Consider the following 144,179-nt stretch of genomic DNA (forward strand, 5'->3'; position numbering starts at 1 on the left):
GTCTGCATCTCTTCAATAGCTCGACTAATCTTCATGATACTTTTGTTCCGTTTATATAAAATCGTCCGACCGGTTTCACTTGAAAAAGCCAAACAGATGTCTTACCAGTGTTTGGAAGTAACTAGTTATAAGTAACTCAGTTACAAGTAACAGTTACTTTTAAAAGTGAGTAACTGTAACTGAGTTACTTTCTTACGATAGAAGTAACGTTTTAACAGTTACTTTTACAGTTACTTTGCGACACTTAAATTGCTATGTAAGTGTCATAAATTATTTGCGATTTAGGACTCAGAGTGAGCTGGAATTTAGTTCCTGCTGTGATATAAAAGCCCACCTTTGATACATTAATTCTTGCAAACAATAGATGAAGAGGAAAAGAGAAAGTTGTTGTACTAAATTTGTCTCCTGGCGTTGGACAGTCGGTAGGCTCCAGCCAGGTGCCAGGAATTTCAAGGTTTATCGTATGTTTCATCTTTCGTTTGGTAGACCTGAATTTCAAAGCGATAAACACACCTCGGAAGAGGATTTCCCAGAAGCAGGAAAATAAGCTTCTAGGAGGAGAATTCCCTCCTATTGTTGACAGTTTGTCATTGTCAGTTGTGTGCTGTGAAGTGTCTCTTGTTTCTGTAGTTTGTTCCTCAGTGACCATATAACTTCCCCCTTCTGTAAGCAGCATCGGATAGTTTTATTTTTTCTTTGCTATAATATTGGAATAAGCTGAAAAGAGACGTACTGCAATATTTCATTGTTTTCAGGAAATAATTCAACGATACTGGTAGTATGAACGAAGCTGAAGAAGACGAGAGATAGCAATTGCGCATATGAATGGAAAACTATCCAGTTGTTTTCACGTGATTTCATTTATTTCAGTTCCTGATGATTTAAAAATGAAAGTAAAAATATTTCCGGTTAGAATTCGTATATTTACGGTAATTCAGCATTTCTGGACATTTTGAAAAAGTAATATATTTTGGTAAGTGCTATTCCTTTAAGATTTAAATGAGAACCCATTTTCTTGAAATAACATATTACAGATCTCACCATTATTATTGCTACAACCAGTGCCAGATCTACAAGCCTTGCCCCCCCCCCCCGGCCCGCAAGATATTTCCAAAGGCCCCCACTATCTACACTCACACACCCACCCAACTCAAAATGTTTAAATGGGAAGGGGGTTGGTTATGTGATATGCAAGTATATAGTACACTATTTTCTCACACCTGGAAAATGATAGGTACATTTGTTACAATCACACAGTCGTAACTTTTTCCTGATAATAAATTGCTTGAAGAAACCTTCACCACTGCATTTCAAGTTAAATTCTAGCCTGATTTGATTCTAGTCTGACTGCCTCGCGGGAAATCTGCGGTGGGTGATCTAAGGTAGGAATTTTTCCGGCTTTGTCCCCGCATAAAGCGGCTCTAGGACCCACCCAGCCTCAAATCGAATTGTATCCGGGAGGTAAAGGCGGCCGCAGCGTGGTGCTGATCACAACACCTCCAAGATGGCCAACATCCAGGGGGGGCCACTCCGCGACTTGCACGTTATTGGCTAGAGCTTGTGACGTCACCAAGCGGACACGAGCGGTTGAAAGCTATGCGTAGAATGTAGCAGATGGCCCATGAAACGCTGTGTTTTCATGCATCTTTTGATATTATACACCAAAGCTGTTAATTTGATTTGACAGCAAGAGATCAAATACGCGATAGAAGAATACATTTATTCCAAAACAATGCATAGTTTATTTTTTGCGTGATATCTTGTCCCTGCAGGCTGTAGTCCACTGCCGGCTTTTCTTTCCAGCTAACCTATTGCATTTATTTTAAATGTCTTATTCTAAGGAAAGTTCTTGTCCGGGCATATTCTGATATGTCTTTTTACTGAATGTCCTGGAATTTCCCTTTAATATTTTTACGCTACTTTTAACATTCTCCAGTTGATCGCCACGATGAGGATAAATTTGTTTTTGTTATTTATCGTCTTCTTCCACTTTTGGCTAATCGCGACGAACAGGATGAGTGATGATTAGTTTAAATTGATGAAGGGACACTCGTAGCAGGCACGTATCCAAGGGGGAGCTTAGGGGGCTCGAACCCCCCAAAAAGTTTTCTGTTTACAATAGATAAAATGAGGTATTTGGTTTCTTGTGGTCGGAAATAAAATAATGTGACGATAATTTAAGGAGAGGAATAATTATCGAGTCAAGCACGTATCCAAGGTGGGAATCAGGGGTCACCAGCACCCCATTCAGGAAATTACGCTACATAAAATTACGTTCATGGCTTCTTAAATAATGTGATGATAATTTGAGATAAATAATTTTCGAGCCAAGACACAGAATGTTCTAGAACCCTGTTATTGTTAATAGTGCGCACCCAAGGTGGGATCAGGGGGCTGGAGCCCCCCTTAATTTTTTCAGTTTACACTACATAATTTTTTTTTTTTTTTTTTTTGGATTTGATTTATTTTATTTTACTTCGCGTTTTGTTCCTCTTAGCTAATTTACGAAGATGGGAATGAGTGATGAAATGATGAAAATGATAAATGGACATTCACACACAACCATGGCCGAGTGGGATTCGAACCCGGGACCCTTGGCGTCGCAGCGCGATGTGCTAACCACTCAGCCACAGGGTCCGGCAAAATTAGGTTCTTGTTTTCTAAAATAGTGTGCCGATAATATATAAGGAGAGATATACTTACCAAGGCAACACGGAGAATGTTCTATAACCCTGTTGTTGATAATATTGCATTAAAACTTTTCTTGCGCTTTCGGTGTTGTCGCAACACTATGCAAAGACTTGTCAGCATTTGGAAGCTGTAAACGTAGCGCCACACGTAGGACGATTCATTATATTTTTTTAATCTCTGGAAAGCGCGAGAGGGAACGTTCTTGAATAAGAGAAGGAGTCGAACTACTGGCAACATTAACGAATCGTTTTATCTGTGGAACGTTCTAGAATATAATGAGGTTAAAATACGCGGCTTCAATTTCCAAGTTGATCTGTACAACAGAATCGGTTAATGAGTATTCAAAGGTAAGTATGACAGTTCATACTGTCGATTAGTGTACAGTCAGTGTCCATTGGTGGCTTTATAAGATCTAGTGATTCGAAGATGAAAAGGACTAAATACCGTAAAGTAACGAAGTCTACTACTAGTTCCAGTTCGGGTCCAAACCAGAAGACATTAACGACAGCGGAATTTCCGGAGCCTCAGTGTAGTGCTAGTTCGGGTCGAGGGCTGAAGAGATCGAAGGTCTCTCTCTAAAGTGAATATTTAATCAGTAACGGGTATTGGAGCGGTTAATTAAAAAAGAAATAAGCTGCACAGATCAACTGAAAATCAAAGTTTTGAGTGATGAGTTAGTTGTGCCCGGACCAAATTTTCCCAGAATTTTAGAAGAGGAGGGTTATGCATACTATTTTTGGTGGTCAGTCCTCATTTTGCCATCTTTTCCTCTCTTTGAAGTTCTTTATTTTAAGGAATACTTGGTCAAATTTGGTTATGACCTCACCAACCTTCCCTTGGGCACGTCACTGGAGATAAATGAGTAAGCATTTAATCATATTGGGAAAAGAAACACTAGATGTGTTGGGATCGGAAGGGTTTTCATTGTGAATTAATTGTTTCGAACTGTATTCGAGAAGACTTACTCTGTTTTGTGCCAATATACGACAAGACTGCGGAAGTTGTGACAGACAATTGTGAACACTTGCGAGTGCTTAGGCCTCAATATGAATAATTTGGTGGGTTTCAGCTTTTATAAGAACTGTAAACATGGGAGGACAAGACACAGTAGTGGTGTTCAGGCTCGAATCAGAGAGAAATATTCGAGAAATTTCTGCGTCCAGTTCTCAGCCCACAGTTTGAGTCTCGCGTTGTCGAGTGGATTGTCCATCCCGTGCGTGTGTAACAGCTTCGTAAAAAACACTCGAAGACGCCATAGATGTTTTGATGTCTGATGATAAGAAATGGGCAAACACACATACTGAGATGGTTCCGGCACACAATGTTAATGCATGGAAACAGAGGAGTTGAGTGGTAAAAAATGTTCCGATTTCACGTTCTGAATAATTTGGCAGCCTTGAACAGTGGCGACGATTTTGGGGATAGTTGCTCCCCATTTTTTTGCCTTCACACTATGACCTCTTTATGCTAACCCTTGCATACCAAGGGAAGAGAAAGTAAACTTTTCTTGCACCCCCCCCCCACTCCCGTTTTGAACCCAATTGCCACCATTGGCCTTAAACATACAATTGTGAGGTTCTATATATACCCCTTAAAAATATGGTGTTTAGCCCACCACGAAAGGAATTCCTGGATACGTGCCTGACTCGCAGAGAAAACCTATGCCCATGCTGGGACTTGAACCGGGAACTTCGGAGGCGAAATCGAAAGTCGACCACTTAACGCCCTCGGCTACCGAGCCGGCGAATGAATTAGATAATGGCTATTGTATAAATGGTGTATTTTCGGGAAACATTCAAATAGCAATATTTCTTCCAGGTAATATATCCTAGGAACTTCAATCTTGCGGGCTTACTAGGTTCTGGCATGTGGGCCAACAATCTGTGTAGTACTCTGTACTGTTTGTGATCCACATGGATTTGTGATCATCCATTTCATCTACTCACCATTCATTTTCATCTTTGCGATTAGCCAAGGGGTAAATTATACTTGAAATAAAACAAAAGCAATACAAATACAAAACAAAAATAATGGAACGATTATGCTGTTACGTTTTCCTGTATTTTAGGCACGTCGCATTTATCAGCCAACAGTCAGAGATTGCTTTTCGGTCGAATGATACTTCTAATAATCGGAGGTAAATGCAAGCTGAGAATTATAATTTGGTCTCTTATCCACCTAAGTTGAGGATCTAAATTTCTCGATTTTATTTGTAACAATATTTACTACTGCGAGGAATTAAAAAAAAAACTTACGGCTAATTTCGTCACTGGCTTCCTATTCTGTAATAGTTACATTTGTTGTAAGAACATAATGCGTTAATTTACTTTGTATAAATATTACATTATCCATCGCTTTTCCTAATTAAATCTCATACCATATCCAACACACACATAAAATGTGTTTTACTAATAATAGAGTGCGCAATTAGAAAATAAGTCTTGTCAAGCAACACAAATATGGCCTCCACGATGGTCTAGTGGTAGCGCCGTCGCCTTGTAGTCAAGGGGTCCCGGGTTTGATACCCGGTGTAGGCACATAGTGGTTAGGATCCCACTTTAGACTGTAGGCCCAGTCCCAATTAGCCTTAGTGTGCACAAAGTGGACTTAAAACACCAAATCAATCAATTACGATATCAAGTAGGTACAGTCCCTATTAGCCTATTTATGTTAAACTTTATATTCTTTGGCAACCTGGAAAGGTCATTATCGAAATATTGCTATTTGATGTTGCTCGAAGTTTTTTTTTTTGGTTCGTTGCAGTTTCAAGATACCATCCCTTTTCTGTTACTTATAGCTTTTGGGGGAGGGGGGCAAGTACCTCTGTGTACCCTACCATAATATGTGCCAATGCGACACAATATGTTAAAAATTTGCCCCCTCTAGGATTGACTTCGCTCCCCCCCCCCCCCTACAAAGAATTCCTGGCTACGGGCCTGATTGAATAGCTTCTTTGGTCATTATTTACATGACAGCTCCTCTCATTGATTGACGAGAAGATTGAAAGGATGTGCAGGGGAGAAACGCCTGTCCTGTAAGTCGTACATTATATTTTCAGCACAATTTCTCAACAAACGCACATAAAGTAAAGTAACAGTGCAATTGTTAATTAGTGTTCGCTACCTACGAGATGTTCAAAGTATTATTTTCGCGGACGATGTTTCAACTTCAAAGCTAATAAATCTTATCTTGCACTCAATATTCAATGAAGCAATACTTAGAAACTGAGTTTCGATTGTGTAAAGGTTTTTGAAAGTTGCATACGTGATGATACGGAAGGCGAGTGTGGAAGTAAGGCCAGAGGCGCAACCACGAATTTTTATCTGGAGGGAGAAAGTACCAGGATAAACGTACCAATAATAATAATAGTAATAATAATGACATTAATAATGGCATTATTATTACTAGCGGTAGTAGTAGTAGTAGTATCAAATACGTTATTATCCTCATAAATTACGCAAAAGGGAGGTAGATGTCTGTGCTAAAGCATTTATTTGGAACAAACGATTTGAAATATTTTTTCAACACCAGGAATTTTACATTAGCTAATAATTGAAAACAAGCACACAAACTGTATTTTTGAATGGCAGAAAATGAATGATAAATGCATGCCGAAGATATTTGTTTGTACATATAACATGTATAACTTTCATATGTTTTACACATATGCAACATGGAGCGACATAAAATAAGAAAATACATATGCAAGATTCTAACACTAAATTATGTACGTATTCAAAGTTTTTTCATTACATATATTATATACAAAACATATTATTTACATACATCACATTACAAAAAACAATTATATTACGAGCGAAGCGAGAAAGAAAATTTTTTGATCCAATTTTTGCAATTTAAAACAATATTGATTTAATAAGGGACAAATAATATCACATGGCGCTAAGGCATTCTCTCTTTCACATTTTTTTTAAAATTAGATTATTTGGCGCCCATGGCCGACTCTCGACGCCCCCTAGCTACGTCTCTGAACTTGACGAGACTCAGAAAAGCTGGCACTGCAAGCGAAGCGAGCAAGAAAATTTTACGAAATGTATTTTTATTTGTATAAAATTTGAAATAGAAGGGGGCAATTTCTCCTCTGTGCCCCCTGCAGGTGCCTTTGGCCATCAATGTTCCCCCCCCCCTAGAATTGACTTCCGTCGAAGGTTGGGGGACAATGCCCCTGCCCTCCCCTGTGGTTACACCACTGAGTAAGTCCGAAATTTGGAGGAACAAATTGAATCAATCCTGCTACAGCAACTTGTTTTTTGGGAAGCGATGATGACTTTATTCCAGGCGATTTTCTTCTATTATTATTGCACGTGGCAAGAGCACAAACAGGATGATTTGTTCTCATTCTACCGGCATTCAAGAAAAAGTGTGTATAAGTAAATAATAGACCCATTTATCTCAAGCTTCCGTATACGATAACGAAGTAAGTTCTATTCTGTCCGCTTAATGACGTCATAGCGCGCACAGCATCATGGGAATAAATCTCGGAACCTCGGGAATGGCATACCTTATAAAGGTACCTTGGCCAACATCGTTCCCTAAATGTGCCTTCATGGCACGGTGCTATATGCATAGGGAACTTTAACTTTGCCTGTATATATTGTATTCGTTTCTGAACCCCTGAGTACCTACGTTTATTTTTTACATACACGAACCGTCTACTATGTCAATGTCTGAGGACCCCTAAAGGCTTACTTGTCTCCGTCCTCCGCACTGCGGGCTTTTGCGGCTTTTAGATCCAGCACTGGATACAACAGTGAATTACAACACTCAAGTGGCAAACTAACGAATCAAGAAGATCCTAGCCATCATTCTTGCTTGTTTATGTGATCCTCTCAGAGAGAACTGAAGGGGTAAGTTTAAAATGTCATTTTCACCTTCATTGATAACGCACAATTATAGGCTACTTCATTATAATTTTTATCATTTTCTGGTTTATAAACACTTGAAATTGTACCACAAATTTATTTCTCTCCGACACGCCCTGTATGCGAAACAGACCTCCCTTCTTAGAATATATTCTACGTGAATGATCTCTCTCTCTCTCTCTCTTTCTCTCTCTGTCCCTCCTTCTATACAGTTTCTAGAATCCCCCCTTTTCAATGAACATTCCTTAAGAACAACAATGATAATAAATACAAATGTTAAGTCGCAGTAGCTCAGGTCAACTTCCGTGGCGGAGTGGTTAGCACAACGCACTATATGTCAGGAGTCGCGGATTCTAGTTCGTTTCGGACATGGATGTTTGTGCTTGTTCCAATGAGAATACAGAAAACAGAAAATTGATATACGTGAAAATTGAGAAGATGTGAATAACGAAGGATACTACCGCATAGGGGTATTCCTTATATAAAAATTTTAAAAAAATAAAAAAAAAATAAGAAAAGGTCTATTGGGTGCCCGACTATCATGCGAGAGACCCCGGGTTCGAACCTCGGTGGGGAAGAACCCAGATTCTTTCCACCTGTTGAAGTGGCTCCAGCGCCCACCCAGCGTCATATAAAGTGAGTATCTGGAGAAAATTCTGGAGGGGGTAAAGGATGCCAGGGACGTGGTGCTGATCACATCACCCCCACCTTCGGCCATGATCAGAGAAGTGTGGGGCTCTAACTCCACACCCCCTATACGCCTTCATGGCGTCGCGCAAAGCACAGGAGAGCACTTTGTTTTCTAATAAATATAAATATACGAATACTTATATTATGTACCAGTAACATAAGTAAGAGACATGTTAACCTTCACAAAATATTTTATTACAGTTAATGATCGATTTGGGTAATTTGGTTGCAAGAAAATTTTCAGCAGAAAGTAACTGTAAAAGTAACTTACAGTTACTTTTGAAGTACAGGTAACTGTAACTGAGTTACTTTTTAAAACGAGTAACTGTAACTAGTTACCTTTTTAAAAGTAACTTTCCGAACACTGTGTTTTACCTATGTTCAGAGTTCAAAAGGCCTTTACCAAAAGCACGAATCTCCTTCGAGAACCTTCTGAAAAAATCCAACCAAGTAGCGGAAATCAATACAAGGTCGATTGGAGACGGAGCCCGAAATCCAATTTAAATACGAAATACCCACGATACAACCTGCATCACAGGGAGGGCGTGCGGTGAGTCACCCTTTACTGTTACAACACAAACACACGTAACTTCCTGTAACAGACACGCACGATATCGATTCTCCCAGTTTTTGCTCTTTACCAGTAGATAGCGCTCTAGTCAACATCTAGCGGGGTCATGGTTGCCAACTGCACGGTTTAATCTCTAAATAGGTAGCAAATTTGTTTCGAAAACAGTGGCGGGACGAAACGTTCTGGTGGGGTGGGTCATTGGATGGCTGTCAAAGATTTAGTTGGGTCGCATCTTCAAAGAAAATGCATGTACATCTCTGTCCATACACTTGATTTTCAATTTCATCTCGAAATTTTGCCTATTACATTTTGACAGGGTTGGCCAGCCTGATTTTGGATAAGCCGTGGCCCACTCTGCTCCCCCTTTACCCACGTTGCTACATTCCTGCTCGAAGATGTTGCTGGTTTAATCTAGTTGGTATGATTCGATGCATATATGAAGAAACTGACAAAAGGACAATCACAAACACATACAGGAATCCCGGCCTGGGCATGGTGATTAGCCAAAAGTGGCAGAAATGCCAAGTAAAATAAACCTAATCAATCAATCAATCAGGGGACACAAGCCCCACATTAGAGTCCATACGCCACAGCCTCGTTAGTCTGCAAAATGCAGTAAGAGAAGTTGGCATTTGGATGCTTTCCGAAAGAGTGACCTCTTATATACATAACTTGCCTTAGTATTATCATAAATGCTACAGAGCATTCCCTGACATTCGCTACGAGACTCGGCGCCATGCTGCCCGGCATCAGCGCTTGTCTTTCCCGGTGAACGGGTCCGCGACAGTCGCTAGAGTCGGCTATTAAAATTACAGTTTTCATATTGTGTACTAACCTTGACTACAGAAGTTGTTGAAAATGATGTCCCTCTGCTGCAACACATTCCTGGCATCTCCGAAGGAAATTGGCATTTACACGTGCAAGTTCGTCTACTGTAATTCTCCCATTTTTTTGTACAATACTCTCTTTTAACTCACGGATGGTGTGCGGATTGCCTTTGTATATTTTATTTTTTAGATTTCCCCATTTTTCTTTCCACTTTTATTAAGAACTGACCTTGTTACTCTAAACTTTTTTACGAGGTTTAATATAAGCGACTGTCGAGGACCCATTCACCGGGAAAGACAAGCGCTGTCAGCGAATGTCAGGGAATGCTCTATAAGTGGTCACCCTGGTGGTGTAGTGGTAACGTCGTCGCCTTGCAATTAATGAGTCTCGGGTTAGATACCTAGGGGAGGCACTTAGTGATTGATTCGATCCCACTTTAAACTGTAGGTTCAGTCCCGATTAGGTTATCATGCATGAAAATGGAATTAAAACACAAATGCTCTAAATAATTAGTTTTCTTCGGGCACATTGTTCGAGTTTCGGTTTTAAGTCCACTTTATGAATATGGAGGCTAATCGGGACTGGACCTACAGTTTAAAGTCGGATCCGAACTACTTGTGCCCCCACATGGCATCGAACCCTGGACGCCTTATGATTACAAGGTGACGACGTTACCATCACACGTTGGGAGGCCCCAACAACGCACGTAGAAATGAATAAAAAGTACAGTTCGAGCAAGACGAGAACAACCCCGGAAAACTCGCGAACGAAAGTGGGCAGTCATTTGTTTTCTCGCTCCCCACTCGCTCGTACCCGAGCCATATTTATAAATTCTCTCCCTTGATCCGTTGTCAAAAGAAATTCAACAACGCTTTCCCTGTGTACGGATTTCTCCTTCATGACGATAGAAACACTTGGCACTGAATAAAGGCTACGAGGATGCGTTCAAGAATTCCACGACAGTGCCAGAGGGTCGATCTGTAACAGCAGAGAACACGGAAGGTTACCAGAATAAGGGAACTTTTCCGACCGTCAAGTTGGAAACACTGCCACGGCTTGGAGAAACCCGCTAGGAACTTACCCGAAAAATGGTCAGCAGCACTGAGTGTCCAAAATGTCGGTTTCCTTGCAGTGACACGGGATGACGCCGCGGCCGACCTGTGACCCTAGCCCGCTGACCCCAGCGGGCCAGAAAGCATGGGGAACTGCATAGGCAGCTGCTTCTGGTTTCCGAAACGTAACAGGTCAGTACTTGCACTTTTGGCGTTCACTCTTTACTCCACGTCATACGTTTTCTAGACGTCCTGCAACCGTCGCAACCTCGGCTTGCACCTTTGAGGTTGACCCGGGATACCGAACAAGATAACGACTATCTAGGGGTGACTATATTGTTTTCATACGCACAAGGGGTGAAAGAACGACGTGTTATTTCTGCCAGACCTGACGATATCTAAAAATTGATTTTTCTCGCTGTTGTCCTCGCTGTGAGTAACGTTCAGTGTCAGGGGTGACGTAATATGCCCTCGGTTGACCCACGTGACCTTTCTCGGGCGTCAATGTGTCCGCAGGGTTTTGTAGCGTGAGGGTGAAGTGACGTCACAAGTTATGTTAGAATTGGAAGCATTAAAAACGTAGAACAGAAGATCTTCGTAGGTTTAAATAAACGTCTTGTAGCAATATCAAGGAAAGTTGAGTATTTATTCAGAATTTTAAATCAGATGGCCTGAAGTTAAAATTTTTAAGCTGCAAACGATAGGTTTAAGAAGTACTAAAAATTAATAAAGGATGTTGTAAAAATATGTTAGAGTAGTGTTGGGGTCAATAGCAGCTCCAAAAAAGAGTGGAGAGGCGGGGAGGGGTTTATTTTGCAGGGAAGATTGAATGAGACTGCCCCCTCAGAAAATACTGAAAGCATTCCACATCAGATAACACCTAAATACCATCAAATAATGCATATTTGGGCTAAAGAGAATTTGTGTATGTTCGTAGCTTGTCTTGTTTGCTGGGGGTTAAGCTGGCGGACTGGGTGATCGGGACTGTTCGCCCCCTCAACCCTTACCCCCCCCCCACCCTGGCGTCGTCACTGGTGGGAATGTGTTACATTCAGTTGGAGATAGTGAAGTGCCCTAAGTAAGGGCTTGGTGTGTTTTATATGTCCACACTGGACAAGCTTCTAAAAAAATAAGAATCCAAAACGTTAATGCACAACACTGAGAAACAGGCAAAAATGACAAACATCTGGTTACAGCTGTGGATTTACTCATAAATAGCAAGACTTCCGATCGCGTACTCAAAGGTCGTAGGTTCGAAACATTTGGAGATCTCTGCTTTTACAATGTGAACGGCGGATACTTTCTTTAATGAAGGCTACTGACTGGAAACATGCCCCCCTTTTTTTCTTTTTTTTTTCAATTTTAATTTCCACCATACCGGTAACCAAATCTGTTCTAAAATGCAATATTAATTGATGTTTAGGTCTTGCCTAAACACCTACATTCAACACCCACCCACTCCTCGCCAACTGTACATATCTTTCCTCGCTTGTCTATCTCTGCATATATTCTTTTTAATCCTCTCGGTATCTATCTATAGCTGTCTTTGTTATGTGTCAGCTATCCCCAATGTGCGAGTTAATCCTTTTGCTTTGGGGGGATGCCATTCAGTGGGGTATTTGCGATTTCATTTCGGAGGGTAGATTTTTAGGGGTATATAAATTTGTATATGTTACCAGTCAGTACAATAAACTAGGGGATAAAAACCATCCCTGGCAGGGATAAAAATAATTTGATTTTGCTGGGGATAAAATTCGTTGTGAGAGGGGGAAAATCCCTGGCATCTCCCCCGTTCATTCGCACACTAACTTTCCCCCGCTCTCTTGCCTTTATCCATACCCCTGTCATGTATTTCTCTCTCTCTCTTTATCTGTACTTCCCTTTTTCTTCAGTGTCTCTTACACTCACCTCACTTCTTCCTCTTTCGCTGTTTACCTCTTATTTCTCTATCCGTGTTTTTCTCAAGTCTCTTCCCCGCACATTTCTCCCTCTCCCTCTCTCTCTCTCTCTCCCCTCTCTCTCTCTCTCTCTCTCTCTCTTCCTCCTTTCGTTCTTTCTGCGTGTCTTTCTGTTCGTATGTGTATTACGGTTGTCGATTTAATCGGTTAATCGAACCGATTTACCAAATCAGTTTTAAAATTCGATTAACCGATCGTAAATGTTTAATTGATTCGATTAAAATGGGCCGTGAGGCGGAGGGAACAACGTAATTGCTCCGTGAATCTCCTGTGTAGCAAAATCTGTATACGATTTGGTGAGGTAGACTCTTCATGATTGACAGGTCATTAGCGTGAACCACTGCTTCTTGCATAACTCCACCGCCAGAAGGGAACTCAATATTCAATAGGGTTTTATTGTGTGGCTTTTCATCTCCTAAGAAGTGTGGCCTTTTGTTCACTGGTGTTTTGTTCAAAGTATTTCCTGGAACTGAAGACGACGCTATGTTTAATCCAGGGTTGTTAAAGGTCCAGCTACCAAAAAATTCTAATGGGTTCTATTGTGTTCCGTTGCAGGACCGGAAACTTTTTCCTCGCACAATTTAAATTCGGTCCAAGTAGGGTATTGTTTCATTGAAAAAAAGTTCCTGGACCGAATTTAAATACTTTACAGATAAAAAGGTTCTTTACGGTCCAGAACCAATTTACGCTTGCTGATTTTCTCTCCTGGACCGGAATTGAATTTACTCAAAATTCCTGAACCTTTAACAACCCTGCTTTTATCTACATGAACCTGACTGGTAATGCTATTAAGCCTTGTTTTCATGTTTAATAAAACACTAAAAATGCCGACCAAGGCAGTCTTTTATATCAAATAAGTAATAACACACTGTAAACGTAAAGTTTCCACCCTCTAACAGGGTCTTCTTCACACAAAGCTTCAAACTAAAGCGATATTTTAATTTGAATCTTTGTCTGAAGAAGACCATGTTAGAGAGTGGAAACGTTACGTTTACAGTGTGTTATTACTTATTTGATATAAAAGACTGCCTTGGTCGGCATTTTTAGTGTTTTATGAACCTGACTGTTGTTGTTTAGCAGAACTCTAAAATGTCATAGTTGTTAAACCGTAAAAATCCAGTCGATTAATTGATTAAATGCATCCAGTTAACCGGTTAATAGCCTATTTTTAGTCGGTCGACAACGCTTGCTCGATGAAGTAAATCTTGCCATCTCGGCATCGAAGTTCTCGGGTTCGAGTCCCGTTCTTGACATAGATATTCTTTGTGAACGTCCCTTCCATCAATATAATTTAATCATCACTCATCTTCATCGTAGCAAAATGCGGTAGAAAAGGTACGCTAACAAGAATTCATACAAATCTTGTAACAATTCCACGACAGCAGAGAGATGCCAAGCACACCACAGTTCAGAAAGTAAATTGAAGACCTGCAGGACTTTAAAGAGCAATCGAAAGTGTTAGGAGATAGCCAAAATTTAAAACTGCCGTGATGCGTGCTAAATAGTATCATTAGGGTAATCGTGACGGTCAATCGAGAGAGCATTCGGAGGCAAGGAAGCAGAAGGATACCACAATGGCATATGCTAAATGTAGTCACCGGCAGTGACGTGCGGTGACGTCGAGACTTGGGGTAGCAATGAGTGGCGTGCCCCACTGGTTATAATCTCCCCCCCCCCTTTAGGGCCCAGTATTCCTAAAAGAAGAACTTCAAATACAGGAAAAATTGCAAAGTTAGGAATGACTACAAAAAATTGTACACATAACTTCCACCCACTTTCGAAAATCAAAAACGACTTGAATTGACCACTGAGCCGGGTTTGAATCTCGGCTTGGCAATGGGTGATCTTTGTGTCCCCTTCATCAATTTTATCGTATCGTCTTCGCGATTAGCCAAAAATGGCGGAAAGCGAAGTAAAATAAACCAAATCAAACAATCAATCAATCAATGAATGATTTTATTTGATTCGCTTTTTTATACATTTGGTTAATCGCGACGATGATACGACAAAATTAATGAACGGACGGACAAACACAAAGAACACCCATGTCCAGGTAGGGGTTCGAACCCGGAACTCCTGGTGTTGTAGCGCGGTTTGGTAACCACTCCCCCACGGTTGGTTGATTTGATGGTTGATTTGACGTTTTAAGTCCATTTTATACACAGAAAGACTAATCGGGACTAGAACTATAGTTAAATGTGGGATCCGAACCACTATATACCTCCATCGGGTACAGATCCGGGACCACTTGCACTCCCCCACGGAGGTCGGCCGACAACAAACTGTGAGGAAGGCGCTAACCATTCGGATACGGGGGTATCGGTAAAGTAAACTGCATTTTTCCTGAGTAGGAATTTTCAATTGAATTTTTGAAATACCATCTTTATATATGATTAACGTTTTTTAAAAAATTTTGCATTGCTTGATTTCCTTAATTTCCCCATCTCACGATCTCGTTACTGAAGGATCCGGGCTCGAGGCCTGGCCTTTGCATGAGTGTTTCTTTGTAGCCACTCTTCACCCGTTCAATTTAATCAACGTTCACCGTCATGGCAGAAATTAGGTAAAGCGATGGAAGAGAGAAGAAAATACAAATAATTTCCTCCCAGTGGATCTGCACGGCACTGTGAAATCAGGAGCCTAGAATTCTCTGTTTATGATTGTCCCTCACGACTTTCCAAGCTCTTAGTTACTTATTCCGATTAAATCTATACAGCTAGAAAAAGCGATGGGTAACAAAACACACCTTTAAACAAACTTTTTTTCTACTTTCTTCAATGATATTCATTTGGCTTTTTGAGTTCTGGGATACATTTTTCATTTCTATTTTTTCCATTATTCACTGCAGGCAGAGTACAACACACAAGAACAAGAATGCACGCTCGTCACGAATTCCGACCTGAATTGTTCTTTCTTCTTAGGCATAGAGAAGCCGATCCTTCTAAGGGGAGTAAACCCCTATCAGAAAATCCCAGGTCCTCCAAGGAAGTGGAGGTTGGAGCATAGAGCCCACAAAAGAAAGGGGAGAAACCACCAAACCCCATTGCTGGCATAGCAGCAATAAGAAGGCAGCCCCTTCACTATGCTAGGAAGCTGCAGGCCAATCACCTACACTTCTTAAATAAAGATGATTAAAAGAAAACACAGAGAGTTGGCCGGACGGATCTACAGGAAAGATAATTGGCGAGGACTAAGGAATACGACTTTTGGAACTTGGAACATCAGAGGCCTTAACGGAAAAGAAGTTGAAATAGTAAAAGAAATGAAGAACACCAAAGTAAAATATTTAGCCCTAACTGAAACCAAGAAAAAAGGAAATGGAGAAATTGAGTTAGATGACGGATATGTACTGATATATAGTGGAGTACCGAGAATGGAAAGAGCTAGAGGAGGGGTGGCACTTATGATCCACGAAGAAAAGAAAAACAATATAATAGATTGGGAATTCATAAGTGAGAGAATAATGATTGTTAACATTAAAGAAGAAGAAGAAAATATAGTAATGATAATAGTTTATGGTCCAAATGAAGATGATACAGTAGAGAATAAAAACATGTTCTATGATTCACTACAGAAAATCATAGATGAAAGAAAGGAAGAAGTATTGATAGTAGGAGATCTAAATGGAAGAGTAGGAAACAATACGGAATAATGGAGACAGGTAATAGGACAACATGGAGAAGAGACATTAAATGATAATGGTACACGAATCTTAGAATTATGTGTAACAAACGACATGGTAGTGGTAAATACTAAATTCCCACATAAAGAAATCCATAAATACACCAGGGAAGAACCAACAAGAAGGGAAAAATCTATAATTGACTATTTCATAGTAGAGAGAAATACAATGAGAAAGATAAGAGATGCCAGAGTCAAAAGAGGGGCGGAAATTGGGAGCGACCATAAACTATTAATAATGGAAAGAGTAGTACAAAGAAGTAGAGTGCTAAAAACTAATGGAAAAAGAAGACAGGAAAAGCAAAATAAAATAAGAATAAAGGCATACAAATTAAAAGATACAAAAGTTAAAGAAAAATATCAGCAACTAATAGAAGCAAAGATACAAGAGAAACATGAAAAGGAAGAAAGAGACGTAGATAAATTGTGGGATGAATTTAAGAAGATTTTGCTACAGTCTGCAGAGGAAAGCTGCGGGACAACATACATTGGAAACAAAATGAAAAGAACGGCATGGTGGACAGATGAGCTGAAAGAAGAAGTCACGCATAAGAAAATACTGTGGAAAAAGTACCTATCAATTAATGATTTAGAAAGCTTCGAAGAGTATAGGAGGCAAAGGGATATAGTTAAAAAGAAAGTGTTAGAGGCTAAAAAGAACTCGTGGAGAAAATTTGGGGAAAGTATGGAAGAGAACAGCCGAGAAAATCAAAAACTATTCTACAAAGTTTTAAAGACCTTGAGAAAAGATAAAGAAAGCCCATTAAAATACATAAAAGGAAAAGATGGTAAACTAAGAACAAAACCAGAAGAAATCATGCAAAGATGGAAGGAATACTTCGAAGAATTGCTGAAGGATGAAACACAAACTAACAGGACGGAGGTTCAAGCAGGAAACGAAAGAACAGAAGATATAGAAATGGAGGATGAAGAAGAGGAAATAAATGATATCAAAGTAGAAGAATTAAAAGCAGCATTAAAGAAAATGAAGTTAGGTAAGGCTAGTGGACATGATGGTTTAACACCAGAAATGCTTAAATACATGGGAAATGCTGGAGAGCAACTGTTTTTGAACCTACTGAATGTTATATGGGAAAAGAAAACTGTACCGAAGGAATGGGAGATATCAGTAATAATCCCAATCTTCAAGAAAGGGGATAATAGAGAATGTAGAAACCATCGGGGAATCTCATTGCTCAGTGTGCCAGGGAAGATATATTCAAGAATCCTGGAGAATAGACTCAGAAAATATGTCGAAGAGCAATTGGAAGAAAGTCAAGCAGGCTTTAGACCAGCAAGAAGTGTACAAGACCATATTTTCACCCTCAAACAAATAACAGATAAGACAATAGAATACAATAAAAAGGCACATGTATGTTTTGTAGATCTACAAAAGGCTTTTGATAGAGTTCCTTGGAATGAGATATGGAAATCCTTAGAGAAGAAAGGAGTGGATAAAAACCTAATAAAAGCAATCCAAAGTTGGTACAAAGGATGCAGATGTTACGTGAGGACGAGAAACCACCAGTCAGAGGAATTTGAAATAACAACAGGAGTTAAACAGGGAGATATACTATCACCATATCTATTTATAATACTATTAGATGAAGTAATAAAGGAATGCCATATAAAAATGAAACAATTTCAGGTAGGATACTGGAATATGAAATCAATTAAACTAACAGAGCTCATATACGCTGATGATATTATACTAATAGCTAATACACAGGCTAGTTTACAATATAATCTAAATATTCTTAATGAAGAATTAAAGAAGAAGAATATGGAAATAAATACGGAGAAAACTAAAACAATGATAATCAGCAGAGAAAAGACAAACCATAAGATAAAACTGAATAACGAACCTTTAGAACAAGTGACAAATTTCAAGTATCTTGGAGTAATTATAAACAGTCAAGGAAAAGAAGAGGAAGAAATAAGAGATAGAATCATGAAGACAGGAAAGCTATATCAAATGATAAACCGAGGATTTATAGGCAAAAAAGAAATATCTACCCAAACAAAATTCACTGTATACAAAACAATTTATATACCAACACTTACATATAGCAGTGAAAATTGGACATTGACTGGAAAACACATGCAAAGTGTACAAACAATGGAAATGAGGTACCTACGAAGAATAAGTGGGAAAACCAGGAAAGATCGGATAAGGAATCAAACCATTCGGCAATCTTTAAATGCTCAGCCACTACAAGAAACAGTTGAACGTAATCAACTTAGATGGTTCGGCCATTTGAGCAGAATGAGTGAGACGAGACTGCCAAAGCAGATATGGGAAGCACGTCCACAAGGAACAAGACCAAAAGGAAGACCAAGAAAGACATGGAATATGAGTGTCAAAGAGATTTTGGAGAAACGAAGCATAAGATGGAAAGAGGCACAGGAAAAGGCGATGGACAGAAACGTCTGGAGAACTCTCTGTAACCCCTCGACACCGGCAGGTAGAAGAGGACGCGACTAAGTAAGTAAGTAAAGTAATTGTTCTTTGTGAGGTCCGTTCATCAGTTTCATCATATCATCACTCATCCTCATTTTCGCGATAACCAAATGTGGCAGAAAAGCGAAGTAAAATAAACCAAACCAACAACAAGAATTAGAACGCGCGTTCACTTGCCCAAATAAATACATCCGTATTTATGATTGTTTAGCTTATCCATATTTTTATTGGAGGCCAAGAGATTAGTATATTTAAATAAAACACTACTAAAACGAGAGCAAGAGAGAGCGTGAGCAAATATTTGTTATTTAATCATTATACATATATTCCATATTTTAAAAAAAAAGCATAAAATTTTTGTCTGCACATAAGACGTTCCAATTGCATAAATAATAAAAGTACATCCCATATTATACATACATATTGTACAACGTGTAAAAAGTAGTGTAAATACAGAGAACATAAGTACTGAAGAAAACTTTCCATTTAGTTCTTTAGAGGATTTACAAAGGAAGCGAAGGGAATCCAATCCCCTATCTGTCCTATAAGAGATAGACTGGAGGACCTGAAAGCACAGGCTTCCAACCATTGCAGCGGGGGCAAGGGAGGTAGAGGCAGAAATCTTCCCTTTCCCTTCGAAAACCCGTTTCTACCTGGAACTGTGAGGCGGAGAAAGAGCGAGCTAGGCCGCTGAACGCACCGAGGGACGAGAAGCGCGTGAAAAAAAGTGTTGCATATGAACTGTGGCTTCAACAAAACAATAAATATTGTGATTTGAAAATAAATAGAGATTTGAGATTGATTGATCTATCTCTGCTAGACTAGCTACTCCTCAGTGCACGTCACTGGTCACCGGCAATACAAAAATGTGACATATAGATCCCCCGTTTTAGGATATAAATCGGGATACCTAGATCGTGAAATAGATCCGCGGTGGACTTCCGTGCAGCGCGCTACAAAGTCAGAAGTCCCGGGTTCGAATACCGGCTAGAACATGGGTATTTGTGTTTGTCCGTAATGAGAAAAACCGAGAATATCGTAAAAATTGATACGTGTGAAAGTTGAGTAAAAGGTGAATGATGGGGGATACTACCGCATAGGGGTATCGTTTTAAAATAGTCGGTAGAGCGTCTGACTGCCACGCGGGAGACCCGGGTTCGATTCCCGTGGTGGGTGACCTAAGGTCGGAATTTTTACGTCTTGTCCCCGAATAAAGCTGCTCTGGAGCTCACCCAGCACCTCAAATCAACGGGTGCCTGGGGAAACCCTGGGGGTAAAAGCGGCCGGAGCGTGGTGCCAATCAAATCAACTCCGAAACTACCGAGATCGAGAATGTGTGGGGCACGGTGCTAGATGCACGGGGAACTTTACCTTTCCTGGAAGGCGTTGTGTATGTTGCCTAAATCTACGGCTATGAGCGATCCTCAATAGAAAGTTCGAGCTGCGCCGTAAAGTTAGGCAACACACAACGCCACGCTGAGAAGCGAGTATTTCAGGATCTAGGAGTCGCATTTTTATTGCTGGTGGCCGTACAAACTGAAGATGTCAGCCACAGACCCGTAGCAAGGGGTAAGCAAGGGGGCTGAAGCCTAGCGTCCCGCTTTCATTCTCAGATGTGTCTTATTTTATAAATATTTTCTAAATTTTACTTAGAATAGTGTGTAAAACATACAGGAGTTTATAACGACAATGTTTTCCCCCAAGCAGAGTTGAATCATTTTCAATTACAAATTTTTATTTTGAAAACATACTGCATACGGTATTATTTACTTTACTTATTTTCTTTAGCCTTTTTTTTTCTTTCTTTCTTGCAGGCTTATTATATTCTGGTACGACATTGCTGGAATTTTCTGTCTCCCAAAGCAGTAATAGTACGTTTTTAAAGATGTTCTTTAGACACTAAGACATAACCGAAATATTCATAAATGTGCTAATTTTTAAAAATCAGAAATGAAAGCTGGGAATTTTAAAAAATGACGTACGAGGGGGCATCAAAGGGTTTTACCTGTTGAGGTATAATTTGTTTAATAATGGAAATATTGAAACAATGAACATGCATATAGTTTGCCTGTAATGTCCTCTACTCCAGAGTTATCCATGCACATAGTTCCCATTACGTTTGATGATGCATTTAAGCCAACGTTTTACCCAGGCCTCAAAAACAGTTTGGAAAAATTCCACAGAACACTCCCTATTCCACCGTTGAGAGCTGTTGTAGTCTCCTGTAGGTCTTCGAATCTCATGCCACGAAGCACAGACTTTACGGTATCCCAAACTCTCAATCATTGCCTGTGCTGACCCGTAGAACATGTGCACTGCATCAGAAATTTCTGGATGGTGATGCGTCTATCCGCTCGAATGAGCTCATCAACCCTGTGGCGGCTGTCGTCGGTCACCGACGTTGATGGCCTGCCACTCCCTGCCTTTTTCACACTTTCGGTTTCTCCCACTTTGAACTTCGAGTACCTACAGGATGTTAGAAAAGCTCTGAACTGTGGGACAGGGAGTGTTTTGTGGAATTTTCCTACACTTCTTTTGAAGTCAAATGCATCGAACGTGATGGGAACTATGTGCAAGGGAACTCGACACTGCAGGCAAACTATATGTTCACGGTTTCAATATTTACATTATTAAACATATTATACCTCAACAAGCAAAACTTTTTGATGCCCCCAGGCATATTAGTTTTTAATGATTTTTTATTTGCTTCCTTATTTGAAAATTTGTAGGATGTAAAGGTCACAAACTATCAGTAGCGTAGCGTCCTAATACGCCCATACACCCGGCGTTCCCTGATTTAAAATTTTAAAAATGCGTAAATGCTGTAAATATAAAGTAAAACGTGACTAATTATATACATGTTTGAGCATAATGGCATTATAAAAGCTATTTTTCGCGATCCGTCTACAACGCTCCACTAACAGCTCTCCTTGTAGCATTTCTCTAATGTTTTTGCTTCCCGGGCGCCGGCTAGGTTTGGCGTACAGGACCATGCCTGCCTGTAGGCAGAGAGAAGGAGGGAAAACTTGTGGCTTGGATCTCTACAGCACGGGCGAAATGCTCTCGCCATACGAGGGCGTACGGAGACCTGATTGGTTCTAGGGGCCATGTGACCTTTCCTGCCTTCCGATTCAAGGCGCTGTACTTCCGATGCAGACGACAGAAGTAGAATTCCTACCCGGTTTTTAGCGCTCGTGCCTCTGCTCATGCTGTGTGATGCTACAATAAGCAATATTGACTGACGTATCTTTCTTTAATGACCACTGCATCGTGTAATTTATCGCAAGAACAGTGAAGTGCATTAAAAACTAAAAGAACAAAACGTTTTTGTCAAACAAGTTGATAAAGTCCTCGTGGTAGAAGTTCAGCCTGTGGCTGCTCTACCACCTAACCCACAAAACTATTTATTTAAAAAAATATTTTTTCGTTAGTATCTAACTGTCTAATATTGTGCCAGTGGAAATGTTTAGTATTCGTTTCAAAACTCTTAACATTGTATGATCTCTTGACAAAATTATTTTAAAATGTTTATCAACATTCTCAAGATATAATAAACAGTGGTCTGAAACTCTGAATTACTACTAATAGGCAGAGGCGAAGATATAGTACAAGCAATGCAAGCACTGCTTGCATAATTCGAATATCATTTAATGTACTTAATGTTCTAACCGTATTTAGTTTCCATCGCACTCGATTTCGCGAAAAAATGCGGCCGCAAACTCCCCCAGCAGCTCTGTAGCAAGCACCAGCCTCAATGCTTGCAGCCGTTCTGCGGGAAAATAAGGCCTCCGAAGGAGTCACATGGCGAAGCGTGAAATTCTGGTGGAACCCGTCCACAAAGCTTCTACAAAAAGCTGTGCTTTCCGAGCTTGCGTGATTCCCGAAAATAGCCGAGTTCAACCGAAAGCAGAAGGATTCATCTATGGGTACGTTGCCAGCAAAAACTAGTAACGAATATTTGTCTTCATGAACACGTAAACAAGATCGCAAATATAATAATAATTGTTAGTCATAAAATAACTAAAATAAGTTATTATCACTGTTCTAAATTCCATATATATCATATTATATTACAAATTATTTTAGATTTCGCGAAATGTAAAACGCGTAAAAAAAGTTGACATTGGGAGTTGGGGCAGTGGAATTTCTGCACCCCCGTGAAGAGTTTTCTCAGGGAGGGAGGGAAGATTGGACGGACCTTGGTCCTGCACCCTGCTTCCTGGTCGGTCCAGCTCAAATTACGCCAGAAGTGTTGACCGCTACCAGTGTTTGCAACTGCCAAATTATTTACGCAGTAATTCAAATGAGCTCTTTCACAAATTTTACAATCAATAAATTGACTGCTTTTGAATAAAACTTGGGGTGAAAATAAAGCTATCTGAGAAAGAACTATCTACTGATATTTGTACATGGCATAGAAGTAAATCGTATACATTCTGCATATTATGAGCACAAGAATATGTTTTAATGATTGATTGATTGATTTGTTGTTTTAAGTCCACTTTATGCACAGTAAGGCTAATCGGGACTGGACCTACAGTTTAAAATGGGATCTGAAACACTTGTGCCTCCACCGGGTATCGAACCCGGAACCCCTTGATTACAAGGCGACGACACTACCAGTGCGCCATCGGGGAGGCCCGAATATGTTTTAAGTTCTATTATTATGACGCAAGTGGTGTTCCCAGGGTCTTTTTACGGTCCCCATTTTGTCATCTTTTCCTTCCTTTGACGTTTTTTCTTAGACATACTGGGCCAAAAGGGGGTTATGTCTACCATCCACACACCCCCCCCCTTCGCCCCGGGCACGCCATTGAATGACACTTTATTACTTAAATATTAATGTACATACTCGTTCTGCTGAAATGATTCTGATTCCTCCGCGTAATTTTTATCTCCAAACTGATATATCTTTTGTGACGGATAAAAAAAATTAAGGAAATAGGTTGGTATCACTTTCTGTTGTTTCAGAGATTTTCAAAGTGATCTTGTGTGGATGCTTGCAGTTGTGGAAAGCGCGTGGGATAGTGTGAGTGTTTGTTGCTTCGTGTTTTGTGCTGTGAATTTATCGGAATGAACGCGTATTTAGGAACGGTTGATGTGAAGTGCGGGTGTATTATTGAGCAATTAAAAATTGCTTCGTTTAGCTCGAGAGAGATACCAACACCGCATTTACCGGACTTAAAAACAAGTTAGCCCAAGGGGCTTTGTGCGACATTTCCAAAGGGTGGCATCCAATGGACCAAGAGTTTGAAATTTATTGTGGTGAGTACATCGTCTATGCATGTGTTTCTTTGCTTTGAAATGAATTTTTTATTGTTTGTGTTCAACTTTTTATTTAGTGTTTAAGTTACTCCAATGCGGTTTTTAGGGTGCCCAAAAATACTAAATTACATCATGCAGCGTAAAATAAACAAATTATTCCCATTTTTTTTATCTAAATCGGTTTGGTCACCGTTTGACCATATTAAATAATAATGAACAAATAAAGGTACTAATAAGTAAGTAAGAAATTCCGTCTCCCTTTAGTCGTATGCGGAAAGTTCGCATATGCAAAACGTTTAATATCATATGAATAACGTTACCTGGATTTTTTTTAAAAAAGTAAATGTGACGTATGCGGATCATATGGTTTATTTTTAGTACAGTCACTTTATTACGATATTTTGACAAATCCAGCGACTGGGTAAATGAGGCTATAAACCTTGAATCTTTCCCCTCGGCATGTCGTTGTACTACATGTTTTGTTGTACTGAAACATTGCTTGCCTCCTCCGTAAGACTACGCTTCGCTACTGCTAATAGGCACTGTTACGTCAGTAGAGTGTACGATTGTTGGATCATCCACCCCCCCTTCGTGTCAGTGTGTTTTGCACAGCGCGAGAGGTTTCCGGTTCGAATCCCGAGCCTACGCATGTTTGTTCTTTGTGAGTGTCTCTTCATCAACTTCATCAATATCATCACTCATATTCATATTTGCGATTAGCCAAAAGTGATAGAAAGCGAAGTAAAATAAACCAAATCATTCAATAGTTGTATCATCCACAACAATGAAGTCTACTGTTGTTCTAAAGGCGCTTGTGATTGAGGTAGGTTTTTTAATTACTTGCGTCATGCCGAAAGGTTTCCTTGATTATAAAATACTGTTTTGCTACACATGTGTTACGTGTGGAGCAAAATACTCCGAATGGTGTGCGGTGTTTCTGACTTGAGCAATCTAATTAAAAATGGTATAGAACAACAGTGCTCCAAGCATTTATTGCACACTGAGGCATCTTATTTTCTACATAAAACAAGCATGGATCACGACCATATTTTATCGGAACCCGGCTGACTTCATGTAATAAACACAATGAAATTGTGATTTTAAATAGACAATACATATGTCGGCTAATTCCATAAGTAAACTCTTAAGCAAAAAAAAAAAAAAGGCCTACCCTTCCTTCTAACTTGGCGTTCCCATCCGAAATTCTCATGCTACGCAACTGCAAACTATGGCATAAGAAGAAAATATAGATGGACGTACACAAAATGTTTGTGCTTGGTAGTGCGGAGGGGGTGAGGGGAGGGCGCAAAACCACAATCCTGGCTAGGGCGCCAAAATATCTAGCTACGGGGTTGGTCAGCCATTTTCAGTAGCGACGCCGGGTGGTGGCCTAACAGATGGGAGGTACACAGGACATTCTCAAGAGTTTGAAAGCAACACAGAACATTGTGCATTAGAGTGAGTCGAAAAATATGAAGTTCACTTCATCAAGTTCGCATTTTTTACGCTGGTGACGTTCTATGACACTAAACAATCTGTATCTGATAACGCACGTCATTTATCTAATCTCTTATGTTGCAAAACAGAAGGTTCAATACAAAGGTGTTGGGAGAATGTAAAACAAATGGACAGGGTTCATATAACATGTCTTCCTAGTTCCAGCGTTGTTCGAGACAAAGTTGATGTCCTGATTGACAGCCTGTCCTCTCTCTGTTTCAGAAACTACCGACCCCAGCGCACTCTATACTTTCAAGGGGAAAACATGGTGGAGGTAAGTGGAAATCCTTCTCTATTTTGCCAGGAATATACCCAGAATTTCAATTTCGGTAGGGGCCTGCAAGATCAGACTGGCCCACCCAGTCAAAATGTAACAAGCAAATATCGCAACAATAAAATGGAAGTAAAAGAGAATGATGCATATGATTGGAATCGTCCTTGTACTTATGACGTAATAACAAGGAGAAAATTATCAATGTCAATTGTTTGACAGCTATCTGGCCCATCCACACTATAAAGTGCTACTACCACATTTTTTTTACTTGTTTTAATTTAAATTAAACGCCGAAGTGACCGTAAATTCGACAGTTGTAATAAATTTTATGGCTGTGCTCCAAAAAATGCCGGGACCGATGAATCGCTACATTTTCAATTAGGCTATCAACTTTTTAAAAGCATTCAACCATAAGCGATATTCCAACATATTTTATTTGGACAAGAGTATGGGAAGGGAGGGGGGCAAAGATGCTTGTTGTTTATCATGTTAAAGAAACATTTAAACGAACCAATGATCTTTTGATTCATTTATTTTAAAGGAATAATGTAATATTTTGTCTTGTGTTGCCAAGCACTTGCTAGATTTTCAGATAACTCTTTTGGAAGTTGGTCCCAAAATCTTGCACGGATATGTATTTTTGTTAGGCTATACAGTTCATGTTCAATTATTATATTAATCACTGCCCAAATTTTTGCATTGCTTACATAATGAGTTGTCCGGGAATTAATATCATTATCATAAGTTTCAAAGCATGACTTGCACTCTTGTAACATTCAAAATGCGAGCTTTGTTGTACCCTCTTTTTGTGTGGTTATTTTTTCAAATAAGTACTAATTTTGATGTTTAAAATCTTCTATTTGCCTCAGTAGCACCATATGCACTCATTTGATATGCAAGCATTTGTTTGTTTGCGTATTTAAATAAATGTTTGTTTACCAGATTTTTCTTTTTTGGTGAGGCCTATCAAATCAAACTTTTCCTCTGTGTGTTACTTCTAGTATTTAATCACTACCAAAGTAAAAAATAATGTTTGGTGTGTTTCATATGATGGCATTTGGTCTTATTCACTGAGGTATAATCTGGCAACACTAAATTCTCAGTTTGGCGACTATCTTGACGCACCAGGAGGCAAATGGCGCATAAGCTGGGTGCGAAATCACCCCCACCAACAATATTGGCCTCAAAAATCCTCCCCCCAAAAAATTCAGGGGGACGAAGAGTTTTTGTTGTAACAACGAGAGATAAAGATATGGTCTCAAATATTCTTTGCTAAGGATAATACCGAAAACACACGCAAAGTATAAATATTTATATCATATAATTTTATATATATATATGTGTGTGCGTGTGTGTGTGTAGATTAAGATCTCCTTCCCCCACCAGTCTTCAATGATTTCGCATCCTTCGGCATAAGTATCAATTTTTAGTTTCAAAGTCTATTTCAAACAGCTGTCACTTCCGGTTTTTTGTTCATTTATTGTGGCGCAAAAAAGTTTCTTATTTGTGGGGCACAATGTTCAACCTACACACAACAGCATAATATGAGTGAATATGTCCTCTTCAAAAGCCTTAAAACCATTTGCCACAACCTTTGAAAACCAGTGTAAAAATAATGACAACATGGTTAGGGTGTACTGTAACCCCCACCCCCAACAGTTCGTGCGCCACTGGCTTGACTTGTAGCTTTAGCCCTATTTTTCCTTCTGTTTCATCGACCAGCTGGCGTTTAAGTGGGTAGTGCACAGGCTATTCCAAGCAACTTAACGCTGCAAGAAAGTGGGAAGAAGAAAACGTTTCGTAATCACCTTAAAAAAAGCTTTCAGAGCGGCTCGATATAAATTCTCTTCTACTCGAGAACCTGGAAACAAAGGAAAAACGGAGAGAAGAAAAGTATAGCTGCTGCCTTAAGGACTAACATGGAAATATATCAGCCACGTGACCTCCAGTTGCGAAACAACTTCGATCGATTCTTTCTCTCGAGTTTTCGGGCGTCTAGAGCGGGATTCGGATACAACGGGGTCCCTGGGGATCCTTGCTTCGTTTAAGTTGAAATCGGATGGTGGATATTCGGCTGTCGCCATCTTCTTAGGTCGGGGCATGAGAATAAATAAACCTTTCCTATTGCTTTTTCTTTCTATAAAATGGGAATATATACTCTGTCCCAACTATCTCTGGAGTAAGCAAACGAAAACAAGTCTCTGCGCAAGTAGTGACGCGAGACGGCTCCACCAATGAACACGTGAGAGGGAATGGGGTTGCGTGGAGGAGGGAGGAGAAGCGACTGCAGTTACCAGCCTCAGCAGCATCGTGTACTGCTTCGCCTGCCCACTCGATTTCCGCCCCATCTCTGCCGCTATGCGTGGCCTTGCTCTGAAGATATCTGAGACAGAGTATAGATGTCACCATAGATCAGTGTTTCTCAAACGTCGGGCCCCGACAATTTATACCGGGCCGTGAGAAGTTTGCGACTTGGCAACCACCTGTAAAGATGACCATTCTTTCGAGTTTGCACTGCGATATTAGAAAATGCTTTCGCGATATAGCGGTGTTGGATCAAACAATCTAACCGGGGTGCGCGTTGCTTCCAGTCTTCAGATTTCGATGTTGACGGACGAGCACAACCGTCAATTTAGTTTGTGCTGCAATTTTCATTAAAAAATTTACCGAAGTGAAAAATTCCGATTAATTGGAGTTGCAGTGTTCCTAAATGGAACATACCAATAAAAATCAGCACTTACCAAATTAAATTAACGATACTGACCAGAGAAAATTAAAAGATTCCTTTGGATCATGTCGTTGTCAACTGATTTAAACCAAATTTTATATTTGGCAACAATCCTAGACATAATCGAAGTAATGCTCTCTGTGGTTATGTAATGCTTTATTTATTAATACAAGGGCAAATATTGATTAATGTATAAAGTTATAAAAATAAAAGCTACCGGGGCATTGACTTTTAAAAAACTAATTTACCGGGTGAACACTCCAAAAGTTCAAGATCTCATCTTGGTACTACCAGTGGCGCAGGAACGTTTTTCATTTGGGGGGAAGGTACAAAATTCAACCTCCCCCATATATATGTACGTATACTACACACTATACCAATATACCTACCTACCTATACCTAGGTATAATATGAAGGCATGATAAATTTTAGAACAGCACACACGAATTTCCTGTTTTTTAATGCAAAAAATTTACATAAATATTTTTTATTTCTTTGCTTTTGTTAGAATTTATGGTTGCTTAAAAAACACAAGTCCAGATAACAATTCGGAAACATATAATGCTCTGGATCTTGTTCTGCGCTCATTTTGAATTTAACGGAACGGAAAATCAGGAGTTCGAAATGTGAAAATTGCAAAGGAGGATACATCTATTCATTTTAATGCAGTGTGAGATTATAGAGAGGTGACGATTCTCCCCTCCTCTATCTTGAGCCGTCCCAACCAGGAATAATCAATAATCTCCCACCCACTGGATATACAAAGTATATTATTGAATATATCATACTTATATACTTATAGAGTTCCACTTCAGTTCAGTTCATTTTAGCTACATATATTTCATATCATTTCATATTCATTTCATATCTCTAAACAATTTATAGCAGATGTGTGCCACATCCAATGCCTTTTAGAAGCCATATATTCGGTATTTTCTCAGACATCTAGAGGGCGTTGTAAAAAAAAAAAAAACAGGGTTAAGATGGTTCCGAATCAACTCCTGAGAGTAAGAGGTCTAATTTTGGAATACAAATTAATATTTATAATGTGAAAACTACTCCTTATATTGTCTCGTAGTGAAGCTCAATCGATAGACCATTGATCCCAGATTTTATTAGCATTTGACAAAGCATTTATATATATTTAGCTCTAAGGACGTTCTTCAAGCACTGAAAGTATTATCATTACAAATACAAAACCGAAATCCTTCAGATCTCAGAGCTAGCAAGGAAAACCATATGTTCGAAAGTTCTTCTTTGTTTTCAATCTTTTGTGGACAATATGAAAAGCCGCCCAAGGTATATTTTCGTATGTATTGGTATTAAATGCAGATACATGCGTGTGTTTTTGGGTGGTATGTCAATTTCTAGTTTATGTGAAAAAGTGAACTTTATAGTAAGCAAAAGCACGTGCGTGTCACAGTTAAAGATTTTCGCATCTACAAAGAAAATCCAAAACACGTTACCATTTCGCCGGCCTCCGTGGTGGAGTAGTTAGCATAGCGTGCTACAACGCCACAGGTCCCGGCTGCGTATTTCACATATGCACATTGAAATAGAGATTGGGGGCGTGGCTTGTAATGGAGACATTTCTGGTTGGCTGGTCTATTTTTTTCTTTATTGAGTACTTCTATGGCGTGCCTAACAATTGACTGCAGGCTTGAACTTGTTGAATGATGTAAACCACTTATATTTTCCTTTTTCATCTATTTTCTACTTTTTATACATTGCTTTGATCTTTTCTACATCATTCTATTGTAGTTCACTTTCACTAAATCCATACTTATATCCTCCAGCGATTTATTTATATTCCTTCACCTTGTGCTGCCATCTATTTTTCTTTTTTGAAACTCCTCTCTTTTCATCTTGTGATGTTGTTTCCAGTATGTAATATCTGATTTGTAACAACTTTTTTACAAAACAAATAGCATCGCGCTTATATAGTCGAAATTAAGGTTTTGGCGCTACTCAAGGTTTTGACAGATTTTTAAAGTAAGAATTAAAAATGTTCCTTGTTTGCATCTGACGAGAAGCATAAAATGACCCAATATATTAAATAATTGTATAAGAATTTTCATCCAACGCAACATTTTAAAAATTATTGCCTCTTTTATTTCCAATAAGAAAGTCTGTTCGCTTTTCGAGTATTGATTACTATCCGATTGCGTTGTATTTTTCCCACTAGATGGTTCTGCTTGTAGTCTGTGGTTTACAGAAAGTGTTCGCACAAGTCAATGAAATAAATGCCAGTGTCCTATCCTGTATCATTGAGGCAGTCTGCTAGCCAATAGGGAGCATTCATACACAAAACCACGCCCCCAATCTCTATTTCAATGTGCACATGTGAAATACGCGTCCCGGCTTCGAATCCCAACCTGACCATAGGTGTTATCAATGTTATCATATTATCACTCATCATCATCATCGCGATTATCTATGCGAAGTAAAATAAACCAAATCAATCAATCAAACATTACCATCTCACTCAAAGACCTTGTGAATCCAATCAAAAATTTACCAATATCTACAGCTGAATGTGAAAGCGGGTCCAATATCATAAACTCACCTTAACTGATTAGAGAAATCCTTTATAACTACTTTTCCTTAGACCCCTAGTGCATTGCTTTTATGCAGAAAAAAATTCAAGAAATTTTATCAAGTCTAAGTATCACAGTGCCCTTGACAAGCCAACTGGCAAAATATAGAACCTGCAGTGAGTCTCATTTATCTCATGCATTCATCTGACTAATGTTATTTTCTTACAGTTTGACTTTAGACTTTAACTTAAAGTGTGTTTCATTCGATATCAAAATTAGATTTTAAGCAATTAATGTCCAGTTCTAACTATACCTAATACAAGGTAAAAATAAGTTTTACCCCCTCTGATAAAATCACAAATTACACCCTGTTTTAATGTCTAGGAAACATTTAATTTCACCTAGGAATGATATCGGGATGAGACGAGTCGAGAATTGTCAGAGCCTCATCTAATCTCCTGTGTGGTGAGGTCCTTCTCGTTCTTGTTTGTGCTTATTTTTGTTTCGGTTTCCACTCAGAACTTATGAAAACTTATTCTAGATTCACTTTATGCTCAGATCGGCTAATCAGGACTGGATCTACAGTTTAAAGTGGAATCCAAAGCACTGTGCATGTGGGACCCCTTAAGGCGAGATACCTCATCCTGACCCACGAAATGTTTAGTTTAATCAACACGTGCATTGTGTCTCACCACTCAAAATTTCACAACGTACAATATGTCATGAAAATGAAAACTTTTCTTAAGAACGTTTTTCTGCTTTTCATCTTATTTCGACGCTGTGAACCGTCGAAATACGGAATTGTATCCTGAATAGATGAAACCGGGCATCACGGGTCGCAATTGTTACTAATCTATTAACTTTGCAATTACAGTAAACAAAATATATAACTTATTTGAAAAAAATAATAAGATATTCGCTTGGCATGTCTGGATAAGAGAGTAATTTAATACTAGAGTTTCGAACGAGATCGTCTCGCTTTGATTTTGCAGAGATTTATTTCAATCCCGTCTCGAAATTTGAGAGGAAACAGACTTTTTCTTGTCTCTATTTTCAAATAATTCCTTAATATATATATATAACAGGTTTAAGTATAGTTTTCCTAACACCTTCTTACCAAGTTATGAAAATTATTGGTGAGAGGAGTACATTGTACCCCCAAGTTGGTCGGTCGTATCTCGTTTGTGTAAGTATTTCATTTCGAAAAATTCCATTTGAAAAATGCATATACTCATGATGAAGATTTGTATCTTAGCTTCGAATCGACGTGATCACTTCTTTAGAAAACTGTACCCCCCTCCCTTATGCAAAAGACAATTCGTCTGGAGCGTGATTTTCTGAGAGTAATCTTTATCTGATTCCATCGTTTCACACAGTTTATAAGCACAATGTAGTAGAATAAGTATACTATGGTTTAACTTTGTGAGGTAAGAAATATAATGCTTTAAGTTATAAACAATATAAATATTTTAATTGAGCTAATTGAAAATAGGTTCTTTTAACAGTAGCACCTTGCTTGATTTGGTGTTTTAAGTCCACTTATACACAGTAAGGCTAATTGGAACTCGACCTACAGTTTAAAGTAGAGTAGCACCTTGCGTCTGTCACATTATCTAAGGGGGGTACAGGGGGTACAATTGAATTTACGGATTTAAGGGGTACAGTACCCCTTATAAACTTTTGGGGGTACAGTACCCCTTATAAACTTTTGAGGGTACAACGTACCCCTGTACCACCCGTTCCTGCGCCACTGGGTACTATCATCCCTACCTGCGTTGATTTGTTAGGGGTGCCAAACAAAATCTTTAAAAACACAACAGAAGTATTTTTTTTTGTACACTGAGGATCTATCTGGGGAGAGCTTTAACAAACGATTACAGGAAAGAATCTTACTACCTTGGGCCTCTCCCTTGAAACTTTTCTGCATCCACCACTATCCCCAGGACTAACATTCTCGGGAAAGTTGAGTGTTGTACCTCCGTACTAAATTTCATGATTTTCCGTCATCTGTCTAAACAGTACCATTTGACAAGGTCTGAACTTGCTGTTTTCATGTTAAGAGTCCACAGCTTGACGGCAGGAAAAATGAAGAAAAGAATCTCATAATTTACTGGGAGAAAAAAATCACAATGCAAAGCCCACAGCAGCGCTCCATTATCATTTGAAAATGTGAGGAAACTCCGGCTTCCTTTTATATTCTTCCTCAGTGCTCCCAACACGTCAACTCATACAGTGGCGGAAGGCGAAAAAACTTTTGACAAGTATCATGAATAATTCACGAATTTTCACCTCGTCTTCCTCTACAAAAACAAAAGAAGGTGAAGGGAAAGGTATAATCTCCAACCTGGTCCAAGAACTTTTTCCCCCCCAGTTTTTTCTTGTCTATAAAGAGTAAAAAATAAGTTTGCTCACTTTTCAGCAAACAACATTTGGTTATTTTTGTTGAAAAGTTCAACCAATAATAACTGCTTCAGCAAACTGATCCAGATTCCTTCAACAGCATTTGATGATGCATGTTGTCAATCATGTCAAATGCAACACTGCTTCACTGTTTATAGGAAATGCCATCCTATTTTCGTCAGCGGATTCGTCACAACAGATGTTTGTGTGAGAACCTTTTCATTGACACTGTAGTATGCAGAATCCATTCACGTTTTACACATGTACGAGTATACTCACATGGTAAATTGAGGGGACCAGATTGTAATTTACCCCATTAATTTCATTCACCACCCTACAAATAATAACTGCTAGAATCTCCTGAAAAAATAAAAATATATGTATTGTTTTGACAGGGCAATAGCCTGAGGGGGTACAGCAGTATGCTACTATTCAATATTAAATGAGATCATTGTAAGTAATATAGCATTTGTAAAGGTGTTGTGTTTTATTGAAGAGGGCAATTTGACAGGAAGAATGTGGTATGGAGTACTGAAGATAAAAGCTATAAATAGGAGAGGAGGTAGATTGCAGAAACCTGAAGTATACAAGATGGTTGCTTGATAATGAGTTGAGTGCATCACATGTAGTCTTTGATTATATATTATAAAGTTAATATATTTATTCATTAAATTTTTAGTTAATATAATACTCCACACTAGCTACTGACCTGACTACAAGATCACGATTTGCAAAAGAATATATATCCTATATATACGTATATTATTTTCACTGTATTTGAAATAAGACAAGATTCTAATTTCAAGTTTCTGAGAACAATGGCTGCACACCTATCATCTTTCAGAAGCATCTTGCTGTCTACACACCACATTCTTAAATCAAGATTTGTAAATATCTGATAAGAAAAACATGGTTCCCAAAGATCTAAAAAGAGGTCTTGAGTTTGATTCCTAGTCATGGGCGTAGTTTGAGCTTTTGCTTTGGGGGGGGGGGGCAGACTCGGGGAGAAGCATATGATTTTATAAACTAGGGGATATTCAATAACCCTCAGGTATTGAATATCCCCTAGTTTATAACGGGTCTGGAGACCTTCCTCCGGAAATTAAAAAAAAAAAACAACTTAAAAACACTGAATTTTAGGCCTTTTAGATTTGAAAATGTTAAATTTCCTCGCTTAAGTAAACAAATATTAATTCGTATATTGGTTCTCAGTTTTAAAAGAAGCAAAACAGTACGATTATTGCATTTTGCATTTCATTAATTTTTATTGATACAATACTTGTATTACTTTTAAAAAGTTATGATACAATAGTAAGCTTCAGAGATTTTAGAAAAATTAAATTGAAAAGTTCTTTTGATGCTTCAGCAGTAACTGTTGATTGAACACAAAGTCATTTTACGTTTTTCTTTCTTCAAACTGTACACATCAATCAAATCGTCTAAGACCCGCTATTGCAGCGCAATATCCGCAAATGCCATCATGCCAAACGTCAAGATTTGCGGTATGGCTTCATAACAAAAATGTAGTAACTGAACTTAATCATGTGTTATTTTTTACCCCCCTGGCCCCTCCAGAACTCCGCCTATTACCAGTAGGTCTCAACCAATTACATGTTGATCCAGCTTTGCAGAAACAATTGAGGAGCTACTTGAAATTGAGTAGTAGCGTCTAAAATGACAGATATGAGAAATAATGGGAATGAATCCAATGTGAATTCATATTAATATGTCAGCCAACAAAAGCATAGGTTGAATTTATTTTTGGCTTATTTGCAATAACTCTGTAGCAATGTATGTGTTGCTGAAAGCAGAAATCTCCTTCATAAAATGAGCACGTAAATATTGAACAAAATTGCTGATATTTTCTTCTCTTTTGTAGTTTGACTGCTTTACGGATGAAGCTGAGGTATGTTTTCTTAATAACAATAGTGTTTAACATACTTGCTTATATGTGTATTTAAAATATCCTAATAGATGTATGTATTTGCACAAAAATATTCTACATTAGCATTTACAAAACATTTCTTTTAAAGGCAAAAGTCATTGTTGAGCTGCGGTAGAAAAAAAATTAATTATACCAGCAAACTAATTATATACTGAAAACTTTTCCAAATATGATTTCATTTAACTTACGTTTTTTAGCATTGCTTTTCTGCTGCTTTCGGCTAATCACGATGATGAGTGATGATATGATGAAATTGATGAAAGGATGCTCACAAAGAACACCCATGCCTGGCCGGGAGTCAAACCCGGGATCCCTGGCATTGTAACGTGCTGTGCTAATCACTCTGCCATGAAGGTCGACTTTTCCAAATCTGAATATAGAGACTTTTTAACTTCTATTGTGCTCCATGTAGTAGCTTCTGGAGTTTTTGTGTGCATGAATAGACTGATTGCATTATATTGTGTGTAAATATATCACTAAAATGTTCTCTAATTTACATTATATTTTGTGTAAATACCAGGTGTCCGAATTGAAACGCCCTAATTTTAAATACTTATATTAAACATAATATACAGGCAAGAACAGTGTTGTAGGTGGTATATGGTAGCTTAGCTGTGGAAATTTTAAATAGGTAATGAATAGTAAGCCCAGGGCGAGCCTCAGCTACTGGGTGGGTCGCAGGTGGCGGATAGCGAACGGCCATCAGATATGGTGGTTAGCTGCGAATAAGGAAATACCAAATAAGCAGTCCCGGACCGAGGCGGTAGTGCTGTTGAGGTCTGGGGAGGAAGGTTTATGGCAAGATCATCCTCATAAAATCCCAGAAAAGCCCTATAACAGCACTACGACATGGCGAGAAAGTGCCGCCATTAAATAAGCACTGCCCCTGCTGCCTTGCAGGGAGGAGAGGGATCTCCAAAGGCTAGGGGAAGGTCACCCCCAACAGAAAACCAAAGGGTGGAAGGAACTCTTAGGCATAGAGAAGCCGATCCTTCTAAGGGGAGTAAACCCCTATCAGAAAATCCCAGGTCCTCCAAGGAAGTGGAGGTTGGAGCATAGAGCCCACAAAAGAAAGGGGAGAAACCACCAAACCCCATTGCTGGCATAGCAGCAATAAGAAGGCAGCCCCTTCACTATGCTAGGAAGCTGCAGGCCAATCACCTACACTTCTTAAATAAAGATGATTAAAAGAAAAGACAGAGAGTTGGCCGGACGGATCTACAGGAAAGATAATTGGCGAGGACTAAGGTATACGACTTTTGGAACTTGGAACATCAGAGGCCTTAACGGAAAAGAAGTTGAAATAGTAAAAGAAATGAAGAACACCAAAGTAAAATACTTAGCCCTAACTGAAACCAAGAAAAAGGAAATGGAGAAATTGAGTTAGATGACGGATATGTACTGATATATAGTGGAGTACCGAGAATGGAAAGAGCTAGAGGAGGGGTGGCACTTCTGATCCACGAAGAAAAGAAAAACAATATAATAGATTGGGAATTCATAAGTGAGAGAATAATGATTGTTAACATTAAAGAAGAAGAAGAAAATATAGTAATGATAATAGTTTATGGTCCAAATGAAGATGATACAGTAGAGAATAAAAACATGTTCTATGATTCACTACAGAAAATCATAGATGAAAGAAAGGAAGAAGTATTGATAGTAGGAGATCTAAATGGAAGAGTAGGAAACAATACGGAAGAATGGAGACAGGTAATAGGACAACATGGAGAAGAGACATTAGATGATAATGGTACACGAATCTTAGAATTATGTGTAACAAACGACATGGTAGTGGTAAATACTAAATTCCCACATAAAGAAATCCATAAATACACCAGGGAAGAACCAACAAGAAGGGAAAAATCTATAATTGACTATTTCATAGTAGAGAGAAATACAATGAGAAAGATAAGAGATGCCAGAGTCAAAAGAGGGGCGGAAATTGGGAGCGACCATAAACTATTAATAATGGAAAGAGTAGTACAAAGAAGTAGAGTGCTAAAAACTAAAGGAAAAAGAAGACAGGAAAAGCAAAATAAAATAAGAATAAAGGCATACAAATTAAAAGATACAAAAGTTAAAGAAAAATATCAGCAACTAATAGAAGCAAAGATACAAGAGAAACATGAAAAAGAAGAAAGAGATGTAGATAAATTGTGGGATGAATTTAAGAAGATTTTGCTACAGTCTGCAGAGGAAAGCTGCGGGACAACATACATTGGAAACAAAATGAAAAGAACGGCATGGTGGACAGATGAGCTGAAAGAAGAAGTCACGCATAAGAAAATACTGTGGAAAAAGTACCTATCAATTAATGATTTAGAAAGCTTCAAAGAGTATAGGAGGCAAAGGGATATAGTTAAAAAGAAAGTGTTAGAGGCTAAAAAGAACTCGTGGAGAAAATTTGGGGAAAGTATGGAAGAGAACAGCCGAGAAAATCAAAAACTATTCTACAAAGTTTTAAAGACCTTGAGAAAAGATAAAGAAAGCCCATTAAAATACATAAAAGGAAAAGATGGTAAACTAAGAACAAAACCAGAAGAAATCATGCAAAGATGGAAGGAATACTTCGAAGAATTGCTGAAGGATGAAACACAAACTAACAGGACGGAGGTTCAAACAGGAAACGAAAGAACAGAAGATATAGAAATGGAGGATGAAGAAGAGGAAATAAATGATATCAAAGTAGAAGAATTAAAAGCAGCATTAAAGAAAATGAAGTTAGGTAAGGTAAGGCTAGTGGACATGATGGTTTAACACCAGAAATGCTTAAATACATGGGAAATGCTGGAGAGCAACTGTTTTTGAACCTACTGAATGTTATATGGGAAAAGAAAACTGTACCGAAGGAATGGGAGATATCAGTAATAATCCCAATCTTCAAGAAAGGGGATAATAGAGAATGTAGAAACCATCGGGGAATCTCATTGCTCAGTGTGCCAGGGAAGATATATTCAAGAATCCTGGAGAATAGACTCAGAAAATATGTCGAAGAGCAATTGGAAGAAAGTCAAGCAGGCTTTAGACCAGCAAGAAGTGTACAAGACCATATTTTCACCCTCAAACAAATAACAGACAAGACAATAGAATACAATAAAAAGGCACATGTATGTTTTGTAGATCTACAAAAGGCTTTTGATAGAGTTCCTTGGAATGAGATATGGAAATCTTTAGAGAAGAAAGGAGTGGATAAAAACCTAATAAAAGCAATCCAAAATTGGTACAAAGGATGCAGATGTTACGTGAGGACGAGAAACCACCAGTCAGAGGAATTTGAAATAACAACAGGAGTTAAACAGGGAGATATACTATCACCATATCTATTTATAATACTATTAGATGAAGTAATAAAGGAATGCCATATAAAAATGAAACAATTTCAGGTAGGATACTGGAATATGAAATCAATTAAACTAACAGAGCTCATATACGCTGATGATATTATACTAATAGCTAATACACAGGCTAGTTTACAATATAATCTAAATATTCTTAATGAAGAATTAAAGAAGAAGAATATGGAAATAAATACGGAGAAAACTAAAACAATGATAATCAGCAGAGAAAAGACAAACCATAAGATAAAACTGAATAACGAAACTTTAGAACAAGTGACAAATTTCAAGTATCTTGGAGTAATTATAAACAGTCAAGGAAAATAAGAGGAAGAAATAAGAGATAGAATCATGAAGACAGGAAAGCTATATCAAATGATAAACCGAGGATTTATAGGCAAAAAAGAAATATCTACCCAAACAAAATTCACTGTATACAAAACAATTTATATACCAACACTTACATATAGCAGTGAAAATTGGACATTGACTGGAAAACACCTGCAAAGTGTACAAACAATGGAAATGAGGTATCTTCGAAGAATAAGTGGGAAAACCAGGAAAGATCGGATAAGGAATCAAACCATTCGGCAATCTTTAAATGCTCAGCCACTACAAGAAACAGTTGAACGTAATCAACTTAGATGGTTCGGCCATTTGAGCAGAATGAGTGAGACGAGACTGCCAAAGCAGATATGGGAAGCACGTCCACAAGGAACAAGACCAAAAGGAAGACCAAGAAAGACATGGAATATGAGTGTCAAAGAGATTTTGGAGAAACGAAGCATAAGATGGAAAGAGGCACAGGAAAAGGCGATGGACAGAAACGTCTGGAGAACTCTCTGTAACCCCTCGACACCGGCAGGTAGAAGAGGACGCAACTAAGTAAGTAAGTAATGAATAGTAAGGATTCATTTATTTTGTATCGTTCCGGGGGGTAAAAAGTGAAAATGACAACCAATGCTGAAAAAGCGCAAACTGTGTGGTGGTATGCAGAGTTGAGATCCATTATTGCAAGAAATCCTTTCGTACACAATATTTGGGAGAGTAATCTCACGTGACGCCGTACGAACGGATTTCTTGAGACTGCGTGCAAATGCATCTGCAATGCGCTGAACGTTTTCCTCTGATGTTGGTAATCGGCCACCATCACGCCTCTTAGCGACAGATCCTGTCTCTAGAAATGCTGCTTTCCACGCCTTAATTCTCTTGGCATTGGGAGGGTCTCTCCATCGTTGAACTGCAATAATGGATCACAATTCTGCATACCACCACAGAGTTTGCACTTTTTCATTATTGGTTGTCATTTTCACTTTTCACCCCCTGGAACGATACAAAAGAAATGATCCTTACTATTTATTACCTATTTAAAATTTCCACAGCTAAGCTACCATATACCACCTACCACACCGTTCTTGCCTGTATATATATATATATATATATATATATATATATATATATATATATTTAAAAAAGAAACTGTGTAACAAATTATCAGAGATTCAAACTAGGGAGTGGATGTGAATCTTCATCTGATCTGTGGATCCTGAATCTCAAAGATTCAGATATGAGATCCTAATGTATTCAGATAAGGAATATTTGGATATTGAATCCAAGATTTGGGATTCACACATCAGATACAGAATATGAATATCGGATGCAGGATTTGAATTGCACAGGATTCAAATTAAAATGTCCATATGTATGTATAGAAACAAGAATGAATGCTGGTCATCTATGTACAGTCGTTACATTTATGGCCTCTCTAGTTTACAAAAAAAATTTCCAATAAGGGTAACTTGATACTGGTATAACTATAAGTAGCTAATGTTATTTACCTTTAACAATTAATGACATATTATTACAATTTTTTTCTTACAGACACCAACTCGAGAGAAACCTAAAAGGTATGTTAAAGGCAGTAACCAACATCAGAAGAAGAAACATGATTTCATGTGTGTCTATCAGAGAAGTATCAGTCATTGTGTTTATTTCTTATACAAATAATTTAGTCAAATATAGGTATGAAATAACAGTCCATATTAATATAACTGCAACCTGTGAAAAGTTGAAAATGAGGAAAATTAGTTTGATAACTTATGTTATATGTCCTGTGGCAAGTTCACTGACTTGAGGTTAATTTGCACTAATATGATTAGATTTGATTTAGATATTGTGGTTTGTCAATATAGCAAATTGATAGCAAATTTTTTGCCTTTGGTTAATCAGAAAGTAATGATATGATTCAGAAAAGTGCCAGTGTTCAGAATACAGTCTTTCATGTTCTAAAATCATTTAATATTTTTTGTGGGAAATAATGTCAAAGTTGATGTTACAACTTATAGTTATGCAATATTTTAAACACTTTCCATAAAAATAGATTTTTGTAAACTCTTTGAAATTATGTTCAATATAAATGTTGCACTTATAATTTGCTCAATGTATATACTTGATTGGCTACATTATTTATTTGAGCATATACAATTCATAGAACTATGAATATTAATTTTGAATTTCTCTTTGTGCATTCATGGATCTAGTATATCATCCTTTCTATCTATGAAATGGAAAAAGGTTAGTGTAATGTTATAAATCAAAGTGAGATGAAATTTAATTATTTTCCAGCATTTCTCTTCTTATTTATTCAGGATATTTTTTTAATAATAGCTTAAGTTTTTATGTATTGGTAATAAAAAGCTTCATGAATGAGCTCAACAGTAGTAAGATTTGGAAAGTAAAAAGGAACAGGTACTTGCAAAACAGCAGAAATGCAATCTAGCCAGCCTCCATGGTGAAGTGGTCAGCACAACACTCTACAAGGCTAAGCGTTCCAGGTTTGAACTCTTGGGTAAGGCATGGATGTGTCATCGTGTAAGTCCCATCATCCATTTCATCAATTGTATTAGTAGTTTTGTTATTTAACGTTGTTTTTCATCCATTTTTGGCTAATCGCAACAATGAGAATGAGTGATGATAGGATGAAATTGATGAAGGGATGCTCACAAATAACACCCATGCCCAGGCTGGGATTCGAAATATGGGAAGTTCAGTGGTGAGTCAAAAAGTATGCCACTTAACGATTTGATTTGCTTTATTTTACTTTGCATTTTGTGCCACTTTTGGCTAATTTGCGAAGATGGGGATGAGTGATGATATGATGAAATTGATTAATGGACACTCACAAATATCCATGCCCAGGCCAGGATTCAAACTCGGGACCCCTGGCGACGTAGCGTAATGTGCTAATCACTCTGCCACAGGCCACTTAACGAGTTCAGCCACCAAGCTAACGAGTTCAGCCACCAAGCCTACAGTTCATCGTTCATCCTCGTTGTTGCAGTGAACACAAGAGGTAGGAAAGCAATGTAAAATAACCAAAATAAGAAAGAAAGTACACTGATTTTACTCGTCACACACACAAATTACAAATCAAGGTGCATGTTTTACCAGATTTCTGCTTCTTTCATATTGGAATAAGGAGATACTAAACATTCAAACCCACTCACAGGTGCAAATGAGGACAGTTTGAGAACCAGCAAGAACACATGGCAAAAACAAGCTAAAGTCACTAATAAAACACATCAGGTATTACGGATCTTCATTATTTATTTTGTTCCACATTTACTTGCTCATTTGAAACAAATTCAATGGTGCATAATATGTGACACAACCTCTAAAACTAAAGTCCATGGCACAACAGCTCACCGAGGGCTGTCAATAGGGTGATGCTTTTCTGAAAATATTGCTTTCAAGTAGTCCCCAAGTGTGCTCACAATATTGTGTTAACACCACAATTTTGGAGTACCCACCAGAGATCGAATCGCACTCTCACCAAAGATTAGAGTGCTAATTGATTGGTTGCACAGAGCTTGGGTAAGGCATGGATGTGTCGTCGTGTTGTCCAAACAACAACTTGGTGGTCAGATTGTGGACCCTACAATTTATATTTAACTAATTTGATAAGCTTATTCATTACCTACACGAGATATCAAACAAACCATGTGGATTCAACAAGTAAATGATGAGAGTTCAGTAAATATCCATTGAAAATCATATGATTCCAGATTTATATTTCATAGTGCTACAGTGGTGCTTGAACAACCTCCGAATAGAAAGTTTCCAAGGAACAAGTATGTCACCGAGAGGGAGAGACAACTGGTAATTCAAGGAAAATTGCATGTACTGACAGATGAACAGCAAAAAGAGGATGAAAGAAAAATGTTGGAGGTATAAAACAACACAAACTGTTTACATTTGTCTAAATTTTTGTGCTGTATATTATATTTTCTACAATTATAATAGAGCCAAATTTTAAAGTTGATTGTTTGGTTTGTTTTTCTAGTTCAATGTGAAATACTAGTGTCTTCATTTAGTTATTGTGCCATTCAAATGCATGCCCATGTAGTGGCTGGAACCACACATTTTTCATATGTTTTGAGAAAGTTCACTTACAATCGCCTCCTCACACATCAGCACAAGTTTGTTTCACATAAGAACCATACATAGAAATTCTTTGTTCTAAAGAGTACAAATGTTGCAACATTATAATAACACTAAAAAACTTATCAACACTCAACATTTGTTGGTTTTTCACGTATCATCTTAGCAAACTTCACAGATGCAAATATAAATATTTCTTCAACGCAAAACATCCACCAGTAAGAAAGCAAATGCAGACATTCATGGCAGGCAGAGAGGTGCCATGATCTGATGACATGAATCTGCTCTCAATACCATGTTGTTGATCAGAGCTCTATTGCAGTGTTCTACATTCTGTTTACCGAAGAGAAACTTGGAACGCTACCAAATGTGCTTGAGTTCATCTGATTTCCCAGGCAAGTGGTAACCAAGCAAGCCCCTACATGGGCACATGTTTGAGGGGCATAAATAACTAAATGCAGGCAGGCACTGTACTTATTAACTCATGTTTAAACTGCATTTGGTTCAACCTGTTACCATTTCTGTCATCGCTCAATAGTTCCCATGCCAATACAATTAAACATGGAAAAAAGTAGTCTGCTGGGCAGAAAGGAATAAGAGGAAACCAGGGAAAAAGCATTTACAAACAATGTGTTGCCACCTAATAGTTTAATCCTTACCTTTTTAGTGTCTATAGTACGTACCTATATTAGATTAGAGAATTTCATTTTGCACAATTTTTGTAGGAATGGCTAATGTTGAACACGAGACCCCTTGCATCATTATGCCACAGAGGTCGGTCAATGATTAGTGTGCTGTGCGTACATTTGTGCATTCACAGGTAGCTTCTCTGTAACGTGACTTTTCCCAACATGGGGTTGATAGTAGATAGCAACATCATCATGCAGTTTCTGTTGGAAATGCCAACAGTCAGCAAGCACAGCAACAGAAACAGGTTAGGCCAAATGTGGTTTAAGTTTGAGATTAGTATGCGTAATAAAATTCTCCATTCAAATGAGAACACAATTCAATTTAAAATTTGTTTAAAAAAAATGTTTCAATACACTCCCATTTCATTTTATTTTCATGTAAAACTCACAAAAAAAATATTTGTGATTGTATCCAAAATATATCGATTGTTACAAGTTGCTCTTGTTATTTTAGCAATCACATCGGGAAGTGCTTTTAGAGCTAGAAGAGGAGACAAGCATTCAATGGACTCCCAAGAGTGAAGAACTTTTGTAAGTGAATTTAATTTTTTCTGATGTGACTGTCAGTATTTATTATGTATATCTGCCAAACTTCAAGCATGTGAAGATAAACGTGGGTGTCATGAAGATGTGTGTGTGTGTTTAGTTAGTATTCCAACAAAATAATTACAGTAAAAATTTTGTTGGCTCAAAAAGCTTGGGGGGCGGGGGGGGGGAAGGTTCCATGAGTTTTCTAAATTTTACAAAATGAGATTTTTGTATTAAACGTTACACATCAACTTCATGAATAATATTTTCTTCTACTGTTCAAAGATTTTCCTGAATTGTTGTGAGGAAAAGTTGTAACAAATATGAGAATGCCTTATGTATTTTAGCATATTAATGGTTCGAATTGTGAAGAAAAAAGAAGAAAAACAGTTGTGCTAGATGGATGGAAGCATTTCTTAAGCTAGTCACACAGGAACCACAATTGTCTTGGGGGCGGGGGACAAGACAGGAATTTAAAAAAACAACAACATAAATTTCAAGAACATATTATGACATCATATTTTCTATGAGTTTTTGTAATTCTTAGCTTTGTGGTTCCAAGAAAGTTTCTGCTTACACCTTCCTGAAAGGAACCAAGCTTCTAAATTCTTTAATTGTCTGCAAATCTGTAGCCCAACAAATATACTACTTGTATTTTTAACCTTGGCTTCACTTCTATGTGGAAACTTGTCTTGAAGATAAGAAAATGATGCTCCATTAGTATTCACGACCATGTGCAATTTATGATCCATTTTTCTTCTTAGAGAAACCTTTACTGACTGGAGGAACCATGCGAAATTTCAGACATTAAACGCGATGCTTTGACTCCCTCCATGAGAATAGAACATTTCTGACCTTCGAGACATTGACAATACTTGCAGCATATGTCTGGGGCTCATGCTTTAACTACTGACACAGACAGTTGTACCCTGTCTTGGTTATATCTGGAGCAAGCCAACAAACACAACTCTCTGCGCAAGAAGTGATGAGAGATGGCTCCACCAATGAATACATGAGGGGGAATGGGATTGCGTGGAGGGGGAAAGTGACTGTGGTTACCAGCCTTCGAGCAGCGTGTACTGCTTCGCTAAGCCCACTAGATTCCCCCTCCCCCACTTCTCTGCCGCTATGTGTGGTCTTGCTCCAGAGATAGATGAAACAGAGTATAATATTAATTTTGTTCTTTATTTTGCCAGTGTGAAAAGTCTATCACCAAAAATCTGCACATGCGTACACACAGATATTATTATTCATTCAGATGTACCAACTCAAACAAGTTTTATAAATAATGTGAGCTATAAGCATTTATAGTGGATTTTGTGTTTTTCAGGGGACCTGCTTTAGTCTCAATTGTATGAAGAGAATAGAATTCTTCTGATTTCACATGTGTATGCACATATGTATATATCTGACACTTGGTTCTCTTTGTACAGAGACAATGAGGTTCACATCCAACCACTTGATGCCAGATCTCTAGCTGCAAGAGCACTTCTTCAAACCCAGGGGTCACTAAGTTCCGGTGCTAGCTTCCCTAGGAGGGATAGATTTGCTACAATGTCTACTCCTCCAAGTTCACTAGATTTGGAGTGGGAAAACGAAGGTGAGGACTTGAAGTTAGATTGTTTTAGTACCAAAAAACAAAGTGTTACTTGCTCATTGAATGGTAAAATAAAATGCAATGCAAAACAAATTAACTTGAGCAATTTTGGTGACATTCACATTGTATTCAACTATAAAATAGGAGGAGCATGCTCGTCATATTGACTGCTGTTACTAGTACTTATAATTTTCAATGTCCAGTAACTTCAAAGCAAGCCATGGCTCTTCTCCAAAAATTGAATGGTAGGTGAATATCTTTTTTTTATATATATGTTAGTTTATTTCAGTAACAACATATTGCACTGGGATTAATAATAAGTCAGTCACAAAAAAAATAGCACCACTGCTTTTGTGTTTTGCTATGAATTATGTGATCTTCCGGCAACTGGACGATATAGAAAACAATTTCTTTTCTTCTGAGCTTGTGAACCAGACAAGAGCAAGGGTGGAGCCATGGTAGCATACAGGGTGGATAAAAATTATGATTATTATTAAATCGTCCTCCTCCGTTGCTATATGGTATAATACGCTGTGCTTTGGACTCTGACTGTGGAACGGCATTGGGTTGAGTCTGCCTGGGTTAAGTGTCTGGGTTTTCGTCTGTGTATAGGACCGGTGGCAAACCACCATTGTGAGTAAATTGGGAAACTATGAATGAGTAGCATAACCGAGTCTCTGATATATCCTATACGGCCGAGGGTTCGACGTGCTGATCCCACGTCACCCCATTACTGGTTGAAGATCTCCACATCTCTAGGTAGGATTGTGGGAGGGAGACTGGCAGTTGTGAGATAGGGCAAGGCCCTTCGAGGGCTGTCAAGTATGTGTTATTGTTATTATTAAATCACGCTAAACATGCAATTTTTAAGAGAGGTGCTATTTTTTTGTGACAAGACTGTATATACACCTAAGTTAGACTGGCACAGGCATACAATGGGAACACCACAATTTCCAATTTAGACAGTGTCAAGAGGATAATACCTTGCTTGCCCCTCCCTGCATTATTACTATTATTAATTTATTTTTGCCAAGCTTGTTTGATTGATTTGCTTTATTTTACTTCGCTTTTTGTGCCACTTTTGGCTAATTTGCGACGATGAGGATGATTGATGATATGATGAAATTGATGAGTGAACACTCACAAACATCCATGCCCAGGCCAGGATTTGAACCCCGGATCCCTGGCATCATAGCACGATGTGCTAACCACTCTGCCATGGGGGCCAGCCCAAGTTTGTTTGAAGCCCACTTTATACTCATATAAGCTAATAGTAACTGGACCTGCAATTGAAACTGGGATCCAAAACATGTGAAATGTGTGTCTGCTGGAAAAATAAACCAGGGCACTCCTCTATTACAAGGCAGGAGAATGGTGCTGCACAATCGGGGAAGTCAAACATTTTGACTTTGGTATTTTACTTTCATTTAAGAAAATACTGTGAACCGTGAACAGGGTTACCAACTTACCATTAGGAAATGTGAAGCACTGTGTGAACTATATCTGCAAGGCCATTACATTTTGAAAAGTGAAAATATGGACAACTTACATTTCTTATGAAAATTCTATATTTAAAGCAGCAGTTATTAGTGTTGCATAATTATTACATTTTTTTCTGTGTGACAAAATTTGACACTATGCAGAGAACTTCAAAGTAAAAAAGGTAAGGTAAAAGGCATCCCTGTGTATGTGGACACATGCCATGAAGGGATATGGAGTGATGGGAAGGTAGAGCTCCACATATTCTTGATCTCCACCATAGATGGGATGATGTAATCAGCATCACACCACCTGCCTTTACTCCCCCAGGTACTCATTGATATAAGGCTGGATGGGCCTCAGAGCTGGGCAGAAACAGGGAAATGACTGGGAAAATATCTGGTCCAGATCATCTGCCACAGGATTCGAACCCTGGTCTCCCACATGGTAGCCAGATGCTCTACCCATTGAGCTCTTTTCTTGATCGTATATATATATCTTGCGAGTTGAGGTCTCGTTTCAGTGCTATGAGGGGTTGGAAACATATTTTATCATGTCAGTATATGCAGCCATTGCCAGTGATGATTATTTTTTCCATGAGATAACATGACGTTAGTATACTCTGTGGAAACAGGATCATTGTAGCAAAGAAGCCAACAGGATGAGCCGTGAGATTAGCCCTTTCGCTCAATTCATGCATTGTTGAATGGTATTTGTAGTTAGTGAACATTTTTTTGTAAGACCCTGTGCCACACACACCTCTAACAGCGGCAGTGATCAGGATACTATATACTATTGGATACTTCAAGAAACACATGATTTCTAAAACAATTGGGTGATTCGAACAAGTGTTCTTGGGTTATCAGCCAGGTTAAGTGAATGTTAGCATCTAATGTGATAACCCGAGAATACTTGTTCGAATCACATTGCCAGGAAAGTTACAATTCCTAATTGGGTGATTGTGTGTATTTGAATAGATCTTATGAGGCATATAATGAATACTTATGCTAAGGCCATAATTGCCTAAATCAGATATCTTCAAAAGCAATTTATTGCAAACATTTGGATATATAAATGATTTGGATGCTTCTCGGAAATACTTTCAAATATCAATGAACTGTTTGTAACGGGTAAAATTAAAATTTAAAGACTTACTCGGAATGGGTATCTTTCATAATGTTCATCAGCACAGAAAATCAATATTCTGTGTAAATATACAGCAGACATGGGCATCAGGAGGGGGAGTTGGACCGGGAGTTTCTCTCAACAATATTGTCTGTTAACTCCTAGATGGCAAAAGTCTTTCCACCCATTTGAAAGCAAAGTCTCAATCCTGGCTAATGCATCGTTAGAAGGTGAACTGTGGGCAGTGGTGGTTTTAAGCCCATTGCATCATTTAGTTTCCTGTTTTAAAGCAAACATTAAACTTGTATAACTATATTTCAGTGCAATAGAGTAACTTTTAAACACAATTTTACCATTAAGCATCCATCAAATCAGATCCTACGGAACACACTCTTATGGTCCTCCGTCAAGAGATGAGAAACAACGGTTTCCACAATACACGGTTGCATGCTAAATTAAGCATGCGTCATGCACAAGCAAATTCCTTCTATTGTATAAATGTTGTCTTATTGCATTGTATTTTATCTCATCTTCCATTTTCAGAGCTTCCTGATCAGGCGACAGAGTTAAACTCAGGTACGGAGGATGACCTTTTGTCACTGGATCGGACTGTTGACTCTAGTGCTATGCTGAGATCTAGAACCTCTACCCCAAACTCACTAGAATGGGACAATTGCGGCGAGGACACTTTCGGTTCGGAAATAGATGTTGAAACAGAGCAATTAATATGTGAAATCGAAAGACTAACCTCAAGAGCTCTCCGAGAAACTGGACAGACTCTAATGCAGAATTCCAGGTGATAAAAAAAACATATCTAAAGAAAAAAAATTTTCCAGTAAAAGCATCAAGAAGCTTAAATATCATGTACTTGCTGTGCCCCCTAAACCCTAAGTGCACTACTTGCTAATAGTACGTAAAATAATATTGTGTTTCGCTCAGAGATGATGAGATTTGTGTTGTGATGAAGAATGACGTTTATCATCATATTGTGATTGGAAACGTCAGGTTGCAAATGCTGCTGAAACTATGGTTGTGATCAGATATAAAAAAAAGGAACAGCATGTAAATGTTCTGAAATTGTTTTTGTTTTGGAGTTGTTTAGTAAATTGTTTATGAATATATATTATTACTGTTAGCGGGACCAAAACATGGTACTGACTGAGAAATTTGTGAAGAAATGGTTACTTTAATGTAATGTGATTGGCATTATTTGCAAATGACCTCAATGGATTGTTAAGGAATAAAACATCAGCTTGTGAGTTTAAAAGAAATATCTCATTTGCTTTATTTCTTTTTCCTTCTACAGATTACAAAATAAATATGGGCCATGTGAAAAACAACCATAGCTAGAGCTACATATTTATGGTGAATAAAATATTGAGAGTTCGGTACAAAACTGGGCATATTTCAGGATGAAAAGCTGTACAGTGAAACCCAGATTTTACGTTCCTCGGTTTTACATTTTCCAGCATTATACATTCAATATTCACGGTCCCAATAGAGCAAAATGCTATAAAATTTTCTTCGATTTTACATTTTCCAGCATTTTAAGTTTTTTCAGCTTGGTCCCCTGGAAAACGTAAAATCAAGGTTCCACTGTATATAAAATGGTATAACGGAGTTAAAATGGTGAATATAACCATAAATTTGATTTTAAAAAACTACACTTAATGCACAAAGTAAAGATTTATTTCTAATAGTACATTTTACGTAGTTATCAGAGTATTATGTTTATTCCTGTGTAATGGAATTCATTTTTGCTCCTCAAATATTTACAGCAGCATTAATCAATTTTCTGTGAATTCCATAACTCGCAGGATAATTCAGACTTCATACAGTGCTGCGTCGGTAAAAAAAACTAAATTTTGTGTTTAAGTGTTTATTTTGCATTTTTCAGTTCATTTCTCATGATATCATGTCAAAATATGGTAGGAAAATGCATTTCAAAAACATGAAAAGTGAACATTATAGTTTATTATTTCACTTTTGTGTTTCAGTCAAGAACAAAATATGTATGTCTCTAACCACAGCCATAAAAGTCACATGAGGGTTATTTTAGAAATTGTTGACTCCATCCATTAAGTCCTCATTGGTTTCAAAGTGCTGAGTAGTCAGTCAGATATTCATCTTCAGGGTAAGAGGTGTCAGCAATGACATTCAATGTGGCTGTTAACTGGCAAAGTTTTTTGGTGGTGGTGTCACACCAGTTTCTCATTCATGAATTGGTTGTTCCAGCTTTTATATTGGAACACTATGTCACTGATGTGAAGAGTTTCCCATTTAAATCTACAATAAAGATAAACCTTCTACATATTGCAGCAAGCCATAAGTTTCTGAAAATGACATTCTTGTGAAGGTAAGAATTAATGTATATAATATAATTAATACAAGTGCAACAACAAGGTAGCTCAAATGGGTTAATAGTGTTTGCTTATGCACAAAATTATAATTCCTATAAATAAGAATGACCTAGAAGTTGCAAAATGTGAAACAGAATATAAAAGTAATGTTTTTCTTAAAAAAAATGACTTGTACATAAATCAGATGATCATTTTTACTAACCATCTCAAAAAGTGTGACACACTTTAAAAAAAAAACAATTATTAACAGAAGCTGTATAAAGAAAAGTACAGCCATATGGAATTATTATGCATTATTCTTTAACAAAACAATAAAGCTTTTAAATTGTTAAAATTGCAAGTGACTTAAAAAAGTGTATGCAAATTTTAACAATTTTCGAGTTCAAATATCTTTTTCTGTTGTCAATGATAATCTTTTTTAAAATCCCAGTTTTAAAGCACTGATTATTTTTCATCTATGATGATCCCACAATTTCTTAGGCTAAAATCAAATTAAATGTGCAATTTAATAAAATAATGGCACATACAGCATCAAACGCCCCATGTATTTAAGTGGGAGAACAGTTGCCTGTCTGAATCCCAAGGAAACAACTATCATGCTGCCACCTACGACTGGCTTTGCCTGACTATTCCCATTGCGACTGATAAACCAGGAAAAAAAATGACCAAATTGTGTCTTCAAAACGTCTTTCACAATTTTACAACTTTTGGAAAATGTCTAGGACTGCTATCCAGGGAATGGTGTGTAACTTCTCGTCACCAAGAATGTCTGGCTGGTTACTCAGCTCTCTAAAACCAACAATGACCTCATGGATGGAGTCAATGACTGGCTGACCACATGGACTGCACAAGCTCAAACCTCAATATGATATGCCTCAATTTGGGTGGTTAATGTGGTATGTATGAAACATTTGCATGTACATACTGTCTGACCATGGAAGAATGGACTATATTCTTTTTCCGGAATGTCTGGAGTAGCCACGTGGAGAGGCAAAAGCTTGTGGGTGGGGCCAAACTATGTGGCGCTCTCCTGAATGCAGAATTCCCACAGAACTACTGGACCGCGAATGACCAGTCGAGTCGCCCCCTCCTCAGCTTCTCCTCCCCTCCGTGCGTTGATTGGACGAGGCACACACCGGAACGTGCATGCAGGATGCGTTCTTTTACTCCAGACATTCTGGAAAAGGAATATAGCTCAAGGAGACGAACCTACATGCAAAAGGTGAGGTAGATAGAGGGTGGCCAAATAAAAATTACTCAGTTACTAAAACAAAACCGTACAAAATGAAAAGATCAAGTAAGCACAGTTTTATTTATTGCAATAGTGTGCAAAACATTGCCTACAGCACGTGTTGGAAATTACCACCCTCAGTCCAAAGACACAGTTTGGCCCAATTTACATTCGGGCCACTATGAGTACTTTTATTTGGACCACCCTGTGAAAGCATATGCAGAACAATGGTGTAGGATTCAGATAAGTATTTAGTTTGCATACATTTAGTTGTTTTATTCATTACCACTTGCTTTTTTGTTTGTCATGGCTGAACTGACCAATCAACACATTTTGCTGTTTAAGTTACTACACATGAAACTTCAATCTTGTTTCACGAGCAGACGATTTTCACGGAATCTGTTTCACTTATCCATTCTACCTCAATTTTACCATTGAACTCATGTTGGCCTCTTTGGTTGAGAGGTTAGCACATTGCGCCAGTGGCAGCTGGTTGTCTGGCTCAATGGGTGTGCACTTCAGTCTCGCATCCAGAAGAAGTGTTGTACCACCCCTGTCAAATACTCACACCCGTTTTTGCATACATAATGATGCTAAACGTATTGGCAACCCAAGTTTTGATCACCTTTCACTGAAAATGAGGCTATAACAGAATTATATGTCATGATTTTTACGGATTCTTTACAAATTTAAATATTTCGGAAATTATCCACCATCTACAATATAAATTCTTGAAACACTAAATCAATCAATATCAATATTATTGTCGATTTGCAAAATATTTTCTAAAAACTTCCTTCCCCACTCCGCTGATATTAATGAACAAGTAGAATAATAACGTTGGCGTACACCAAAGAAGCCCACTATCACATGCAGGAAGTCAGTTGTAATCTATCGAGCTGTTGTTTATTTCTAATGACAGACTTATCGAACCAAGCAAATCAAGAGAATAATAAATCTTAAAAGAAAATTACAATACTCACTCAGTCCACACTGCCTTAATTCGTACTTCAGAATTTTTCCTTTCCTTCCGCCGTATCCATATATTACTGCAGTTGCTACAGGCTTTGTAGCTAGCTTACCTCCAAAAATTCAACAACGTTAATTATTAAGATTTTGCTATATACAGTTTCCCTATTCATCATGAAATCAAACATTTTGCACTGAAACAGGAACGACCTTTTGACAGCACTAAACAATTTTGCATCACAGTAACAGGCACACAATGCAAAACAGCTGACTGATTGATGTACGCTCCCTGCGCACGAGTTGATAATTCGACTACTGCACCAAAGGGACCTTTTATTTTGGCCAAGATGCACTAAGCAAAGGCAATACCAGATATGCTTAAAACACTAGTTTCGCTTTCAGTCGGCCTCCTCCCCATCCCCTTTTTTCTTGCCCCTGCCATGCTCGTAACAGGATGAGAGGGACAATATACAATCGAAACTTCCTTTTTCTAAAAAAAATCCCTCAATTTGCAATGATGTACGGGTTCCTTCGATTCAGTCAGACTGTCTCGAATGGAATGTGTTTGTAACACTACATTTGCTAACACATCAACCGCTGCATTCATGGGCTTCCTTATGATGCAAAATACTCAGACACAGCACCCTAGGCAGAAGACCCAATCAGTGTCCTCTACGCAACTGCTGCAACAGCGTCAGAGGGAACGAAACTCGCATTGTTCGAGCGTGCCTCGGTCTACGCAGGTTGATATCACTGATTGCATGCTTCTCCACCACCTCTCTTGGTGAAGCAGCGTGGGAACTTGATGTCTTGATGGAGATAGAGTTCAATGAATAAGTATAATAATAATGATTTGCATTACAGATTTATTTGGGTGTGCATATGCGAATGTGCACATAGGCATAAGCCGCTACTGCATTGCGCTATGATGCCGGGTTCAAATCCCAGCCTGGGCATGGCTGTTTGTGAGTGTCCATTCATCAATTTCATCATATAATCACTCATCCCTATGTTCACGATTAGCCAGAAGTAGCGTAAAAGTACAGTAAAATAAACTAAATCAATCAAGCAACCATTGGATTCATTCAGTCAGAGCATGTGCACTAGCACCAATAGTCTACTAATGCAGAAAGACTAATATTTTTTTCTCTTTTTTTAAATCAGCCAATTGGAAGTTTATTACTGAATAGCCTTCACATGCCATTAAGTTTCCCTTCTTCCTCCAAATTTGAAGAAAATTAACCACATTAAGAATATGTACATCAATTACTTCAAAATTTTCTTACATCCTCTAACTTTGTTATTGTTTACAATGGTGCAGGAATATTTGTAATATGAAAGAGATTTCAAAATTCATACCAAATTGGAAGCATCTTCCTGGCAATTCAAGAAATTAATATTTTCCAGCATCAGCAGCACCTTTAGTCTAAATGGTTAAGATGCAGCCGGGACCACAAACTATTTGAGCTTTCTTATTGATTACAAATGTATTGCGACCACAAACAGAAGAACCTTCAGCCAAAAGCCATCATGCATCTTCCCCTCCATCCGTTCAACTCTAGCCATAAGGAAGTCTGCTCCACTCTACCCTTCCTCTCCACGAGTACGATGCACAGGACACGGCACGCGGTTCTGCACAGGTCCTTTTGCCTGTGGTTTCAGTATACTGGTGGTATTGCACATAGTATTCTTTATTTTAAATATTTAAATCTCAAATTTCATTAAAAAAGCAAACTTGGTTTTGGGTAAAATATGATTTTTCTTGTAAGTTCAGCATTCCTATGCATCTCTATTGGTGTAATATCAAACTGAATATATCAGGTTTTGTAAAGAACGACATGTCTTAAATATGCCATACAAGTCTATGCAGAATTCGAATTATGCTCACACATGGTAAACTTATACAGTATTAAAACATGTTAGGTCAAAGATTTTTCAATTTATTATAAACAGTACACATAAAATATTTAACAAATAACTCCATGATCAATAAATACATTATAAAATTTAAAGCCTTCATGGCATGGTGCAAAGCACAGGGGAGCACTTTACCTTTTTTTAAATATGAGTAACAGATGCACACTCGCATAACAGAGAGAATAAAATAATTTAAAACGACACAATACTTCTGAGATCGAGAATGAAAAAGATGATCGTTTTGAAAGTCACTCAAGCCTCATACCATTGTTATTTTGTCTTCACAATAGCATTCATTTTGAGTGAAAAAGTTTACACAAACAGGACTCAATCCAGTAATTTACAATTGTGTGTCCGAATTATGGAACACTCATAATGAGAAGTCCTGACTTTGCCAAATCTTTCAACTCTACCACATGGCACAATGTACTTTCGTTGGAATGCAAAAAACAGCAGAAACAACCTGCAACTTGTTCCTTTTTATGACATGAACTATCATTTGTTTTGTTGTTCAAGACATGAGAAACAGGTTGTGTGAGTAGGGTTACCAGATCGTTATAGGAGGGAAAGTAGGACATGTCCCAAAATGTAGGACACAAAACATTCACAGTAAATATTTCACACTTCTAGAACATGTTAGAAAGAAATTTAAAACTGACATATTTTCATTTTTGGAGAAATATGGTTTCTTAAATGCAAAATTTCCACACTTGTAATCAAAACTAAACAATACACTTCTTACTATACAGTTTTAACTGGTACACACACTTCTCAGAGGAGCTAATTTTTATCAAAATTTCAGGTTTAGTCAAAATAAACTTATGAGAGACTGAACAGTCAAAACTCAAATTACACTGAACCAGTACTAAACCTATTGCAGACTTTATGAAAAATTTATTTCTCTCATCAGTCTGTTGTACTGATATTAATGAAAGTGGTCTCCCAACATTTACATTTTGCCCTGGAATGGCAAACAAATATTCAGCAATTAACGTAACTTGAAATAGATCCAGACGTTTCATCTTGGTTGGTTTCTAATTCAATAACTTTGTTCTCTATACCTCTGCTTTACAATCAAAATAAGAATGGTAAACACCTTGTTCCATTATATATAAACTCCAATGCAAGAAATTCTTCTCATACATTAAACAGTGATATCAGAATGTGGCCCCAAAACTTTGTTCATTAATTGCTTCTTCCATCTTTGTTCTAGCAGGATGATTTTTGGGCAATGATTGAATCAAAATCCCAGCCAGGAGTTGCTGATCTCCAACCAGGCGCCTCCCCAGGTGGCGGATAGGGGAATGCTATATAGATATATACAGTACTGGCACAGCCAGGGCGGACCAAAATCAGCACTGCTGCCTTGCAGGAGCCAGGGGACTGGCAAAGGCTAGGGGAAGAACACCCCAACAGAAAATTACCTGGTCCTCCAGGTTGGGGGTTGGGCGCAGGGCTAACAACCCGGCCCCATAAAACAAAAAATGGTTCAGAAACCAAACACTATGCCTCGGAAAGGAAGATATAAAGGAAATGAACCTGGCAAACTTTTAAAGGACTACGAGATAAGGATTGGAACATGGAATACCCAAACTATGCTACAAGCAGGAAAGATGATGGAAATGGCACAAGAAATGATGAAATATAAGATAGACGTAATGGCATTACAGGAGATAAGGTGGCAGGGAAGTGGAATTATAAGAAAACCAGAGTTTACCATGATATATAGTGGAACCAGAGAAAGAACTGGATTATTTGGAACTGGTTTTATGATTCAGAAAGAAACCAGCAAGACAATATTGGAGATAGAAACAATAAATGAGAGAATCTGTAGATTGAGAATAAAAGGAAAGTTTAGAAATCTAACTCTGCTGTCAATACATGCACCAACTGAAGAAAAAGAAGATAGAGAAAAAGAGACATTTTATGAATTATTAGAAAGTACATATGAGAAAATAGCCAAAAATGACCAGATTTTAATTATCGGTGATTTTAATGCTAAAATTGGGAAGGAGGAAGCCACATATAAGGCTAGCGGAGAACATACTCTCCACAACATAAGTAATGAAAACGGAGCATATCTAATACAATTTGCTTTAAGAAATAATTTGATAATAAGTAGTACCACTTTCCCTCATAAAAACATTTATTTAGGAACTTGGAAGATTCCAGGAACCCAAGAAGTAAACCAAATTGACCATATTCTTACCAATAAAAGATATAGGTCATCGATAATGGATGTCAGGAGCCTGAGAGGACCTAACATCGATTCGGATCACTACATGGTGCGAGCAAAAATAAGATTAAAAATTGTTAAAGTGGACAGAAGAAAACAAAGAATGTTAGGAAAAAGATGGGACACAGAGAAATTTAAAGATAAGAGAGGTGTGTGAAACCTTTAGAGCCACCATTAATGAAAAAATTACTGAGCAAACAGAAGAGATAGAAGAGAGGAATAGTAATGAAGAATGGAAAAATATAAAATCAATAATACTAAAAACAGCTGAAGAGAAAATAGGAGAAAAGAAAAGAGAATATGGAAAACCATGGTTTGATAAAGAATGCGAAGAGGCCATCCAGAAGAAGAATGAAGCAAGAAATAAGAAGTTACAGAGAGAAACTAGAAGTAACTGTGCAAGATACACAGAATTAAGAAGAGCCGCTAAAAGAATATGTATCCAAAAGAAAAGACAATATTTAAAACAAAGACTAGTGGAAGTAGAGGAACTAGATAAAAAAAAATGAGAGAAGAAAATTCTATCAAGCCATGTTCAGTCTTACAAAAGAATATAAACCAGAAATTGAAGAATGTAAAGATAAAAATGGAGAAATGCTGTATGAAGAAAGTCAGATCAGAAAACGGTGGGCAGAAAATTTCAAAGAAATACTGTCAAGAAGAGAAAATGGAATAGAAGCCGGAAATACAGAACGGGAAACAGAAGAAGAGGAAGAAGAAACAATAGAACCACCAACGTTAGATGAAGTAACAAAAGCAATCAGGAGATTGAAAAAATTACAAAGCACCAGGAAGTGATAATATGGTAGCTGAAACGATTAAACATGGAGGCACACAACTATACCAGAAAATACACGAGCTGATTAGTAAAATATGGAGAAAGGAGGAACTACCAGACGAGGAATAACATTGCTAAATGTTGGATACAAAATATTCTCGAGCATATTAAATAAAAGTATACAGGAAATAATTGAACCGATCCTTGGAGAGTATCAAGCAGGATTCCGGGAAAAAAAGAGCACCATAGACCAAATATTTGTAATTAGACAAATATTAGAGAAACATTATGAACATGGGAGTGAACTACATATGCTATTTGTAGATTTTAAACAGGCCTTTGATAGTGTACAAAGAGAAGAACTAATTAAAGCAATGGAAAGAATTGGTATACCCAAAAAAATAAGACAACTTGTACAGATGACTCTGATGGATACCTCAGCAAGAGTAAAAGTAAAAGGACAACTCAGTGAAGAGTTTACATTTGACAAAGGTGTAAAACAAGGGGACAGATTGTCGACTACACTATTTAATATAGCATTGAATGATGCCATTAAACAGATTGACCAAAGAGGTACCATCTTTAATAAAAGCTCACAAATTTGCGCTTATGCAGATGATATAGCAATCATTGCAAGATCTATGAACAAGTTAACACAAGTATTTAACGACATGGAGAACTATACTAAGGAAATGGGCCTAGAAGTAAATATAAATAAAACAAAATATATGAAAATAGCACGAAAACCAGAAAGAAGAAAAGAAATAGAGATAGGTAATAAGAAGTTCGAGGTAGTACATGAATTCAAATACCTGGGAAATCAAATAAATGAAATAAATAACATAGGAAGATGTGTGGAAGGAAGGATTAGAGCAGGAAATAGAGCATATTATGCAAATAGAAATCTGCTGAAAAGTAAGATAATAACAAGAACAACAAAAATGAAAATATATAATACATTAATCAGGCCAGTAGTAACATATGGAGCCGAAACTTGGACATTGACCAAAGATACAGAAAGAAGGCTAATTGTATTTGAAAGAGCAATATTAAGAAAAATATTTGGACCAACTAGAGAAGAAACAGGATGGAGAATAAAATACAACCTCGAACTGGAGGAACTAATAAAACATAAAAATATAGTTCGCTTTATCAAAGCCAGGAGAATCAGCTGGATAGGACATGTATATCGCCTACCAAAAGATGCCATGCCGAGAAGAATAATAGAGAGTAAGCTATATTCAACTAAAAGGAAAGGAAGACCTAGAAGCAGATGGAAGGAAGAAGTATGCATGGACCTAAATAAGATAGGAGTAACAAGATGGAAACAGAAATGCCAGGACAGACAGAAATGGAGGGACATAGTGGAGGAGACCATGGCCCGACAGGAGCTGTAGCGCCGGATGGTAAGGTAAGGTAAGATTGAATCAAAATAAATGTCACTATTGAGTTTAGGAGTGCAGCCCATAAACTTGTAACTTGCATGATTTTTCATTGATTAACTGAAACACATATTTTCCTAATTAATATTTTGTAACGCTCAAAATGTAGGACATTTGTGATATTTTTTAAATTTCTCCAGGAAGCCAGACATCAGGCTAAAACGTAGGACATGTCCAGGAAAAGAGGACGTCTGGTAACCCTATGTGTGAGCAACTGTATGCATTTGTGTGATTCAAACTATACACTTATGACAAGTAAAAACAAAATTAGACAGTGAACACTTCATAAGGGTTTGAGCTTCGATTAAAGCATTTCTCAAACTGCATTAAGAGCTGGACATTTCCTTGGACCGTAAGTTTCCCATTGATGTACGCTTGCAGTGGTGGGAGTGTGCCTTTCATTATTGCACAGAAGTCCTCCAGGCCAACAACAACAGACACATCAGGTTCTAGATGTGCTTGTTCACCTTCTAAGAGTTGATTTTCTGAAAATATGAAGGAAGATATAAAGTCCTAATTGGAAAATTCCAGCCAACAACATCCCAATTTAATATATTTTAAAATTGCACCTTCAATTAAATTATAAAACATTAAAGAACAGCTTGCACTCATATGAAAGGTAATGATGTAGGGAAATACAAAATGCTATATTTTAAATCACTATATCACACCCTTTTTCATTTAAAATTTGAAGTACACTCTGGGTACTCCTCCAGCAAGGCACCACTTTTACTTTGATATTCTTTCTAAAACCTAGCATAAAAAGTGAAAATTAAGTATATTACTGACGGTCTACGTACAACTGAAATTCAAAGGAACCATAATTGTGTACCAGACTCAGAGTCATAAGGACGACAGGAACAAGTTTTTGAACTGAATCTTTTTGGAGAGTGGAATCACAAGAACCAAATCTGGAAGTGGAAATGAACCACTTGTTCATTTTGCAACTTTTCGCTTGCAGACTCCAAAATGCACATAAATTCCAGATTATCTGCAAAATTCCATGGCATATTCCTGTTTTTCAGATGCGTAGCAACCCTGACACTAATGTGATTACAAACATATATAAAATATGTGACAAAAGTTGATTGCAACAAGGGCCTATAAAGGCAAGATTGCTATGCAAATTATTAGATGCAAAATTCAACAAACGACACTTAGTGAAATTGTACTTGTTTATAAAAACATGTAATTATAGCATATGTCAACTCACTGAATTTCAGCATCCAATTACAAACACACACACACACACAAAAGTGAAACAAACTCACAAGAGGAAATGGACTATGTATATAACTTACCATTACCTACGTGAAGTATAGTGTTTCTGCGTATCCGTAGTGAATGAAAGCACTGAGCCTTCGTATTAATCAGAAAAACTATCCAATTGTGCAATGCGGAAACATGATACTTCACGTAGGTAATACTAAATCAGGTTTACCTTATTCATCATGAATAACTTACCATGTCCTATTTTCAAGTAATATACTGCAGATTCTTCCCCAATTATAGTTAGCTTGTATATTTCCTCTCTTCCCTCTGCAGTGGACAAATGCAGATGATGTATCAGATCTTCTAGAAGAGTCCGTAGCACAGACATCTCATTATTAGCTGATGAGGGGCAAGAACCTGCAATAATAAAACACACACAATTTGTAAGGTATAAAGTGATAAGGAAAATATTGCACAGATTGTAACATGTGACATTTCATTATTTGTGAAGTTTAATTACTAGATAAAATTTAGAATAAAACACAACATGACAACAGGGAAAACCATTCAGAGGCAGAGTACAGTTCAAATAAATAGTGTATATAAATAGTTCAAATCACAAAGAACATGATGGATGTTATCAATAGTGAACACTCCATGTACCCAGGTCTAGTGGGTGGGTGGTCAGCTGATATGAAGGTGTGGATGGGTATTTTGTAGCTCTCACTACCCCTGTTTCGAAGGGAGTGTTTCGCTATTGGTTGCCATATATAGGGAGGATGGAAGGGGATTGAATGGCTTGAACATTATTAGAATAAAAGTAACAAAGAAAGTAACAGAGAGTAACTATGCTAGTAAAAGTGTCCCATGCCGTGGTCTACGGTGCAAGCATTGGGATCTGGCTATGGAATGCATGCAGGTTCGAGTCTCCTGGGAAAAGCATAACAACTTTTCCTGAGATTTCGGCCTGTGTATAGGACCGGTGACCACCCACCTGAGACGAACTAACAGTGGAGGGTTTATCCAACATTCAACCGCGTGATAAGGGACCCCTATCTATCTCCCAAACTTTCCCCTAAACTTCCAAACTAAATACCAAACTGACAAACCCATCCCTATTCGCCTCGCCAGTAGCATAGGCAGCTATGACAGGTGAGCCACAGCTGAAAATTCTCCAAATTAAAAGTACTAATTGTGAAATTCACACAACTTGCCAATGAAACCGAATCTTAACTTAAATCTATCATTACTATATGTTGTATGCTGACCTTTAATAAACTGATGTTCACAACCTATGTGTCATCATTCATTAAGAGATATACCACTCCTTGAGACACCCTGTATATAATTCACGTATGTGCAGTTCCTTAAATATTCTTTAATTTAATTGGTATTACTAACGATTACTCTGCAAGCCACTCAAAATTAATAATTCACACGTTATAACAAAGAACTATGCTTGTTTCCCTGACCCACTAACAGATCTTTACTACCTCAAAGACCCTGGAAACTAATCGTGGCACATGAGTATTCTGAGACCACACATAGAACCCAAATCTACACTGAAACCATGCTAATTCTGAATCCCTCGCATCACTTGAAGATAACCCACAAAGATTTCTTTTATGTCTAAAGAGGATGTTTAATGATGACCAATGCGAATCAGAATTCCCCCCCTCCTGGAAGTGAAGACTGTCATTAGTACACAAATTACTAAATATCTACGCACTGAGAAACTATTTAGGTGAAAGTGCAACACCACAGTTCAGAAATACACATTTATTAACAAAGAATGTAATAAAAATAATAATCACTTTCAGGTACACAAGCGTTAATCCACAATACACCAAACTATACGTCATTATTCAAGTCAATGTTCCGTACAAGAAACTGCCCATGAAACTACAGATTTTCATAATGTTCAACTGCTCTTTTAATAATCAAGCATGTCTGTACAGACACGTAAATCAAGATAGAATGCTTTTACACAATCACATCCCAAGCACGATCTCCCTTGCAATAGAAGAATTAAAATCAAAAAGTGGACGGATTTCAAGTTTAACTAATAAATGAAAATATGCCTTCAGACAACTTGTTTTTCACATGAAAGCTGATATCAGCTGTGAGAGATTCCATCCTTCAACTATAAGGTATTTATTTACTCGAGAAAAGGTCACATGACCTGGAGCGAAAATCACTGTATTTCACTCTTTACCATTAAGAGGTATGAAATGTTGATTTATTTACAACAAAGATACATATTCTTATCCCTTTCAGTTATTTTATTGTTCAGCAAATTCTTGTAATCGTATTGTTTTCAGAATGACAGCGCAACGCCCTTTGTTATATTCCAAGATTTGCGACGCAAGAAGTTCGCGAGTTATGGCTGTAAGATGCATCACACGAATGCTAGCATGCGTAGAAGACGTAAACTTAACGTTTTCAAAGTTCCTTGAACAACCATCCGGTTGTCACTTAAATACAAGAAGAATTTTGTACTTACATCACAGCTGCAAATACAAACCATGTGACTATGACAGCCGGCCGTAAATTTCACATATCTTCCGATCTGACAGTCATTCGTCTCGATACTCGTACATGTACATGATTCCCAAACTCTTGTGCTTAAAAACGTGATATGCATAACAACTCGCACTATCTTTATAAATCCGATATCGTTCGATTCCTCTCCGTGCGTATTCCCTTGCAACATCCTTCGTTCTCCATCCTTCCCGCGAGTCCCCAGCCGCGTTCAAAAGTTCCAGTTCCGGTCAACACTTTTTTCTTCTTCTTCTATTGCCAAGAGATCTTATGCACACTAAGTCTCCCTGAAGTCAATCACCTTCTTTCAATTTAAGTTCACATTAAAGACATAAATCTTTCTATTTACTACATAAGCATTGCTTTGCTGTAACAATTATCACGATGACAATAAATAAAATGTTGAAGTAATCAGCTTTAATTTTTACATACCAATACACATTATCTATGCACACAGAAACAGCAAAGGCCATCTATTGAGCAAAAATCATACTATTTGTGACAGCATCACAGGCTACTGCCACCTAGTGAGTAAATCCTGTACACAATCAAAACACACGACAACTATTCAAATCTAGGTCTGTGGTAATAACCTACACTTCTGACATGAATTTAGTAAATAATAAATACAGTCTACAATTAAAATAGTGTTTATAACAATATTCGTTATACACCATCGTGAGGAAATTGGGGAGTTTCAACTGAGTACAGTAACCTGGTCATGGACACCTAAAACAATGACTTGGGTTTTGTTGTGCTGACCACACAATCACTCCATAATGGGTTGCTAAGACATGCAAGAGTGAGGCCAGCAGTAGGTAGGCCTTGGCTTGAAAGGGCTGTTGCACCACAGGTTATTAATGTAAAAATAAACTGTTGAAATGTTACTTGAGTGGTGGCAATTAAGGGGGAGGGGGGCAAGTCCCCCCCCCCACTTTTTGCCTCCACACTATGCTAAATCTTATCTACAAAGGCAATCTCTGCCACTGGTTACTTCTATTGGAAAAAGTAACTCAGTTGACATTAACTTACCTTTAAAAAGTAACTAGAATTCGTACACAAAAAGTAACTTAATTGCAACTGTGATATGAGCAATTATCTTACCTTCAACCTCTGCAGAATCTGACCCAGTGCCGCAAAAAGCATTCATTATATTTCCACCTGACTCTTCTGCTTTTATTCCAAAGGCTTTAAGCAGTGGTTTTATGCTTGGAGGTTCAGGAACTTTCAGAACTTTGACAACTGATCTGCAAAGAACAAATGGGTAAATTCTAAATAATGTGCATAAATGGAAACAATGCATGAATTCAATTCTCACAAATACCGATGCTCACACTTTGGATCTTACAAATAAAACTGAACACCAATTCATTTTTCAACATTTTGCAGCATGTGCAGTCAGTCACCTGCAATAAAAATTAGTGATCTAGATTATGAAATACTCTCTTCCATCACAGGGCCAGGCCCGGACACTGGGAAAAATCCTGGTACCCCCTCTCGTCTTCGTGCCTTTACTGCTCACAATCGGTCACAGATACAATACTGCTGAATAAACAACATTTTCTTTTCTGTTCCCTCATGTACTTCCGAGGGGTGGCTTAAGGGCCGAACAACTTGAGCAATTGACAGGGCACCACCCTCGCGAAGGGGCCACTAAACTGGGAAGTTCGCCTTTGATTAGCATCAAAACTGTATTTCTGATTACATAAGTGTGGCTATTTGTTGGTTAGTTTGAGTTTATTTTTAAGTCAATTTTATGCACAGAAAAGCTAATTGGGACTGGGCCTATAGTTCAAAGTGGATCTGAACCACTATGTACCTCCACCTTCTAAAAAGTTCAAAAAGTTGGATTAATTGAAGTTACTGCTGCATAATACAGGGTAATTCAAAATGAATGGTGCAACTTTTTACAGTTATTATGATGTTACTATTTATTATAGAAAATCAGACAAGGCATCAATATAAAGAAGAACTCTGGAAGGTTTACTCACATGACTCACATTATAAATTTTCAACATGGGAACCACGTGTAACGCAGAAAAGGTCCCAATGATAATCAAGTACTTGCTATGCACGAGACAGCAAGTCATTGTCAACGGTTTCAAAGCCACTAACAATTTGCAATTGTAACTTTGGCAAATCTTTTGGAAGGGTGAAACATATGCATTACTACCGAAACGCGTGTGGAAATGTCTTTGCACCATCGTGATTGAATCAGTTCTCGATAACTCCAACACACAATACACCTTCTACTGGTCATTAGCCATTTTGCGATAATGGCGATCCTGGTGGAGCATCGGCTAAGCAGAATAAGCCCACTAAGTGGGAATAAAACTTCGAGTTTTTCTTTATATTGATGTTATTGCATTATTGTTACTGTGGATTATTTTTTTTTTATTTTACTATATTTCACTACTTGTTTTAATGTTAACCCTAGATTAACCAAGGGGGACAGGGGCTGGCTGGCATGCGTACGTGCAAATTTAGGCATAAAGAGAAAAAACTTTTCCTGAATTATTACTTTATTTTTTACTGATAATTTTAAGAATTTGAAAATATATTTGCTTTTTATTATTGGGATTAAATTGATGTACTTTAAATTTAGTGAAACAGCATGACACTTGTTCTTTTGTTATCTGTGTTGGTAACAAACAATCTCTTGAACTTATTATGTCTACTTTTAAAATACACTACATAAAAAAGTGTGCGTGTCAATTCAGTCTTTTAATCAATGATTTCTTGGGGTGCCCTCTTTGGAAATCCCAGTCTGGATCTGTTCCATCATCATAGAGTTGAGCAACATGCAACGCATTGCAGGGAAGCAAGTATTTCAGGATATAGGTGTCCCACTTTTATTGTGGATGACTGTACTCCATTTAGTATAAATAAAAATAAAATGCCTGAGTACCTTGTTGAGGACCTGCTGCAATGGTGAATATGTGCTCACATTTTGATATGTATGGAAAATTAGAATGCTGTCAGAAACAGTAAGGGATGGATATATTATATACACACAAGAGAGACTGCACACATACACGTGTTTTTCTGGGTTGTGAAAAAGTTAATACATATCTATGAGAAATCTCCAAGTTGGAAAATATATGAGGAACTTTATTCATATGAAAATGGAGCACATGCTCACTTCTTGAGCACCTGCTCTGCTTCAGTTGGAGCATGTGCTTATGGGTACTTATTAATTTTTACAATTACAACTCAGTGCATTAATTTAAAGCTGTTCAGTTAATATATAAATGTTCTACTCGAACTATGCCACTGTATTCAAAACTAGTATAATTTTAAGTGGCAAAGTTGACAACTTACTCCCCAAATGCAATTTGGAAACAGGAAGTCAGATGCCAAAACTGGTGTAAATGAGAATTCTACATGTATGCAGGTTTTAGGACCAAACAAGTAATAAAATTATGTGTGGCTCGACAAGTGATGAGTCTGAATATTCATGACATACCACGCCAGTGTTCTATCACTCAGATATTGAGCCACCAGGCCAACTTCTATGCATGTACCACAATTTCCATAACTTACATCATTGTACAAGTTGCTATACAGTACGAATCAATGGCAACGGGAAGCTGGGATGTAACAGAGACAGGAATAGAAAGTTTCAGACAGATCCAAATGTTGTAGACAATGTAAGAAAACCAGAGATTGGTTTGGTATCTCAGAGAATTTGTTATGCAATGTCAAAGGGCCTGGTCCGATCCTTCGTCAAGTCAATTTTTACATAATACCATATTTACTCATGTATAATTCACACTCTTTTCCAAAAATTTTGCCCCCCAAAAACTGTGGTGCGTATTATCCACGGAATAATTGGACAGCCAACATGGAACAGTACAGGGTCATTCCATGATTTTGTGACACTTGCATTGATTTTATGTTTATTGAACCCTATCATGTTTTATATCATTGTAAAACTTAAATTCTGCAGTTTCTGAATATCGCAACAGAATTTCATTCCAAGATGGCGACATTAATGTGCAATGTGGTTGAAATAAGCTCAGCACAAAATGAAAGAACTTCCTGATTTTTATGGTACTTTGGATGAAAGAAAAGGTAAGGTAAAAGAAAATTATAATGAAAATGTATTATTGGCCAAATAATATGACACATATGGTGCGTGTAAATGCCTTAATGTAAGAAATCATATGCTGCTAACTGCTAGTTTCAGGGTCCTGAATGTGCCTCTTATATATGTTACGTTAGTCATGGAAAAAGTATATATTTTGAAGTTTTTTAAGAAAAAGTAAAGAGGAAATGAGCAAAACCACATAAAAAGTTTAAATTTCTATTTTTCTCGCTGTTGATATCCTGATATAAAATGGATCCTCTCTGTATTCAGGATTTCTCAAATAAATAAATAAATAAAAAAATAAACACTAGTCCCCAAAGGTAGCTTCCGGAAAACACCGGACATTGGGGAAGGGAGAGCTGACCAGCCACTCCCCACACAATGCCCGTATTCTCCCAGCCCTGGACCCTGACGCACGATGTTATTACCTTAAAATTCGGAAATGTAATAATCCCTAGCCGGTGAAACTGCTGGTATTTATAGTAACGGGATTGCACAATTATCTTCCCTGAACAAAAGATTTGGACAACGGAAAGTTAATTTTTTGCCCACAACAATTACCCCTTCCAAAAGATGCACAGAAAGAAACACAATGAAAGCTGAATTTACTGATAAACGCATGCAACGCGACCGAAAAGAAACGCATTGTTGACACAAAAGAAAAGAATGCAAGCTTCAACTTACTCTGCGTTCTTTATCGCCCGGCAGAAACTGCGTTACAATTTAACAAATATTTATACCTTCTTGAAAAATAAAAGTCCTTAAAAGTACATACACGAGGGTTGTCGAAAAGTAATTTCAATAGCAATGAAATTTACCAAAATTTCTCTATCGTAACAAAGTTTTCATTCTGTGTAACAAATACACAGGAGCTTAAACACATACATATATTGTTATTTTTAATAGGCATTATCTGGTTTATTAATCTACATGAAAAGGTACTTACATATGCCACAACTAAAATACTTTCAGAGGCTGTTTCAATATTCAAGCACATTTCAACAGAATTGATATGAATGGGTGAAGGTGCAAATCTTTAAAACCGACAGCAAATATAATAGTGGGCAAAGAGTCCACAATGTTCACTCATTTTCTTATCCACAATGTTGAAGAACTGAAGAAAAATGCACTATGTCGAGGACAACCTATGCTCTAGTATTAGTGCAATTGCATTAAAAAAAAGGGGCTGTAAAGAAAAAAAAAGAAAAAAACAAGTGATGGACAATTTGCTCAGCATTATCTTTACTGCAATTTGTACCTCATTTCAGTTCAAAATACTGCCATATAATTTCTACTCGTGGTTTCAAAAATTGCAAAGCTGTGACCAGTTAAATTACATAGAACATTAATTGATTGCCAAGGCAGGACATGCACAGTTGTTGATGAAGCATGTGAAACAAAGCATGAATTACATAACTTTACTTACAACTCCACTGATCCAACTTCAAGACCCCAGCAATGACCCTGATCATTCAGACTTTCCTGAATTTCCTCTCCTATGAGCTTCTTTTCCTTCTCAATCTTGCTGACAGCTTTGGTGCACAGGATATTCATCAAGACTGTCTTTCCTAGAGTCCGCAAGGACCTCTCGTAATCCTGTACCCTGAGAGCCACATATTTTGGGTTTGCGATACGAAATTGAACTTCTGCTCCCATTTCTATGATGCCACCGTCTACAGTGATTAACTGAAAGAAAACAAGGAGCAATAACAAATTGAATGAAGTAGAGGTTAAGTCAATATCACCCTGAAGATGTACAAAATATTTCAAGGTTAGAATATACTGTATATACATATTGATGAAGAAAACAGCATAAAATAAATTTTCAAATTTTTTTTGGAGCATGGTATTCATTCTCAAGCTAGTGTTCCAAAAATTCTGCTGCAAAGGTAGCAAGCAACTCTCATGAACACCAATCACATAGAGGCATACATATTTCGTTTTTGACAAACATGAAACGTGAAATAACATACCGTAATATTAATTTCTCAGGTTTTTGAAAGGTGTGAGGTGCATTTTCTTACCATGCTTTGTCACGAAATGATGTGAAATGAACAGAAAAATACAAAATAAACTCTTAAACACGAAATTTAGAGTTTGTTTACCGACGCAACACTTTTTGAAGTCTGAATTATCCTGCGAGTTATGCAAATCATGGAAATTTGATTAATTCTGCTGTAAATATTTGAAAATCAATAATGGGACTCCTTTACACAGGAATAAACATAATACTCTGACGACTACGTACATAAATGTGATATTACACAAAATAAATATTTCCCTTCTAATAAGTAGAAATAAATTTAGGCTTACATTTGCCATTTTAACACTCAAATGGCATTTTATATATCATTTTTCATCATGAAATAAGCCCAGTTTTTGTACCAAAATCTGGTTCTTTATTCACAATAAATATGTGGCCCTACGAATACAAGATCAGCAATTAAAGAGACTAAAGAATGTGGATCAAGACTAGGCTTCCATTATTGCACAGGAGACTCGTGAGTCAGCAGTAGATCAGGGCCAATGCTACCAACTCCAAGATCAAGCTTTGGTAGGACATTATCACAGAGATATCCACGGGACCAGCCATCACTATCGCTGACCACCTTCTGCTGTTCTCAGACCAAGTGCTTCATCACTGCCAATTATTCAAGATACCGCCACCAAACCGGGCTCAGCACCAAGGGAAAGAGACCAAGAGCTGACAAAGCTTGTTGTAATCAGTACAATGCACGGTTTTCTTCTCATTTTCACACACTGCACAGTGATCCAGAATGCCAAAAAAAAAAAAAATAAAAAAATAAAAAAAATTGAGATCTCTATTGAACCCCTAAATAAATATAAATTTATTAGATTATCAATTTTAAGGAAAGGTTGACACTTCGGATCAACAGAATTGACAAGAGGTTGATTGTTTAGATTTTCTTAAACACTAAAGTATAAATTATGACATATTCCAATAAACACTTGGTAGCATAGTAATACTAGGCAGGACATTTGAAGAATGAAATACATTCCCAGAAATGGATTAAATAATAATAATATTGATAATAACAATAATGATGATAATAGTGAAAAGTATTGTTAAATTGCATTTATGCACAATAAATGTTTAACGTCTGGAAAACAAAGATTTCCTTTACTAATCACTTTCAAGATAAATTAATGTCTTCTGGGGCATTAAATAATATTTGTTCACTAGTTCATATGCATTTCCTTCTCCTTCCTGCTTCAAATGTATGTACTTTGGTTGTGAATGCGAGTTCCTTGTATGCAATTTCCCAGTGAAGTTTTTCAGTTTATCGCTTATTACTTCTCTCACTACATTATTCAAAGCTGATACTGCAATGCATAGAGTAGATGAAAAAGCAACTACAAACACCATTCTTTTCAAGCCAACTGAAATTACTTTTAAAGAAATTAATCTTCAATTCGGCGAAAAATTTAAAATCTTTAGAACACTTTTCTGCCGAACTACAACACATCTAAGCATCTTAATATAACCATCATATTGTCAATAGAATCAAATGAGACAAATGCTTAATTTGATCATTCCTATCTTTACCAGATTTTTCACAAATGAAGTCTTGTGGATTTCCATGCTGTACTTAGGAATATATGCGTAAGTGTCTAGAGGGTGTAAGGGCCCATTTAGAGCCGATATGAGCATAAATTTGGTTTCATGAAAAATTTTAGGGAGGGCTGGTGATGAAATTTTGGGGGGTGTTATGGGTATGTAACTAAATCTGTTACAATGCACTGCTGCTACATGTATTGAGCATCAGCTGATAGCGAAGTGGGAAGTTGTGAATCTACCTAGCACAATTATAGTGTCCGGCAAAAAAGTAATTGCTACAACAAGTGTTAAAAATTTAAAAAAATATAGTACCAAAATTCAATTTCCACAGACAGGCATTTTAGTTGAGAGAAATTTCTCTGGCAGTTCATATTTTCTTCCCTTACTGAAAAGTAAAAATTTCTATCTTTGCTGACCTTTTTGGCATTCTGGATCACTGTGCACTGGTGAAGAGATTACCACATGGGCTTAAAATCCAATAGCCTGTGTCATAACTCATAACAGCTACATCCCAGATAGGCTGTAACTAAATCCTAGTGTCATGCAACTTATCTTGTGTGTGTGTGTGTGTGTGTTTGTGCACACATAAAACTGTGCAATATTACTCTGCCTGAGTTCTGTTTCAAATAAAGCATATATAGTTACAAGACAACCAGAATGTGAAAACAACTATTACTTAATCAAACTCAGAGTGGATAAAAATCATGATTTTAATTTTAAAAAAACATTTTTGAGGATTTTCTTAATTTAAATCGGATTTTTTATTTAAATAGATTTTTTTTAAAAAAAATATGCTTAAAATTGCTTGTATGGTTTTTGACACCATACATGTAGATATTTTTTTAATATAAAATAAATTTTCTGGTGAATATACCTACTATGGGAATATTTGTTGAGTGTGTTAATGAAACGGTAATAATTTCAGTAACTTTTCTTTCAGTGAAAATAAAACTACTATATAATACTACATAAAACTACTATGCAATTGTAATTTTTGTAGCTGAATTTTGGAAATTTTTTAATGATAAGTTTGCAAAATATCAGGTGCTATGTATATTTACAGTGTAATGATAATTACACTATTTATGGTTTAACATGATTAGTATTTTGTATATTATTCTACACAAAATGTTTGCTATTTTTGCCTATAAAAAATATTGAATTTTAAATCAAGAGAAATTTAAGTGTGTTTATAGTTTACATATTAAATTTCCTTTCGTATGAGCTTCACCCCATCAGTCCTTTTTTAGAGCCCAATAAAAACTATTCAAAGATTATGAGAATAATGTACTTTCACCAAAAGTGATTGTGATATCTGCAAAATTCTTATGTATCTTGATCAAAATTAACTTTAGTCACATCATTTTGAGGCAGAATTAATAATAATAATTGAGATTTTGCATACATTTCTACAAACAGGTTTTCCACATGAACTCTAAACGTACTTTCCCTGAGTTTTCCAGAGTTAACACTCTTTCCAGAGTGTTTATTAATACACAGTCCATTACTATTTTAAATTTATTATACAATTGCATCCTCCATTTCCCCTCATAGCCCCTCTCTCCACACTTTTATCATTATTATTGGATATGGTTTTGGTCAATGTAAGCACACATATCAGTCTATGGGTAATTTTTACCAATCTGATATATCCATAAATAGCCTGCAATTTAGTGCAATATTATGCCATTTTGTTATATTATGAATAAAAATATATAGTTCATGTGTCATGGATTCGTAAAGAAGATGTTTAAATGTACAGTTCGCTTTTCAAAGGCAAAATTACTGCAGTTCCCTGCTTACATAGATTAATAAAGGTGAATGAACCATTCATGTTCTTCAAGAAGGTTTTTTTTTAAGTCCACTTTATGCACAAAGAGGATAATGGGGACTGGTCCTACAGTTTTAAGTAGGATCCGAACCACTATGGGCCTCCACCAGGTATCGAACCCAAGACCCCTTGATGTTCGTCAAGGGACATTTACAATTTTATATTGTTTCAGTAGAATACTGATTATCGATATCAGTAAATTTTACATCAGTACCACTTTCTGATACCAATAACAAAACTAATTCAAGAATAAAACTATATCACTGTGAATATAATTAAGGACAAAGGTTACAGGTTTTTGTGGAAGTTAAATATTTTTTTTAAAAAAATTGTCTAAAATTAATATATTCAAACTTTTGAGAAACAGAACTTTGCAAATTCACACAATATCACATATCTGAAGCCTGCATCTTCAAAGTAGTTTGTGTAAAGTAAGTTAATGAAGTTGTAATTATTAATACATATTAGTTAAAATTATCATCAACAGGTAGGAGAACATTCTAGTCCCTCAGATGTATTTCATTGGGATTTATTGATCAATTAGATGATTTTCCCCGAGATTTCCATAAGATTTTAACATTTTCCAAATTTCCAGAGATTTCCAGGTGTGTGAGAACCCTGTATAAAGTTATACAAGGTGTTTCCATAAATGCTCCAGGGTAGGTGAAAAACCTGAGCATCAGAGTAAACAGGGAGATATGAGAATCTGACATGACATCAACCATTTAAGACAGGACTTAACAATGAGAAGGTGCTCAAAGATTATTAAAAAAAATATGCATAAATTAAATAAAAATTTCAAGCTACAGACCAAACGTGCACTGAAAATTTATACTAAAAGATTAGAAACTGACCACTAGAAAGAAAAACTTAAAGTGACATGAAAGTTTCTAGAAAAATAGCACACAGCAACACGAGATGTTGAATTACAAGAAAAATATAATGGCCTGTGCTGGAACAGTCTGGTTTGACTCATGTTGAAACAGAGAAAATAAAAGATACAACAGGAACATAGGTGAAATTTTAAAACATAGTGGTTCAAATACCATTGTAGGTCCAGTCTTAACTAGCCTAAAACATCAACTCAATCAATCTTGTCTCGGTATCATCCTCAGGGAGTTTACAGGTAGGTTGCAGAATAATTTCTCAAATGTTCGCATAACCATGAACATGCAAAGAGCTATTGAACTTACAAGAGCATCAACGTCAACATCTTGTCCAATTTTTGGATCCATTTCTGGGTCCTTCTTCAGGGATTCCCAGGAATTTAAACATTAATGTGAAACAACAAGTAAGTTGCACAAAACAGGTTAAAAAATGGAAAAATGAAAGGGGGTAAAATACAAAGTCAGGAAAATGCTGAACTTAAAAGAAGGCATCCACGTGATGAGGTCCTGTCTGCATCTTCCTGCTTTGAACGGCGAACAAGACTACCTGAACAGGTGAAGTCAGATCCAATGGCAAGGTGGACTGTTATAGAAACTAAATAAGGGTTTGGAATCCTAATATAATCACTCTATATCCTACCTGCTGCGGAGGAATACTGAATGCCTTCATGCGCATGTCCACCCTTTGCCATCTGTCCATGAAAGGCAACAACAGAACAAACCCAGGACCTTTGACTCCTTGATATCGACCTACAAGAAAATTAATTGAAATTACTAATAGAAGATTATCACCGACTTCCACTTCATATTGAAGTATTGTAGAGCTGAAATGCATTTCATGAATACAATGTGTATATATGACAGCATATATTTTGTATCAACTGCTTGCAGAAAATTTACTCTTTTGTAAACTAATTATTTACCGATATTTAAAAATAATATTTTAAAATATATTCCATTTTATGTGCTTGCAAGAACTTGCCATTGAAACAGCAACAAAGTAAATTAAAAAAATATATATTATGACTAGGGCTGAGCCGATACTGTATCGGTAAGTATCAGTTGGAATATTTTCACCGATACCATTGTTTTTGAGTCACTAGAAGCGTGGCCAAAACCAACATTTGTTTCTTTTCAAAGGTCCGTTCACCTTTTCCAATTTACATTTGGCTTTGAAGAAAAATGAAAAATATGTATTTGTGCATTTGTTAATTGAACGTGGACTCAAGTTCCGTGAACAGCAAGTACGTGACAAAGATCCATACATAGATAAGACTCGCGATCAAGTATCTTGCAAATCAAGGGTAATGAGAAATTATTCCCATAGGAGTTCCTGCGAAGTCTACCAGGCTTTGTTTCTACAGATGTGGTCTCGTGTCACAATAATCCCAATGAGGTCCCGGTAGCCACGAGGCACCTGGTGTGTTCTGAACATTTCTCTGTTTAGAGACATCCCCCAGTCAAAACAGTCATCTCCCATGTGAGTTGTGCACGTGTCTCAGACACAGTACATAGCATATTCCTGGGAATTCAAATACCTGGGCTAATCCCCCTTTCCAACTTTAGAATTTTGTTCTCCCGACCTGCATAACTGGATTTCAACAGGCATGTTTCGGCACAGGGAACGCGGCAATGGAATAATTTTATTTGAACGACAGTTGATGGCACTTAGTTACTTTCTGGAAAGTGTAGTGGTGGGTTTGGTTTGCAAAGAGATAGTACTAAGCATATAATACTCTTTTAGAAATCATTTGCCAAAAGTATAGATGTTGAAAGCAAAGTCAAGTTGGAATTTCACTGTACTGAAATCAATTACCTGATATATAAGCAAGAGACTGGCAAGTTATTATTCTAAGGACAAAAAAGAGAGGAGGTAGGGTTTACATTATAGTTTTACTATTAGTTTTTTTAGACGTGTCCGAGGCTGGTAAATCGCCAATTATTCTTGTGTGATCCCTTAGTTTAAAGGAGGTTGAAGAGGCATGATCTCATTTTTCAACATTTGGGAACGGGGGGGGGGGGGGGGGAAGCTCTCAGCTCTCAGCTTCTCATAATATTTATCTCATATTTGAAACATCTGATCGATTTCACTGATCTATAAAAAATCTGTAAAGTGGCGATTCATTGTTGCAAGAGAGCATCGTTTGGTGGGTTAATTTATTCATCGCCCCTTGTCAAAAATACATATCTACAAAATGTAACAATACTATACACACACACACACATGTAATTACTAGTCTTTGTTATTTTAAATTAGAATTATACAAGTATCGACATCGGTATCAGCTCAGCCCAAATTATGACAAAATAAATACTGCAATGTCTATAGTGAAAATGCTCCTGCATTCTGAATTATTTGATCAGCCATATGCTGATGTTCAATATTCAACAATGGTTTTTATGTAGGGTAAAAACAAATTAGCAACAATTAATGGCGTAGAGCCTCAGCAACTGGATGGGTCACAGGTGGCGCATAGTGAAACCTCCCTCAGATATGAGGGGAAGCTGCGAATAAGAATAAACCAAATAAGCAGTCCCGGACCGAGGCGACAAGGCTATCAGGGTGTGGAGGGTGTCCAGTGGCACCGACATGCTCAGCAAATACCACAGTTACTCATCGACAGCCTTGTGTCAAGGCGAATAAACACTGCCATAAACACTGCCCCCCACCACCTTGTGGGCCTGGAGGGATCCAGAAAGGCTAAGGGAGTTGGAACCCTAACAGAAAACAAGGATGTACCTGGGAACCCACAGGTGGCAGCCCCACCACCCAGGTGTAGGCTGACAGGCCTGATTAGCGGACAGCCGAAACCATAAAAAAATCTGAAAAAGAAAGAAGTAAGCCAGACTGGAAATTGGAGACGACGCAGGCTACGAATATGGACATTGAATATTGGAACACTGGCAGGAAGGACTGAAGAAATTGTAGATCTAATGGAGAGAAGAGGAATGAGCAAAACTAAATGGAAAAGAAGCGAAATGAAATTTAGGAAAGACTATAAACTGTACTGGGCAGGTAGGTACTGAAGAGGACAGGAGAAGTGGGGTTGGATGTGTGGTCAGAAGTGGAATAAATGAGGAAGTAGAGAAGGTAAATGACAAAATAATAAAACTAAAAATGAATGGAAGAAGGAAAGTAATATACATAATTCAAGTGTATGCCCCACAAACAGGATGTACAAGGGAGGAGAAAGAAGAATTTGAAGAAGACTTGAACATGTAGGAAAGGAATGACAAATTGCGATGGGTGATTTTAATGCACAAGTGGGAAGAGACAGGAAACGGTATACGGAAGTACTTGGAGCAGATGGATGGGGACAGAGGAATTAGGAGGGAAGGAGACTACTGGACTTTTGTTAAGAAAAACGGACTGTTAGTAGGTAATAGCTGGTTTAAGAAGAAATATGACAGCCATAAAATAAACAAGTTACAGTTGAAAAATAAACAAAAGTCTGTAATAGATTATATGTTGTTAAACAAGGAAGTAAAGAAGAAAATGAACAACATTAAAGTAATACCCAGTGAGAACAGAAAATGACCACAGGCTACTAGTAGAAGATGTCAGAACATGGAAAAATAAAAGATAGAAGGGAGGAACAAGAGAGAAGGATAAGTGTGTGCGTGTGTAAATTGAAGAAAGAAATATCAAAAAAATATTACGAACAAAAGTGCCAAGAGATTAACCCAAGGAGTAGAAACAGAATGGATAAGATTTAAAGCAGAATTAGTAGAGGCAGCTGGAAAGGTATGTGGAAGGACAAGCAAGAAAAGATAGAAGAAAGAACATGATGGAATGAAAGAACTAGAGGCAGTGAAAATCAAAAATGATGCATTTAGAAAATGGTTTAAATTTAAATCCCAAAATGCACGAAAATAGTACGTGGAAAGAAGAAAGAGGCAAGGACAGTAGTAAAGGAGGAAAGAGGAAAGTGGATGGAATTATAGGCCAAAGTGCTAGAAGATGATGTAGATGGGAATAAGAAAGTATTGTATGGATTAGTGAGAGAAAAGAGAAGAGAAAGAGGAGACAGTTGTAAGCTAAGGGATGAAAGGGGTAATGATGTAGAACAGTGGTTTCCAACTTCAAAAGGTCCGAGGGCCAAAATTATATCCAGCAATTGATAGGAGGGCCGCATTTTTTTTTGGGGGGGGGGGCATTAAAAATTACAAAAATTTTAAGTACTGAACTGAAAATGTTGTACTTTCGCATGACCTAAATTTCTAAAATGAGGCAATAAAACAATGGAATTACAAATCAAAATTGTATAATTAAAATTTATTTTACAAAAACCCAATTCTTATTGATGAATTGAAAGAAATTCAAGAGACACCATACAAATAAGAATCCTTCATAGTAAGTGTTCAATATGAAAATTGAGTCCGATCTGCTTCTTTTATTAAAGTTGTATTTGAATTTCTGTATTTGAAAGTCTCAGAAGGTGAAGCAGTGAAGATTCTGCCAGTCTGCTTCTGTAGCGGTTCTTGATGAACTTCATTGAAGAAAAAACACTTTCACATGTGTTTGTGCTGCCGAACATCGATGTCATTCCTTGCCCAAAACTACGAAGGTTTGGAAAGCGTTCTCTTGAAAGGTATTTGAAAAACTCTGGCCCCTTTCCTTGCCTCGTTTGAAGGAACACATCGCCTTGCAAATCACGCAATTCAAGTTGGAGAGAAGCTATTTTAATTTTCAATCTTACATTTTTAGGAGATATTGCTCATTTCGATATTTGAACAAACTTTAACAATCAGTCACAGTACAATCCGAGTTGGAACACTGGAAATCTCTTCGTACTTCCTGCGTAGTAAAACAGATCTCTATAGCGCCGCTCTGCATTTTGTTTCTGAACACAAAGAGTGAAGCCTTCGCGAAAGCAGGCGAGTTCATTCCACATAGCGAAGGGATGGAATGCATGGTGTGAAGAGAAAGTTACGTCACTTTAGATTCTTCTGTGATATTGTCTTTCTTCACAGAGCATCCGTTCCTTCAGTAAAAAAAGAACGTATTTTAATAAAAATAAATAAAATTAATGTATTTAGCGAACTGGCTTCGCAGGCCGCAGAAAAAGGCAACGGGGGCCGCATGTGGCCCACGGGCCGCCAGTTGGAAACCCCTGATGTAGAAGAGGGTGAAGAAATAAGGAAAATGTGGAGAAATTATTTCGAGAAATTGCTGAACGTGAAAAAAGGAAATGAACATGAAGAAGTAAAGAAAAGAGAAAACCAGAAAGGAAAATGAATCTCACATGGAAAGAATTGGAGGATGCACTAAAGAGAATGAAGAGAGATAGAGCACCTGGAGTAGATGAAATGTCAGTGGAAATTATGCTATGAGCAGGAGTGATTGGGGTGCAGTGACTGTACAGTGTGTTGAAAACAGTATGACAAGAGAGAGAGAAGTGCCAAGAGATTGGACAAAGGGACTAATACGTAGTTCCGATATTGAAGAAGGGTGAGAGAAAGGAATGTAAAAACTACAGAGGAATAACACTTATGTGCCACTCAGCAAAAGGTTTATGGGAAAATATTAGACAGAAGAATAAGGGAAGTAACAGAGCTGAACATGAGATAGGAACAGGGGTGCCCATGGCCCCAAGGCTCATGATGCACTCCCCCCAAAAAGGTAGAACATCCCCCCCTTTTATGCCAAATTAATTACTCAAATTATTTTCCAGACAAAATTTGCTGAAAAATATAATACCAGAGGTGCAACCAAGAATTTTTGTCTGGGGGGAGGCAAGCACCAGGATAAACGTACCAATAATAATAATATTAATAATGGCTTTATTATAACTACTACTACTACTAATAGTTATCATATTCAAGAAGGGTGACAGAAAGGAATGTAAAAACTACAGAGGAATAACGAGGAACAGGTGCCCATCCCCCACCCAAGGCCCATGAGGCACTCCCCTCAAAAAGGTAGAACACTCCCCCCCCTCGTTTATGCAGAATTAATTACTCAAATTAGTAGTAGTATCAAAGACGTTATGATCCTCATAAATTACGCAAAAAGGGGGTAGAAGTCTGTACTAAAGCATTTGTTTGGAACACACAATTTGAAATATTTTTTCAACACCATCAATTTCACATTAGCTAATAATGGAAATCAAGCACACAAACAGTATTTTTGAATGGCAGAAAATGAATGATAAATACATTCCGAGGATACATGTGTAACTTTCATGTACAACGTATGTTTTACACATATGCCACATGGAGTGACATAAAATATATAATACATATGCATATGCAACAAGCCAACACTAAATTGTGTACGTATTCAAAGCTTATCCAATACAAATATACAACACATATTATTTAAATACGTTACATTACAGAAAACGAGTAGAATGCGAACGAAGCGAGCAAGATAATTTTGAGATCCAATTTTTGCAATTGAAAACAATATTGATTTAATAGGGTGCAAATAATTTCAGTGGACGTCACTGCATTCTCTCTTTTACAACTTTTTTTTTAGATCATTTGGTACCCATGGCCGACTCCCGCCGCTCCTAGCTACAGCTCTTGCTACCTTCATTTGGTGCAAAGGTACATAAACCTTAAACTTAAAACTCAGCTAGCTTATCTACAGGGTAGGGTTCTTTGTAGACAACGAAACCAGACAGGATGCCTTCCAATGGAGACGTTTAAACGAATATATTATTTAAAACAGGATACATGGAGTAAGACTATTTACATGATAAGCTACATTCTTCTATAATTTTCTCGTTTAGTCAATTTTCATCTCAATATTCTTTTTATTATTTATTTTCTCTATTTGGATATTCTTCTATTTGTACTTCCTTCGTAATGGGCAGATCTGGATCGGGACTTCCTTCTCAATGGACGGTCTGGATCTGGACTTCCTTCTCAATATGGAGGATCTGGATCGGGACTTCCTTCTCAATGGACGGTCTGGATCTGGACTTCCTTCTTGTCTCCTTTGTGAACTGCCCTCTGGATTTCAATTTATTTAGGTTTTGACTAATTAACGAATTCCTTTATCCCTTACCAACTTTTTCCTTTAAGCTTTGGGAATAATACTAATATCCTCCCTTGGGGCTGCAATTGGAACGCGCCACCACTAACTAGGTACAACAGAGTGTATACTTGGTGCAGCCAATTGACATGCGCATCCAAGTAGGTGCTACGGTTAAACCGCGCAACCAAAAAGTGCTGTGGGGCGTCGATCGGAACGCGCTCGCCACTGATGTAAACAAAATTTCCGCTACGGGAATGGTAAATCAACCAAACAGATGCAATATCTGTTCAAAGACACAAACTTGTATCAGTGCTTTGACTTCCTTAATTTTCATATTAACTTACATGTGATCATTGATTTGATTTATAAGATATATATGTTAATTTACTTCTTTCATATTTATTTTTTGTCTTCTTATAATATATTCTATTGTTTTTCATCTTTCCAATTTGCTTTGTTCTTATTTATAATTATTTATATATATTATGCCAATTCTTAACCTTGCACGCCTGGTGCTGCCATCTCTATTCTTCTTTGGCAAACTATTCACCTTACTTGGTCCTATTGGGTACGTAACACTCTGAACTTGACGTAAACGAGGAAAGCAGATAAAGCAAGGGAAGCAAGCAAGAAAATTTTACAAAATGTATTATTTGCATAAAATTTGAAATCGAAGGGGGTAATTGCTTCTCTGTGATGATGATAGTGGTGTAGTGAAGCAGAAAATTACCAATTCTGATGTACTCTTTGACATTTCTTTTTTTGGACAAATTCTGATGACAATACCAATCTATAAGATTTGTTAATGCAAATTCCGTTTGTGTATTACAAATATCCTTGAATAGTTACACTGGGACAAACAGTTCTCACATATTTACAAAAGGTGGCCATTACAGAAAACAGTGCTTCAAAATTTCATTTGTCACATGCTTCTTTCACGGAAACCGTACAAATCTTACTGCATTAAATTTGTCAAGATATATCACTGTGTCCTCCAAGATCAATATTTTGAAAGTAAAATGCTGAATATAGGGTCTGTTTAAGTATCAGAATTCTACCAATCACAATATGCCATTTTTGGATGACATATGTCCATCAGGAACCATATTATTCCTAGCAATAATAAATAGTTAAATATTAAGAGACACTTAACTGATGTTTATTTAAAATTTTGAATTTAATGTAGTATAGTATGGTTGCAAATATTTATAAAATATTCTGTATGCTAAAACCTGTGTATATAGCCTGGGGCACTTATGCATATAATTAAATTTAAAATCAGCTAGCTTGCACGTCATGCACATAACATGTGCATGTTATATCTTCATTAGAATAAAGTACCTGTACAACTTTTTTAAGTAGAGTAACATTTTGATCAAAGTAATTGTAATTCAGTTACCTTTAAAAAGTAATTTTCTAAATGGTGATGATGTCCTCTAATAAATGCACCATGAGAAATACTGACATGTAGCCACAAGAGAAATTGCTTGTTTGGTTATAATATTTGTGGTGTGGAAATCATGGTGCAATGCACATAATTAAGAAAACAACCAAAGCAATATTTTATACACTCCGTAGCAAAAAAGAATCGCCCCTAGTAATAAAGCGTAAAAACTTCTTGCACTCTTGGAACCATTTCACTAAGCATTTTCACCATTTATGCCAATTTAGTTTCCTTCAAAATATCAACTTTCTTTCTATTGTTTCAAGCACGTTTACGGCAGTTTGGGGGCATCCATCTTTACTTATTTAAAAACAATGAATTGTTAGCACCTTTTAACAATGGATTTTTACACTTTATCCAAATTTATTCTCCTCTCGAATCTCAATTTTCTGCAATGTTTGAAGTATGTTGAAATCAGTTTGGGAGCATCCTTCTTTACTTGTCAAAAATCCATTGTTAAAAGGTGCCAACAATGGTCGACCAAGCCTCATTGTTAGAGAAGAAAAGATGGATGCCCCCAAACTTCCTTAAACGTGGATGAAACAGTGCAGAAAGTTGAGATTAGGAAGTTCAATAAATTTGGATAAAGTGTGAAAATCCATTGTTATAAGGTGTCACCAATGGAGGAGCAAGATTCATTGCTGAAGAACAAGTAAAGATGGATGCTCCCAAACTGGTTTCAACATACTTCAAACAATGCAGAAAGTTGAGATTCGGAAGGAGAATAAATTTGGATAAAGTATGAAAATCCAGTTAAAAGGTGCCAACAATTCATTGTTTTAGAATAGGTAAAGATGGATGCCCCCAAACTGCTGTAAACATACTTGAAACAATAGAAAGTCGACATTTTGAAGGAAACTAAACAATACCGGAAGGCAATAAAGGCCATAAAGCTTAACAATTTAACCACTAACTGCTTTCTTTGTTGATTTCTTCATTATTACCTTCACTGCTAAAGTAAGTAAAATATCAGAAAATGTTAAAATTACGTACAGTATGTGCAATTGTCAAAATAATTTTAAAAAAAATACTGCTTGAAGGAAAATATTAGATTTTATCACTAGGGGATGATTCTTTTTTGGCGCGGAGTGTAGTTCGTGAAATCAATACTGCTTTCCTATGAGCAATTGCAAACAATTTTCTTAAGCCATGAGGATGCACATACAGGTAAAACGTACACAGCCGATTTTCAAATATATATTTTTAATCACTTCCGACAAGTGTCAGAGGCCACCCTTCTTAGTACTTTTCCTGTGAACCCTTCCGAATGTCGTTAAGTTAGTTAGTTCTCTCGCATGGCCTTAGAAACACTGTCTGGGTAAATTGCACCCAACACATGCTCATGTGTTTCAGTTTGGTATTTTTCTCATGTTTATAAATTGTGTGATTCAATGCAAATGTTCAAAAGTATTAAAATTAGATTAATCAATGAAGGTATTACTATTTACATGCTTTAAAACAATTAAAATTTAGAATTCAGTAATTTCGCATGTGGGTAATTTTTACCCAGCGTGCATCCTTCCATTTTATAGGAGAGAATCGCACATCTTACTGGGTCTAACTTACGCTAACAAAGGCCATTAACATTTCTCCAGGTCTTCTATTGACAAATTTTTGCACTGTCCAAACATTTTGAATTCAAAATAAGAAGAGCGTAAATGTATTACTATTCCTGAATGCTCAATAAATTAATATAAATCATCTCATTACAGGAAGAAATTGATGCATATGAAGTTTGAAAGTTCTGAAACTGGATTTCAATTTAAGAATAAAATCATTACAAATAATTTACCAATAAATAATAAATGATATTTCAACTTTCTGTTGCTAAAATAGCTTCAGTTTAATCTGAGCAGTGCAGTTGCTTACCTAATCTGAATATAATGATCCTCTCCCAGTTCTGTAGAGATTTAAAACAATACCAGAATGACACTGGAGCAGTTATAAAGACAAATATGTATGATAGTGTAATGAACAATGCTGATGCCACCTTTATATACCACACTTGATGTTGCACAAAATCTGTAAAAATAAAAGGAAAGTGCCCTTATAATTTATAGACAATCATAAAATAGTTTATAAAATGTTCAAAAGTTCAGAAAAAAAAGAAGATATATATATATATATATAAATCCCTGTGCTTATCAGGCAAAAGGGGGTAGTTGAAAAGTCCCTCCCCCCTCCAAAAAAAAAATAGATGGTAACAGTTTCATAGATCGGAGACACATTAAAATCACATATTTTGTGTTTCGCATGGTTCGTACTTACCAATTGTGTATTGCAGAACATAGTTAAAGGTGCCATTATGCTTTTTACATGAAAAGAAACACAATTTTTCACATTCTGGGTGCTTTCTTTGTTATTCCTTTCTTCGCTTCCGGAACACACAATATGGCGGGCACATCTTGACTCAAGTTGTGGGTATGCAGTGTTTCAACCCTCTTCATCGTAAAATACCTACTATCGTGTTAGTCACTGGTGGAAATTACACATTATGCATGGGTATCTGATGAATAGCCCCACAAACCATTATGTATGGTAGATGACCGATAGCCCCACGAACCATTCACGGGTTGAAACACTGACACGGGCGTACGTCATCAAACGAACGCAGCATCCGATTGTCATAGGGCAAGCAAATGAAAGCAATGGCAATTGTGCATCTGTGAGATATTTCTCTTAAAAATACATGATTTCCCGGTCAAATATATTCCACAATGAAAGAAAATACCTCGACGAACGTTGTAAACCTTGGACAAACTCATTTCCGTAAGCAGTTTCTTGTGTAAAATTGAAGAAATGTGTCTCCGATGTATGAAACTGTTACCAAATAGATAAATAAATGATCTTTTAGCTTAAATTTGCATTTTGTATGGAAATTAGGCATCATTAAAACTCTAGGATAGAAAGTAAGGCTTCATACATTATAAATCTTAATTACAGAATGGAGTTGTGTCCATTACACTGTCTAAATACCTGTACGAGAAAATAACTAATAGAAACAATTTTGAGGTCCACAAAATCCTTAATGGTACTCATTAATCAGTAAAGACCGAGTAATGAAAGTGTTCATGGCAAGAATACATCCTAGAATTTCTTCACATGAGGTACTATTTTTTTTAAAAAAAGGCATGATTGATTACTTGTATAACTGGTAAAGCAACTTTCTTCCAATATTGCTGCAAGTCAATAACAGGAGGAAGAATGCAGAAAATCCCAGATTATCATGTTTCTCTTAAATTTTGATAAACAACATTTTTTTCTCACCTTCATCATCTATGTGAACTGCTGTTACAGTATCTTCATCTGCGGAAACAAGTTTGCTGGGTTGCCCATATTTAAATATAGACTGATAATCAAATGCTGACTGGTAACTACCATATTCTGTTGTGTAAGGATCTTCTCTTGGTAATCTTTCATACTTCATTTTTGTTTCTCTGTAAATAAATATGATAGAAAAAGAACATATTAAACTTGCAAAATTATTAAATTATTATTTTTTTAATACTAAGTAAAATTAGATTCAAAAACATAATTCGGTACTAATCTGATATTCCCCGGTCAGATTTCTTCATTCTTACAGAAGAAACTACTTATGGTAATAAGTTCCTGTGGCATTGTCTAACATCTGGAAGGTGTTTTGTGTGATGTGGGACTGTTTCATGGCGGAAATTCAACCATTGACTCATAGCCCCACGAACCATTTCCGGTAAGGTAAGGTTAGGTAGGGTCGCGTATAGGTTACAATAGTTAAAAATTGGTTTCGAAAAAAATATGCGTAGCCCCACACACCATTCTCGCATAGCCCCACGAACCATCGACACATAGGCCCACGAACCATGGACACACAGCCCCACAAACCATTTGCGGAAACGTATGTTCTTCAGTTACAAAAACACTCTTTTTAAAAAAAATTGCGGTAACATTATCGTATGAGGGAAACGGATTCCTTCAAATTTACAGGAGAAAGTACTTACGGAAATCATTTTCTTTAGCGTTATGGAAGTTCCTGAATGTAGATTTGATCCATTTTAATGTGAATGCATGTTGTTTTCTGCTAAAATCTCTGTCCGACATGCTGTTTCTGCTCTCGCCATTTGCTTTCTGCACGAGAGTGCGATGTTCCGTCTGTTATGATGATGCAACCCCGTAGCCAGTGTTTCAGCCTCGCCGTGTTTTCACTAGAACATGACGTGTCGAGTATTTTTTTTTTTTAAACTATGCTTGCCTAACCTAACTTAACCTAACCTTACAGAAAATGGTTTTTGGGGCTAACGTGAATGGTTTTTGGCACTAACGTCAATGGTTTGCGGGGCTAACGTCAATGGTTTGCGACGTTCTAGCATAATTTCAAATCCAGGCACAAAAGTAGATATTTTCCGGTGAACGAGGTTGCAACACTGCATAAATCGACAAAACTCTCAGAACGCCCCCTAAACCAGTACGCTATCACAGCCATAATGTGTTACAGATTCGAAACAAGTAACAGTAAGTACTCGTAAATAGAAGAAATGGTAAATATGCGATATCGCTCGGACGGATTTCTTCAAATTTACAAGAGAAAATACTTACTGAAATGAGTTTCTTTAGATATCTGGACGTTCTTGGAGGTATTTTCTTTCACGGAAAGAAAAAACCTGGTAGTTTAATGCTGCCAAACAAGAATTAATCACTTTTTACGTAAGAAATTGGCATTGCCTGCCACATTATGCCGTTGTTTCCATTGTGTGCGTGCAGATGGCGAGAGCGTTGAAAGTCACGCGATCTCTGCAGTTTTTCCAAACGTGTTTTATTTTTACAAAAATTTCAATTTTTAACTATGTTCGCCGCACTTCCTATTTTCGATGAATTTAGGGGTGAAATGAGTGCTAATGGAACCTAACCTAACCTTGTGTGAATGGTTTGTGGGGCTATCCGTGGATGGTTTGAGGGGCTACCCATGGATGGATTTTGGGGCTAACATGCATGGTTTGTGGAGGTAAACATGAAAAAAAATCGAAATAGTAAGTAATTTTCTGTCATGAAGGTTTGAAACACTGCTTGCGCACTGAAAATCGACAAAACACAAGCTGGCGCGTCATGACGCGCGATGATCCATTACGAGTGCACGCCATATTGTCTATTACAGAAGCGGAACAAGTAACACAAATAATCAATCGTAATATGAAAAGTTGACAGTATTTTATGGAAAAAGGCATAACTTCACCTTAAAGAATGTTCCGCAAGGCAAAATAGGTTAAGTACCAGTGGTAAAATTAAGGAAATAAATGAGTGAAAGGTGTCCGGGCGTTATCGCATATTTACCGAAGAAATAGACATTATCTTAGTTAGAAATGCATTATTTCACCTTAAGAAATGTTCCACATTCGAAAATAACACGTTAGCAATGTAAAGAAGTCCGAAATATATGATTCGTAGGTGTTTCCCTCATACGATAATAGTACCAAAATTGCAATTACTTTCATGAAAAAAACGTGAATGCACCTTCAAGAATGTTCCGCGAAGCAGATGGGTAAGTACGAATGTCAAAAATTCACAAAACGAAAAAGTTGTGTGTCCGGGGACTATCAGATTTTTACCCATAATTGTTCATTCACTTAAGTTTAACATATTTTCCATTCTTATTACATAAAATGTGCGTGTAACTAAGTTTCATAATCTTTTATTGTTTCCCTTGAACAGATGATGAGTGAACATTATTACTGTTAAATCTCTAGCAAAGGATTACAAAAATAATGTAATATATTAGAACTTACATCGCCTATGCTTACCATTTAAGTGCAAGGGTGATATTGCTGCTAATAATGTTTACAATTCACAATATCCTTCTTACAGCAAAATGAGACAATGAAGTGCCGCTTTTTTTAGTGTACTAAGATGTTATTGCTGTACTGAATAACAAATAACACACAACTTTCGCTAACATTGTTAATGACTGAGTACGAAATAAACTAAAATCCTGGAATATACTATCACAAAACACAATACGGCAAAGGTATTTCAAGTGGAGCACGTCAGTAGTAGTTCACATCTTTGCCACAGATGTCACTTTTGCCTGCTATCCGCTAGCGTACTCTCACGGAATAATTTGTAACTTTTTGGAACCACTTTCGCTACTTCTGTGACTGTTTCAAGCTCACGATCTAACAACAGAAAGTTTCGGGTTCGAGACCCGACCAGCAGTGGCGGCGATTTGGGAGGCAGTTGCCTTCCCACACTATGCTAAACCTTATCTACCAAGGGAAAGTAAACTGTCTTTACCCCACCCCAGTTTTTTCACCTTGCCCCCCACCCCCTCCCGCCCAGTTTTGGAATGCAATCTCCGCCCCTGCCGACTAGGATCATTTGAGAGAGTCTTTTCACTAATTTATCTGATCATAATTCATTCTCTGTTCGGATAAACAAAAATGGACAGAAATGCAACGTTAAATAAATACAAATACAAAATTTACGAATAGTATCATATGTGGGTATTTACTTGATGAAAAATAGGGTATTTATTTCACCGCAAAGGAGGGAGTAAGGATTATTTTGCGAAATATTTAATGTAGCCTAAATTATAAACACACCTTTTCTCCTTTCCTAAGGCCCTAACTTTATACACCTTACTCAACTTATGGCTCCCCAATGGTGTAGCGTCGTGGCTTTGTAATCAAAAGTACATGCGCTCCATACTTGTGGTGGAGGCACATAGTGGTTGGAATCACACTTTTAATCTATAGGTGTAGTCTCGATTAGCCTATTTTGCTAAATCCAGGATCCCCAGCGCGAATGAGTCTCGGGGCTCTGAATGCATTCCTTTAAGAATGGACAGGAAAAAAATGTTACTTTAATTTTAAAATAGATATTACTTTTTGATGTTAATAGACTTCAAAATTTGAATGACAATGGTATGTTCGGTGATGGTGTTCAAATTGTAGAAAGCGCGTGGTCTTGAGACCTCTAAAGAGTCAATCAAAATTATTGCATTATAAAAATGATAGCAACAAATATTTTATATTTCAGACATTTCTAACAAAACGTTAATTTTTAAAGTAAAAAATTTACAACAAATTATTTTAGTTTCCAGTAGGACATCTGCAGTGTGATATTGATCCAGATATTGTAGATATCAAGTAAACACACACTAATAGGGAATGGATATGTTGAATGTACGGTCACCTGCAAAAAAAAATGGAACCCCTACATCCTGAAATACTAACTTCCCTGCAGGGCGTTGTGTGTGTTGCCTAACACTACGGCGCTGGCGAAACTTGCTATTGAAAACAAACTAACCTAAAACAAATGCAAACAAGAACAAATTCTTTCTTCAATTAGACCTATAAGAATTATTCCCCGGCAGTGGCGGCGATTGGGTTCCAAAACCGGGGGGGGGGGGGTAAGGTGCCAAAACTAAGGGGGGGCAAATACAGTACCTTTCCCTCTGTAGATAAGGTTCAACATATTGCGGGGGCAAAAGTAGCGAAAAGAGGGGGGTAACTGCCTCCCCCTAATCGCCGCCGCTGCTCCCCGGATGTTTACAAATTGACACAATGATCTTCCTGTTTTCTAGCAAAATATACGAAGAGAAGGAAAGCAATGACAATTATAATTTTGTTTCCTAGATGTTGCTTATGTAAACATCTTGAATAAAATTATTATGTACTACTTACTGTACATACTCTTTTCCGAGGAATCCGAACAACAGAAAAACGGGGTAATAAATAAATATACGTTAACTTTCCTATGACATTAATATCTAAATACCATTATCGATTCAAATACTTTTCGGCAGCAACGAAAGAAAACGAAAAACGGAGGGAAAAGCGGGTCAGGCAAATTTCAGCACAGACGAAAGAGTTTATCTATTAGCTTTTTCAGAAAAAGTGATAATTTTACTATGAGACCTGAATTTTATTTATCTGTATCCGCATCTGAATCCTCTATGAAGCTTCTCTTCAAAAATTATACACGATTTGCATCTAACGTTATAGCAGATCAGTCCTCAGTTCACTTTCGCAATTAAATAAATAGAGCAGAGATGCTAAATAAACCAATACAAAATCAAAAGGGGTGTATTTGAATATGAATTGCATATTTTTGTTTCCGAGTTTACATTAATCCAACATGCCAGACGTTTTGCTGGGGGGTTGAACCTCCAACATGCTCATGAACATGCTCATGAATCGTATCTTCTAAGATGTCCCATCATATTCCTTCAACTTGATTTTGAGCGGGCATTTGACCCCCTTGGCGCCGTCCCTGGTGATAAGCCTGAAGAGTAACAAAGTGTGGTAAAATAAGAAAAAAAATAGATACAGAAAATACAATAAAAGTACAAATAAAATCCTATCTTGTCGTCTTCCTTATTAGAATTACCTTTGTTGCTTCCCATACAGTTATGTACTCAGCGCTTTCAAGTCTTGTGCATCAGTTATTATTCAGGACCACATTTTTTCCATCCAAAGTTGATTGCTTGCATGCTGACGACTGCCAATCAGCAAGTGAAACAAAGACATAAGCAGCCACGCTCAATAATCCATACTTTTCGTGCACTTGTTAAAATATGTTATTTCGGTTAGTGCTACAAATTCGTGAGCGAAATTTCATTAAGCCTGTGAAGAGAGAAACAAAACAGAATTCCCAACATCCACAGCAAATTAATTAGAGTATATAATCACTTTAATAAGTTAAAACACTGACAATTACCTAAAGTCTTATCAGTGGCAGCTACCGTCTTCTTGCAGTGTCTTCATTTAGTACCCACGTTTTTATTTCAGATTCAAACAAGTAAGTTCGATGGAGAACTTAGGCGAAACGGGATAGACAACTTTTACCTTTTGCCGCCCAAGGCCTTTTTCACAAGTAAGCCTCTATTGCCCGAGCCGATTTTGAGTAAAATGCAGAGTTTCAATTAAATGAGTGTAGATCGGAGGCTAATTGCCCTAGAGAGATGAGTGATATACCGTTGTACGCGGAATGAATCAGAGATTCAGACTATATGAAATTTTTGAAAATTCGGCATATATGTGGCGGGGGGGAGGGGGCTAACTCTCAAAATTCCAAAATTTCGGGGAAAAAAATGTGGTTCCCCCACCCTCCCCCCAAGAAAAAAGTACATGACAGTGTCGACATGCACATGGAAATGATCGCTGATGTGTAAGGAACACAAAAATATTTGCATTATTATCATGTGACCAATGTAACTTGAGTTGTACCCCAAAAGGAATGGTCGGCACGCCACTGATTCAAGCTTCAAAATGCAGCGGTACCTTGAAATGACTATAACTCAGAAACTAAATGCCCTAGAGATATGAAAGATATACCGTTGTACGCAGAATGAATCACAGATTTAGACGATATATAATTTATGCACATTCGGCGTATATATGGAGGGGAAAGGGGGGAAATCCCCTGAAAATACTTTTTTTTAAAAAAAATGGGGTTTCGCCCCCCGTCCCCCGAAGAAAAGGATATGAAAAGTTCAAAATGCACATAGAAATTATCGCTGGCATGTAAGAAACAGAAAAATATTTGCATGATTGTCGTATGACCAATGTAACTTGAGTTGTACCCCCAAAAGGAATGGTCACTGATTCAAGCTTCAAAATGCAGCGGTACCTTGAAATGACTATAACTCAGAAACTAAATGCCCTAGAGATATGAAAGATATACCGTTGTACGCAGAATGAATCACAGATTCAGACGATATATAATTTATGCACATTCGGCCTACATATGGAGGGGGAAAGGGGGGAAATCCCCTCAAAAATACTTTTCTTAAAAGAAATGGTGTCCCCCCCCGCCCCGAAAAAAAGTCAAAATGCACAAAATGCAAAATTAATGCAAATTTGGTGTATATATGGAGGGGGAAGGGAGAAAACCCCCAAAAATTATTTTTAAAAATTGTCACCACCCAAAAAATGTCCTCGCACTTGGGCACAAAACGACACCTACGCACAACATTCACGGACGAAAAGCTAGAACGTAGTGACAAATGAGCGCCAATTCTTGCAGCTGCTTGAAATTCTATTTTTAAACAATGCTGGGTAACCCCTGTTGCCACTTGTGCTAAAAAAAACAAAGGTTTCCTTCAGCGCGCTTCGAAATTCCATTCTCACAACGCAGATTCAACAACCAGTCTCCCCCCCCCCCCCTGCTTGCGCCCTCACGGAAAACTTTCATTTTGACATCGGATACTGATAAACAAGCTTCCTTCGAATGCACTTAGCAGGAGGGAGTGAAAAAGCATTGCTTTAGAACAACAAACCCGGTCTTCCTTTGTCGGCAAAAATTTGACCTTGAAAAGAGACGCAAAAGAGAAGTCCCTTTTCCTGCCTTTCCCCCCTCCATTTTCATGAAGACAAAAAAATGCAAAAAACCATTTCTGTTAAATACATGTGCTAGAAACAATATAAAAAAATAAAATCGAAATTCTAGCCAAAAATAAAAGGTAAAAAAAAAAGGTAAAGTGTTCCCCTGTGCATAGCACCACGCCATGAAGGCGTATAGGGGGTGTGGGGGTAACGCCCCACACTTTCTTGATCCGGTCGAGAGTGGGGGTGATGTGATCAGCATCACGCCCCTGACCGCCTTTACCCCCCAGGGTTTCCCCCAGGTACCCATGTTATTCGACGCTGGGTAGGCGCCGTGGCCGCTTCCACCGTTAGAAAAGTTCCCGGATTTGAACCGGCCGGGGATCGAACCCGGGACCTTTAGCTTGGTAGTCAGACGCGTTACCGACTGAGCCACCGCGGCCAAAAATAGAAAAGTTATAACGTAAAAACTACGACCTTGACACAGCGTCTCGATCGAGACGCTTGGTCCCCTGAGGGTTACTTTTGGGTATCTCGTTCGAGACGCTTGGGCAGCAAAAGGTTTAGCGAACGGCAATGGAGATTTCAAACACCGTATTGCTGTTAGCGCAGTACGATCTTGCGCGATAAGAATACGTCACCTCATCCGAAGAATGATGGAATACAAACGATATTGTTCAGTAAATAAAAGTAGCACTTTTCATTTATTATGCACGACCAGTCGATGGCCGTAGAGTGAGATGCGTAAATATTGCATATCACAACGTTCACTACATGTTCATGTAGCTTTGTTTTATTCAGTGTGAGGTTCAAACACAAACAAGAACGAGCCAGTTGGCAACCCCTGCACCAGCATCAGTGCAGTTCCACTACTTAAAAAAAGAAGGTAAGCTACCTATATCAGATAAATGAATGCGAAAATTATGGGCAATTTGCATCACAATATTTCACGGTATATATTCTTTTATAGAATATAAAGCAAGCAATAAATATAATATGTACGACGCAATTATCTCTTCTGAAGAGGTCAGAGACAAAAAGATAAAACTGTGCTTACCTAATTGTCTTTGTGTCCACGGACCTGGCTCTTTTTCGTGTAGGCTAGTTGACATTTCCTTCCATTCAAACTCGTTGAACTCGTATACAAGTTGCTAGCGTTGTCTTCCGCCATCCACTCCCAATTATTATCGATAACAGTGGCTCAGGAAAGGGCGAGTACAGTGGGATCCATAAGTATTGCTCAGCAAATTGTCCATGACTATTTTCGTTGGTATTCATCTTCATCGTACGTACTTTTATGGACTGTATTTTTACGTATACTGGTTCAGAGGTCGTAAGCAGATTGTTTGTTTTGTATCAGTTCTTGAAGCTCTCATTGCATAAAAGAAAGGGAGTAAACGTTCTGATGGACAAAATTGCTTGGTAATACTTATGGATCTCACTGTGCTACAAGGGTACATTCTACTCTCCAAATTTTGGGAGGGTTACAGTGCCCCCAATTAAATCCTTTCAACCGACTAATTGTATTCCTCAAATAACTTGACAGACACAAGATCTAGGGTGACCATACGTTCCGAATTGACCGGGAAAGTCCCGTTTCAAAGCCACTATTTGTCCCGTTTTATAAAACTATAGGGGTTATCTTGAAAACAAAGTCTAAATTTGAGAGACATTTCATGCTAAAATAGATGAATTGTTTTGTATGTGTTCCGTTATTTGTAGAACGATGAATAAGCATTTAAAGTTCCTGCGTCTTGACACAAACCCCAAGAAAAATCTAAGAGTTGTGTGTGTGACATGTGCAGGGCCGGCAGAAGGGGGGGGGGAGCCATGCCACCGCCCAGAGCGGCTAATTTTCAGGGCGGCAAAATTTGAAGAGAAGAAAAAATAACCCTACTGAAAACTTGAAAGTTATAATATTATATTATATAACTTGGAAGTTAATATATGTCGACCCACCGTTTTGAAGGAACATATCAGTAGTCTCACTTTAAAACCACTGAGTGCCACAAGGTGGGAAAGCAGATTCGATGCCTTAACTCCGTTCAGATATCGAGTGGGAGAGGTCTTTGATGCCCTCCTTCAAATAAATGGCGACAATAAAACTGTCCAAATGGTCGCGCATGAGGCTCAGTGTATTGCAAACCAGTTGTGTGGCTTTACATTCCTTCCTTAGTTCACTAGTTATCTGGTACGACTTTTTACTCCACGTAATGTAATGAGCAAATATCTTCAAAACATTAATCTACGATGTGTTAGATGCTGTTAGATGATTTCTTGAAAACATATCAGCGCTTTGAAAAAAGCAGGAGTGATGAAAAATTTCAAAGTTTCTTAGACGTCACTTGGCAGCCTGGTAGGGCCTCCCTCCCTCCACTCGTGGAGGCATCGGGAGGCAGCGACCTGTGAGTCCCGGTTAATGAGAGAGAATTGGTATTGAATTTAGATATAAATGATCCAACACTGTACAGGGCCGAAATCGAAAGAAGCAGTTTCAGTATGATGAAACTGTTGAAGAACCACAAAAACTGTACAAAGTTGATTTTCATTACCAGGTCCTAGACGATTGTTTTAGTTCTAAGAGAAAGATTTGAGCAGCTTAAACATCATAGTGAATTTTTCAACTTCCTTTATGATATTAGTAAACATAAAGACATGTCATCTGATCTTTTGTCTAAAAAGTGTAGAAAACTCGCCGAAATCTTAACACATGAAGGCTACTGAATTAAAAGATGAACTAAAGTTGTTTTCGGCTATGATAAAACAATTACACCAAAGGACACCTTAAACTGATAAAGGGTAATGATTTTGCACCTAATGTGAGTGTAGAACTTCGAATTTATTAACTTTGTCGGTAACCGTGGCAAGTGGCGAACAAAGTTTGTTTGTTTTTGTTTTTTTTTAAAAAAATTAAAGCTAATAAAAATACTGTCTTCGGTCAATCATGTCTGGAACACTCTTGTTTCCATTTTATGCCGCCTTTATCTTCCAGGACTGCCCCCAGGTAACCATTTTCTGCGGGGACAACGCAGGACAGAATTCATATCTTAGATCACCCACGCGGGAGATCCGGGAATATTACGTGTAATTCTTTTAAAAATCCAATCTTACGTATATATATATATCATAGGCCTACTACAACGGCAAACATATGAAGTCAAGCCTTCATTTCTTTCCTGAAATTTGTTACATTTAAAAGAGAGAGTTTTCATAAAATATAATAATAATATAAAATATGTGTCACCTTCTTTATATTTAACTGTGATCGAGCGAGATATCCTTTTGTGCTTAATAGTATTGAAATAGCGTAACAAGTCTCATTATTTACTTTATAGTTTGATGTTTTACTTAGGAATATATTGATTTTCAATTTCCTGTTGCTGCGTAATGACGGGGGGAGGGGGGCGTCAAAAAGGGAGCGGCATCTGCCGCCACCGCCCAGGGCGGCAAAATGAGTACCGCCAGCCCTGGACATGTAGCAAGGTTTTCTGGGAGATTTATAAACCGTCGGTGAAGAATAAAACTGCTCTGAAGAAGATCGGTCATTCTGCTAAATACTTCTGGCATTTCTAAACTTCAGCGTAAGACTAACATCAAAGGGATCAGGAGGAACGAGAAACACAATGTAAGTCACACCGAGATTATAATAATTAATACCTTTTGACAACGGGATATTGTATGATGTATCATTTATGCGACCCATACGTTAATAAATAATAATAATACATTAATAATAACAATTTTATAATCATGCCTAACCGATTTTACAGGAGGGGGATAAACTGATCTCCTTGGGATGTCCCGTTTTTGGGTCAAAATATTATGGTCACCCTAGCAAGATCCCGACGTTCAAAATTATCTAGTTTTTTGTTGCTAAATGTAAAAAGTTTCTTTAGTCTACATTATCTCCTAATCCACTAAGTATCTACATTGTGACACTACGTATATACCTTACTTGCTCTGTGCTCTTGGAAAAAGTTGTAATAAAAACTGTTATAAATTTGTGCAAAGCGATGGAATAAACCTATAGCTTATATGTTCCTGAATTGAATGTGTTTTTAAAACTTGTTAAAAACTAGTCTAAAATTTGTAAAAAGTTTGAAATTATTTTAATATTACTTGTTTATTGGCAGTACAAGTTTATGCAAATGTTATTTTAAAAACAGAGCTATTTGGTTTGTTCTAAATTGAATTTCCACCCTTCCCCCAAACCTAAAACGTTCCTGCGCCACTGATCGATATTGATGCACACTTACTTGGTCGTATCGCTATTGCCAGCTCATTGCGGTGAAGTTAATAAATCTCCATCCATTAAGGAATATGCATGGCACTCAGTTGCAACGAAAAAACAAAACAATACTTCGAACATTCACAACAATCAGACCGCTCCAGAAGGCAATAGCGAAGATGGTACTTACCAGGGACCTATCTAACCTCCCACGCTCAGCATTGTCGTTGGTCCCGCTCTGAGATTGAAAAAAAGACAGATTACATGAAAAATGTTGAATTCAAGACATTTAATTTTATAGTTATTGATTTTACATAGGTTGTCAAATTACGAATGCAGTGTTGTAAAATAGTTTTAGCAATGTTTCTTATAGAACTCTACTTTATCTATACATAAGATAAGCTAATCGGCATTGTCTTTACCGTTTTGGGAGGTCTTCCGATGACAAAGTGCTTTGTAAGCAGCGGAGTGGTCTGCGTCCCAATTCAAACTGTAGATTTGGTCCCATCTGAGCATAAACTAGAATAAAGTTCTCCTACTGGGAATCAAACGACGGACCCATTGATAAAAGTAATATTAGTCCGAAAACCTGAAGGTGTAAAATTTACTTGGATGGGTAGAAAGATAAAGAGTGAGTGTGTGAAATTTGACTAATGAATATCGATTCGTCTTATGATTTGTTACGTAGCATTTTTTACTCTGCTCTTTTTCAAGGAGTTCTGGGTTTCACAGCATGTGTGTGGTGATTCGATGTAAACCACCATTACAGTGAACCTTCTTGACAATGTCGAAAGATTATTTTCTTACGAGTAGCTCTTGTTAAGAAACCAATTCCTGAAACTTTCTTGTGGAGGCCTCGCAGCATCCAGCTGTTTGTTGTGGCTGGGAGCATGACTCACGCTATCAATACTCAATTGTTCTCGAGAATCCAGATGCACCAGGCAAACCTGATCGACCACAAGGAAAAAAACCTTGGGACGAGAAGTCCCCGGGCAGCTTTCCCTTCTTCCCTCCACCTCGGGCCATAAGGAAGCATGGTCCACTCTCCCCCTCCCCTACTCGCGGATCTGCACAGGTTGTTTTGCTCGCGGTTCCACTTATAAGCGACGATTTTGTTATTTGGGTTTCACATACAGTGTGGCCGCGGTGGCTCAGTCGGTAACGCGTCTGACTACCATGCTAAAGGTCCCGGGTTCGATCCCCGGCCGGTTCAAATCTGGGAACTTTTCTAACGTTGGAAGCGGCCCCGGCGCCCACCCAGCGTCGAATAACATGGGTACCTGGGGGAAACCCTGGGGGGTAAAGGCGGTCAGGGGCGTGATGCTGATCACATCACCCCACTCACGACCGGATCAAGAAAGTGTGGGGCGTTACCCCCACACCCCCTATACGCCTTCATGGCATGGTGCTATGCACTTTTTTTTTTTTTTTTACCTTTTACATACAACAGGCTTTAAGATGTTACGAACTTCTAGGTCACATGGGCCAGATACATTGGGAGTGGGGCGGGGGGTGTATATAGGATGTAGCCGTACATCCCCGACAAACTGTCATAGGGCGTAGAGAACACGAAAACTAAAAACTTCTCTTAACATATAGGCTCAGTCCTGATTAGACTACCTGAGCTTGAAGTCGACTTAAAATAAACTTACACTTTTTTCTTCATTTCGATGTTACGAATCCTAGAGTAATGACATTTTCTGTCATATATATGTATGTAATCATATGAGAAGATTTGAGTTTTCCACTGTCACTGGAAAGCGACAAAATCTGTAGTGCGATACAGACAGACTAGGCATCCCGTGGAGTGTTACGAATTATATTGTTTATAGAAACGGATCAAACGTGTAAGGTTAATGTACTATCTGTCTGAAGGAAGATCATTGACAGGACCGATGCTGGCATGAAGTTACTTCTATGGCATGCTATCGCTTTTAGAATCTTATCCGACAGTAAGAACAAATTCCAGTGGGAACAACGATGCTATCCATGGGATTACATCCATTCAGGATAGAAAATCACATTTTTCGATGGTTTATTGCAGCGAAACGAATCTTCAACGCGCAAACAGTTACTAAGAAAAGTGGTTCGCCTTGATGTGCTCTACACTCTGAATGTAGTCGGTGTTGTATCTTGTGTATTCATGTTCAAGACAATTAAAGTTACAGTAAAATAAATTCAGATTGACAATATTTTAAATTATATTCCATTTACATTCTATGTTCATGTGCTATTTATACGCATTCATCCTAAGTCATTCTGTGACTAACAGAATCGACACCACTTATAGAAGAAACTATGTTTGGGAAAGTAGTGGTGTTTTTTGGTTTTTTTTTCATAAGAGTTTCGATAAGAGTTTACACTAGTTTTTTCATGTGTAAAAATGTAGCGTAAGGAAACTATAGGTGTGCTACAGGGCAGGGGCGGCGCCAGGTGAGCGCGAAGGGGTGCTTGCGCAACCCTGACTTTTATTCCGCACCCTCTTCTTTTTTAAATCCTGTGTTCAACAGAGAACATTATTAACTCTCAACAGTATTTTATGTCATGTCGTAATATTGAACGTCGGATGTTATGTATTGAAATCAGTGAGACAACTATTATTTATACAACAGGCAAACATTGATCCTACTCCAAAAGAGAAGCCGCATTTACTTTCCTGTGAAGAATTTTCTTCTTCTTTTGTTTGTGGTTTTCGAATTACCTACAGCTCAGCGTCAGTTGTTTTATATATTTTTTTTCTTGGAGTATAAGACGCAATACATAATATATGATCATGAACTTCCGAAAGGGATGCCACGACCATCTCTGATAAAAGGATGTCAACCACTATTAGGGGAAAAAATATGCGTAGTTTGTCCCCTCGGTAAAATACCTTGCTTCCTTTTCTCGATGCAAGATTTTTGGATATTAGGATAAGAAAAGGTTTATTATCCTATTATCCAAAAATCTTGAATACTGGAAACTAGAGGGAAACATTATGAAGCACGATTTATAAAGGATTTCCTTAATCAGTTCTGCAGAGAAGCCAAAAGCTGTTGGTACATATTAATCGTTTATTAACATTATTGACCTGTAAATATAAAGTAGATACAGTCCAGATTAGCCTATTTATGTTAAAAACTTTATCTTTGTATTCTTTGGTAGTCCGAAAATTCATTATCGAAATATTGTTATTTGATGTTGCTCAAAATTTTTTTGTTCGTTGGAGTTTCAAGATATCATCCCTTTCCTGTTACTTATCACTTTTGGAGGAGGGGGGCAAGTGTCCCTCTGTACCCTGCTATATCTACCAATGCAACACAATATATTAAAAATTTGCCCCCTCTAGGATTGACTTCGCCCCCTACTAAGAATTCCTGGCTACGGGCCTGATATTATAACAGATTTCTGTTACGTCACTCACCAATTACATACCTGTTTTTAACAGCCTAGGCTCACGAAGAATGGTTCCATTCATGTGAACACATTTCCATTTCACGACTAAATGAGCACTAATACGCGTAATAAGTTCATTATAACGACTTTTACCGTCTAATAACGACGGTCACAAGAAACAAATTACTTTTAAAAGAAATGTCCACACCACACAGCTGAATATCAGTACAATTGGTAACAGACTTCGTGACGAGTTGAGAACCTCGGTGCACTGCTGCATAACACCACACAACTAACTCCCTCTAGGATGAACTTCCAACGTGCTTCCAAAACTGACGGGTGGATGTTTTGAAGGTCAGATAGGCAGCTCGGACAATACACACACCTCTTTCCTCGACAAAGTCAGTCACTTACCCTTGAAAATCGAATTTGATCGTTTGTAGAAATGAATTAAAAGGCCCCCATTTATGACGCTCATGAAAAATCGACTTAGTGTTTCAAGATTAGAAAAGATTAACTGAAAACGACATTAAAGAGGGAATGAAAGCAAAATGCTGACCTCGCTGTCTTTTGACGAAAATTTCTTACACTCTAAACCCACTCAAGTAATAAAAATATAACTCGAAAATTCCATCAGCTCTCACGCGTGAACACTAATTTGATTTTGTTCTGCAACTTGCGAAAAAATGTCATTCACCAACATATGTTTGAAGTTATTTTTCTCACGTCACTACGTGTAAGTCGAATTGGACATTTTTCAATTTTCACTTTAGATGTTCGTTTATCATATCAGCTTGTAGAAAAAGTAGATGAGAAATAGAATCATGATCAGGACATGTACTAAACATACGCTACTGTAAAATGACTATATTTTGCGACATTATTGCCAACCACACAACTGTATGGTGGGTTTCAAAAATGAAAGAAAATTATTTCAGTAACGTTCTACGTACTCCTCCCGAAATTTCTTGTAGGTAGCTACGACCCTGATCTCAACAACCAATAAATCGCCGATTCTGAGGCACTGATACATAGTTTAAAATTAAAAGGAGGGCAATTGTTTAGAAATAACAAGTGCGACACTTCTAAACTTCAGCTTGTGTAGGTATTGTACAGAGCGATCCATTCAAGTGTAGACTGCGGCGTAGCTGTTTGTGCTATCGGCAAGCGAGGCGCTCGCGGCCGTATGTCGGCACTGTGAATCAAGCGCGCAAGTTTCCTTAATTACTTTAAAGAGTTGTTCCTTGAAATTCCTTGAAAGCAAAATAAGAAGAAGCCTTTGGAACGTCCTACTTCCGGAAGACCAGATACTTGCAACTCCTGTTCCTTTGGGAGGCTTAAGGTGTAAGGACCTATATTACTAGGGTGACCAGACACACACATTCAAAAAAGAGGACAGAGCAGGCGAAAAAGGAGGATAATGTCATAAAAACGAGGACACCGCAAAAAATGGCAACACATTTGCCATTACTCATAATTTAATCAATATAAAAAAATCTTACCAACAATTTGCTTCCAGAGACTTTTCAGGTGATCTCTTTAAATAACTTCCTCTTATCTTTAAGCAAAGAAAGCAATCTCCTAATCTGTTATTTAACAAATGACAAAGAATATCTACAATTTGAAGCATATATTTTTACTCCTTTTCTAATTCTTGGATATTAGAATGAAATTTCCCCACAAGTTAATACAAATGTAACAAGTAAGATTAGCTTTAACTTATTTCCAAACACCGAATTACAATTTTTAAGTTGTTTAGATTGCTACCTTCATTTGGTGCAAAGGTACATAAACCTTAAACTTAAAACTCAGCTAGCTTATCTACAGGGTAGGGTTCTTTGTAGACAACGAAACCAGACAGGTTGCCTTCCAATGGAGACGTTTAAACGAATATATTATTTAAACACAGGATACATGGAGTAAGAATATTCACATGATAAGCTACTTTCTTCTATGCTTTTTATTATTTTCTCTATTTGTATATTCTTCTATCTGGACTTCCTTCTCAATGGGCAGATCTGGATCGGGACTTCCTTCTCAATGGGCGGTCTGGATCGGAACTTCCTTCTCAATGGACGGTCTGGATCTGGACTTCCTTCTCAATATGGAGGATCTGGACTTCCCTCTTAATGGACGTTCTGGATCTGGACTTCCTTCTTGTCTTCTTTGTGAACTTCCCTCTGGATTTCAATTTATTTAGGTTTTGACTAATTAACGAATTCCTTTATCCTTTTCCAACTTTTTCCTTTAAGCTTTGGGAATAATACTAATATCCTCCCTTGGGGCTGCAATCGGAACGCGCCACCACTAACTAGGTACAACAGAGTGTATACTTCGTGCAAACGATTTACACGCGCATCCAAGTAGGTGCTACGGTTAAACCGCGCAACTAAAAAGTGCTGTGGGGCGTCGATCAGAACGCGCTCGCCACTGATGTAAAAAAAATATCCCCTATGGGAATGGTAAATCAATCAGACAGATGCAATATCTGTTCAAAGACACAAACTTGTATCAGTGCTTTGACTTCCTTAATTTTCATATTAACTTACATGTGATCACTGATTTGATTTATAAAATATATATATTAATTTACTTCTTTCATATTTATTCTTTGTCTTCTTATAATATATTCTATTGTTTTTCATCTTTCCAATTTGCTTTGTTCTTATTTATAAAATTATTCACATATATTATGCCAATTCTTAACCTTGCACGCCTGGTGCTGCCATCTCTATTCGTCTTTGGCAAACTATTCACATTACTTGGTCCTATTGGGTACGTAACAAGATTTGGTAGAGAAATATGATTTTAATGCCACGAACATTTCTATCACTCTTTTAACAGCAGGGGAAAGTGACAGCCACCTTACACTTTACCTCATTTTCGTTTCTTCCATCCTTTAAGAGCTGGATATTTTCTTGCAAGATAATTGTTGAATTTACACTTTCGCTTCGTTATTTCATAAAAGTAAATATTACTTAATAATCAAAATTCTCACTACGCATTTCTGTATCGTGTATGTAGGCTATAACTCAAAAAAGGAATTGGCCGACCCCCGTGGCGGAGTGGGTAGCACACCACGTCACAACGCCAGCGGTACCCGATTCGAATCCCAGACTGGGCATGAATCTTCTTTGTGAGTGCCCCTTCATCAAAATCAACGCTCATACCCATCTTCGCAATTAGCCAAAAGTGGCAGAAAAGCGAAGTAAAATAAACCAAATCAATCAGTCGAAAAGGAACTCGACAGACTACATGCGTTCCAGCAGTCTCAGAGGTCGAAGCAACGAGTTAGAATAATACTAATCATTAGGGCGTGGAATTTTGCCTATGTGCCTTTTATATTCCTTTGTAGTAAAACATAGGCTTTAATGTTTAAAGTTCGTTTCATGGTGTTTCTAGTCCTAAAACACATTTCTATAGTGCCTATAAATGCCTATTTTGGGGTTTAGTGTTTATTTTTATTAATCGTGCCCAAAAATCGTTATTCTGCAATTTTTGCATACTTCAGATTTTTTTCCCTGCCTTTGGCTTTCCATGGCTTGAAGAATGTAAGAACGTTGATGTTGTACTGACTGACTGTATTTACCAGATTTGAAGGTCTCAATTAGAACATTGTTTGAAAATATTATTTTTGTTACATGGAGCAAATTGTTTTTTCATCATTTGTTCAAATTCACACAGTCGTTTGCACAAGCTGTTTTTGTGAGAATTTCTTTGCCTCGAAAATGTGAATTTCGAACAAAGGAGTATTAATATTAATAGTTTGTTAATCGTTATCGCACTTTTATGTATAAACTGAAGTGCGAATACAGTCTGTGCATTGTAAGAACAGAGTTGAAATAAGTTCACATTCATTGTCTATTTTAACGTATTTCTTAATTTTAGGGTGCCTTTTAAATGACTATTTTCGTGCCTTTTTTTAGTTTATATTGTCTTTTTAAGTGCCTATTTCAGAGATTTTTAGTTTCTATAAATCCACACCCTACTAATAACCCAGTCGGTTAGTGATCGTGTTGAGCTTTCAGATGCTAGGTGAGCATTGCTCGAATACTTAACGCACCCAAAGTGATGTGATGATCGTTACATGTGGAAGCATTCTCTAGCCAGCATATTTGCTATGGCCTTTGCCTTACTGTTTCCAAAAAGGAGGACATTTACCGATTTCTAAAAAATCCGCCCGGACGCCGGACAGACACCTAAAAAGGAGGACATGTCCGGACAAAAGATGACATCTGGTCACCCTATATATTACTCAATGCATTTACTAGATAATATCATATATTCCAAGTTAGTATTTTATTATTTTTATCATTATAAATTTCCGTAAGATTTTCAAGCTGAATATCAGCACCAAACAAATCCTTAACATATACAAGTCAATTTAGAAATTTTGGAAACACTGGTCAAACATATATATGATTTTTTGTTATATTTTATATTCATATTCTGTATTTTATATTCATTTATTTTATTATATTTATTTCTCAAGTACAATAATCTTAGAATACACAAACATATATAGCTATACACACACCTTGGTTTTATTAATAGGCACCAAGGTCTGAAACTTCTCCCTACAAATACTCGAATCCTCTTCCATATTTCAATCCTAAACGGGACACTACCGCTCTTGGCGAAATAACAGCTATGATAAGCAATCTACGCAAAAGTATACCAAGAGAGAGAGTTGCGTAGTGTGAGTGGCGAGAGGAGGCTGGAGGACCTCGTCCCTCAGTGTCCCGATCCTTAAAGAGATGTTGTTCTGGTTGTTGTTGTTGAGTTGGTGTTCTAAGTCTACTTTATGCACAGTAAGGCTAATCGGGACTGGACCTACAGTTTAAAGTGGGATCCGAACCACTGTGTCTCCACCGGGTATCACCCCTTGATTACAAGGCGACGACGTACTTTAAAGAGTGATTTATTTACTTACAAATTTATGAGAGGTGGTGCTGAAACTTGCCGCCATCGTTGTCCACACATATTTGGCAGTATGATGAAGTTACTCATAACTCCCTGCGGTTCCGTTGATTAATGTTGGTAATGTATTGCGGACGTTATGTTTCAGTTCATCCAGGGTGTGTGGATTTGACTTGTACACAGGATTTTTAATCTATTTGAATTTTTAATAAAAACTGTTAATTTCAAGAAATTTCAGACACTTATAATTAGATCTCGGATTCTAAAAAGTGTGCTTTTAGGTTCCTAAAATAGGCTCTAAAAATCCTAATAGGTTTGAAAAACCTTAAAATAGGTTCTAAAAGTCCTAAAATAGGTCCCAAAAATCTTAAGTTAGGCTCGAAACATCCTGAAGTTCAAGGTAACTTAAAATAATTACTTCAAAATTCCTGAAAAATGCTGATTAGTTGTAGCTACCCGCAATGAAAATGGGACAGCTATATCCTGAAATACGCACTATGTTGCATAACGTTATGTGTGTTGCCTAACCCCACGGCGATGGAAGAACTTACCATTGGAAATTTGCTATTAAAATCCACTCCTCGCCTTATAGTTAGGCAACAATCTTTTTTATGTTACCCACAGTCAACTCCGCAATTTTGTCTGTGAGGATCATCTTATTTGCTGAAAATAATCTTTCAACGAAACCATAGTCAGTGGTGCAAACTTCAATGCTGAAATGTTAGTTTGCAAGGCGTGAATGCCACAAAGCACCGAAGTGACGCGAAAGTGAGCAAGACATCACAGATCAGACCACTTTGGATTGTACAGGTAACACTGCCACAAGACATTTTGCGTTGTTTAGAGCTTTGAAAAATTACCATGGACTAGGATTACCAGACGTCCCGTTTTTTTTCCGGACATGTCTTACATTTCAGCCTTATGTCCGGCGTCCGGGAGGAATTTGAAAAATATCATAAATGTCCTACATTTTGAGCGTCACATAATATTAATTAGGAAAATAGGTAACAGAAAGAAATCATGCAAGTTACAAGTCTATGGACTGCGCTTCCTAACTCAATAGTGAAATTTATTTTGATTCAGTCATTGCACAAAAAGAATAAAGTTTGTCCTGCTATTAAACAAACGGGAAAACGGAAGCACTTAATGAACAAAGTTTTGGGACCACTTTCCGATAACGTCACTGTTCAATGCCTGAGCAGAATTTGTTGCCTTAGGGTTTATACTGATGGAACAAGGTGTTGCCCATTCTTATTCAATATTCAATATAATTTCATTGTAAAGCAGGGGGATAGAGAACAAAGTTATTTAGGGTGTGTGCCAGTCAAGAAAGTCATGGAAGTCAAGAAAAAGTAAAAATCAACAAGTAGGTCAAGAAGTCAATAAAAAGGCAATACATTATTCTTGTGGTCAAGAATTTTTGCTATTGATTGGTTGATTTAGTTTATTTTACTTCACTTTTTATGTCCCTTTGGCTAATCGCGAAGATGTGGATGAATGGATAGTCGCAAACATATAGGGACAACCGACACAAGCCCCACATAAGATTATACTGGCTGTGACTCCAGACGCCAAAGCCTCGCTTGCTGCCAAACACATTTCAGGATGTATTAATACGAGATATCAGATCTAATTCTCTTCTTAAATTCAGCTTCAGTTTTCATCTTAACTGGCCCTTTGGTACGGATTTTCATTAAATAAATATTTATTTTCTTAATTACTAATTTCCAACTTTACCTAAGTAGGGGTCTAGAATAGTCCAGAAATAGTCAAGATTTCTGGAAGCATTATTTTGGTAGATACCCTGTTATTGAACTAAAAACTACCCAAGATGAATCATCTGGAACCATTTTAAATTTCGGTAATTGCTGAATATTTATTTGCCATTACAGGTCATAATTCAAATGTTGAGAGAGTACTTTCATTACCATCAGCACAACAGACTCATGAGAGAAATTATTTTTTCATAAAGTCTGTAAAATGTTTGGTATTGGTCCCTATAATTTCAAAGAGTTTGACTGTCCACTCTAACTTAAATATATAGTTTGACCAAACCTGAATTTTGATAAAAATTGTCTTCTCTGAGAAGTACCACTTAAATCAAGTAGTAAGAGGTGCATTGATTAGTATGATTACAAGTTTTGAAATCTTTCATTTAAAAATTCATTGAGAATTCAATTTTTTAAAAACTGAAAAGTGTAATTTTTCAACTACTTTCTAACGTGTTCTATAGAAATATGTATTATTTATTGAGAATGTGTTGTCCTACATTTTGACTTAATGTCCTGCATTTTGGGACAGCATGTCCTACATTTCCCTTACAGCTATCTGGTAACCCTACCATGGACTTGGAGACTTCAAACACGTACGTCATTGAATTTTTTCATGACCAAGCAAAGCAAATGCCTCTGTGTGACATAAAATTCCTATAAAACCTATATAAATCTATAAAAACCTAAAAAAAGGCTTGATTTAGGCACATAAACCTAAAATAGGTTCCAACAAGAAAAATAGGTTTTTAGGCACTACAAAACTTCATCAGTTGATGCATTTTTTTAACAAAACGCTGACATAACTTATTATTTTTTACATACCTGTAAAGGAAATAATAGGTTAAAAACCTGAAATCCGAGGTCTACTTATAATGCAGAAAACATCAAGAATGTCTGCGATTTAGAGGGGTGGATTAACCTATTTTAAATAAGATCATTTGGAATTTCTCAGCTGTTCGGCATTATAAAAAGTAGGAAATTAATTTCCTGAGTCTTCTTAATGGCAGGGTGTGATTATCAAAGTCCGGATCTGACCTTGATAATCACACCCCGCCATTAAGATGACTTAATTTTTTCTTTTTACATGTAGATTAATCAGCTCTATGCACAGTTCCCTGGTCGTTATTTGCCGATTCGAAAGGATAAGCTCCTATTATAACTTTTTTCTCCTACATTATGTCACTCAACAATGGCATACCTATTGAAAACACATTTTTTTGACAGTACACCTACATCTGTTTACTGTTAGCCTTCAGATTTGGGATTTCATATTTGTCAATTTTCTAAATTCTCAACAATGATTTTCCTCGTGTATTTGATATTATTAGACTATTATTTCTAATTATTTTTATTAAATATCGCCCAAGACTTCATTTTGTGCGTGGCCCATCTCAATATAATGCATTCAGTTAGCTCTTACATAACAGAGTGGTACAAATGAAGTAATAATAGTTGTGGTAGCTCAGTCGTTATGGCATCTGACAACCATCTGAGACATACAGGTTCAATCTGCAGCGGGGGAGAACCATGATTTTTTCCACCTGTTCAAGTGGCTCCGGCAACCACCCAGCGTCGTATAAAATGGGTACCTGGAGGAAACTCTGGGGACCAAAGGCAGCCAGGGGTGCTGATCACATCACCCCTACCTTCGCCCGTGATCAAGGAAGTGTGGGCCCAAATTCCACATCCCTATATGACTTCATGGTGTGGTGCCAAGCACAGGGGAGCACTGTATTTTTACTAATAAAGTAATGTTTATTACAATGTCACAAGAGCTCAATGAAATCAAGTAAAGAATTCAAAACCTAACACTTCAAAAAATACAGCCAGGATCAATTTGGCCCCACTTATATATATTGTAGCGTGACGTCGGGTAAGGTACTGGATCGAGTCATGCCGGGACGTAGCTCAGATAAATACGACAGGTCTTAAGTTTGACTTGGCTAACCACCTCTACCCTTAAGGGAGCTGATGAAGGATTGTTGGGAGCCTGTGATGTTGAACGCTACTCACCCCTTGCTGTAGGTCTGGCGCTCGGCTTCTGGCGTCGGTGACGGTGATAGGTGCCCGCTGGAGAGATCGAAGATGACGATAAGAGACGGCAGGCAATTCGGCGACTTGAATTGTAAATGAACTGCAGATTCTTCGGCTGGCGAAGTGAGAGATCGATTTACTGTCTCCAGCGGTTTTATACATTGGATTTGAGTCATTGTGCACCTGGGGTATCCCTGGATGCAGATGGAAATTTACAGTGGAGGTGCACTCACCGCTGGCGAGGGCCGTTGCCTTGCTGACTGTGCAGAACCAAGTGGAAAGTTCTTGTTGCTCGGCTCTGCATCCGGTGGAATGTGGGGTGAATGAGCGTTCAACTTGCGAGCTTCAGAGCGATGTTTGAGGCAAATTAATGTTTCTAACTTTATGCTCCCAATTCCTTCATCATTCCCCTGGCCAAGATGTATCCACTGTGAGTGGTTACGAAGCAGAGTAGAGATGGTTATGGAGAGTATATTTTGAAATAATAATTGAAGGTACATTGAGTAAAAAAAATAAAAACCCTGTATATAATAATGTGTAAAAAAGAGAAGTTGGAGCTGTCGGTATAGCTGGTACTGCACTGGTCTGGCTGCATGTTCAGCTGGAATGCTGACCGCTGGTGGTATGCTGAGCTGTAGGCTGCCTGTGGTCTGCTGGCTACATGTTTATGTGCTTGCTGCATGATGTCTGCAATAGATGTCTGGTGGCTGGCTGGCTGCATGATGTCTGCTGCAATAGGAGGTCTCCTGGCTGGCTGGCTGCATGAAGTCTGCATGATGAGCTGCAATAAGATGTCTCCTGGCTGGCCGGCTGCATGATGTGTGCTGCAATAGTAAGGCTCCTGGCTGGCTGGCTGCATGATGTCTGCATCATGATGTCTGCTGCAATAGGAGGTCTCCTGGCTGGCTGGCTACATGATGTCTGCAATAAAATATGTGCTGGCTGGCTGGCTGTATGATGTCTGCTGCAATGGGAAGGCTCCTGGCTGGCTGGCTGCATGATGTCTGCTGCAATAGGAGGTCCCCTGGCTGGCTGGCTACATGATGTCTGCATCAGGATGTCTGCAATAGAATATGTGCTGGCTGGCTGGCTGTATGATGTCTGCTGCAATGGGAAGGCTCCTGGCTGGCTGGCTGCATGATGTCTGCAATAGAATATGAGCTGGCTGGCTGGCTGCATGATGTCTCCAATAGATGCCTGTTGGCTGGCTGACTGCATGTACAGCTGGGAAACTGAGGGGAGGCTGTTGCGTAAATGGAGTGCATGTACTTAGCGGCATCTATCAGTTTCATCGCTTCACTTTGTTCCTCATTCCGTCTAGCTTGAATCAGCATGTCTTGCCTTTCTTGATTCTGCAGATGTGCAATAAGAGAACTTGTGTCGGTGAACTCTTTGTCTCCTATCGCCGCGATGTGTTTAGATCGAAGTCCCGACACAACATAGGAAAGGATTTGAGGGTTCGTCGCTTGCGGGAAGAATTGAAGGACGAGGTTTTTCTTACGAATTACATAATCATGAATGGGCTGGTTAATTTCCTGCTTTGTCTCTAATAAAATTTGGATGGGCATGCTGACTAAGTGACTGCCTTTAAATAATGAAATTAATTCTTTCTTGATTTGCGGAAAGGTGAGGGTGTTGAAGTTTGGCTGCTTCTTGAGATCGTTCAAAAATGTGAGCGCTATGTCTGCGAGGAACAATGGCAACATTTCGCGTTTTTTATTTTCCTCCCAAGTAGAATTGGAACGAGATGAAAGCAATAAATCATCATTTTAATTGACATTAATGGCTTTTTTATTCATTTTCGAGGGGTGACGCTATTGTTAATTAATCAAGCGCCACGTGTCGTGGGTGGAGGAGGAGATGAGTCATCGATGACTCATGCACACGTGTGAGTTTGAAATTAATGGTTTTCCATTAGTGCACAAAAGACACTATTATGTATTCCGTTTTTGACGTAAGCTAACACTATTGTTGTATTTTATTAATGCGTTTCTGCCGGATATGAGTCACAGATGATTTATACTGACGTTGGAGTTTGGAATTAATGGTTTCTCCATTAAGGTACAAAAGACACTATTGTGGAGTTCGTTTTTACTCTAACCTAACACTATTGTTGTATATTATATATGCGTTTCTGCCGGATATGAGTCAGGGGTGCTTTATGCACACGTGGGAACTTGGAATTAATGGTTTTTCCATTAAGGTACAAAAGACACTTTCGGCCTATTCTAAGGCGTCACGTCCGGCCATTTTGGCGTCGGTGGTGAGTCATATTTGGTATAATTAAGGATCCGGATTTACCCGAATTCAACCGGTGTCGACGCATTCGATCGGAGGTAGAAGATATTATAACACATGTTCGCTTTAAAGGCGAAGAAATTGAACGATGTATTCTATATGCAAACGAAGTATGTGGGCAGAAGATATGTTATTAATATTAACCTGTTACGGAAGAACCTGTTATGTGGTTGCATTCATCGGCACCCCCAAACCGCGCGCGTTCATGGACACGCGTGGGGGAAGAAAGGGTCGCCATTGTTACGGGCCCCTTCGCTTGGTCTTCTTCCGAAGTTGAATGGAAGTCAAGTGTCGCCAAATTTTTACACACGAGTATTGATTTTTTTTGAGGTTCCAATTTTATTTGGTGGAAGTAATCTACGCGGTATTTCTGCCGCCTTTTGTAACATTGCAAAGACTATTTGACCAAAACCGTAAGGAATTTGGCTGAACTAGGAACATTCAGTTCCAGTATCTACAAGTTAAAGTGGATGGCAGCCACTATTTGCCCTTATTTCGGGGTTGCGAACCACGGACCATTTGATTATTGCCTTATATACATCAGGATTCACGTAAAATTGACCAGATGTTTTTACTGTTAGGGACAATATTTCGCATTTTTTGTGTATTTTTACTAAGAAAACGGTATTTGAACGATTCAAGCAAGAGTTCGCATGGCAATTTAGACACACAAACTGTGTTTCTTCAACTTTAGCTGAAATTTAGGTTTATTTTTTACTCTAATATCACAATTTCTTCTATTCAGACAACATTTTTTATTAAATTTTGGACTCACAAAGACATTTTTCAACTTTTAACTTGTTATTTTAAAAGTTTATTTCCATTTTTTTACTCTATTATCACAATTTCTTCTATTCAGGCAACATTTTTTATTAAATTTTGGACTCACAAAGACATTTTTCAACTTTTAACTTGCTATTTTAAAAGTTTATTTCTATGTTTTACTCTAATATCACAATTTCATCTATTCTGGCAGGAGTGTTTACTCCAGTTTAGACTTGCAAAGATAATTTTTTCAACTTCTTTTATTAATTTTTCTATTTATTGCCTTTTGTATTTATATTTATTAATTCTTAACTTTGAGTTTTGTTCTTTATTTAAAGAATTTCTCTAATCACTAAGGAAGAAGTACTTTTAAGTAAAACTGTACCCACAAACTTTATTATTACTATTATTATTATTATTATTATTATTGTTGTTTTTTGTTTTGATGTAGTTGTTGAATCTTGTTGTTGTTGTTGTTAGGGTTTATTGACTTCCACTACGGTATTTTTGGTTTGCTTCGTAGGAAAGTTTGTTTATTTTAGAGTTTCCTCGGTATTTTCTTACTGTTAGGGTAGGTAAAGTTTCTTAAATATATGAGTAGGGTTCCATATATTCTTGTTCTTGCATGTTTTTCATATGATGTGATCACCACAACTCTCCAAGTGCTTTTACTGCATGTTTCCATTTTTATTGAGGCTTAGTGATTTCTAGAGCCACTTTATGCATGAGAGAAAGCTTGAAAATTTTGATCTCAGATAGCCGTCAACCTTATGTCAGAGTATTTTCGAGTATATTTTAGTCTTATTATGGTCCACTAGAATATCACGGCTTGCTTATTTTTTAAGTATGTTGCGCAGTTATTGTATTTTTGCTTTTGCTTTCTAGATAAACTGTATGAAATGTTTAATATTTGTATTTTTTTGCACTTATAAGAGGCCAAACTTTTACTGTAACTAAAATTATTATGTCTCTAGGCACTGAAACCCCTTTACCAAGAGTACTCTAACTGAATGTTTATTAATATTGTTTCTTTCATCCCTTAAATATAACTACTTAACAATATAATGACAAATCACAGGACAAGACGATGTTAGCAGATGACTACGTGGCTCTTAAGCCCACCGGCCAAACTTTTCTTACCATGCTATTTACCCTTATAGTCTTTTATTCGGGGTACGTTTCAAGTATTACTGACTTTTTTGAGTGTTTGATTAACACCAGGGGTTATTTGTATCTGTTATGCTGTATTATTTGAGGCTTCTTTTTTTATTCTACAATCACTATATGTCCCTGAGAACTAAATTCCGCTGACTGAAGCTTAAAGCTTAGGCTCTACAGCATGTTGAATGGTTAAGCACTGGTCAATATGAATTTTACAGAGGCTAGTAGGAGGCATAGGAACACACGCCAGAGCTTTATTAGCGTGCAAGAAACATTTTCAGGGAGTACTACGAGGAAATGAAGTTGATTTTTTTGAGTGCTTTACCAGTTACACAGCCAATATTTGTTATTTCAAGTAACTACAGGTACCAAAACATTTACAGTCCAACACTAACTAGACTTCAATTTATACTTTATTAGGTGCTAAATGTAGCAAGAACACTGATTGTACATACTTTTGAGAATCCAACTATTTCAGGATTTTTTCTATGTAAGCATATTTTTATTGATTACTAACTTTAACAGACCAATCAGGAAGACGCCAAAATTCACTAAACTTAGTACTATAGTGTAGGTGATTGCATGAAAAGTAGAAATTATAACAACCACAAGATTTCGCTTTTTTGCTTTTGTGACTAATCGTGACGCTGAGGATGAATGGATGGCCAAAAATCTTAAGGACTGGATGTATTTTGCCACTACAGACGCCTATGTAGAAACACTAGAGTACTGTTAGCTTTCAAAATTGAGGTTATACTGTACTGTTTCTTAAATATTTCGTATTTGGCAAGCTTAACAAGTTACACTTATATCCATTTCAGGACAAATATTGCTAAAGCTCTCAAATTAATGTGTACAAGTTGATATTTCTGCTATCAGAGGAATTAACAACCCTATTTTACAAACAAAGGGTATTGTTTACACTTTATTTACTTCAATCTGAGACTAATATTTTACAGTAATTGAATCATTCAGCTCTAGTCAATACTTTACTGCATCAGAAAGTTTGTTATTAATCTAATAAGTATGCTATTTTGTGCTATTCTAACGCAAACGTTGTTTAATTCATTGGTTATAATGCAAACTTTTGCACAAATTCGATATATTCACTACCTTCAAACCAAACAATTGTATTTATTTAGCGCATTTCATTTATATTTCTTGTAATTAACTTATGTTTCTTATAATTAACAAACTAAACTAATTACTTTGGCATGTTAAAAACCTTATTTTTTACTATTTCCTATTCTATCAGGTTCTATATTGCTGTTTTTATCAATTTATGTAAGACCACACTCTGGTAAATGCCTATATATTCTCTTTTATACACACGCACGCACGCTACACACACACACTCACACACACACACACACATTTACACACTTATACGAACATACATCTGACGTTTTTCAATATTTTGCTATGAAGTTTGCATCCACGCTATTCAAACAAGGGCAGGCAATGTAGTATTTATGAGTATTAGTAATCCCAAAGTGGTGTTTTTGGTGTCCAAGTTCAGATGAGAGTCTGCTATGTGCCTTTTGCAGGGGATTGCATGTGAAGTGTATGCATATTGAGCATTATTGAGTGTGTAGGCTTCCAAGTTTTGCTGTTATTTTCCTATAATTCTGCGAGACTGTAGAGAGTTCTCCCTTTTCAACCAGTTTTCTTTCATTGATTGGATACTTTTTGGGAACTTAGCAGTTTTTTATGTTATGAAGCAGATTGTTGTAGAATATTTTGCATGGTCTTTTGTGATATTGAGTGGGTGCTGTAATGGTAGTAAGTATCTTTCCTTTTTGTGTTGATGTTCTTGTGTAGGTTTCCTATTTTCTGTCAAGTTGCAGTAGGGAACTTAACAGTTTTTTATGTTATGAAGCAGATTGTTGTAGAATATTTTGCATGGTCTTTTGTGATATTGAGTGGGTGCTGTAATGGTAGTAAGTATCTTTCCTTTTTGTGTTGATGTTCTTGTGTAGGTTTCCTATTTTCTGTCAAGTTGCAGTACTTAGAATAATCGCTATTGTCTTATTGATCTACGAAGCTCCTTTGAATAATCATTTGCATGTGACCCTATACTCCACGCTGTACTTTGTTCTGGGAGCTATCTTTTGAAGCCTTGGCATTCTGCTAGTACAGTATTATTATCGTAGAGGTAAATTAGTTCGTGAAAATATGTATTTTTCTGATTAACTATAGTCGCTTAGTTGTTCTAGCAGGTATAAGTAGTTACTGCTGATGTTGTTAATTTTCTATTCGCAGGGGCTATGTATGATGTAGCGTATTTGTGTTGGCTGTCCCTTTTATTCCTATGTTGCTGAGTTTCTCCATAAGCATGTCCTGTTTTACTCTATTCTATGCTTTGTTGCTGCTAGATATCTGAGGTATGTTGCTGGTTCATATCTGAGGTAGCTTGTTTGACTATCTATTATTTTTTGCTATGGCTGTGGCTATTGATGTCCCTTTCTGAATTCCATGTTGGTTTCTGTTTATCCTTGTTGCTGCTTGTTATCTGAGTTAGGTTGTTTGACTTCAGGACTATCCTTTTTTAACTTTATTGTTGATTGCTGTTTTGTTTATTTCCTTATTTGTTTTTATTTGTTTGACTTGGCTAACCACCTCTACCCTTAAGGGAGCTGATGAAGGATTGTTGGGAGCCTGTGATGTTGAACGCTACTCACCCCTTCCTGTAGGTCTGGCGCTCGGCTTCTGGCGTCGGTGACGGTGATAGGTGCCCGCTGGAGAGATCGAAGATGACGATAAGAGACGGCAGGCAATTCGGCGACTTGAATTGTAAATGAACTGCAGATTCTTCGGCTGGCTTAATCCGGACTGCTTATGGACTTCTCGCTTGTTGCTGCCTCTTAACGTAGGGATCTCTCAGCAGGCCGTCGTCGTCTTCTCGTCGATCAGTTAGGTGGTGATATTGGAGCGAAGTGAGAGATCGATTTACTGTCTCCAGCAGTTTTATACATTGGATTTGAGTCATTGTGCACCTGGGGTATCCCTGGATGCAGATGGAAATTTACAGTGGAGGTGCACTCACCGCTGGCGAGGGCCGTTGCCTTGCTGACTGTGCAGAACCAAGTGGAAAGTTCTTGTTGCTCGGCTCTGCATCCGGTGGAATGTGGGGTGAATGAGCGTTCAACTTGCGAGCTTCAGAGCGATGTTTGAGGCAAATTAATGTTTCTAACTTTATGCTCCCAATTCCTTCATCAATATATTCAAGGTTAATATTGCAGGATAGGCCTATGCGAAGCCTCTTTTTTGATGATAGAGAGTCACCATCAGTAGCGTAGCGTCCTAGTACGCCCATACGCCCGGCGTTGCCTGATTTAAAATTTTAAAAATGCGTAAATGCTGTAAATATAAAGTAAAACGTGACAAATTATATACATGTTTGAGCATTATGGCATTATAAAAGCTAACGTCTACAACGCTCCACCAACAGCTCTCGTTGTAGCATTTCTCTAATGTCTCTGCTTGCCGGACGCCGGCTAGGTTTGGCGTACAGGACCATGCCTTCCTTGGGGCAGAGAGGAGGAGGGAAAGCTTGTCGCTTGGATCTCTACAGCACGGGGTAGCATGGGCGAAATGCTCTCGCCTTACGCGGGCGTACGGAGCGCCTGATTGGTTCTAGGGGCCATGTGACCTTTCCTGCCTTCTGATTCAAGGCGCTGTACTTCCGATGCAGACGACAGAAGTAAAATTCCTACCCGGTTTTTCGCGCTCCTGCCCATAGACAAACCTCGTGCCACTCGTGCCTCTGCTCGTGCTGTGTGATGCTACAATACGCAATATTGACTGACGTACATATCTTTAATGACCACTGCATTGTGTAATTTATCGCAAGAACAGTGAAGTACATTAAAAACTAAAAGAACAAAACAGTTTTTGTCACACAAGTTGATAAAGTCCTCGTGGTAGAAGTTCAGCCTGTGGCTGCTCTACCACCTAACCCGCAAAACTATTTATTTAAAAAATATATTTTTTCGTTAGTATCTTACTGCCTAATATTGTGCCAGTGGAAATGTTTAGCATTCGTTTCAAAACTCTTAACATCGTATGATCTCTTGACAGAAATATTTTAAAATGTTTATCAACATTCTCAAGATGCAATAAACAGTGGTCTAACACTCTGAATTACTAATAGGCACTGTTACGTCAGTAGAGTGTACGATTGTACAGAGTGTTTCGCACAGTGCGCTAAGACGCCAGAGGTTTCCAGTTTAAATCCCGGCCTACACATATTTGTTCTTTGTGAGTGTGACTTCATCAATATCATCACTCATATTCATATTTGCGATTAGCCAAAATTGGTAGAAAGTGAAGTAGAATAAACCAAATCAATCATTAGTTGTATCATCCACAACAATGAAGTCTACTGTTGTTCTAGAGGAGCTTGTGATTCAGGTTGGCTTTTTTAAATTACTTGCGTCATGCCGAAAGGTTTCCTTAATTATAAAATATTGTTTTGCTACACATTATGTTATACGTGCGGAGCAAAATACTCCGAATGGTGTACGGTGTTTTTGACTTGAGCAATCTAATTAAAAATGGTATAAAACACCAGTGCTCCAAGCATTTATTGCACTGAGGCATCTTATTTTCTAGATAAAAGAAGCATGGATCATGTTTTATCGGAACCCGGCTGACTTCATGTAATAAACACAATAAGATTGTGATTTTAAATGGACAATACATATGTCGGCTAATTCCATAAGTAAACTCTTAAGCAAAAAAAAATAGGGCCTACCCTTCCTTCGGACTTGGCGTTCCCATCCGAAATGCTCATGCTACGCCACTGGTCACCATAGTTAGAAGTTAGAAGTGAATCATCAGCTATTATGTTATACGAGTAGTACTTATTGTATTTTGTCAATGGCACGAGTTAGAAACTATTTTAAAATTTGGCACAAGTTCATTCCAATATGAAATAACATGTCAGTCAGTGTGGTCAGAATATGTCATCAATGAAATTTGCCAGTTTCTGATTAGAATCCATGTTGCAAGTTAAATCAGAGCAAAGAATGAGAAAAACTTAAGAATACATTTGACTTCATGGTAGTGGTGATATTTTGAACACAGAAATCGAGAGCCATAATAGTTCTTGCATATTGTTCATTGCCTTTTTGTAGTACTTCTCAATAGAAATAATTTATCCAGAAAAGTGAATTATTTATACTCAACGAACTGAAAAAACATAGTTTCTTTTGACTTGTTTAATACTTGTAACAACCAATTTACTGTATGAAATTTACTATGTCACCTGAGTGGAACGTGATATGCTAATTTATAGACTGGTTCAACAGAATAACACACTAGCACGCACACTGTTGGGATGGGCATGCGCAACAGTGCAGATGCCTCCATTTTCATAAAGTAACAAGCGGCACCTGCACTGGATAAAATGTATTGCTTTCCTCAAGTTACATATGTATTTATTCTGTATGTATTATATGAGATATTGTGTAACTATTTAATTACGTACAAGAATTTGGACTTCATACTGTATATGCATTACATGTGAGCAAAGAGATCAATACGTTTAGTTGTCGTCGAGTTTGTTTTTAAGTCCACTTTATGCACAGAAAGGCTAATCAGGACTGGACCTTCAGTTTAAAGTGGGATCTGAACCACCGGGCATTGAACCTCTGACCGCTTAATTACAAGTGAATGTTACCAACTGTACCATCAGGGAGACCCAAGTTTAGTTACAAGAGTATCTTTATATTCAAGCTACTGCAACTTTTAAAAGCCCTACTATACATGAAATATTTGTTTTATGTTTGTTATTGTTCCCAATCCTCATTGTTAGCTTTCTTTAATTTCTGATTGGGCGTGATGCTCACCAAAGCAGCTATCTGATGACCCTGTGTAATGTATTTGATGTTAACATAATGTATCCCATTGACCTTTATTAGATGCATATTGAATATGTATATGACCCAGGCCTGTAGCTAGAAATGATATTCGGGGGGGGGGGGGGGGGGGCTTTGTAAACCAAGTCCAATTTTCAAAAGTTTAACAGTATTAAATGAAGGTAAATTATGTGTGTGGAGGTCATTAAGTTATATCAATTTTAGAAATATCATACAAATACTACATTTCTTCTATATCTTTTAAAACATCGTTTTTTTAAGTGTTGACTGCTACTGACATCATCCCTCACTACACACCCCATACTGCTTTTGATAATACAGATATTTATATCACACAAGAAAAAAATGCACAATATTCAATCATAGTGTCTACAATATATTCCACCCCCAATGGAAGCAATGAAACTTCCCTTTGTTTCCAAAACATAGGAGCTGTTGAACTTTGACGCAGATGCGGAGGGAATTTGCATGATGACATCAAAATCACAGATTTCTGTCTAAATGGGAGGTCACAACAGGGGCAGCGAACGTACAGATATGTGCTCTGTGAAAGAAACTTCTAGTCTAGAGAAGACAATTTTCTAAATACTTGCCGCTACTTATACTTCTTCATATAAATAAGATGAACAAATGTATTAGCTGTTGTTCATGTTGTGTGAAATTATCCTTCACAAAAGTTGTGAGCAAAATAATATATGCTGTATATATTTTTACTCTTCACTGCAGACAAATTACAGAAAATAGTTTTGCCTGATGTCAAGGGGGCTGAAGATGGTGCCAGGGGGGCTCAGCCTGCCCCCCCCCCAGCCCCTGCCTGGCTATGGGCCTGACTACCCTCCATGCATACTTGCTGCTACATTTCAGACTTATCATCTTCATATCTGACAATGATATCACTATAACTTTCGAAGTACAACATATAAACTTTTTAACATAGAGTAGACTGGCACTAGTGAGAGATTTCATGTGGAATTACATGTTCTGGAGAGATGCCTGACAGGGGTAATAAGGTGCTACTACCTTAGTTGGAATCCAGTAACTACAATCCAATTACTTTTTTTCACGCAATAATTAACATTAAGTTACTTTTTCTGAGTTTCAAAGAGTTTGAAAAAAATTTGGGTCTGCTAAAAAATAATAGACATACAATGTTAATCTTTATGTACATACACAAATTTGTTATGAACAAATGTTTCGTGTGATGCAATTTTTCTTTGAGTACAAGGGCTTACTTTCAATTTTCTTACCTCAACGTTTTCATATCTCAACATGAGATTTATTAAAATTTTAAGAAAATGAATGTCAACTTTAGACAGCTTGAATTGGAAATTCCTAGAGAGGGGGAGGGGGGTACTTCTATGAATCAACATGAAGACAATGAAACAGGTGATGCTTAAGCAAATTATCCTAGCTAGGATGATTCTCCTAAAAATTTTCTTAACTGGGGAATAGCATTCCCCTGCTTCAATTGGATTTGATTTTTGTTATTTAGCGTTGCTTTTCTGCCACTTTTGGCTAATTGCAGCGATGAGGATGGGTGGATTTGATGAAGGGAAACTCACAAAGCATGCCTATGGTGGGAATCGAACCTAGGACCCCTGGCATCGTAGCATGCTGTGCTAATCAGCAAGTTGGCACATCGATCTGCTTTGAGCACTGTAGTCATACCAAGCTACTTTAATTGTTCAAACACATTTTACACAAGCCAGTCTAAACTAAGCCTTCAAAAGGTTGAACTTTGATTCATATTGCAACATGTGCATGGAGTGTGATTCAGTATTTTCAAAATTGTGAATATTTTATTCCCCAGCCACACAATGAATAAAGGCAATATTCAATACGTCAGAACTGTCTCTGTAAAACCATAATGCATTGTCACCAGTGGCGCTACCACAGGGGGAGGGGCCCCCAACCTTGGTCGGAAATGAGTTCTAGAGGGGACAAGTATTGATGGCCAAGTGTACCTGCAGGGGGTAATTACTAGGGAAAGGAACTTTAGGTAAATAAATGTTTTTTCTGCGATAAGATAGAGACCCTCATTTTTGCCAAAATTCTTATCATAGCCTTATATGTCAACACAGCAAATTTTATTTTACATAAAAACACATATTTTCCAGTTTTCCGTATGTAAATACATATTTTGCGAATTTTCATTTTAAATACATAAAATCGCTCGTTGACTTCATCTACCTCGAAATCCTCCAAGGAAAAATGTTTATTCTCCGCACCTCTTTCATATCGAGAGTGCTAGGTTTGTTTTGTCTTTGAAAACGCTCGCTGGCAGACTTCTGGCACCTCGCCTACGATCCTATCAGGAGAAAATAGCTGTAAGTAGCTGGGGCTGGCTACACGTAACGATAGCAAGGCTTTTAATGAAGCAATGCAGCTATTGTGGCCAGAAGACATAAAATTTGACAATGTTCTTCTCTTGACAGATGCTGCAGCTTACATGCAGTGGTCTTGCCGTTAGCTACCCCAAAATGGTGCACGTTACATGTGTGGCGCATGCGTTGCATAGAATATGTCCCAATGTCGATAAACTGGTTTCAAATGGGAAGAAAGTTTTTATCAAGTCGCCTAGAAGAATAGACATTTTTAAACAAAAATGTCCTGAGGTTCCCCTTCCCCCTACACCTGTAGTTATGCGATGCAGATGTTATGCCCAGAACTTTGAAAAAAATTGTATCTGTTGTAAATGATCTCGACAAAGAAGAATTCTGCAAGAACTGTTGATGGAGCCCTCCTTAAAAGTCGAATTGGCATACATCTCAACAAACCTGTCCATTCTCTCTAATTCCATATGAAAGCTTGAATCGTCCGCGAACACTTTGGCAGCTTCCATTGGTGAAGTCCGTATAGTAGAAACGAAACTGAAAGAACTCACTGGATCTAAATGTCTAAATGTACAGAATTTTTGGGGAAAAACCAAGGTTTTCAAACATTGTGCCAAATTGCATGTGTTTTGGAAGGAGGTGAAGTAGAGGAAGAGGAAGCTTTGGAAAACTTCAGCGTTAGTGACATTTCGTGCTTCAAATATGCAAGAATTGTTTCTTGTGACGAGGAGCCATCTTTCTCACAATATAAGATGCTTTTTAGAGATAATCGTCACAGATTTACAATGGAGAATTTGGAAAGAACTATGGTGATCCACTGCAACTCTTCCAAAAAATAGCTCGCTAAGAGGTAATCATTTAGAAACTAATTTCAGGTGTTTAAAATGCATGTTATAGTTTGTTTTTGTTACCAAATGTTTTTATTTTTGTCACATATTTTCCTGTTTTTATCACATATTTTCAACATTTATGACACATAAAAAATAAATATTTCTGAGTTTTTTAGCACATAAAGTTCCGTTCCCTAGTAATTACAGCCCAGAACTTCAAATTTTATGCAAATATAAATACTTTTCGTAAAATGTTCTTGCTCGCTTCGCTTGCAATACCTGCTTTACGTGGTCTTATCAAGTTCAGGACCGTAGCTAGGGGATGGCAGGAGACAGCCCTGGGCGTCGAAATATCTAAATAAAAAAAAATTGTAAAATTGATTGATTGCTGTTTTTTTAAGTCTACTTTATGCACAGAAATGCTAATTGAGACTCGGCCTATAGTTTAGAGTGGGTTCTGAACCACAATGTGCCTCCACCGGGTATCGAACCGGGGCAACGATGTTACCACTACACCATCGACGAGGCACAAAAGTTGTAAAAGATATAATGCCATGGTGTTTCCGTGAAATTGTTTCTGCCCTATTAAATCAATATTGCTTTTAGCCTGCAAAAAAAAATTGGATCTAAAAATGTTGTTACTCGCTTCGCTCGCAATTTATGTTTCTTCGCTGTAATGCATTGTAAATCACCAGGCAGAGAAATAAGACTTGTCTTAATTGATTTTGTTTAAAATGCATGAAGAATTGTTTTGAGGGAAGGGAGCATGTACATTTGAGAGACAATTTATTTAAGTTTTGCTTTTGGTTTTTTGTGAGATGGATGAATTGGTTGTGTAATGTATTTAAATAATATGCTGTATATAATATTTATTAAAGAAACTTTGAATACGTACACAATTTAGTGTCCGCATCACTCCACGTTGCATATACGTATGTGAAACATATATCAAGCACGAAAGTTATCTTAACGTAAAAAAGAATTATATTTGCAATGCATTTATCAAGCATTTTCTGTCTTTCAAAAATAGTTTGTTTTTTTTAGTTATTAATGTGAAATTGAACATGTTAAAAAAATAATTCAAATAGTTTGTTCGAACACAAATGCTTTAACACAAACTTCTACCCCCTTTTTGCATAATTTACGAGGATAATAACGTCTTTGATACTAGCACTACTAATACTAATAATAATGTTGGTCCTGGGTTCGAATCCTGGCTTGGGCATGGATGCTTCCGAGTATCCATGCATCATTTTCATCATGCCATCACTCATTCCCATCTTCGCAAATTAGCCAAAAGTGGCACAAGAAGCAAAGTAAAATAAAGCAAATCAATAATAACAACAATAAATATAATAATAATAATGTTATAACAACATTATTAGTAACATTATTATTATTATTATTATTATTATTGATAGATACGTTTATCCTTGTCCTTGACCCCTCCCCCCAGACAAAAATTTATGGTTGCGCCTCTGATTGTCACTCCCTCCCCCATTTAATGTTTATGGGTATGACCTTAACATACATACCTTTTCCACCTGATTATGGTGGAAAAGTATATTAAATAACAAAATATAAACAAACAGATGTGTGTGTACAACTGACAATTAATGAGTATAAGGGATGAATGTTGTGTAAATTCTAAAGACTTAGAAATGAAACATAACATATTAAAGTATGTAAATATATAATCTTCAATAAAGAAACTAATATACAATAAAATACAATTTACACAGTTTTTCATGATTCCATATATTAAAAGATTTATATGTATATATACCTTCATTATATAATAAAATACATTCAAAATATAAAAATCTATTCATGTCTCGAGGAAGAATGCAGTAGCAAATTAATATATTGATATTGACAAGAATTGCTCACTTATCCACGAAACTGTTGTATTATGATTTTCTGTTAATTTCGGTGGCGACTGCCACCGCCCTCTGTGGAACTTGCTTTACTGTTACTTGGCAAGTTTCTGTTGTTTCTAAATTGGCACCATGCTGCTAGGTGTGCTGTTTGTGCCTGCTTATCTACAGTGTCATCTGCTGTATCTTGATGCTAACCACTGCAGTAGAAGGTGGGCTTCTACATCATCGATGTTTAAATCATGTGGGAAGTGCATAATGACATTTATATATTTGATTCTGTGTCTATCTGAGTACAAGAAAAAGTGTTTCCCTTCCCCTATTATCCTACCACATCCAACAGCCTAACCAAAATCCTCCATACTTACAACATTAATGTAGTCGATTAACCAACTGCGAAAATAGCTGACAAACATGGTAAACCCCAACAATACTTTCTCCCCCCTGCCCCCTGGTAACCCATGTGTATATGACGCGGCAGATGATGTCTCGCGGCATGCTGCAAAATTAAAACCACAGAAGTTTGCCAAGCAACAGTACAACCAGTTCCCGACAGGATGTTTGCAATGGCCACCAAAATTAATGTAAAACACAGTTTTGTATACAAGTGAGTACTTCCTGCCTGTGCATTAATAAAATTATAATTTTATACATTTGATAAATGCACACATTTCTTTATTATTCATATAGTGTCATAAATCATTATTCTGAATAAAACGATTTCCTTCAGAGTGCTTTCCTGAATATCTGTATCTGCACTTTCCGTAAGCACCTGGAAAAAAAGAAGAATGAAATAAGTTAATGCTAATTCATATGATTACATTCTATCATGACAAAAATAAATTAAATCTAAATAAAACTGCAGTGTGATTTCTTCAGTCCAAATACAAAATTTCCATGATAAATCCATGGTGTACATCAATTCTTATCTTTATTTTGAGGAATTTTATATTGTGGAAATATTACTTACCCTAATCAAAATCTTAAAGAATTTTAGCGGAACTGAGGAGCATCTGCAAGGTTTTTTCCAGTGGGGATAGGGCAACAAGGTACCCCCCCCCCAAAAAAAAAACACCTTCAGTTTGCAGTTATCGTCTTCTAAAGTAACCTGTACCAGTCTTACTTGTAATAATTGGTTATTCATAACAACACTGGTCGACATTTTGAGAAAAAAGTTTTGATGTTTTCAAATCAATAGGCATTTTTTGGAAGTATTTTGAATGCTGATCATGGTAATGACATCCATTTTTTCTCATCATATCCGAATTTTCCACAATTTCACAATCAAAATTCTCATATAGACCATTACATTACATTTATTACATAAAGCAACAAAAGGGAAATTTTGGTTGTTTCCAAATCAATAAGTGATTATGGAAGTATTTTGAATGCTGATCATGCAAATGGTATCCATTTTTCCCCATCACGTCAGGCTATTTCATAATTTCTCAACCAAAATTATCAATTCTAACCCCCCATAATTTGATTGCAACAATAAATTCACCAACAAGGATAACGCCAACAAATAAATCATGTACTGATCAAATAATAATTAATCAAGATATTTTTGAATACACTACAAATATTTTACCTTTAGCCTTGTCCGATCATGAAGCAGTTTTCGTAAGTTTCCATATACCAGAGAATATAAAACAAAAAATGCAAAACATATCACTACTGCAGAAAAAAGAAAATTCACCAAGGAAAATATAGGAAACTTTGTATATTCCTTAAAGAAAGAAAAGTGGACTGATGTGCTCATGGAGGAAAATTTAAATACAAAGTAAGCTTATTCACAAAGACAGTAAAATATCATTTTGAAGAAGCATTTCCATATAAAACATACAGACAACCCCTTAATCAAACCAACTCAATTTCCTGGGTAACTAAAGGGATAAAAAAAAATCCTGTGGAAAAAAAAGAAAATTATATAAAGAAATCCAGAAAACAAGAATCCCATATTTAAAGACCACTACAAAAAATATGTAAATATCCTCAGGAAGGTAATAAATAATGCAAAGAAATTAGCCATTGCAGATAAAATCTGCAAATCTGCAAATAAATCAAAGAAACTATGGGAAATTGTTAATGAAGAAACTGGTAAGAAAAAAAAAGAACTTGAATGAAAAAACAGAAATAATGTCTGATGGAGAGAAAATAAGCAATCCCCTTGATGTGGCACAAATTTTCAATACATACCTTGTGAACATTCCCAATACCGTAAATAAAAATGCAGTAATCTCTACACCTAGATTAAGAACATATTTAAACAGACCCCGAAACACAAACACTATGTTTCTCACCCCAGTAACTGAGGGAGACGTCGAGAAAGTAATTATAAATTTAGAGACCATTATTCAAGAAAGGCAGCAAAGAAGAATGCTCAAACTATAGGCCAATTTCTCTTTTGTCAGTCTTCTCTAAAGTAATAGAAAAAATTATGCTAAATAGATTACTAACTTTCTTAGAAAAATACAAAATTTTATCCAAACATCAATTTGGATACCAAAAAAGTAAATCAATATCAGAAGCTATTTTCGAATTTACAAATAACATACTAAAATCAACAGACAAAAAAATGCATGTGTATGGATTATTTTTAGATTTTACCAAAGCATTTGATTTGGTACAGCATGACATTTTACTAGATAAAACGGACCATTATGGAATCAGAGGTTTAGCAAAAAAAAAAAATGGTTCACTTAACAAAATCAAATCAGACAAATTGTTCCTCAAAACAGGTGTACCACAAGGTTCAATTCTAAGATCAGTTTTATTTTTATTTTACATAAATGATCTTCCAGAAACCTTATCACAGTCTCAAACAATACTTTTCGCGGATGATACAAATATCATAGTAAAAAGTCTGGAATATGAGCAACTTCAAAAGAATTCAGTTTCAACAACAACACAACTAAACACCTGGCTAAACAATAACAAGCTTTCCCTGAATGTTAATACAACTGATCTCATAAATTTTAATCCAGTAAAACAAATAAAAAACTTTAATGTAATTATTAACAATGAAGTCATCAAAGAATGCAATGCAATAAAATTCTTAGGAGTACGGATAGACACAAACCTGTCTTGGGACATGCAAATTACTAATTTAACTCACAAGTTAAGCAGGCTCTGCTACATGATGAGAATTTTGAGGAATGTTTTAACTTTAAATGATTTAAGGACAGTATATTTTGGACAGATTCAACCTACATATGGTATCTCTTTCTGGGGCAGTTCAGCCAAAATGCAGAAAATTTTTATTTTGCAAAAACAGATATTAAAAATTATGAAAAATGTATCCCTCTCAAGCAAATATTTCAATGAATTTCAAATATTACCTCTTCCATGTTTGTACATATTAGAAACATTGTACATTATTCATACAAAATCTGAAATCTTCTCAAAAAATCTAGACGTACACATATACAGCACTTGTATGCATAACTCACTCCACCTTTCTACTGTCCGCACATCCAAAACACATAATGGTCTAGGATTTCAAGGTGTAAAACTTTATAACAAACTGCCAGAGGAATTCAAGAATCATAATCCAACTAAATTTACAATGATAGTAAAGAGCTTGCTAATGAAGTATTTGTTTTATAGCACAGAGGAGTACTTAGATCATATTTTTCATTAATAGACATAACCTTTGATTTTTCTTCTATTTTTTATGTTATGTTATTTTATACTCTTTTATACTTTTTAATATGCTTAAGTATGGGTTAATTCCTTTGTACTCAAAATTATACACGTAATTTTATTTTATACTCTTTTATACTTTTAATATGCTTAAGTATGTGTTAATTCCTTTGTACTCAAAATTATAAATGTAATTGACCTATCCCATATCATAGTGCTATTTGTACTCATATGATCAAGTGGATGGAAATAAATCTAATCTAATCTAATCATTACATCTATCACAGAACACAACAAAAGAATTGTATATCAGGGAAATTTTGGTTGTGATTCTGGAAGTATTTTGAATTCTAATCATGCACATGACATCAATTTCTTTCCATCACATCAGAATTTTTCCCTAGGTCAGGATATTTCTCCACGTGACTAAGTTCAATCAAGCCACCATATTATAACATTGACTGTTGGACATTTTGTGAAGGAAATGTTCATGAGGAATTTTGAAAATAAAACTACGTAATCAAATTTCATGCAATTTTCATGCCAATGTGTCATGTGGAGGTGGAAGGTGGATTAAATGCATACAATTCTACATGCATTTATAGTTCAAAACTGGAGGATTTGTAGTGTAGAAAATCAATATTTTTACTAGTATCTAAACAGAGCTATCTATTGGGGAAATAAAGGAACTACACATTTTATTGTGAAATTAAGGCAGTTAATATATTGCTGTTTTCTGAAAAAATTAGAAGTGATGGGTAAAAATGGATTTTGTTTTTAAATCAGCATCCTGAAATTATTCAGACAAAACAATAATCTGCGAGACATCAAAACCCATGTCAACCAGTGGAATTAATGAAAATTACCATGACTGAAATGAAAAATTATACATGTGAAATTTAGAATATTAGACTGATATTAATTTTTCTGGAAAGGGAGGGGGGAGGCTTCACAGTCATTGGCCCCTCTGGATGTACATGAACTTAATAACATTAGTGGTATTGGTTGTCGCTAACTACCGGGCAACACTTTGTCTATAATCTCAGTTATCTGCTATGCATGTTGCTGTGTGGCTTTTAAGCACACAGCTGCAAAATGGAAAGTATATGTGTAAAAGTTAGGATATTTGTAAATGCTCATGTTTAGGTTGCCTTTTGCCTGGTAGCCGGGGAAGCTGACGGTTGCTTTTCCTTAACGGTTTCCCTGTTAGAAAGGTAACAATAGGACCTTGGTTGGGGGTGGGTCATTTGTCGGAGGTATAAATACCAGGTTCTGACTTGTTACGGTCTCTCTTATTCTCAGGCTCTCGGATCTCAGAAAGTAGCCATCCCTCAATGGATTAAGACAGTTTTATGGAGTAAGCGCTGTATGTGAAGGGACCTCTGCGTGATAAACTGTGCTATGCTAAATAGTGCGCTCGTAGAGTGAAGTCTTGATAAGTGCATTTCTCTGTGTGATGAGGCAAAAGGCAACTTAGAGCATGTGTTATTGGATCTGTAATGTAAAAAAAGGTAAAGTGCTCCCCTGTGCTTAGCACCATGCCATGAAGGCGTATAGGGGGTGTGGGGGTAACGCCCCACACTTTCTTGATCCGGTCATGAGTGGGGGTGATGTGATCAGCATCATGCCCCTGACTGCCTTTACCCCCCAGGCTTTCCCCCAGGTACCCACGTTATTCGACGCTGGGTGTGCACCGGGGCCACTTCCAACGTTAGAAAAGTTCCCGGATTTGAACCGGCCGGGGATCGAACCCGGGACGGCGAAGGGTAGAGGTGTAAATAAAACTGTACATAAAGAGATAACTCCATGAGACGTTAATTTCTGCAAACAATGTTAAAGGTCAACTGCTATCTTTGCAGAGTTTGAACAGCCCGGGAATTAAGATGCATGAGTTTCACATTACCGGTACATGTTGGAGATAAATTTTGTGTGATTATAGACAATTTTATTAATATTCTGGTTATCTTATAAATTGTTCAATAATGTAAAAGAAAGCCAATACAAAGGACACAGGCAAAAGAATGTGATAACTAATAATGGTTATACAAGGAGGTTTTACTTCACATCACGTTCACAAGACTGACTGATGCTGTACATGTATGCGTATGTGCTCATGTTTACCGGCAATTCTCCAGGTATGTATTAGAAGAAAAGTTTATATATTTGTCTTATCCTCTAGACCAGGTGTTCCCAAATTTTTCGTTTCACGGCACCCTTAGTGTTTCAAGGTTTTTCTGTGGCACCCAAGTCAGAGTGTAGGCAATGCTCAATTAGTGTGGTTAGGTTGCTTGCCTAAGTTAAACAATAAACACATATTTCAAATTCAGAAACATTTTACATGTAAAAAATATTAAATAAGCACATATTTGGAATAATCACATCTAAAACCATGTGTGGACTAACAAGTGTCATTCAGTGCAATTATTGGAACATTTCAAAGCGCCCCAGGGTGCCATGGCACACACTTTGGGAACCACTGCCCTAGACTGAATACGAGGCATGCCTGGCAGGGTAGAAAGACGTTGCAGTCATTTTTTTACATTTGTTGTGTTGACAGTTGTGAAGTGCTCACTGTGTTTTGTGGTAATTTCCACCCTAATATATATACGGGCCTCCCCGATGGCGTAGTGGTAATGTCGTCACGTTGTAATCAAGGGGTCCCAGGGTAAATACTTCGTGCAGGCACAACATAGTGGTTCCGATCCCACGTTAACCTGTAGGTCCAGTCCCAATTAGCCTTACCGTGCATAAAGTGGACTTAAAAGACCAACTCAATCATCACCCTCATATATTCTTTGTGCGAATGTGTATATTTGTACACTGAGCAAATAAATATGTATGACAGTGAATGAAGACTTATTACATGTATTGCAGAAGTGACAGAAAAAGGAATGTAGGCAGCTGGAACCTAGACAGGCAACATGGTTAAACAGCATCCATCTCTCTTGCGAAGCGGAAAATAGACAGGCAACATGGTTAAACAGCATCCATCTCTCTTGCGAAGCGGAAAAGAAAAAGAAAAGAAAACACTTTACTGTAGTTCCAAAAAGTGTCGGTAGATGGCAGTGCAATACATCCTGAAGATAAGAAGGGGAGATGAATATCTCCCATGTATGCAGAGATTAGTATAGAAATGTTAAGTGGTTCTCTAAAAAATAAATTGGCAGCAACTGCTTTGCAAATAAGGAAGATATTGAACATGAGGTGTGAATTTGGATAACACAGTACATCCAAGACTTTTATGCTGTAGGTGTTGGGAAATTGGTAAAGCAATGGAATAAATTAAGCAATATCATTGGCAATAATTCTTAGAAATGTATGTTTCCTGCATACACTAATTCTGGTATCCGAGATTCAGCTATTAAATATAATTTTTCATGACCAAGTGATTGGTTCTGGTGTAAACATATCGAAATCTAGTTTCTGAGTTTCACCATGTTGAACTAATATAGTTAATAAGACTATACTTGTAGCAGCTGAACATTTTAATTACTTAACGTTTTACTAGCTTTGTCATACAAAATAAATTAAATGTGACTTTAGTTTCCAATAATTTAATAATAATAAATAATTGACCAAATTGAACAAAATCGCTGGCTGAATACTGTTTTGTCATACCTCAACTTTTTGTTGTAAATGAGTTGATGATGCTTTGTGTTCCATACATGTTAATGCATCACATTCTGAAGCAACGTATCTGGGTGTCAAGTAGCGTGAATTATCAACACAAAAAAACTGTTTGCGCAAATCATGTTGTGAATTCAAAATGCACATACATCCAACTTGAATCAGTTATCCTGTAGAGTTACTGAAGATTGCCAAACGACAAAATAGTATTCAGACGGCGATATATGAGGGTGGATCAAATAAAAATTGAACAGTGGATGTATTGGGTTATATTTATCTCTAGACTATATTTATGTATGTGTGTGGCGACAATCCTGTGTAGAGGTAGAGCGGGAGGTAAGGAAGGAAACCTCTACTACATAATCAACTCGCCCTAAATAGTCACCCGTGAGAACGTGATATGCATAGGTGGTTGGGCAGCAGTCTCATCCGAGCAGCAATCAAGGCCAAACTGTTCAGCCTGTTGTCCTCTAGAGTGGTTTTGCCGCATGACAACGCACAGCCACATACTTCAACTGTTACAAAGAACACTTTGGTGATGTTTGGGTGGACCCACCTTATAGCCCTGATCTATTGCCATGCGACTTCCATATCTTTGGTCCGTTTGAAAAGGCATTGAAGGGTCGGCGCTTCCACTCGGACAATGAAGTTATGACAATGTTCGCAACTGGTTCCGATCTCAGCCAAAGGAGTTCTACGAGCAGGGTATTCACTCCTTGGTGAAACAGTGGAACAAAGGCTTGTGCAACTTTGGAGATTACGTTTGAAATAAACCTTGTTGATTTCATTATGTGGCCCCTGTTCCGCTTCTATTTGATCCACGCTAATAATACAAATTCAAATGTGACAATGTATCAATTTTTTTACCTGGCTGCTTGTTAAAATGTAACTGTTCAAGCAATTAAAACTCACATTAAATGTATCTACAAAGATACAAGAATACTGCATCATTTACAATTCACTTAAATTATCATAAGGTTTACTTTCACTATTGTTTAGATTTCTGTGATAGAATGTTTATGGTATGATAAAAAAAAAAAAAAAACTGCGAGAAGAAGCCCTTCGAGGCTAAGCAGCTCTTTGTTGGCTCATGCATGGCCAGTGCATCGTGTCCCATAGCCGTTGTTTTCTGGCTTGCAAGTACATTCAAGGATTTTACATTTTCCCACATTATACATTCAGTCTTGATGCAAAATGTTGTACAATTTTCCCCGATTTTAAGTTTCATCAGCTTGGTCCACTGAGATGGATTGATTGACATGGTGTTGTAAGTCCACTTTATGCATAGTAAGGCTAATCGGGACTGGACCTACAGTTTAAAGTGGAATCCGAACTACTATGTGACTGACTACACCGGGTATCAAACCTGGGACCACTTGATTACAAGGCAACACTGTGCCATCGGTGAGGCTCTGGTGTAGTGAGAAATGTAAAATCAAGGTTCCACTGTAACTCCCCAATTGTCATCATGATGCTGGTCAACAGAAAATTTTGGGAGTTCCCAACATGTACTGAACCCAGGACCAATTGCACCAAAGGCTGCATGGGAGCTCACAGTAACATGAAAGTATTTCTTATATCTAGACAACAGTGAATGAATACGACTGCAATACGTACATGCTCTGGAAAGAATTCTGAACAGATGATAGTTTTCATCGTAACGTTCAAACTGAGTGGAATTTTTAAAAAAATCATATCTGAGGCATGTCAAAGGGCAAGAGGCAATTTAAATGAGGGTCATATTATTACCTTTGTGCCCTCCAATCAAACGTCCTTCTCGAGGCAGTGGAGTGTAAAGAACTGGCGATGATCCCAGAGAATTAGCAGTATCTGCTGGACTGGACTAAACATAGGATAAAAGAAAGAAATTGTAACATTTAATAATAAAAAAATTATATTCTGTAATTATACACTACATGTGATTAATTAAAACTTGACATGTTCTTTAGTCAAAAGAACATGATTTAACTAAAAGAACAAATAATAAGTTCACATGAAAGACTCGAAAGCATACACGTGATGCCTCTCAGGGTATGGGGTAATATCTCTCTTCGTTGTTCAAACCAAATAAAAATCAAAGTTAAGTTTGCACCAAGAAAAAGGAAGTCTATTTTACTTCTTTGCAAACTAAATACTTATATTTCTAACATATAATCCATATCACTCAAACAAATTAATCTTCTTACAATTCAACTTGATCACTCTATTTCAAAAACTAAGTCCGAACTCCTAAGTCAAGACAAAAGACACTCGTAATTGCCATGGCAACAGCTCTTAACAAGATAATTATATACAGGTTAGTCACTATCCTGACATTATCAGTGATAGGTAAATTACAGAAATTAATATTAAAAAACAATAAACATTTGCACAAGAGAAAAGATAATTAATAACAATAAATATTTGTGCAATGGGAAAGGACGTGTCAATTGCCCCCTCCGAAGAAAAATCAAAATCGACGACGAACTACCAGTCTAGGAGATTTTGGATTCAGTCACCAACGATTTTCCTCTTCATCTCAGGAGAACAGTTGAATTTCTTGAGGTTGTCAAAATTAACCCTCTTCACTTCTTTCCTTGTTCTGGGGTCCAACAGAAGAGCAGTGTTATATTTTAATTGACTAGCTATGAAAGGGCCGGTCCATAAATAGAACAACTTGGAAATAGTTTTGTTGACTGCAGAACTGAGCCGATGACATCTTAGTAACACAAGATCGCCTTCCTCTAAGTTCAGAGCATGCAACTTCTGTTTTAATTTCCTCCTTAGAAGAGCGTATCGCTCCCTTAACTGTGCCTGTATAATTTTATCTTCCCATTCTTTATCCTTCTCCTTCACCTCAGGCCATGGAAAATTTCTCAGCACGTGAGACGAAACTGGATGACTGAAGAATAACTCAGTTAGACAGCAGCTGGTGATATCTGACACAGAATTATTTAGCAACTAAGCTACATCATATAGATGCTTGGACCATGTCTGATGGTCATGTAGGCAGTACACACGAAGTATACGTACTATTTCCTGGTTAGTTCTCTCAACTGGATTTCCTTGCGGATGATAAGGCGTTCTACATACATGTCTTATTCCTAAGGATTCACTAAAATCTTTCCAAGATTTTGAAGTGAACTGGGATCCCTGATTGGACAATATAACTCTCACAATTGGATAATGAACAAAATACCTCTCCTTCATTATCCGGATGATCTCAGAAGTACTGGCTCTTCGCAGAGGGTAAATCGTAACAAACTTGGAGAAAGCATCAATTAGGCTAAGTATATAACAGTAACCAGAAGAAGGCAGTAACTTTCCAATAATATCAACCGAAAGCATTTCATGAGGTCTCTTGCCACTGATATGAAGCTTCTCTTTCAATATCCCTAATTTGTCAGGTTTGCTCTTAGCACATATGAGGCAATCCCGTATGTAATTTGAAATATCAGCTTTCATTTTTTTCCAATAGTATCTCGACTGCAACTGTCTGTAACACTTTCCCATGCCAAAATGACCAGAATCATCATGAACAGATTTTAACAATGGCTGTCGTTTCGAACTAGGAACACACAACTTGTATTGTGGTGACTCACCACCGTAACATCTAAATAGTAATTCATGATGAATTTTAAATGATTTTCGTAATCTAGTAAGAGACAAATCATCGTCTTCGCTGGGTTGTTTCAATCGGAACATGGTTTCAGAGCAGAAATCATCATTGGCTTGAGCGAGCTTCCATTCACTCACTTCCATATCTTCATCTTCCTCCCAGAGCTGATTAATGTGATAATGTAGCACCTCTGTCTCCAAATTTCTTTCATTGTCCAATCTTACAGGGTAGCGTGATAATGTATCAGGAACGAAATTATCTTTTCCCTTTATATATACTATTTCGAATTGGTAAGATTGTATTTTAAGCGACCAGCGGATCAAGCGACTGTTCCAATTCTTATTGTTCTGCAGCCACTGCAGACCTTTGTGATCGGTATAAATTTTGAACTTTCGTCCTTTAAGATAAACTGCAAAACGTTCAATTCCAAACAAAATCGCCAGACACTAATTCATGGGTAGAGAAATGGAGTTCGTTAATTTCGTAACCTCTGGCTGGCATACTGGATAACATGAACATCTGGTCGAAAAATTTGGAAAAGTACACAGCCAAATCCTTTTGCACAAGCATCCGATTGTAAACAAAATTCCTTTGAAAAATCAGGCTGCGACAGGGCAGGTGCACTAATCAGTTCCTGTTTCATCAACTCAAAAGCCTCATCTTCTAAATTGGTCCACTGAAATTCCTTATGTTTCGACAGAAGCTGACAGAGGGGCTTGACCTTCAAAGCGAAATTTGTTAATATATTTCCTTCTCCAACCAGCAAATCCTAAAAATTTTCGAACATCCTTTCGAAATCTAGGTCTAGGAAACTTTAAAATAGCATCATTCTTTTTCGGATCTACTCGGATAGAATCCCCTGAGATAATGTGACCTAAATATAAAATCTCGGATTTGACCAGATCACATTTTTTTAGTTTTACAGTCATTCCGACTTCCTTCAATCTAGACAAAACATAATTAACATGCTGAAAATGCATCTGCAGATTACTGTCGTAAACTAACAAATCATCTATGTACTGAGTTAAGAAAGAATCAGTTTCAGGTCCAAATATGGAGTGCATCGCTGACACAAACACTGAAACTGTATTTGCAAGACAAAACGGCATCTTCGCAAACATCCATTGATGCCCTTTGTAGGAAAATGCTGTGTACCGCTGACACTCAGGCTTAACTGGGATCTGAAGATACCCAGATACTAAATCAAAAGAGGTAAAGTACTTTGCACCTTTGAACTTCTGGAGAGCTTCATCTATTGGTTCAACTGAACCCCTTGGAACAATAATCAGCTTGTTGAGCGATCTAAAATCAACACGGTCTTACTGTACCGTCTGGCTTATTTACCACAATAAGAGGATTTAAATAGGGCGAGTTACTTGGCACAATGACACCCCAATCTATCCATTTTTGCAGTTCAGTTTCCAATTTTTCTCTTTTTGCTACAGGTATTGGATATGGTCTCTGGCTCACTGGAACATTACTCATTAATTCGATTACACATTCTAAGTCTTTGGCTGTGCCAGGCCTTTCCGAAAACACCTTCTTATGATCCATGAAAATTTCATACAGTTTGGCTTTTTGATCCATGCTCAGCAACAAACTAGAGTCAATCTTCTTTTTTATATCTTCGGGAGGAGTGGTCCACTTGTCATAGCTAGCTTCAAATTTCCGGATGCTCATATGTTTATCTACGTAATTATCCTCTTCTAGCTCCTTTTCAATCGACTCTCCATCCACCTTTAAATATAATTTTCTATGTTTAAGATTGATCTCTGCTTCATACTTTTGCAGTAACGATTAACCCAAAAGCAAATCGGAAGGCAAACCCTTAACAATGAAGATTTCCATTGGAATGGCGCTCTCAGCAATTTCCAGCACAATACTACGTTTGCCAACAACTCTAGTGCGACTTTTTCCAGCAAAGTCAACAAGTCTAACTTCAGGTACAGATTGCAACGTAGCCCCGGGAAAATTTTGCTTTATTTTTGCCCAAACATTTAAACTCATCACTGAAACCTCCGCTGCAGTGTTGACTACACAGGTTATGTCTACATTTGCCACACGTGCCTTAATTTCTGGGGCTCTTACTGAATTTTTACACTGAACGGCTTGCCGTAATTTACATCTAAATTCCTTTTCCTCGTGATTTATTACAAGTATGAGTTTCTTATCTTCATCTCCAGAATGGGAAAAGTCTTTTGCTGCCCCCAGTTTTGCCCGAGACTGCCTAACATAAGGGGACGTTTCTATGCTAGGCAAGGGGTAAAACCCGCACCTGGTCAAGATTAGATCCGGTATCCCAACAGAAGTTCCTCGTTACTGCCACACTACGCTGTTGCTCAATGCTGGGATATGGTTCAACAATGTCTGTCTGCAAGCCACTGCTCGTCATTTGAGTTCCGGGAGCATTATTGCTATCTCTCGGTGGAGATAAACGTTGTTGACTTGGCAAAGAAAACCCGCTGTTAGGATACGGTCTATCGTAAGGATTACCTCTGGAAGCTGGATATTCTCGTCGTGATCTAAACTGACGCTGTTGACGGTAATTATTTCCATTTCTAGGGTATGGACTCTCAGCTGGGTTACTCCTATTTTGTTGCTGAACTAAGCGAATTCTAGACGTTCTTTGAACATCTCTGCTGTTTTGTTGAGAGCCAGTTTCTCGTCTCCATGTAGACCACCAAGCATCTTGTTCCTCTGCTTGCTCATATCTCTTAACAAAATCAGCTAAGAGATCCACGGTGTTCGGAGCATGAGCCAAGCACAATTGATTTACTCTCAAAGGTAGCTGTCCGATGATTAGGTTAACTACTTCCTGCTCGGTGTAATGATTACTCAGATTCCTATAGGCAGAGTACACAGACCAAACGTATTCCTCCACATTGTTATCATTCTGCTTATTGTACCGCCTAGTCCTCACAGACGCCAATTCTCTCTCTTTCGCTTCTGTTGAAGCAAACCACTTCTTGAATTCTCTGCAAAAATCATTCTTATGCGAATAAAACCAGTGATAGGCCTTTCCAGTTAACAAACGTGGAATGATTTCAAGCCTATAATGTTGAGGAATCTGTAGAATTTCAAGGTTTATACTCAATTCCTTTAAATATATTTCAGCTGAAGTAGCGATAATATTGCCGTCGAACTTTCTCATAGAATTGATGTCTGCCATTCTAGGAGTTACCCCAGTGTGTAACATGTGTGAAGCAGGCTCTCTTCTGTTTCTTCTGCTGCGAGCAGTTCTGTCTGAGGAGCTGGATTCGTTCATCTTCTTGTACCTCTTTTTCCGTGAGGTTTTTCCTTGTAGATTTGAAGCTTCATCTGAACAGATGGGATAAAATGTCGATCTTCCAGAACCTTCATCAACATGGTGGATTTTAGGATGATCAGAGTTCGTCTGGATCTGTAACCTATTCAGCTGATCAGAAATATGAACAATTTCACTATAGATATGCCCAACATCTGAGGAAAATTTGTCTTGTTTAGTTTCAACTGTTTTCCTCCATTCTTTGTCAGCTTTTCAGTATCCCTTGGTTTCATTTATATTCTCAGCAAGTTTCTCTGCCACTTTGTGATTAATGGTATCTTCTAACTTGTCTGTGATAACAGTTACCTGGTGATTCACATTTTCAAACACTTCCTTTCTGAAACTGCTCTGTTCTTCAGCGATTTCCTTACGAAAGTTACCCTGAGATTGTTCAACCTCTTCTCTCAACAGGGCAATTTCTTCTTGCACATTAGATTCCACTTGTAGAGAGTTTGCTTCACATATCTGACTAAAGTTAATGATCTCTATTTGAATGCTTTCTTTTATCTTCTGTTGATTTTCTTCCATTTTTACAGTCAAATTGTCCAGTCTCTATCCCATCTCCAAAGCAGATTCTGTGAGTTTCGAATAACCCTGTGAAAACTTCTCTTCTAAGCGCCGTTCTGATTCCACCAGATTTCTACCACTTTCCTCTAACTTTAAGTTCAAACTGCATTCCAACATGGCTACATTCTCCTGAAACTTAGCTTCCAGATTGCTGGAACTTTCTCTAATGTTTTCTAGAATTTTTGTTTCCATAGCCCTTGTACTTTCCTCCAACATAATCCGTATTGAAGAAAGCAAGTCTGCTGTAACTGGAACTGACTGCACTGGAGATTCATTTTCCTCAGCCGACGATTTACTTGCACTTCTCAACATCTTCTTATCCATATTTTTCTAGTACAGAATTTCCATCACAATCACAAATCAATTTCTCTTCACGAACACACAAAAATGAACACCACTAAGGAAACAACAGATTTCGGGCCCGCGTTGTTGCGCCAAAATCTTGACACGTTCTTTAGTAAAAAGAACATGATTTAACTAAAAGAATAAATAATAAGTTCACATGAAAGACTCGAAAGCATACACGTGATGCCTCTCAGGGTATGGGGTAATATCTCTCTCTTCGTTGTTCAAACCAAATAAAAATCAAAGTTAAGTTTGCACTAAGAAAAAGGAAGTCTATTTTACTTCTTTGCAAACTAAATACATACTTATATTTCTAACATATAATCCATATCACTCAAACAAATTAATCTTCTTACAATTCAACTTGATCACTCTATTTCAAAAACCCAGTCCGAACTCCTAAGTCAAGACAAAAGACACTCGTAATTGCCATGGCAACAGCTCTTAACAAGATAATTATATACAGGTTAGTCACTATCCTGACATTATCAGTGATAGGTAAATTACAGAAATTAATATTAAAAAACAATAAACATTTGCACAAGAGAAAAGATAATTATGTAATGATTCCCCACAGAATTGCAATGCATATTCATATCACACACACTCACTTGAAACAACAAAACAACTAATCCTTCACACTAACGATGTCTATCTCACCCACAAGGCAGCTAACACATGAACTGCATGAGATGAAATGATCATCAAAGAATGAATGCTGATTGTGTCCTCTAGTTCAACATGGAAAAAAGCAATCATCTCTTTCTTGACATCTAAAAAAAGGGAGGAGGGAGCAAATGACTGCTATTTGAAAATGAAATGAAAGGTTGAAGAAGAGTTACTATAGCCTGACAAGTTAAGTCCCGATATGCGCAGATCGCTGCGGAGCACTTCGTATTACGTCATCCTCCCCACCAATCTTCTACTCACTGGTCTGGCGTTGAGAGTACCAGTGGTGCCAACTCAGCAAAATTAAACTAAAACAAATATGACAAACAATTTTCACTGTTTAGCGTGACGGTGCATGCAGGCTCCTATTATATCAGTGGCTCATTTTATTTAATCCGGCCTTTGAAAATGCGTGCGGTGCGCCGATCGTAAACTGTAGTATTACGCACGTGCGTTAAGGTTTATACCGAAGAGAAACTACAGGGCGAGTGACTTCATTTTCTGAATGCGACATCGAACAGTGGCCAGTTTTTTTTTTTTTTTTTTTTTTTTTTTTAACCGAGTGGGGTGGTGGTTTGTTTGTTTATCGTACAACAATCACTACGAGAAAGCAATCTGATAACACGCTTGCCTGTGTTCTTTTCTAAAGCATTGAAATGTTCTTGCTCTTTACTCTTGGCTGCAAGATTCTTACTTTGAAACAGATGGACTTATGGACGAGCGTGTAGATGAACTGATAATTAGACTTGGTGAAGCCGATTCAGACACGGACACAGATTCATCGGTAGACACAGACTCGGATGAGTGGGAGAGTGAAACTGATGAAGGAGAACTGGAAAACATTTAGAAGGTGAGCTCAGTTCTATCGTTTATATATTTTTCATTTTTCTATAGTTTTATTTCATACATTTCTTATGCTGGTAAGAAATATCCCTAATATAACTTAATTCATTTAAGGTTTAAAGGGAAAATATCAAAATGTATTTAGAATTTAGCGCAATCAATAGGTAGCGTAGGTGACGGGATACTAATTCATGCCTTTCACATTCAAATTTCGTTGAAAATTCTCAGAGGATTCAGCTTCCTCCAGTTTGCAACACTGCGAATGAACGTCGCCGCAGACAGTGGAGTGGGGAAATGTGATGTGAGGTGCGCAAACAATGGATTGCAGCGTCTTGTTTTTAAACTTGTCAAGTTATAGTTACAAATGAGTCTATTTTTTCCATCCACACGAAATACATGGGATTCTCACCAGGCACGTATCTAGAAATATGTTTCGCAAGGGGTGAGGTGGGGGGTCCCCAAACCAAGTGTCTCAGGAATAATAATAAAAATAATAATAATAATAATGTTTAATTTAAAATAATTTTATTAAATCAAATTAATACTAATTATAATTACAATACATAAATTAATATTATATTATTATTACACGAATAGGTTAAAAGACTGTATAAGAATAGAGATATAAGAGTGGATATTCATTACGTAGCTTACCTGTAGTTAAGATCGGAATAATTTACATAAAAACAAGTGCCCTGGCAAATGAAATTAATGTCAAATAGATGAATAATTGAATATTTATCGAATAACAAAAATGATGTTACATGTACTTGGAGAAAAGTAAGTATCTGATTGTTTTATGCATATTATTTTGAGTAGTAGGGTACATAAATCTTCTTTGTAATGTCATTCAAAGCCGTATGATCCCAATATAATCCTTGCCTTGTAAAAAGTTTAGAGGGAATTAATCACCATCATAGGCATCCAGATTGGAGGGGGGGGGGCAAGAGGAGCCTATGAAAATAATTCAACCAAAAATCATATATTTAACACATATAATTTCATTTCAGCCACAATAATTGTGTTAATTATTGGACGAACATAATAAATTCAAATTTAAGCAATGTTTTTTTCAGGGAACAACACTATTATTGAGGAAAATTTGCCTTGTTTGCCCCCCCCCCTGGGAAAAAAATACTTTCCTTGCCCTTCCCTGGAAAAAACCTGCGGACGTCCATGATATTACGTCGATTATGCAACAAATGCTAATATTTTCATTACTTAATTTTAGTACTTGGTGAGTCTTTTGGGGGGTCCGAACCCCTGGACCCCCCCTTAAATATGTCCGTCCTGTCCTTCAAAGCCATATGATCCCAATATAATCCTTGTCTTCTAATAAGTTCAGAGGAAATTACAACAAATGCTAAACGAGTATATTTTCATTATTTAATTTTCATACTTAATAAGTCTTTCAGGTGTGTGTGTGTGTCTGTGGGTGGGGAAGGGGGGGAGGGGTCGGGACTCCCTAAATACTTCCTTCAAAGCCGTGTCTTACAATAAGTTCAGAGGAAATTATACAACAAATGCTCAACGAGTATATTTTCATTATTTAATTTTCGTACTTAATAAGTCTTTCGGGTAGGAGCGGGGGTCCGGACCCCCTAAATACATCCTTTGTGTCCTTCAAAGCCCTATGATTCCAATAAAATCCTTGTCTTCCAATAAGGTCAGAGGAAATTATACAACAGCTAAACGAATATATTTTTAATTTTCTAATTTTAGTACTTGATAAATCTTTCAGGGGGGGGGGTCTGGGCCCCCTGGACCCCCCTAAATATGTCCTTGATTTTCACTTTTCTTTTAAAAAGAAGAAAATTCTTCCAGAAGAGAGAAAATGTTTACAGACCAAAACAATTCATGCATTGCCATAGCAAACCAACCTATAAAGTGTATTGAACCCCTCCCCCACATCAGAAATGGGCACTATACTAACACCTGTAGAAAAATATTACAAACAAATATAATTATAAAAACTGAAAAATAAATAACCTAATGAAAGAATAACTCTTATCTTTGTAAAGTATTTGTAACCCTGACACTTTGAATGAATAGAAACTGCAAAATTACAAGGCTTGAAAAAAGTGCCATGTGACTGTACTGAACATTAGAAAAAAAAACAAGAAATATAGTTAACTTACAATAAAATTACTATGAATCTTATTGTGTTGGTGTTTTTGTAGATTAACAATGTTTTGTCTAATAAACATTAGCCTTAAATCAGAGTTTAGTTAAAATGGTAGAATTACAACCACAATTCTAAGTAATTCTGAAGAATTTAAGAACTATAGGGCTTGAACATAATTTTGCACCTTCAATGATAACCATCCACACAGTTATGTGCTTATATAGCAACACATAATTAAGACATACAAATCAACTGAAATTACCTCAAAGATTTTGTTACATTTACCTAAATCCTCACTAATAAGAAACTTACCACTGGAGGTTTAATAACCTTCATGAAACTGCCTCTTCGCTGGGCTTCTATTTTCTCAGTCGCACGTACCACGGAAGAGTCAAGGAACTTCAGTTTTGGTAGACGATACAATACATAGTACCTGCATAGATACAAACAAATACAATTTAAAATTCTGAAATTTATGGAAAATTTAGTTAATAAAAGTACACATCAGTTACAAGGTAAAAGTCACAATGTTTGGTTCACTTTAAAGTAGAGCTGAGCTGATGACACCCATATCGATGCTTGAAAACTATAACAATTATAAATTGTTCAAAAATATTTATTAATGTTAGTGGGTGAGCATTCCATTCCAATTATATGCATCAATTCAACAGAGTTGTGCTTCAAAATATTCAAGAATCAGAATATTAAAACATGTGTTAGGTAATAAAAAAAATTACAGATGTTCACACAATGGTGGTGCAAGCTAAATGGAAACTTCAAATTTTGTTGAATATTCAGGATAATTACAACCTGCAAAAATGCCATGATGCATTTTGCAGACACTGCAAACAACAAAAATTTCAGAAAAGCACTAAAATACACCTGAAATCTCAGATATTAATACACCAGCATCAGTATCGGCTCAGCTGTACTTTAAACCTCATTCTACAAATGTCAGTGCTTGAAGTGGAAGGGGTGGTATTCTTCATCAGAGCATCTCTCCACCTTACAATTTGGACTTTGAGGATGGATGAATGCAGCCTAATGGAATGGATGGACTATCCCCCTGAATATATCATGTACCACACAAAAAAACTTACCCATCTCATCAGTTGAAAAACTATAATTAAATTACTATATACAATCTTGGTGACAATGAAGTTCGACCAGAAAGGAATACGTGATTAAATGCACAGAGGCATAGGCGGTGGAATGGGTGACCCGCAGAAGTGACGCATGTGTGTAAGAGGAGGCGTGAGCAGGCAAGAATCGTGATCCCAGCATGTTGCACCCAAGGTCACGTAAAGAACGAAAACGGGGAACTATACGTGTGACATTGAACTTCGACCAGGCACCAGACCCATACGGAAAAATTCCAGATAGTGGCACATTCGACGGAAGCATGACGTCACGGACACGATAAGGGAGTCCGCCGTATATAAGCGTGTGCTGTGCACCGAGGAACCGCAGTGCATCATCACCATGGCCAGGAGAAAACCTATCGACAACACCGCGAGGAGAAGAGT

The 144,179-nt window shown here is 37.4% G+C and overlaps 3 protein-coding genes across 11 annotated transcripts in view; 1 reads left to right on the plus strand and 2 right to left on the minus strand.

Moving 5' to 3' along the window:
* Nucleotides 1-10,730: 10,730 nt before the first annotated feature.
* Nucleotides 10,731-49,928, plus strand: LOC145995253 (uncharacterized). 4 transcript variants are annotated; one of them, XM_083131825.1, is made up of 8 exons: nucleotides 10,731-10,907; nucleotides 25,800-25,851; nucleotides 35,396-35,422; nucleotides 40,681-40,706; nucleotides 41,340-41,373; nucleotides 44,383-44,459; nucleotides 45,890-46,056; nucleotides 49,201-49,928. In XM_083131825.1, the coding sequence occupies exons 1-8, from the start codon at nucleotides 10,861-10,863 to the stop codon at nucleotides 49,455-49,457; spliced, it is 687 nt and encodes a 228-aa protein (XP_082987951.1). In that variant the 5' UTR covers nucleotides 10,731-10,860; the 3' UTR covers nucleotides 49,458-49,928. The 4 variants fall into 4 exon arrangements, with proteins under 4 accessions (XP_082987951.1, XP_082987949.1, XP_082987953.1 ...); XM_083131823.1 differs by lacking the exon at nucleotides 41,340-41,373 and adding an exon at nucleotides 42,879-43,026; XM_083131827.1 differs by lacking the exon at nucleotides 35,396-35,422.
* Nucleotides 49,929-55,147: 5,219 nt separating this feature from the next.
* Nucleotides 55,148-100,318, minus strand: LOC145994802 (stomatin-4-like). 6 transcript variants are annotated; one of them, XM_083131103.1, is made up of 9 exons: nucleotides 100,098-100,318; nucleotides 90,519-90,754; nucleotides 85,428-85,597; nucleotides 84,030-84,182; nucleotides 74,372-74,481; nucleotides 68,860-69,119; nucleotides 64,448-64,590; nucleotides 61,055-61,219; nucleotides 55,148-60,075 (listed from the first exon to the last, which is right to left on the minus strand). In XM_083131103.1, the coding sequence occupies exons 3-9, from the start codon at nucleotides 85,585-85,587 to the stop codon at nucleotides 59,858-59,860; spliced, it is 1,209 nt and encodes a 402-aa protein (XP_082987229.1). In that variant the 5' UTR covers nucleotides 85,588-85,597; nucleotides 90,519-90,754; nucleotides 100,098-100,318; the 3' UTR covers nucleotides 55,148-59,857. The 6 variants fall into 6 exon arrangements, with proteins under 6 accessions (XP_082987229.1, XP_082987230.1, XP_082987232.1 ...); XM_083131104.1 differs by lacking the exon at nucleotides 100,098-100,318 and adding an exon at nucleotides 93,513-93,548; XM_083131106.1 differs by lacking the exon at nucleotides 90,519-90,754.
* Nucleotides 100,319-123,729: 23,411 nt separating this feature from the next.
* The window catches only part of LOC145995033 (leucine-rich melanocyte differentiation-associated protein-like), a 21,076-nt gene continuing 626 nt past the window's right edge, over nucleotides 123,730-144,179 (minus strand). Inside the window, exons 2-4 of the mRNA XM_083131565.1 lie at nucleotides 142,966-143,086; nucleotides 132,952-133,045; nucleotides 123,730-124,702 (exon numbers count right to left, since the gene is read on the minus strand). Coding sequence (XP_082987691.1) covers nucleotides 124,623-124,702; nucleotides 132,952-133,045; nucleotides 142,966-143,086 — 295 coding nt within the window. The 3' untranslated portion in view covers nucleotides 123,730-124,622. The remainder of the gene's footprint in view (nucleotides 124,703-132,951; nucleotides 133,046-142,965; nucleotides 143,087-144,179) is intronic.

Source organism: Lepisma saccharinum, chromosome 11, assembly GCF_977018435.1.
Source record: "Lepisma saccharinum chromosome 11, izLepSacc3.1, whole genome shotgun sequence".
Taxonomy (NCBI): Eukaryota; Metazoa; Arthropoda; class Insecta; order Zygentoma; family Lepismatidae; genus Lepisma; species Lepisma saccharinum.

Bases quoted from the DNA above. Each gene is read 5' to 3' on its own strand.
- LOC145995253 (XM_083131823.1), top strand. From the start codon at position 10,861: ATGGGGAACTGCATAGGCAGCTGCTTCTGGTTTCCGAAACGTAACAG. The intron at 10,908-25,799 runs GTCAGTACTTGC...TCTCTGTTTCAG, and splicing joins TGGTTTCCGAAACGTAACAG to AAACTACCGACCCCAGCGCA. The intron at 35,423-40,680 runs GTATGTTTTCTT...TTTTTCTTACAG, and splicing joins GCTTTACGGATGAAGCTGAG to ACACCAACTCGAGAGAAACC.
- LOC145994802 (XM_083131106.1), bottom strand. From the start codon at position 85,587: ATGAAGTATGAAAGATTACCAAGAGAAGATCCTTACACAACAGAATAT. The intron at 74,482-84,029 runs GTAAGCAACTGC...ATTTTCTTGTAG, and splicing joins GATCATTATATTCAGATTAG to GTCGATATCAAGGAGTCAAA. The intron at 69,120-74,371 runs GTAGGATATAGA...GTTTTCTTTCAG, and splicing joins TCAGTATTCCTCCGCAGCAG to TTAATCACTGTAGACGGTGG.